The sequence below is a fragment of the Marmota monax genome, unplaced genomic scaffold, assembly GCF_021218885.2.
Source record: "Marmota monax isolate L192 unplaced genomic scaffold, Marmota_monax_Labrador192_F-V1.1 WCK01_AAM20220418_F8-fsc00047, whole genome shotgun sequence".
NCBI lineage: Eukaryota > Metazoa > Chordata > Mammalia > Rodentia > Sciuridae > Marmota > Marmota monax.
The window spans coordinates 3,272,386-3,416,564 of record NW_026692072.1 but is presented as its reverse complement, the minus strand read 5'-3'; the positions used below and the strand labels follow the sequence as shown (position 1 = coordinate 3,416,564).

The 144,179-nt window shown below is 39.0% G+C and overlaps 3 protein-coding genes across 5 annotated transcripts; 1 reads left to right on the top strand and 2 right to left on the bottom strand.

Annotated features, from left to right (window-relative positions):
- Positions 1 to 59,871: 59,871 nt before the first annotated feature.
- Iftap (intraflagellar transport associated protein) lies at positions 59,872 to 118,459 on the bottom strand. 3 transcript variants are annotated; one of them, XM_046456226.2, is made up of 7 exons: positions 118,322 to 118,459; positions 101,805 to 101,960; positions 79,340 to 79,497; positions 78,135 to 78,206; positions 75,750 to 75,816; positions 66,249 to 66,388; positions 59,872 to 60,105 (listed from the first exon to the last, which is right to left on the bottom strand). In XM_046456226.2, exons 2-7 carry the CDS (start codon positions 101,935 to 101,937, stop codon positions 59,956 to 59,958), a joined length of 720 nt encoding a protein of 239 aa, XP_046312182.1. In that variant the 5' UTR covers positions 101,938 to 101,960; positions 118,322 to 118,459; the 3' UTR covers positions 59,872 to 59,955. The 3 variants fall into 3 exon arrangements, with proteins under 3 accessions (XP_046312182.1, XP_046312206.1, XP_046312187.1); XM_046456250.2 differs by having other exon boundaries at positions 79,340 to 79,494; XM_046456231.2 differs by lacking the exon at positions 118,322 to 118,459 and adding an exon at positions 118,019 to 118,166.
- Positions 118,460 to 118,797: 338 nt separating this feature from the next.
- Positions 118,798 to 120,378, top strand: Rag2 (recombination activating 2). The gene has a single exon (XM_046455190.1). It carries the CDS (start codon positions 118,798 to 118,800, stop codon positions 120,376 to 120,378), a length of 1,581 nt encoding a protein of 526 aa, XP_046311146.1.
- Positions 120,379 to 132,943: 12,565 nt separating this feature from the next.
- Positions 132,944 to 136,075, bottom strand: Rag1 (recombination activating 1). The gene has a single exon (XM_046455203.1). It carries the CDS (start codon positions 136,073 to 136,075, stop codon positions 132,944 to 132,946), a length of 3,132 nt encoding a protein of 1,043 aa, XP_046311159.1.
- Between the last annotated feature and the right edge of the window lie 8,104 nt (positions 136,076 to 144,179).

Sequence of the window (144,179 nt, the reverse complement as noted above, 5' to 3'; positions counted from 1 at the left end):
TGTACATTGATACAGCAGGAGTGGGAGCCGTTTATTGTAGGACAGGAGGGGTATATATACATTCCACACAGATTATCTTAATTAGCATAAAATAGATACAGCAGTCAACCAATAATGAATCTCCGAACTTAATGGCTCGCTGGCGTTACTTCACAAACCACTCCCTCTGGCAAAATGCCAGGTGCCATCTTGACTTGTTTACAGACCCTAACACTGTGTAGTTTCACTTAGTACAGGATATGGATGGTAATGAGGTAATAGCCATCCCTAGCACAGAGTGCCAGCACTTTCCAGTAGAAATATAATAAGCATGTATATAACTTTTAAATTTTGTAATGTAAAAAATAAAACAGTAAAATTGATTTTGTTAACATATTTTAACCTAGCATATCCAAAGTGTAATTACTTCAACATGTAATTGTATGAAAAGCATTAATGAAATATTTTACAACCTTTTGTGCTCAAGTGTTCTAAATTGGTGTGAATTTTATACTTACAGTACATCTTAATTGCTACACTAAATTTTCATCGGAAATAGTTGGTCTGCATTAAAAGCTCATAAAATTTAAAGCTGAAAAAGTAGATCCATGCATCCAAGTTAATCCAAACATTCTTAAAAGTTTTCCAATAATTGAATCAAGTGTCAGGGCTTTTTTTTAATTTAAACTAATTATAATAAAATTAAGTTTAAAACTCAGCTCTTGAGTTCCTTAGCCACCAAAAGCTCAGTAGTCACACGTGACCAGATGCTAAATTTCAGCTGAGAAGTCTAGGCTGAGAACCAGAATGTTGTCTCTTCTACTCTTGTGTCCAGTCTAAACAGTCCCACAACCAAACTGACCTCATACAGATGCCGAAAAGGAATAGTTGATGGAAACTGTCCAAGATAGAACAGCTCAAATCTAAGGCTGATGGGACCTTAAAGTGATATAAAAATGCTTTTCTTTAACAAATTGCATCATTTACTACAATTCTTTAACATATTTATCAAATAGGTCACCTTTCAGTCATTTATTAATTTTTTTTTTTTTTTTTTTTGCTTATCACAGGTTAATTTTGAGCAAATCCTAGACATGAAAGCTGTTAGGAAAAATAAGTAACCTAAGAAGTCATCAGTCACCCTCCACCCTCATGAAGCTGAAGTGCATATTGCAGAAATCCTTGATAGCCTGAAACAAAAAGGCAAATGGTGGATTTCCGGTTCCATTTGGCTAACAAGTTTTTTCATTACATATGCTTCTCCTTGGGCTGCTGCTAATAGTTATGGAAACCAGGAACAAATGTTGACTGGTGAGCTGATACCCATCTCCAACAGATAGCATTGCAGTCAAAGGGACTTCATAAATCCATAAATTAAGTTCCTACAATTTCTGGAATCTGATGCTTTACACCTGCAAATTATATTATAAAGTTGTCACATAGATACATATCTCATTTTGAACAAATGGAATTATTGAAAGCCTTCCTTTGTTCACTCAAATAAGAACTTAAATGTTTAGTGTTAAACAAGTTATTCATTTGGTCATTTATCATTCATGTGTTCATCAGACCTCCATTGAGTACCATCAAGTATCAGGTGTCACATGAGGTAGAAACACAAAAAGTAAGAAATAGATCCTGCCCTTAAGAAACTCACAGTTGATGGGAAAATCAGACATATTCATAAGTAACTACAAAAATGTGAGGTTCAGTATTGTGAAAGAGATATGCAATTCTGTGTCAGCAGGATGAAGACTAAGAGAATTAAGAAAGCTTTCTGAGATAACCTTAATATGGGTATATAAAGCCAGTTAGTGCTTATTGAAAGAACGATCAAGGCTTGCCATCGGGGAAAATGCCCATTTATTGAGGAACAGCTCTGCATATTTATAGAGCCGGGGGTGGTTTGACAGTTATGACAGTTTAATGGTTGAACGGTTTGACAGTTGGCTGGGGTGCTTTCTGATTGGTGGGTAAGGATCATGTGAGCCAGCAGGGCTAGTCTGATTGGTGGGTAAGGATCATGTGAGCCAGCAGGGCTCACCATTGGACGGCTCTTCTTGGGGGATGGGGAAGTTAGTCTTTGGAGCCGGGGTGACTCCCAATACTTATAAGGATGTAGCTTGAGCTAACTGCAGCCATCTTGAGTCCTAACCACCATAACTGACCCTGTCTTCCCCACCTAGTTTCCCAGAATACCGTAAACAAACAATACTTTTAGAGTCGTATGTGGAGCTTTATGACTAAATCCTAATATCATCACCATGCAGAATGTTCCTGACATCCTTGATGTCAGCTTTAGATAAACAGGTACATTTTGGTTTGGATGAAACTCTCTTTTCTCCTGACCACAATATAAGCACCCTCCCTCTGACTCAAGTTGGGGGGTGGGGGCACTGCTCTGTTTTATTTTCAGCTATATCTCTAGTGTCTAGAACAGCCCTTGGCACAAAGTGGGCTCCACGAAAATATTCCTAGGATGAACAAAGAATGGGCCAAGGCTGGGGAAATATGCATATTCCAAGAGATTGCAGATCTCCAACATGGCCAGTAGAGGGAGTAGGAGGCAAGGGAAGAGCAGATAGAAATGAGTTTGGATGGGAACTCAGTGACCTAGGCATGAAGAGCTCTACTCTGAGCTAAGAATCTGTGCTCTATTCTGAGGACAATGAGGAGCCAGTGAGGCCTTCTAAAGAAGGGGATGACACATGCAGTTATGTATACTTAAAAGACAAGTCAGAGTGCCACGTGGCAGGAAGACCAGACAGGGAATGTAGGGAAAGAGATCTGTTGGGATATTTTTGCAATCGCCTCAATTTTCTCATCTGTAAAATAGAAATAGTAATGTGACCTAGTCATAGGCCACAGTGATTACTAATGGGATAAATGCACGTAGGTACTTAGCACAGCACCTGGCACATAGGATACTTTCAATGAGTATTGTTTGTTACCATCAATATTCTAGAAGCTTGGAGAATGATGTTCAATTTCTGCTCAGGTGACTGTATGGAGGATAGTGCCTTTGTTTCTGATAGGAACTAGAAAAGGTAGAACTCATTTCTGAGAATAGAGAATAAATGCGATCTTGGGCAAGTACAATTTGAAATTGAGCTGTGTAATACCCAGGTGAGAACTGTGATCCATGGTGTGATATAAGGGTCTAAAGTTCAGGAGGGAAGTTTAAACCAAAGAGATAGAGCCATCAGAATCCCTTTCCTTACCAATAATTGTGCTAGTAGTCCCTTGTAAGCAAACCCAGAATCTAAAGCACTCAAAAGTAAACTGACTAGAGTAAAAAGCCTCAAGAAGAAATCATCTTATAGAACTGAACAGCAAAATGTCATTATAGGAATTGACTATAATTTTGAGCCTCTCAGTAACCCCTAGCAATGTTCTCATAGTCCTCCTTCACATCCTCTCAGGGAACAGAGAAAAGAGCTTCGTGTATTTATGGACTTTACAACATCCTGCAATTCCTTCTCCAATTGCCTATTGTCCAATGGACCCCTGAAAGAAAAGGCTGAAAACATTCCAGAAGTCTAAATATTACAGCTAAGAGACCTCTTAGTTTTGACTGCATTTGTTTTTGGAACTGAGTGGATTTTTTTTTTTCTGAGTGGATTTTTAAGACACAAAGTATTCCACTCCTACCCATGCTTCAAGTATCTGAGAATTCATGTATGAAGTATGCGGTAAAGAGCTGATGGATGTGGCTCTACCAATTTCCCTGCATCCAGAGGTATAAAAACAGGAAGCCCAGAGACAGAGACGGCTCTACGCTGGTCCAGGGAATGACTTTGGAGGTTCACATACAGACAGCTGACTTTGGTGCCATTGAACAGCAGCGGACCTAGGCTCAACATGCATGCATTCATTCGCCCACTCATTCATTCCACAAATAGATGTCAGGAACCTTCCACCATGTTCCAGGTAGTGTGCCCACTACAATGGCAGCAACAGGGAACAAGATAGATTATTGTCCCTTGTGGAGCTTTATGGCTTGTCTTCCTAGAACCATAGGGGATATCTAGAATATGAGTCAAACCTTAATTTTCATTCATTCATTGAACAAATACTTATCGGGGTGTCGCACTATCCTCCAGGGTCATGGCATCGCCTAAGACTAAGCAGTTATGATTCACTTTAAATGTAAAGGCTTGGCAATACAGTGTGCCACTGGAGGTGATAGGAAAGACCTGTGATGGAAAACCTTGTCCTCCAGTTCTCTGACATTCCATCAAGAAGGGATGCTGTGTCTCCCTTACTTGAATCTGCAATGGCTCCGACATTGTACTGTCCATGTCATATGGTAGAAAGGATGCTTCTCCCAGGCTTTAAGGAAGCAGCAGTTTCCTGCCTTGGAACACTGCTCTAGGAGAAACCAGCTGCCATGTAATATATATGATTGCCCTGAGGCTTCCGTGCTGCAAGGAAGCCCAAGCCAGCTGTGTGCAGAGTGTGTGGGAAGAGAGGGAACAAGCAAGCTCTTGCTATTCAGCCATTCCAGCCTGGTGCCAACGGTTGCCTGAAGCAGCTATCTCGGTATTTTATATTGGATGGGGAAGACCTCTCTGAAGAGATAGCATTTAGTCTGAGACCCAAAGGATAAGAAGAATTATAACATACAAGGACCAAAAAGAAGGGTATTCCAGGCAGTTTAGTGGGAGACTCAAAGATTCAGCATTGGGGAAGTTCTAAGAATATTTGAGAAGCAGAGAGGCCAGCAGTGTGCCTGGAGCACGAAGAGATTAGATCAGCAAGAGATGTGAGTCAGATGGGACAAGTCCTCGGCCAGGGCAAACTGTATGAATTGTGTTCTAAATAAAGTGGGAAGCCCTTGACAATGGAAGACATGAAAGGGATATGCCCTGAATTAAAGTCATGATATTTTATAGCAGTCTGTGAATACCAGCTCTGTAATTCTGATCGCGCTATACTTAAGCACTGAGAATAGTACCTAGCACATAGTAGGGACTCAAAAAATGCTGATGAATAATATGAAGGATGTATTGGAGAGGGGTAAGAGTAAACACAGGAAGACTAGTAAGGAACCCATTGAAATAATTCCAGATAAAAGACAGAGGTCTCAGAGCTGGGGATATAGCTGTTGGTAGAGTGCTTGCCTTGCACACACAAGGCCCTGGGTTCGATCCCCAGCACCACAAAAAAGAAAAAAAAAAAAACTTGCAAGAATATTCTGGATCTAAGGGGAGAAATAAATAAGATGGAGGGCTGAACTTACAGACAAAAGTCCTGAGAAATAGTTAGAGATGAGAGAGAAAGAGAGAGAGGGGGAATTCATGTTGTCGCTCTGAGATGTATCTGCTGCATTTCGTTGGACAAGTCAAACTCTCTTTATAGGTTCTGTCACCTATGAAATCTCTGTGGCATTGGTGTTATGACAATCTCATGAGAAAATTTAAGTTAAAGCACTTGGTTGATCACTGTGTTGCTAACTCACATGAGGAGACATTACTATCATTATTGTCTTCTGTCCCTATAACCTGATGGGTGGGTGCTACAATTTGGATGATGAATGTCTCTCAAAGGTCCACACATTGAAGACTTGATCCCCAGCCCATAGTTCTACTGAGGCTGTAAAATATTTAGGAAATGGGGCCTGGTAGAAGGAAGTTAGGTCATTGGAGGCACATCCTTGAAAGGAATATTAAGACCTTGACCCGTTCCCCTTTCACTTCCTGGTCATCATACACTCCAGCCATGATGTAATGCCTTGCCACAGGACCAAAAAAACAGAGACAATCAACAATCAACCATGGAATAAAATTTCTAAAACTGTAAGCCTTTTCTCTTTTAAGTTTATTTATCTCAGATATTTCTCATGATAGAGAAAGCTGATTGGCGTAATTAGTCAGAAATAGTCACTGGGTTTTATAGCATCTCCTGGTTTTCTATGGTAGTACATACATGAGCCTAGTTCCTCTGGTCTCTGAGGCTGGTGCCCTGATTTCATAAGCCATTCTACCTTCTAAAGCTCCTACCAGAGCTTTAATTGTGAGATAGCATACATCTCATGCACCAGAATCCTCTTTTCTTTCTTTTTTTTCTTTTGTTACAATTGGTTATATATGACAGTAGAACGCATTTTGACACATCGTACATAAATAGAGTATAACTTATCATTCTTCTGGTTATACACGACGTAAGATCACAACAGGCATGTAGTCTAGTCATATTATTTAGAGTAATAATGTTTGATTCATTCTACTATCATTCCTACCCCCAAGACCCCTCTCCTCCCTTTAATCCCCTCCGCCTAGTTAAAACTACCTCTATTCTTCCCTAGCCCCCCATCTTATTGTGAATTACCATCCACATATCAGAGAAAACATTCAGCCTTTGATTTGGGGGGATTGACCTATTTCACTTAGCATGATATTTTCCAGCTTCATCCATTTACCAGCAAATGCCATAATTCCATTCTTCCTTAAGGCTGAAGAATACTCATTGTGTATGTATACCACATTTTCTTTATTCATTCATCTGTTAAAGGGCATCTAGTTTGGTTCCATAGCTTGGCTATTGTAAGTTGAACTGCTGTAAACATTGATGTGGCTGCATCACTGCAGTATGCTGATTTTATGTCCTTTGGGTACAGAAGCCCCTTTTTTCCTTTAGAGCAGTTCTCAAACTTAGGCACACCCCAGAATCACCTGGAGGATTGGTGAAAATGCAGACTGCTGGACCTTACCATCCAGAGCTTCTGATGCAGCAACTCTGGGAAAAGGACCAAAAATGTTCACTTCTAACAAGTGCCCAGGTGAGGCAGATGCTGCAGGTCTAAGTCCACTTTGAGAACTGCCTTAGACAAGCATTCACTCAATTTCCTTTTCTAGTTGGAGTGTTTTCTATATTTCTCAGATGACGGAAACTCAAGAACTAACAATAAAACTTTCTTTTGCACTCTTAATATATGAGATCCAGTGCTGTTTTGAAAAAACATGGTAGATTGTACAAGCATGGAGCCAACCAAGGTGCCTGGCTACAAAACTGTATACCAGCTGCATCCCCTAGGTCAAGTTCCACCCCAGTTGATTGATGCAACGATTAAGTGTTAATGCATATTGAACACTGAGAGCCAGGACTGTTATTGGGTAAGCATGTGATAAATGCTGGCTGTTATTCCAAGTTACAGTTCATGTAATTAGTTGTCTTATGGTTTTCACATTAATATGGTAGAAAATTCAACAACAAATTTGTGATCACACTGGAAAATGAATAGGACTTTTACTAAGAATTTTAGAAACAAATTTCAGTCCAGCTTTAACTCTCCCCCAACCCACAGTACTGGGGATTGAATCCAGAGCCTTCCACTGGAGAACTCCACTCCTAAGCTACATCCGCAGCCCTTCTTATATTTTTTTATTTTGAGACAGGGTCCAGGCTGGCCTCAAACTTTCAATCTTCCTGCCTCAGCCTCCTGTAGTAGCTAGATCACAGGGCTACACCACCTCACCTAACAAACTTTTGACTTGTATTTTTTTCTTAGGATTCTACTACTTGATTTCATTTCATTTCATTTTAATGAAGTGTCTAAGTTTCTGTATGGCACTTTAAATGCATTCTTAAACAAGATGAATCCTATGTAACAATAAATAGTTCTCCATTCATTTATGCAGTTTCTCCATGAATAATTAAGTTGCTTCAGGTTCAAGACCCCTGTCTCCAACATCTTTAGGAACTTGCTTGTTACTGTTTTATACTATCAAGCACACAACTTGTTCACCTAATATTTATCCATATGAGACCCATACATAAGAACATAGTTGTTTATACTTATTCTGTCAATTAACATTTGTGCTTTGGAATACTGCAACAATATACAGTACATTTTACAAAACCAAGTGGCTATCCAACTTTCACTACCTGCTATAGTTTGGATGTTAAATAACTCCCAAAGTTGGCCACCAATAGCTGTTGCTATTGAGAGGTAATGGAAACTTAAAGAGTTGGGGCCTTAGCAGGAGGTATTTGGGTCATTGAGGGCATGCCCTTGAGGGGGATCTGGGGACCCTGGGATCTTCCTTTCTCTCTCGTTTGCTTCCTGGGCATAACATGAGCAGATCTACTCTGCCCTGCATTCCCACCCTAATGTGCTGCCTTTCCACAGGCCCCAAACAATGGGTCCAATTGAACATGGACTGAAACCTCCAAAACTGTGAGCCAAAAATAAAACTTTTCTCTTTATGAATTGATTACCTCAGGTATTTTGTTGCAGTAATGGAAAGCTGACTAATACATACCTTTGTGTTCCAAAGATATAATTGGCATTCCTTTGAGAGAACATAATCTTTAAATAGTTTTTGTGGCATTTGCTCATTAAAAAATGCAGTCAAGTGCCTAATATATGTCACACATTATGTAGGATATTAAAGAGGTAAAAGTTCTCATGACATTATCTATCTATCCTTAAGGAATTTAGGATCCAGTGAGCAGACTCATATATAAGCAGATTGCTACCATTCTGTAATAGGCGTGTTAAAAATAATAAAATTCATACATGCTATATGCCAGGCACTATTCTGTGCCTGGCATCTTATATAAAGATTTCTTTTTATCTTCACACTGACCCTATAAGGCATTTTCCTCATTTTGAAGATGAGGAAACTGAAGTCCAGAGGTCCTGAGTCCAGGCAAAATCAGACTTCACACTCAAGGAACCTAACTCCAAGACCCACATCCTGAATCTCTCTATGATGATATTTTTCTATAACTTATCATGAAAAAATAGTAGGAGGAATTATGTTTCAAGTGGTCTTGGGACTCACTGATGCAAAAAAAAAAGTAACTTTGGACAGACAAAAATAATTAATAAGCAGAAAGAAGATCAGGACCTCTAGCAAAGTAGATTAGGTAGCAAAATCAGGTATACTCTGTGGCATGGAACCATGGGCTGGGAACGGGCTGAATAAGCAGTCTGTGTTAATGACCCATAGAGTCATTGGAGAGTGGCCACTGTAGCAAATTGCAGCACCAGCCCCCAGGAGACCAGCAGGTCCCACATAGATAGCAGTTTTATATAAGGATCAAAATCAGCACTTTTCATGGAGTTCATCAACAGAGCAGGGACAGTAAGACCTGAGCCTTGAAGAGGCACTTGTCCTTAGCCTTCATAGGTGAAAGACAAGATTTAGTAGATAGGCAAAGATATCTGTGCCTATATGCATACTGTGTTTTAATGTTGGATAACTGATATACAGAATATCTATTATCTTATATGTTTGAATTAGTGTCCTATTCTAGTTACCTGTTGCTACATAACAAACCATTCCAAAACGTAATAGTATAAAACAACCACCATTTTATGGAGTTCAAAACTTTGCCAAATAATACACTCCTACCAGAACTGAATGGTTACATCACAGCTTGAACAACTTGAGATAGTTAGGATGTCTTGACTGGAGCCACATATATGGGGCCTTGGTTCTGGGTTCTAGTTAAATTTTTAGGCTCTTTCCTGCATTGCATAAGCTGAAATTATCTAAATGGCTTCTTCACTCAGATGTTGGCACCAGGATGGAATAGCTGGAACTTTCAGAGCTCACCGGGCCTCTCGCACTTCACAGTGTCTCACACAACTAGCTTGGGCTTCCTCACAACATGGTGGTCTCAGGACAGTCAGACTATTGCACTGCAGCTGGCTTCCCATAGATCAGAGTTCCAAGACTGATGCTTTAAAGCCTGGGTAAATCATTACCTCTTATAGTCTGCTGACCAACACAGTGTGAGAACCAGTTCAGATTCAAGGAGAGGGGGCACAGACACCTCTTCTTAAGGGAGTGTCAGAGAATTCATGGACAAGCTCTTCCATCACAGGACTCTTCCTACAGGCTCCAGAGGCACTGGAACTTGCCTCACTATGACATTTAAACTGGGTAGTAATTGCTCAGTCTCAGACCAAATTGTGATCCCAGAGGTTAATATGGCACCTTCAATAAATACTTGTTCAATGAATAAATGAAAATTCTAGAAGAATGATTTGTTTTAAGATATCCTCAAGGAGTCTGGGAAATAGGGAAAAAACACCCAGATATATTACCTGAATTAAGGGCTAAAATTTCACTAAGGAAGGTGCCACAGAAATATGTTTATCTTTTTCTATATGTGTGTGTGGTATTGGGGATTGAACCCAGGGCCTTGCATGTGCTAGACAAGTGTTCTGCCCTGTTCAATCCCTATTTATATAGAATATAGGTAATTTATATTTATATAATATGTGTGGAGATATATATATATATATGTATATATATATACAAATACATACAAATAGATACATATATATATATCATGTGTATATATTTGTGTGTATTTGTGTGTGTGTATCTGTGTGTCTGTGTGTAGTGGTTTGTAGTTATATGAGAAAACAAACCATTGTGTTTGCTGTTTACATAGTGCTCACTATGTGCCCAACACCCTACAAAGCCCTTCACAAGAATTAACTTAGTACAGAATTGGGGGTCTATTATGGACTGACTTGAACTCACCCAAAATTCAGGCTGACATTCCAAACTCCAGTATAGCAGATGTAACTACATTTTGAGATAGGTTAATTCATTTAAATGAGAACATGTGGTGGGTCCTAAGCAAATAACAGGTGTCCTTATACAAAGAGGAGATTAGGACAGAGACGCATAGGGAAGATCATGTGAAGTTACAGGGGGAATATGTCCATCTACAAATCAATGAGCGTGACCTTAGAAGAAGCCAACCCTGCCAACAGTGTGATCTCAAACTTCTAGCCCCAGAATTGAGGGGAAATAAATCTCTATTATTTAACCCACCCAGTCTGTGACACTCAGTATGGCGTCCCTGGCTAACACAAGTCCTAGAAGCAATGAGGATATGCACTCCGACAGTGTGGAACATCACCTTACTCTCTGCCTTGGGAATGTAGGAAAGGTTGCAGTTCTTATCTACAAGAACGGGAGAGGACAACAGTCTACAAAAGGTGATACTAGATGGTAACACGACTACTGAACCAAAGACAGGCCTTCCAGAGTGGAAGACTAGAAAAAAAAAAACAAGAAACTATTCCCCAGTATTTTAGGGGACATAAAATCTTGCAATTCTATATGATCAGAATTCAAATTATTTTGTCAATAAAGAAACTGTGAACCTAAGATTAATGGGATCGAAAATATGCAGCTAAATATGGATCAAAATGGTGTTATTTTTTCCAATATGAGAAAAACTCTGCCAATGACCCTTGCTTTTACAAAGGAAATAAGTTCCAAAGTCTACCTTAGCCCATAAAGTGCCTGAAAGCCAATTTCCCCTGCTGTGACTCAGGGCATCTCCCTCCCCACTCTACCACCAGACCCACTATGTCAGCCACTGGGAGTCCTACTCAACAGGGAAGTGAGGAGGCAGCTGAGGATGGAAAGGGCATTTTACATTATGTTTCTGTGACTGATATAGCAAATCACCACAAACCTGGTAGCTTAAAACAAAGAAATTTGTTCTCTCTCAGTTTGGGGGCTTCAAGTTCAAACTCAGTGTCACTGGATGAACACCAGGAGTTAGCAGAGCAGGGGAGGCTCTGAGGAGAATTGCCTCTTCCAGTTTATGGTGGCTGCTGGCATTCCTTGACTTGGGACCTCATTGCACCAGTCACTGTCTCTATAGTCACATTGCCTCCTCCTCTTCTGTCTTTGTATCTAATACCCTCTGACACTCTCCTGCAGGGACACTTAGGTTGGCATTTAGGGCCCACACAGTCATCGAGGATAACCTCCTTATATCAAACTATCACATCTGCAAAGTTTTTGGGTTTTCTTTTTTTTTAATATTTTTTAGTTGCCAATGGATTTTTAACTTTGTTTATTTATATGTGGTGCTGAGAATCAAACCCAGGGCCTCACACATGTTAGGCAAGCACTCTACCACTGAGCCACAACTCCAGCCCCATCTTTTTTTATTTTTTTACAAATATAACTATTACAACTTAGCAAGGTCCTAAGCAACTTAATGAGAACCTGTCTCAAAATAAAAAATAAAAATGGCTGGGGATGTGGCTCGACTTTAAACACGACTGGGTTCAATCCCCGGTATCAAAAAAAAAAAAAAAAATTTAGGACACAGTCCATGTACAACCATAAGGTAACATTTACAGGTTCCAGGCATTAGGATCTAATTATCTCAGGGAGTCATTGTTGAGACTGCCACAGGCATTCGCCATCTTTGCCGGGCAAACAGGATACTCTAGAGTTTCATTCACAAAGGCCCTTCCTGGGCTCCTTCGGGTGCCCATCTTGAGGATACTCTTAGTACTTTCCTCTGTTTGCAGTTGCCTGAGTGTGAAAAATGTCAACTTACCTAGTGATAGGACTCTAAGTATATTCCACTCATATCCCATCTACATCCATTGTCTTTAATTATTTATCAAGGATGCTGATCAGTGTGCACATTCTTCCAACATGACAAATATCCTCAGGTTTACAAAGAGTTACAACCTTGTCACTAACAAAGACATTAAATTTCTTTCCCAAATGCCCGTGAAATCCACAGAAACTAAGAAGTGAATGGCCAGTCCTCAGAGGCCTAAAGCAGCAGGGTGAAGGTGTTTCTTGTGTGAATTTTAATGCAGTAAAACATGTCAACGGGTGCTCTGTCCATTGACAAGAGCTGGAAACTGTTGTCTAAAAGCTTCTTTCCTATACATGGATCTGGGCTAGAGTTGCCCAAAATGAGAACTTACAGAAGAAATGGAGAAGTCATTATTTTGGGGTCACAGTGAGCAAGCCTTGTGACAAATACAGATACGGCTTTCAGCTGTTCCAACCTTCTTCACACCAATCAAGAGCAGCCCCAAGGCACACTCCAGGGGAAGCAGCTTCTCCAGATTTTCCCCATCAGCTTCCTTGGCACTTCCACACTGACAGCTGGACACTCAGGGTCTGAGGATCTCCTGCAAGCTGTGACCCACCCACCCATGCCCAGGCTTGGGCCATCCTGCTCAATGACCATTTCTTAGATTCTCTGACTGTCCTTTGCAGACTTCCACTTCCTCCGTTTCTTCCACCCGTTATGTTTGGATTTGTATGATCGAATATCTTGTTCCCACAATATTTTAGTGTTGTTTTTTCCTAAACCCCAGTTGATACATAGAAATAGCTTTTCCCACAGACAATTCAACTTGTAAGGCAGTGAATCTGATGGTATTTCTCTAAGTTTAGTTGGAGGCCCTCCTACGTCAGAACTACCTGAGGTGTCTTTTTAGAATACAGATTCCTGGACTCTACTCAGACTGTCTAAATCAAAGTCTCTAGTGATGGGACCCTAGATTTTAGCAATCACGTTAGATGACTCTTATGCAGATACAAGTTAAAACAATTGTACAATGGCTAAGATTTAAAGATTTGGGTATCATTGAAAACAGAGGTTCTATGAACATATATCAGCAGTGTGTTGAGAAGAATTATGTCGTACTAACACTTTGGTTATGCTTACAAAGTTATAAAATATTTTATAATGCATGTTATTGTCATTGAGGAAAGGCTCCAAAATCTCCAGCCTTTGATAGAGAGCTAAGGGACAGCTGTGGCCTGGAGTGGCCATATAAGTGCAATTGCTGGTCCATTTCCTGGTTCAATGAACAACCACTGACCATCTCTTACCTGCTGGAGACCATGTGATTGCCTGGGGATAAATAAGCACCTTTCTTGCCCTCGTGGTCTGTATGCTTCAGTATGAGAAATGTGAATATGATGGCAGCAGCTCATTTCATTGCTTTTTATATGCATCATTTTATTAACGACTCTATAAGAGTCTCTTACATTCATCTTCTAGGTATGAAAAATTTGGGCTTAGAGCATAAGCCGGAATGTCACCTTGGACTCCTCACCTCTTCACCCTCCTGCTCCCCCCAGCGTAATGTAACCTGCTCACCGTTTACAGGTGCTGTGGATATGAAGGCTACACAAGAGTAGAGACCATAAAGTGGACAGGAATGATTTAAACTAAACTACAGAGCCATTTTGGAAACATTCTGAAACCTTATCTGCATCCCCTCCTCTGCCTTGGATTTGGTAGTTATAAAGTGGAATGATTTCATTGTTCTACAAACCTACCAACAAATGTTTTGCTCTCTCTGTTAAGACAGATAGCTTTGTGGAGATACCCAGATAACCCTCTATTCTCCCCTATGGCCTGAGGAAGTCAGGCAGCCTGGATACTCAGAAGCCTGCAGCTTCTGCTATGGAAGGCCTGAGTAGGTAGCAGGGTGGAGGTGCTATTTGCCTTGGTTATCCTAAGTGCTCACATCAAAAGTCTTCCTTCCTGTGAGAGGACAGGGCTCCTCCTGGAGTAAAGAGACTTCTGTGATCTCTATAAACCTGAGCTGGAAGATTGAGAGGCAGTTCCTTCTCCCTGGAGGCTCTTGACACTCTGATAATAATAACATGCCAGTTTCTGTCGAATGACTATTTCTTTGTATTTTGTAGGTTACTCTGGGAACTCCAGGAAGCCATACTGTGAGGAGAAAGGCTCACAGCACTGTAGGGATAAGGAGTTCAGTGAGGATTCCAATCCGGGATCCAGTGACCTGGTCAGGGCAAGGTTCTTGTGCTCCCAAACTCCAGGGAGTGTCCTCATTCCCCAGACACATAGCCCTCCCTGGGCCCTTCATGGCTGGGCTTCTCCTCAGAATCCCCATTACCACAAGAGTTCAAAGTGGATGGTACCTGAACTCAAGATTCCCTGGTACCCTGCCAAACACCCCACACATAAGGTTTGCTGCCCAGTTCTGCACCCACCTCTATTCATCCTGGGAGATGGATCTTGCCCCTCTGATGAATCTCCAGTGCTGATTAACTCTTGGTCTTATTTATTTGTTTTTAAAATGATGGCAATCTGCAGTACCATTATCCTAGACTCACCTCCCCATTGTCAAACACGGTCTGACATGTGCCAAAGACAGCCACAGCCCTCACACAGTGCCTTGACCCACCCAGTGTGACCTTGGCACAGAGTGTGTCTGTAAGACCAGTGGGCAGATGTGCCCAGACAGAACCCCCTCATTCTCTCTTGCCTGGAGTCCCGTGACCCCCTAGAACTGTGAGAAAATAAATTTCTCCTGTTGAACCAACTGGTCTGTAATTTTGTTAAGCAACCTGAGAAGACAAAGACAGAGTTACTCTAACTAGGCCAACAAGATCATCATGGTGGGCGCCATGATGGAGGTAAGTTCAGGCAGTACTGGACTCACCAGTTCTTTCCAGGAAAGATGAGACCTCAAGCTGGATCCTAATGGATAAAAGGAGTAGAAATTATTTTCAAAAGAGGAGTGGCTGTGTGAGGAACCCAGAAAATAAGAAAGACCTGATTTCAGTGGATACCGTAAATATTTCAATATGGCAGGACAGCAGGGTGGAAAGAGATGAGTGACGAGAGGTGTGGCTGGGGAAATGAACAGGGACAGGATGAGAAGGCCCTGCAGGCCATGTCTGAGTCTGGAATTTATTTTGACAGCAAAGAAAAAAAAAAAAATATTCAGAGAGATTTAAGCTCGTATTGATGAAATAGGAAGCATAGACTAGGAAGGTCTTAGGGAGCATCATGTCCATAGCCGATGATACGATGTCAATTCAACTAATAAATACTGAATACCTACTATAGACCAACACCCTGCTTCATCGAAGAGACACAGACTATGAGACAAAAGGAAGGGAGGAATGAGCCAGTGGCATCGGAGGGCAAACATCCTAGGCAAGGAAGGAAGAGCAAGTACAAAGATCCTGTGATAGAAACAAGGTTCCCAGAAATACCTAGGAGACCACTGTAGTTGGAGCAGGGAGAAAGGACCAGGGGAAGAGCTGAGAACAGAGAGGCCAGCACATGTGCTGCCTTGGTATACACTCAGTGCCCCCAACTCAGCGGGCTGCAAGTGCATTTCCAAGACACAGGAAGGAGAGATTTAGGATAGAAATATAAAAGATTAGCCTAGAGCATCTTACAATGCAAGAAAGAAAAGGAATACTAAAAGGAGGGCCCGGTCACAAGAATGGGGGTATGTCAAAAGGACAGAAGAATCAACTAACCACCTCTCGATAGCTATTTCTGGAATAACTTGAGCAACGAAAACAATTATTGAAAAATGCGTATAGCGAACAGAAACTCTCCCTTGTCTCTGCACACTTCATTACCTCTGAACCAAAGCAGCTCTTCTTGGATCCAAAGTTTCCCTTGAACAGTTCTGACAGCTGCTGACCACACTCCCTGGACTGAATTTCTACAAGAAACAGGTCAATTTTCACTCTTATTCCTCCAACCAGAGGAACTGAAATCCAATCCAAGGTGTCTAAAGGAAACTATTCTAAACCACCTACTGCACCTTCCATGTCCCCGGTTCCTACCCTGAACCAAAATTCTTCCTTCATCTCTCACATATGGACTCCCCACACGCAGGGTTCTGTGAACATCTGAAAATTCAAATAGTTAACCTGTAGCACAGGTTATTTCCACACACTTGGCCATGAACTATGCCAAGAGGCTTGTATTCCCCTTAATGAATTTAGAAAACAGGTTAAGAAATTCATATGGGTTTTTTATAAGACTACTTTTACTCCATTTTAATTTGGTTTTGAGATCTCTTTTGATTGACTGCAGTAACATATTATGGGGGTGACAGCCCGCGTCTCGTTGGGAGGTTCTCCTTCCTGCCTACGGGAGTGTAGGCCACCTGAGAACTTAAAGTCTAGAATTATTAGTAAAGAACAAAAGACAAAGAGTCAGAAATACATTTTCAAAAGTGCAGCCCCTGATAAATTCAGTCTACACGGGAGCTGGAACTAGAGTAGACAAAATGGATCCAGTGGTTTATTTTAGGAGGTACATCAAAGGCAGGAATAAGGTTTCAAGGGCGGAGCCTTGCTTCGTGATGTCTTGCAATCAGCAGGTTGACTGGCATCTTGGCTGGTCACACCATCTCAGGTGCTATGTGGGATGTGGCAGAGTGGAATAGGAATTCACAATGTCTCTGGGCAATCTTATACAGAGGAAATGTCCACTGGTAGTTTCCAGACACCAGATGTTCCTATGCATTATGCTGCGCTGCTCGGTGGCCCACATGCAGCCCATGGATGGCTCATGACAAAAAGCAAATCTTAGTGGCTGAATGCAGCAAGAGCATATTTCTTACTGGGCTGGTAATTAAGCTATTGTCTCTCTTCTCCAACTCTGCCTTTCTGTTCTCAGCTTCATGGTGCTGGGGCTGGAATTCCACAAACCACTTCTGCTCTGACAGCTGGTCCTGCCAGTCGTGAGTGCCAGGAAACTCGAAGATGGAGAGATCGGGGATATGCTTCTTCATGGGCTTGTTCTGTTCATTTGTGACTCTTTTTTTCCTGATTGTATACAAAGTATATTCACACAATTCCTGTCCTCATACATGTACTTAGGGTCATGATGTCCATTTCATTCCACCATCTTTTTTACACCCCCTGCCCCCTCCCTTCACCTCCCACCCCTCTGCCCTATCTAGAGTTCATCTGTTCCTCCCATTTCCTCCTCCCAATCCCACCTTATACCACCTTATATCAGAGAAACATTCGGCATTTGGTTTTTTGGGATTGGCTAACTTCACTTAGCATTATCTTCTCCAACGCCATCCATTTACCTGAAAATGCCATGATTTTATTCTCTTTTATTGCTGAGTAATATTCCGTTGTGTATATATGCCACATTTTCTTTATCCATTCATCTACTGAAGGGCATCTAGGTTGGTTCCACAGTTTAGCTATTGTGAAATGTGCTGCTATAAACATCGATGTGGCTGTGTCCCTGCAATATGCTGTTTTTAAGTCCTTTGGGTATAGACCAATAGAGACATAGCTGGGCCAAATGGTGGTTCCATTCCCAGTTTTCCAAGGAATCTCCATACTGCTCTCCATATTGGCTGCACCGTTTTGCAGTCCCACCAGTAGTGTATCCTTTTGTGGGATTTTACTTTGCTATATCTGTCAAGGTCACCTGAGTACCACTTTGCCTGGTGACAGCAGGCTGGTTCCAGCTTCCAGTTTTTTTTATTTGTTTGTTTATATCTTTCTTTCTTTTTTGGTACAAAGAATTGAGCCCCATCCTTAGCCCTTTTTTGTATTTTACTCAGATACAGGGTCTCACTGAGTTGCTTAGGTCCTTGCTAAATAGCTGAGGTTGGGTTTGAACTCAGGATCCTCCTGCTTCAGCCTCCCAAGCCACTGGGATTACAGGTGTGTGCCACTGCACCAAGCCCAGCTTCCAGGATTTTTCCTCATTCCGAGTTTGAGCTTCGTGAAACTCCCAGAGTATCAGCACGGCTGGCCCCATTCCCCTCAGAGGTCTGGATGTCAGCTCTACATTTGCTCACTTGTGATCCAGGGAAAAGGTTTTGGGACAATAGGTGGCCTTCCACATGGTCACCCTGTAACTCAGCACGAGGCCCTGGGGTTCTGTGTGGGATGTTTAGCATCTGTCCCACAGACGGGGAATTGTAGAAAGGAGGATTCTGTGGGAGGTGTTTATGGGCCAGAATAGCAAATAGTGAACCTTGATTCTGCCATGTCGCATCGCTTACCTCTCTTCAAGGGAGACCAGGAAGTGCAGTCTAGCTGTGGCTTTAACACAAGTTATCATTGCCACACAGTATCCTTCCTATACTCATGAGCTGAAATGCCTGTTCATAAATTACAGTAATAATAGTAGGCAGTGGGTTTTGAATTGGCCTAGTAAAAGGTTACTTTTTCCCAAAACCTTGGAGCTCAGTAGATCTGTGAAGTCCAAAAGGCTGAGAACAACCATTCAGTGCAAACACAGCTGGCCTCAAATATCTTCTTTGTGCTAGTGTAGAGTGACATCCTGGATCTGCTTATTCTCATCTCCACGTTAGACTCTTTTTTCTCCTGAACACAATGATGCATAACGCTTCTCTCCCACTATTATATGGAAAACTCATAACCATACGTCACCCTTGATTCCTAACATTAGGATTATAATTGTTCTCTGGTGCACTAGCAGGTTCAGGGCTCCAAATGAACATGAAACTGGGACAGTATTGGCCGAGTTCTTTGAGCTCCTTCAGAGAAATTTTCTATTTAAAAATATATACATAATAGTGGAGTTTCAAATTCGTTTCTAAGCTGGTTTGATTTATACTCGTTTTCAGCTTTTGTTAAACTTGCTTTCCAGACAATTGGTTCCATTCACATTTTTACACTTGTCTCTTTCATTAATCCTTGCAACTATGAAATGTTTTATTTTAAATCTCCTCTTTCCCATAAATGACTATATAATCCATATCAGGTAGAGGTCCCTATGAAGGTACAGGTCATCTGAACTTCAAAAGGCAAGGCTAACTATGAGACCCTCTGAGGACAGGTTTTTTCCCTCATTCCTAATTTGAGCTTCATAAAACTTCCAGAGTATCAGCACTAATGGCCCCAGTCATCTTACCTAAAAAATGAAAATAAGTTTAGTATGCAGTGCTATTTCTACAAAAATAATTGAACCAGAAGTTTTCAGGGTGAATAGGCAGAACCCTTGTAATTAGTGTGGGAAGAACTTTTAAAACCCAAGTTAGGACTGTGGGAGGTAAAAAGGGCTTTCTATATTCTACCTTTCCTCTCTCTCTCTCCTCTCTCTTTATATTCATAACAAAAACATTTAAAAGGAGAAACATTGTGCCGGCAGGGGTTTTTTAAAGCAAGACAATTAATGTTTCTCTTCTTCTGTAACTCTTGCAAATTCAAGATGAGCTAGATTGCGACTAGAGCTAGAATATATTAAATTCCAATTGCCTCTTCAACAACAAAACCAGTGCATTAAAAACTTTCAAAAACTTAGACCTCTTCCTTTTTTTTTCTTTTATTCAAAGACATCTACCAAATCCCTGGAGCTAGAAACCTTAGACTCACTCTTGGTAGCCTCCTAGGTATTACTCCTGTGCACGTGGCTGGCCTTACATACCTGATATTATATGGTATGCATGCATTCGTTACTATACTTTTCTCTCATTTTTTCTATCTCTGGTGCCCAATACTGTGCTGGAGCATAGTAAGCACTGAGTCCTCCCTCTTCCCTTCTTCTTTATTTTTGCATGCAAAGTCCTGCCAGGGTTTTTCCCTAAAACATCTCTTGGATCCATTTATGTAATGTCACCCTTGCCTGGGCTGTACATAATCTTCTATTAGCTCTTCTGACTCCAAGCTCAGCCTTCCTCTGTGCCCACTCTTTATACAGGTGCCAAGGTACCTTCCTCATCAGTTGCCACCTTCTCTAATATCTTCAATAGCTCTCCAGTGTCTGGAAGAGGGTCTGGATTTCTTGGCATGATTCCCAACTCAGCCTACCTCCCCAGTCCCAAAACTTGTCCCTGTGGGTCCTAAGCTCTAGCCAACCCAGAACTGATCATCCAATTAATAAATAAATAAATAAATATATATATATATATATATATATATATATATAAGCTTTTGTTAAACTAGAAATATATATTTATTTATAAATATTAAAAATATATATATATATTTCTTGAGGTCCCCTCAGGTCTTCATTGTCTTTCTTCCATTTGAAAAAGCACTTTCCACTCTCTTCAAAAATCTTCTACTCATCTATCCAAGCCTAAATTCAGGGTCTTTTTTTTTTCTAGGAACCCAAATTTTCCAGGCAACTTATAAAACATTATTTGTGAATAATAAAAAGGCAATAAAAGGAAGGGAGGAATAAGACAGTGGGATTTATTTCACTTTTTGTTAGTTTTCCTCCTCCACTAATGTCTGTGCCCTTTAAGGGCAGGGATCATCTCTAAATTATTTTTGTAACCAATTCTCCTTCTGTCACCATCCATACCAACAAATCTTTGTTGAGAATAATTGCCATCCAGCACCTAACATTGTTTGGTATTTTGAAATACTAATTGGTATGTTCATCTAGAAAAGCTAGATTGCTGCTTTTCAGGACTAATCCCCAAAATGTGTTATTTTAGTGTAGTTTGGAAACCTTCCAACACCTCTGCTCAGAGTCTCAGACATGAAAACATTCCTTTTTCAGGAACTAAGGAAAGTGAATTTGCTTCTTAAAAAAAAGAAAAGCTGGTGTTAACTGAGACAAGTGAAGTCAATAGATAGACCTTTTCGTTGATGATATTGATGATGATAACCTTGCCTTGTCTAAATAACCCCGACTTCACTTCCACACCCATTATCTTGCTGAGTACTATATTGACATAGTTAGATAGAGTGATGGATTAGCAAGAAGTCAGTTGAGCTAAAGAGATGACTTTGGTCTCAGGACAGGTAGGGTCCCTGCCCCAGCTCCTCCAATATGCTAAATATTCCTCTTTGGAAACACTACTTACCCTCCTTTAGCATTCTTAAACGCAGTTTCCACACCAGTAAAAGGAGTAAGTATAAACATAATAAGTGTAATTATTGAGCATTTTATATTCATACATTGTTCTAAGCAGTATTCGTTTAATTCTAACAAAAAGTGAAATAAATACCATGATCTTCCTTCAATTTGAAGACTGAGGTACAGCTTGCAAAGCTGTACCTATGGGGACCTATGTTCACTTAGGCGCTCTGAAACCACCTCAGAAATTAGATGAGATCAAACAGCACAAAGGCTGGAGCATAGTAAGTCCTGAATGAACATGGCAGTTATTATCACTATCAATTATTTAGGAGAACAGTAGGAATTATTCAGCTGAAATACAAAATAATACTACCCAAAGCAACCTATAGATTCAATATAAAACCCATCAAAATATCCATGACTTCCTTCATCCAACTAGGAAAAACAATGCTGCCGCAGACCGGCTGGGCAAAATAACTGAGAGGTGACAAGCAACTTGAGAAGGTTGAATCGGGAACTGCTTTATTGCGGAACAGCAGAGGTATATATACCTAACTGATTACATACAGCTTGACTCAATCAGCATCATCCAATCATAGCATTGCTCCCCTACAGATACAGCAAACAGCCAATAAGGAGTCCCCACCATCTTGATGGCTCGGTGGCATTGCCTCACAAACCACTCCTCGTGGCAAACTGCCAGGCGCCATCTTGACTTGATTGTGGCCTCCAACACAATGCTAAAAGTCATAAAGGAAAACAATAGACCCCAAATTAGCCAAAGAAAACTGGATCAAAATGTGTAATGCTGGAGGCATCACAATACCTGATTTCAAAACATATTACAGAGCCATAGAAACAAAACAGCATGGTATGGACACAAAAATCAGACCCATAGAACAATGCAGCAGAACATAAGACCCAGGAATAAATCCACACATCTTCAGCCAACTCGATCTCAGCCAAGGTGCCAAAAACACAAACTGGAGAAAGGACAGCCTCTTCAATAGATGGTGCTGGGAAAACTGAATATTCACATGTAGAAGATTAAAACTAGATCTCTGTCTCTCAGCCTGAACAAGAATCAACTGACACCATGTCACTGCATCTAAATCTCCTGTTCCTGATGGGAAAATTGTTCGTTTTCCTTCTTAACAATTGATCCTATCCTGTGGAAAAGTGTAAAGGTCCCTAGACTGGGGTTTTCTGGGGACATAAATCACAAGGTAATCCTGTTTCCACATGGGAGCCAAAAACTACCTAAACCCAGCTGCCCTCACTCTCCACCCTAAAGAACCACCAGAGCAGGGGCGCCCCCTTTAAAAATCTCCTGCCTTCCACCATTTGACCTATTTCTTTCTCTCCAGACTACATGGATTCACTTTCCTGTGGTTTTACTGAAAGCAAATAACGACTCTCACTGGAAATAAGATATTATTTTTATTTGATAAAACATACATTACCAAAGGCACATCATATACATCAAGCAAAGATCCCTGCTGTAGGAAGCTTGATAGCAGTACTGTCCCATAGAATTATCCATTGTCCAGTGTGGTAGCTACTGCCACATGTGCCTACCAACCTATAGGAATACACCTACTGCACTTCATTTAACTTTTGCAAATTTAAATATCTGCATATAGCTAGTGATTACCATACTGAAGAGGATACTCTATCAAGTAATCACTTCTACTAATCAGTGCAGAATGGTTACTCATGGGCGTAAGATATGACTTTCCACAACAACCAAAAAAGCAAACTTTCAGGAGGCCAGTCAAAGTAAAATAACCTATATAACTATAGACCCAAACTACGTGCTCCTAAAATTTGCTTCTAGATAGAACTGGAAGACTGACCTTCAAGTTGGCCCTGGGCCACTTCATTGTTATTCAGTTCAGGCACACAGAGCAATTACTTCTATGAGTTGTATGTAAAGATGGGCTTCTGACATTTAAACAGCGGGGAAAATTGGAGTTGCCTGCTGCCATTGCAGCAACTACTGAAAGAAGAAATTAAAAATCGAAAGTATCCCTCCAATAAAAGAAGAAGAATGTCTCTATATCCCTTACAGAGACATCTCCCCAGTCAGTCTTTGGGTTGGGAACTAGAATGTCTTATTTCCTAGGAAAATGGATTTGCTAAGGCAGCAGGGAGGATGACAAGTTTTCAAGGGACATAAAGAGCTCACATTTTTGTGATGACAAAAGTGTAAACAAAAGAATGTAGGGCTTGACGTTTGACAGCAATAGGAAGCTGCAGAGCTTGGGGAAGCAGAGAGGAGGTAGGATCAACTTGCCGTTGGTACCATAGCTGCCATGTGAAGAAGAGTTTGGAGTCTGGCAGAGGCTGCAAGCTGCCATGTGAAGAAACCAGTTAGGAGGCCTCTGCCATTGCTCTGGCAAAAAGCCATGGCAGTAGGGATGCTGAGATCCACAGAACCAGAGAGGAGCTGGAAAATTCAACCAATATTGAATTCTGTCAGGGACCAACCTGACAGGCTTCTTGATAATTGGATGAAGATGAGGAGGAGGCAGGTAACCAGCCAGAGGCTTCCAGTTTCCATAGCTGGTGGAGGGAGGTGCTATTCCTGAGATGGAGACCACAAAGGACCTGATCCCATGGGGGTGAGGGGTGAGTTTCATGTTGGACACTTATGCTTGAACTATTGGACAGAAACAGTGAGGGTGGAAAGCAGGAAGTTGGATATATGGCTCTGAGTGTCAATTCTTTTTTTAAAAAGGCAAAGTAATGTTTTGATGAAATTTCTCACTGTCCAACCTATTAAGGGTAAGTGGGCCCAGAAGCAGCAGAGGCAGAGCCTCACTTGCAGAGGAAGCAGCTTTACTCTTGCAGGACTCTGCAGGTCTGCTGCCTGACCCCGTAGAGTAGACTGCTCTCACCACTTTCTTGGGGACACTATGGTACCTAGTCTTGTTGTCACGTATACCACTAAAAGACACCTGCTTTTGCTGTACTTCTGGGCCCTTTTTCCTGCCTCTTGGGCTGGGATGATCTTACCATTGCAGCATTTGCTGACCTTTAAGATATCTGCTATCCACTTCCTCAATCTACAGCCATGTGATCCCTGAATCCCCTGAAGGCGGAAGTTGCCTGGGATCCCATACCCTGGTAATTTGAATACCACCTGTTCCATCCTGTTGCAGTCAGGTAAGGATACCCAGCATTACTGGAGTTTACAGAAAAAAAAAAAAGCCAAAAGTGGGGTGTTAAAAAAAATCTGAAATCTATCTGAACTAAACAAAAAATCCCCACAGGCCCACTTATACCAGAGGCCATTAATTTGTGACTCCTGGTCTCACAGGTGGCACATGCACAACATTTATGTATGCATTCATTAAACTATCCCTCATGGATAAACCTTCCTACTAAAATCTGAATGCACCCTCAGAATCTATCTCAACACAATCCTCCAGGAGGATTCAGAGCTACTCCTGAGTTGAAACTTGCCCACCATGTCTGCTTTCATGGTAGCCCAGGCTGTTTCTTCACAAGAATAAGAGAGCATTACAAGTGTGATGGTTTGGAAGTGAGGGGGCCACCAGAAGCTCACCTATGAGACAATGCAAGAAGGTTCAGAGGAGAAGTGACTGGGTTGTAAGAGACTTAACCCATTTAGAGAATCAATCCCCTGATAGGGATTAACCGAGTGGTAACTGAAATGGTGGGGTGTGGTTGGAGGTGGTGGGAATGTGGGCATAGCTTTAGGTTTGTATTTGTATCAGAGAGTGGGGTCTCTCTGTTTCTTGATCACCATGATGTGAGCTGCTTTCCTCCACCACCTTCTCCAGCCATGATGTTCAGTCTCACCTCAAGCCCTGAGGAATGGAGCCAGCTGTCAATGGACGGAGATCTCTGAAACCATAAGCCCTCAATTTAACTTTTCCTCTTCTAAAGTTGTTCTGGTCAGGTCTTTTAGCCATAGCAGCGAAAAAGCTGACTAAAACAACAGGATATCCCAAAGTCCTGCTCTTCTTCTTTTAAGGAAAAAAACAAGGCCTTAGAGTACACGCACTAGAGCCAGACTCCTTTCGGTGGCTGCTTCTCTTAGCAAATGTTATCTGCATCCACATACTATTTCTATTTCCTCTGCACCTTGACTCTGCTTAGTGACCTTTTAAATGCCACTTTTGTGCAGCTAAATCAACATCTTTTTCTTTTTCCATTCACTCTTGGCCTTCACTTCTCCTCTCAACTTTTTTTCAAAATCTCAATAGAATTTCCCTAAATACTTTGTCCTGATTAAAAGTAAAACATAGACACTTTTCTTTACATAATTCTCTAATGTGGCAAAAAAAAAATGGATGTAAATGCCTTTACATATTCTGACCTCAGAACTCAAGGGCAAGTGGGAGAATCAGCAAGTCCCTGTACTTCCTGGAAAGTGACTCACTGTGTTTTCACCTGAGTTTAAATGAATTGAAGAAAGAGTACCCATTCGTTCCAATTAGTAAAAAAAACAATCATTTTCCCACATAAAATTAAAGCTTAGCAGGCACCTTTCCTCGGGAAGTCATGAAGCTGAACACTTTTAATTTAAGCTGAACAAGAGCATTAAGAAGATGTATTCCTCTAGCACCGTGCTCCTTCAGGGTCCTTGAATGCCAATTATTGGTTCACATTTTAGCCAAAGTGAAAGATCTTTTCACTGTTGTCTTTGTGGATCACATTAAGAAAAGGAGCAGCAGTTACTCTATTACTGAGTCTTCTTCACTGCCTTGTGTCTTAGACAGCAGTTGTATCAGGGTACCAGCGCCCCCAGAACAAGTACCACAGACTGGGTGGCTTAACAGTAGCTTATTTCCTTGTAATTCTGGAGCCTGAAAGTCTGAGATCAAGGTGTTAACAGACAGCAGGGCCAATTTCTTCTGCGGGCTCTCTCCTTGGCTTGTTAATGGACATCTTCCCTGTCCTTCCTGTCTTCACAAGGTCTTTCCTCTGTGCCTGCCGAGTCCTAATCTCCTCTGCTTATAAGGACACCATTCATTTTGGATCAGCACCCCACCCTAGTGATCTTACTTTAACTTCATTATCTCTCCAAAGACACAATCTCCAAATAGATTTCCATTCTGAGTTACTGGGAATTGGAACTTCAACATATAAATGGAGGGGATCACAATTCAGTCCATAACAGCAATCTGAACATAACCTACTCTAGAACAGAATATAAATTTTAATGAGAAATGATAGAAATAATCCATGCTGAAGAAAACAAAAAACAAAGTTGAAAATAAAAATCATCATCATCATCATCAAAAGAAATCAAGAGTTCTAAGGTAGGAATACATTTCTTCCCCTGGAAGGTACCAAAATCAGGACTTGAAAAACTCTTAACACACATTTCTTTCCTCTGTTCACTGTGCAAATAGTTTATTCTTTCTCCCCAAATTTGCTTCTTCTTATTCCACAGAAGAGAAAATGGTCCCTAACCTATTATGCCAACAAAGGACAGCTCCTGCAATTTGTCCAGACATAGAGTTAGTACTATTTTCCAAGGGACAGAATCTGATAGTACCAGCCTGGGTCAGGTGTTCATCCCAGTCCAATCAGCTGTTACCATGGCAATGTAATTTCCTACCTTAAACAGGGCTGCTTTGGCCCCCAATGAACTGGGATGGTTCACATAGCAAATCGGGATGGAGATTCACGATCACCAGCCTATGACTAGGCCAAATGCTCTAAAACTTGCTATTACATGAATAAAGATTATTTTTTATTTTCCTCTTTTAACAGACCTCAGTACGCATTTCTCTTACTAACTCGATATTTCTACTCTTGAGGCATAGACAATAGGTAACTATAGCAACTGGTGCTACAGGTAATTGCTAGGAAACATTGCCCAAGGGTCAGAAAGCCATGGAGACAAAGATGCCTACATCGGACTGAGGCATTAGTTCACAGCTAAGGTGAGTTTCTTGTCTCCAGAACAATCAATGTTTTACCTTTTAAAATAAAGAAAAGTGTGTGTACCACAATTCTGTCTCAGAGCTCGGGCACTCAAGTGGGCCCAGGAGATGCAATTTCAAACAAGACGCACCTTTCATCTTCCAGGTCTGTGGCTTCATTAGCTCTCGGTTGCCTCTAATCTTCTCCTTTGTCATCTTGGCTTCAACCGCCCATCACTATCCAGGAGCAGCCTGATGAGGAAAGACACGGGTTCAACAACATGGCCTTCAGCTCCAGTGAGACAGGGCTCCCTCAGATGCAATCAGTTCTTCCCTCAAAGGTCCAGCCCGCATGTCAGGTATCCTGGCTCCTCATGACCTTCCTCCTCCCTCCTTCCCTCGCACCTGGAATTTACAGGCACAGGGACCATATCCTCCTCTCTTTTTCTCAATTTTAAACACACAGTATTCAAGTGACTTTCGAATTTCTGAGGTTAAAAAAAAAATGGACATAATCTGGGAATGTGCAGGCTTCTCTCTTCCTTTAGCAGCAGAATTTGGGAGACAGCTCAGTGATTAGGCATATGAATCCTGGAACGTGGCTGTCTGGGTTGAAAGCTCAGCTCACTATTTACTAGCTCTACCTAAAACATGTTATGAACTTCTCTGAGCTTCCTTTTCCTCACAGGGCTGTTACGATGATTAAATGAACTAATGCATCTAAAAATGCTCAGACATAGATAATTGATGGCTATTAATATTACTACTGTTATAATATAAAATCTGACCTGAATGCCAAACCTAGGTTTGGACCATGGAAAAATGTAGGGATGGTCCTCCCCACCTACCACTCAGGGTTATCTTGCCTCCTTTATCTGCGTCTCTCACCACCAAAGCGTTTGGAGTCTTATGTAAACTCTCCCATCATCACCCCTCAGAACTCACTCTTAAGGTAAGCAGCCATCTCTGGACGCTGTTTTCCACCCTGATCCCCACCCCTATTCTGTTTTCTCATAGTAAAGCCAGTGTCCATCCCTTATCACATGTTCTCATCAGAAGTGAGAAGGAAACAGAATTCCTCAGAATCTCTAAGTGACCAATGGGAAAGCCAAGATTAAATGATGAGATGGGTCCCCAAGGTGATGCAAGGATCAAGCAAGACTTCCAGGACTCAGAAAGCACATCTCCTTCCCACGATGCCCTAGTGTCAGACTTGCAGCCCAAACTTGGCTCGGCTTCAACTAAGCACTTGCCTCTTGGTGGGTCCCCCAGCTCTAGCCTGGCCTCCCTCCAATCCACTCTCCACCCTACCAGGATCTTTCTGAAATCCAAGTCTAATCATATCACTCTCTCACATGACACTGCAACATCCTGAATGCATACTACCATACTACATCACATCTCTGTGTCTACTCATCTCTGGGTGATACCATGCCACACTCTGTTTTATTTACTTTTACCTATCTGTCTACCTCTCCCGACAGATGATGGAGTTGCTTGAGATCAAGATCCCTGTCTTAACCATCTCTGTACCCCACTGTCCAGGAGAGTGGGAAATTGTAGTTCAATGCCACTTTGCATTGTTCCAAATCAAAGTGTTCAAATGTCATAAAACAATCTAGAACACTTAATCCAGGTCCTTTATTTAAATAAATTTCTTTCTCTTAAAAAAATACCCCCAAAATCTTGTTTCCTTTTTTAAGAGATCTTCCTACTTTTTCTTCCATAATACTCCACCCATCTACAGCTGGCTATATGATTGGCCCTGCCAAAAGTACTGATCATCTCCTAAAGCTGTCCCTGCCCTCCACACTCACCACAGTCGAGTTTGGATCCCTTTATCTCCCACCTCTACTGTGACATCAGGCCCCCTATTTGGACATGCCACCAATTCTTCCCCCAACCGCTGTCCATAGTACTGACATAGGCTCTTTCTAAAAATTGGATTTGATCACAAACCACAACCCTTTTGAGTTAAAAATTTGAAGGAACCCTGTTATCTAAATGGTACATTCTAAAGTTCTTCACCTGGCCCAGAAGCCCCCTTTTGGCCCCTACCTACTTTGTCAACCTCCTCTCCTAGCATTCCAATTACTCCTAACCCAGCAGGTCAGCCACAGAAAGCCACAGGCCATCGCCATTCTACTGCAAGCATTTCTACCCACTGGGCTCTTTCTTCCAGCTAGAATATGCCAGTCTTCACCCCTCTGCCTGAGTAACTCCTACCTATTTTTCAAGAGCCAACTCAACACCTCCTCTAAAAGCATTCTGTAGTTCCCTCACCAAAATAACCCATTTCCCCTCTTCTCTATTTACCCAATACAATATATACAACAAAGTACTCTGTTTGCTAGTCTATCCCTCCATTTTCTGCAATCCCTTAAAGAGCTGGAACTGTTTCTCATCAATCTTTGCATTTCCCCCGCATAAAGCCCCATATCCTGTACCCTAGACCTGAGTATGTGCTATAGTAAATATTGATGAATGAGTGAAAGAGGGAGGAGAGAAAAGGGTGCTCCCCTTTATATACAATCATGCTACCACTTCTGCCCTATCAATAGATCATGCTTCTGGATAGACTTGCCTATCCATAGAGTCTCATCTGAATCATCCTGGGACCATACATCATGTATGTACCAGTGAGGGCATTCAAAAGTCTCTTTCTAGGGGCAAAGCAAGGGGTTCCACCCCTGACGAGTTTCTGACTGGGCCTCCTCCTCAGTGTGACTCACGCCCCAGCTGAGCCCAGGCCCTTCCATAAGGTTAGCCAGCAGCATAGCCTGACATTTGGACAGAGAAACAAAAAGACTAATCCTCCCCAACTTCCAATAAAACTAATACAGCAAGGGCTACACATCAGTCAATGGGTGAAAGTTCCCCCTCCCTCCTCAGTGCTAATGTAAACTTGAACCCAAGGACTTCAGTGGCTGAAAAAACTCCTCAGCTTCACTTCCCTGCTAATCAACAACAAAAGCCTTCCATATACCACCAGCCTCAGAGAGGTTTTATCACTTAATTACTATAAAACAACCCCACAGGTTAATGCTTGTTGATCTCAAAGGACTAGCAGTAACCATTGTGTTATTTATATCAATTGCACAATAAGGGACAAATGCAGAGAATTCAGTCCTAGAAATGTGAGGCACCATCTGATTTATTGGGAGAGAGGACAAGCAGCCTCCCAACATTCACTACTTCTCCCTCAATACTTAACCTGCCATTTTGCTATGGTCTGAAATTCTAGAATCAGAAATGTATTTCTTTGATTTTTTTTCTGTTAAAATGCAAATATCAAATAGGATAGATTATATATGAAACCATGGTCAATTATGTATGCCTCAGACTGAATAAATTTAGTCATTTTTCTCAGGCACAAGTGTATTTGCAGGGAGTTAAAAGCGTATCTGGAGGCAATGACCTTGAGTATTCGGGGCAGGTCCACCGTCAAGGGTGGGAAGCAAAAAAGAGGAGCAGGGGTTCAAGAAAGCAAGCCTCACCTGTCCACGTCTGTGCTTCCTGCTTGACTTTGATAATATTGTGGATAACTGCATGGAAACAAGAGGTTGAGGAGTCTCCCTGTATCTAGCAGAATTGAGTTCCTGAAATTTTGCCTCTGATTTTGCACCACTGACATTCCCAAAACGAGGCAGCGTGAATTCCAACCAGGTTTCATTGTGTATAGTAGGTATGTTTCTGACAAGCTATGGATGACTTTTCATAAATCCAATCATAACATAGGTATGCCAAGTGACAACTGGTGAGGTTGCCCTGAACAGTAAAAATGCCCTAGCAACTTTTGAATAAATGCAAAATATTATGCAAAAGTCTTGCTAAGAGGTAAACTTATACCATGTGTTTCATATTTTTCTCTATCTCCCCCACTTCCCTCTCCCTCCCCGCCCCAAGATAGTTAGAACTCAATGAATCAATTTATAAAATGCCTGCTCAGGTGTGCAAATTTCTGCAGGAATATTCTGATGACTTCAATGTCTATACAGGATGCACAAGGTAAATATTTCCCAAACTGGTAAGAGATTTTCTCATTTTCCAGGTTAGTAGAGGAACAGGTAGTCAGTCCCCACTCATGGGAAAAAGATACCCCAGAAATTACTTATATCTGGATACAAGAGACTTCTTCAGTGAGAGCAATGGAGAAAGAGTATATTGAACAAAAGTCTCCATTTCATTGAAAAGTTAACAGAAATCCAAGAATAATGATGTACATCATCGTGTTGTATGAGGTTGGACACAGAAGCTGCTGTCTATGTGGATTAACAATCTGAAGAGTGTTGTGAACAAAAAAGCATGCTTTGTATATCATCACTGTGTGGGTTTTCACACGGTGGTGGTTAAGAATATTTTCACTGAGGTCTGGGAAACGGGGATACCTACTGTCAAACCAAATAAATCCACACAGAGCAGGAGAAAACAGAAAATCTACCAGATTCTTCAGTGAAATATAATCAATGACACTGGCAAATTGGAATATTGCCCTGATCCAAAGGAAATATTCCCCAAACTATCTGCATCCCTTTGCTCTGAATATCTATTCAAAGATCTACTGAATAATAATGCAGCTCATGACCGGGAAAGGGGGCCATCCAGACACAGGCAGGGGCTCTCTCTCGTTATAAATCATCACATTGGTATTCCAGTTTATCCATCAATCTCATGTAAATTGAGTTAGTATCTATCTCCTTCAATCTGATCAATGCAAGGCATACTAATAAATCCCAGTTTCTAACAGTGGTACATCCACACAGCTGCTGCTCCCTGTTACCTGTGAGTCCTACCATAACTTTGTCCTTTCCTTGGCCATGAATCTTTTTCTAAGTTTTCACTATTGTTTAGAAGGTTCATTTCCTTTCATGATACAACTCATGAGCAGTATCTAGACAATACCAAAACAGGGAGGTGATCTCATACACACATTCAGTGAAACCCCAGTTGGAACTGTTATTCTTCATCACTGGCAGAGATGCAAGGCTAGACTTGAGGATGATCTTCAATAATACCTAAGGGTAAACTTCTTAGTGCCCGTGACCCCATCAGAATCTAGTAAGAGCTATGGATCCTCTCTCCACAAAAATGTGCAATCACAGGATATGGAGATTTGGGTGATCCATGGATCCCATCTACAGAGTGCTGTTTAGGAAGCTTGCTCTCATGCTAGCATTGTAAGTGGGGGAAACCCAGGTGCAGAGAAGGGAAATAGCTAACCCAAGGCTGTACAACCAACAGTTGGTCTTCAATATTTTCAACAGTTATAGGACCATTTTTTCCCCATTTTTAGAACAAGTCGCATTGACATCAAGTGAGCACTTTCCATAACATGGAAACTAGACAAACAATTCTGCTTGGGCACCAGCCTTTCCTGGGACCCAGAAAGGGATCTAGAAGGATCCCATGACCCAGCCAACTCTCATTCTCTAAGCTAAGCATTTAGTCATCCAAGTCTTGACTTTGCATTCATCTCTCAAAATGGGGGCTAGAGGCTGGGGATGTAGCTCAACAGTGGAGCCTATCATGCAAGAGACCCTGTGCTGGATCCCCAGTACCACAAAAATAAATAAAGGATCAGGCAGCTATGGAGGACAGCAAAACTGGCCATCCCAATCTGGAGAGGTTTTCAGGAGGTGTCAGGGCTTCCTCTTGTTCCCCTGACTCATTAGGTGAAGATCGGGTTTATCCAACGATGTCAATCAAACAATTGTGATATTACGGACAGAAAATATTGTGATATTGTGGAAAGAAAAACAGTCAATTTATACAAGCTAACTAGCTGGTCAAGAAAGCAGACCATCTAAAGGATCCAGGAAGGCTTGCTCCTAATGCAATTTCTCTGTAAAATATTAACTCACATATCTATGGTGTTTTATAATTTATAAAGTGATTTTAGGTGCATATATAAATTGAGAAAAAGAAAAGGGAGGAAGGGAGCAGAAAATCCTGTGAGACACTTTTATATCCAGTATTTTACTTAAGGAAGACCTCCAAAATGACCTTTCTTTTTACTCATGAGGAATCACATTGAGTGGCTAAGTAATTTGCACAAGGTCACATAGTAATTGGCAAAGACAGGATTCAAATTCTGATATCTGAGTACAATCCTATTTTTTAGATGACAAATGGAGGTTGTTAGGGGTTAAGTCACAGACCCCATAAATCCAACTTCCACTTTATGGGGCCTGTATTTGAATTCCCATCTTTAAATCCTAAGGAAGCTTTCACCCCATTGAGTCAATATTTCTCAATACCCCTTGCAGAGCACTTCAATGAGAATCAGCCAATTCTCTATGCTTTCAAGAACAAGAGATCTAGAGGTAGTTCTCAAAGTGTAGTCCCTGAACCAATAGCATTCTCACCACCTGGGGATTTGTTAAAGGCCATTCCCTGGCCCCACCCCCAGACCTGCAGAATCAGAAGCTGGGGCTGTGGCCCAGCGATTTGGTTTAACAAGTCCTCCAGGTGATTCTATTGCCTGATACAATTTGAGAATTGCTGGAAATGGCTTTCCTCCATTTAACCCCTGAATGAATGCAACTCATTCACACCTTGAGAGTCCAGTGCATTACCTGTCCCCTCAAATTAAAAAGCACCAAAAGGAGTGGAAGGAGATGGACATCATTATTCAAAGTACATGTATGAGACACAAATGGTGTGACTCTACTTTGTGTATAAGCAGAGACATGAAAAATTGTGCTCTGTATGCATACTATGAATGGAAATGCATTCTGCTCTCATATAGAATAAATAAATAAATAACACACACACACACACACACACACACACACATATATATATATATATATATATATATATATAGAGAGAGAGAGAGAGAGAGAGAGAGAGAGAGAGAGAGAGAGAAACACTGAAAGGTTTTCCTATCTCATCTAAGCCCATCTCAGACCCAAGAGGACATGAAACCATACAGCATGTGATTGTGATTACAGAACCAAATTTCATTTTAGTCTCTTTTTCCCAAATGTGAATATAAACCAGAGAAATCAAGTTTGAATGCATCCTCAGAGATTGACTCCTAATAAAGAGGGGAAAGGTTCCCAACAATATTATTTGCATAGGAATTCAGAACTCTCCAAAATATATATTTTTATGGAAAAGCTTATATTAGAAAAGAGAGTTTTCTCCAAGAGAATCCACCAGGGTAGGTTATAAGGATTCAGCGGAAAGCCAAGTTTGGCAACATGATGCTATGTGTGGGTTTTTATGGTTTCCTTATTTCTTGGTGGGTGGTTTGTTGTATGACACTAAATGTTCTTCTCGAACAGGTGTTGGCTGGATGGAGTAAAACTAATTAGTGTTGGGGAAAACCGGGCCTAGAAGACTGAACTTCAGACAGTGTCCCTGTTTGCTATTTGCTTGAATTACACAAGCGTTCTAATGAGGGGTGAAAAGGCATTACTTTTCCTGGAGTATGCAATATTTTATGATGGAAAACATAATCAGGGGTACCAAATACAAGTATAATATTCGTTGGTTAAACCAAACACCATCCTGCATCTCCAAAGTGATTGCTTAACAATTGAATTTACCTGGAGTCAGGCCCCGGGTAAAGGTATTGCAAGAAATGGTGCAACATTGCCACCGTGTGGTTGCTAGCTGACATGACAGAGGCAGATGATATCCGCCCACAGTGAAATAGATGCACTGCTTCCCAGGCCTCCTTATTTAGTTAACCTTTGCATTTGCTGCTTCCAAGTTCGCTGTAAAGGAGAAAAGGCCTCTTTCCAGATGAACAATGAGACATGGGTCCGACAGCTCTAAAGTAACCCCGGGCGTCACATGTTCCTGGTGAGCTCATTTTCAACTCCCATCCAATCCCACTCTCTCCACCCTGCTCTCTTCTTGTTAGCAGCTCGTGGTGTGAAACTCCAGCTTCATCCGTCTCCCTGCCACTGCTGAATCTCAGCTGCTGGTAATTTGGTTTGGCCCAGAAAGCTCCCGTTCTGGTTCTCTATGTTTCACAAAGCTCACGCCTAACCATTAGGAATCATTTTATCCTCAGCTTTATAAGGCAAAGGAGTGAAAAAAAAAAAATCAAATAATTCTGGCAGTGATCTCTCTAGGAGTTGACATGCCTTCTCTTTGGGAAACGTCAAAGAATCATGCAGGAGTTATTAGTATGACTATCAAAGTATTTCACAAACCATTTATAACTTTAGATAAAGAGAATGATTTTTTTTTTCTAAATGAGTCAAAGACATAATCAGTGAACTTAAGGCATCTGCAAAAAACATTTGCCAAAATTTGCACTAGTGTACCTTCTGGGTTTAAATATGGTTACCTATAACTAGCCAGTGAACAAATGAATGTGTACCATATACCAAGCATTATATCATGTGTAGATAATAATATAAAGACGGCCCTGGCTATTATGTTGCTCCCCATCCATTAAGGAAAATAGTTTTTTGGCGTGTGAGTGTGAGTGAGTGTGTGTGTGTGTGTGTGTGTGTGTGTATCATAATCAGGGGAGATATATATATAGAGAGAAATATATATATGGAAAACATTTTATATATGGATGTATGTGTATGTGTGTGTATACACTCACACACACACACACACACACACACACACACACACTAGATCTACATAGGAGGATCCCTCTGGGAGGTCTCCTCACCTCTCCCAAGGGACAGCAGAGTAGCTAGAAAGAATGTGGGTCTTGAGAAGTCAGATCTAAGTGTGAATTCGAGCCTCCCATCCATCAGCTGGGGGGCCTGAACAGGTCAATTAAACCCTTGGAACCTCAGTTTTCTCATAATATGTAATGCTCTATTTCATGAGGCTATGAAGAGGATTGAATATGATTTTACATGAAAAGATATGCAAGTCCTTAGCATAGAATGATAAACAGTAGCACCCAACCCCTCGCTGCCAGCATGCTTCTGATAAGAGTCACTTGATGACTCTCTCCTCACATAACTTCACCATTTAGCTGGTGTGCACTTAAAGACTGAAGTCTGGATTTAATATCCACCCAAGAAAAATTATACAGTTCCCTATTTTTTATCGCCGTATTATTAATGGTTCTAATTCCTGACAGGGTTTGGCTAGGTCCTCTATGTCTATGCTAGCTCCTTTCCTCAAAACACTTTTTTTTAATGCTGTATTTCAAAGTGACACCACACACACTCATCTGGGAAAGCTCCTCTGTGGTGGGAGGTAAAGTCTGTTTTGCTCCCTGAGTGTAGAGGACAACTTTGGTATTTCCTAGTTGAAAGTTAAATTCAAAATGGCTTTTATCTTCATCCCTGGAGGATAGTATACTTAGTATGCTTGAGACACTTGGGCTGACCATCCAAAAGCAAAGCAGATTTTCTAAGAGATAAGTTCATTTGTTTGTGCAAATCTGCTTGTGCGTAGCTATGGTGGAACTAATTTACCCCTGATCACTCTGCTCTTCTGGGTCAGTCAGGGAGTAGCTCTTCTCCCAGGCTCTGCTTCCTGTTGATTCCTTGATACACTAGGATCTAACTTGGGAGCTTACAGAGAAGGTCTAGGAAATGTTCATTCCTAAAGTATTTTAACAAATGTGAAACATATACGCACACACACTAGAGCAAGATCAATATTCACTTACACTGTACCTGAGTATAAAAACAAATAGGCTTTTTATTCTTCTGTAATTGATCTGGTCTTCCTCACAGGCTTTCACCTAGTTGATGGTCTAAGGACATTAGTAGTTTAGTGTTCATGTTTTTCTTTCTTCCTCTGCTATGTGAGGTTTCACAGCTCTGCATGGACAACCAGGCTAAACGTTCAGTGTTTCAGAAACTGACGCTCCCATCTCCTGTTCCTGCCAAGATGGGACCTTGGAGTATGAGAGGACAGACTAATGAGGCTAATGTGACCTCATGGGGTAGATGGAAGATCCCCATCAGAGTCCTTGAAACCACTGGGGTATGACTGTGCACCCTGCGCATTCTGTCAAGTCTGTGGCTGGCTTAACTCAGGGTCTGTTGGACCAGCCTAGCTCAGCTCTTGCTGGGAGGGTGCACACTGCCCTGGGGCCTGATCAGTAATCTCTCTCCTGCTATCTTCAGCACACAGCTCCTCTGCCCACTGAGCAACCCCTTTCTGCCCTTTCTCCCCAGTGGGGCACTGCAAAATCCTATGGCTGGCCCTGCAGACAAGAGGCCCCGGTTGGTTCCTTTGAGTCATTTGAGAATTAAAGGAGATTCCACAAAACCAAACCCAGGCCTTCCTAAGCCTCACCATGCTGCACCCACCAGCATCCTCCAAGGAAGTGCCAACAGGACACCATAAGGGCAACCTATGAAATGAATCCACACCCAGAATCCTGATCACATGGCTGACGGCTGACATTATACACTCGTGGGCACCCGTGCTTCCTATCTCCAGGGCTTGTGCTCAGGAAATAAAGATCACCACTCATGCTTCACTCCTTCCTCACCTCCCTGACCCCTTCTTCTCCTAATCACAGTTCCTCCATGCCAGAAGTAGTAGACTGGATTCTCTCCTTCCTCTACAAGAGATCCTTTTTCTAGGCAGCAAAGTCCTGGGCCCTGCCTGTTCTAAGCAGGCCGAGAAGCCACTGCCGTTTGAAAATCCTTAAGTTTTAATCCATTGAAGCCCACTTCTTGATACTAAATCTTCAAGAAGGGAGGAGAAAGGGGAATTTGAGATAAAGATCCTTTTGACTTAGGGCAGAACTAAAAAATTACTACTTTAAATATCCAAATTGGAATGTGGACCTTCTCTTTGCACCCCTCTTGTACCCATCCTAAATGGTAGGAGGATGCCACAGGTAAACTGGAGAGAAGACCCTGTGCAGGGAAATGCAAAATAACACTATTTCCAGAATATCACCCTTCTGTACTATCACAGCTCTTCAACTAAACTCTCCAGATCCAGATGAGTACCAGCTTGGTCCTCCACGTTAAGAGTAAGTGCAGAGGAGAGGTAAGACATGGCTCGTAGCCTCTAGGAACCTTCAGTCTAGCGGGAAGAGAGACCATGCTCTTGAATGATAAAGGGCAAGATCTGACTTGCACAAATGAGCCGCGAAGGTAGTAAATGCTTTAGTGAGGAGTCCTTCAAACGACACTCTGCCAACTCCTGTTTTCCTTTCCTTCTCTGCTATTGTGAGGTTCTTTAATTTTTTTTCAAATCTCTCTGCGGCTTCAAATGGAAGCACTGAAGCAAAAAGAAAGCAAGCAGACACTGCGCAGGCTGCTGGCTGCAGACAGCCCCATTGTCAGGAGCCCAATGCCCTGAGGTCCAAGCAGAGGGGATGGAGGACACCCCCGGGGTCTCCATTCTGCATATGCAATTTGTGCCCATAATTATTTTGATTACTTCACGGGTCACATAACACTTTACCAAGCAAACACCCACTAATTAAATATTATGCAAAATGTCTTGTTCCTGTGCAGGCTTCTATATGTGAAATAGATTCACCTGAAAAATAAATCTTCAGATGATTTTCCCATCTGCTTAATTTCAGTAGACCCCTTAAGAGAAGGGTAGATGTTAACTTCGGGGCAGGGGGTGTATGCAGATACAGAAACATACAGAACTTAAAGGATGCAGAGCTTAATGTTGCCAGCGTGGTTTTAGATTGTATTTTTCCCTTGGTACTTTTTTTTTTTTAAAGATTAGCATCAGCCAGGCACAGTGGCTCACGACTGTAATCTCAGCTGCTGGGGAGGCTGAGGTAGGAGGACCATGAGTTCAAAGCCAGTTTCAGCAAAAAGCAAGGCACTGAGCAACTCAATGAGACCTTGTGTTTAAATAAAATACAAAAAAAAAAGGGCTGGGGATGTGACTCAGTAGAGATTAGCATCAACATTTAATAAGCCAAATAGTGCACTAAGTGTAATATTCAGAAATCAAAATTTCTTATGCTTAATTGTCTATGATTTTTCTTTTCTTTTTTTTTTTTTTTTTTTTTTTAGTATCACTTGGATTTCCACCAAAGGGCAGGGTGGGGAGGTAGGTATACTATACCTGCTGCAGACAGGAGCAGACAGAGAAGGCCACAGGTCGGTGACTTCACATTGCTTTCCATCTCTGGAGTCAGGTTGTCACAGTGCCATGGTTTCAATCGTCTTCCCTTGGATGACCTTCTCTAGCAAATAAATCCACATCTGCTCCATTGGCAGGCGGGCCTGGAAGGCCATCATCTCCACAGGGGCCTTACCCTATCTGCACAATGTTCTTGTAGGCTAATTTGGGTTGTTCTTCTTTGGTGAGGACCATCTAGGCATCCCTGGCCTTCTTTTTCGAGTCTCAGTATGTAGCCCTCAACACACTTAGATTGTCCATGCCCTCTATAGCCTCCAGTCCCCTTCTATGTCTCAAATTCCTTAAGAAGCTAAGAGGTGTCTCTGTCCACGGAGCAGCGATCTTTCTCTTTCAGGGCTGCCTAGGTGATGCTCATGTCCACTCTTTGAAGCTCCCTCTGATTTTGAGCCTCCTCCATCTCTGCAGCATGATCCTTCCTACCCAACCATAATCACCGTCCCCACCCACAGGCACACAGTTGCTGTCCTAGTCCAGTTATCCCTTGGCATGGCTCTGATCACTGCCACGAGGGCCTTCTGGCTATACTCCTGCACCTCCCCAAGAGACAGACAGTGAGTACAGATGGGCCACGGCCCAAGGCCCAACAGGAACGGTCTACCACAGGACCACTAGAGCTCCTAAGAAATCGGACTCCACCAGCTTCTCAGGCAGATGTGTAGAGAAGCCTTGTTTGCTTCACAAATGACAAAGAATAAACTGGCCATGGGGTGCCCGTTTATTCTTTCAGGAATAGGTCAATTTTGAGGTTATAAAAACTGCTTTCTCAGGGCAGATTTCTTAAGTGAGAAAGTTTCTAACTGTTCTAAACAGCCAGCCTCATTCCCTATGCCCAGAACATCTCCCAGACCTCTGCTCCTGCTGTCCTGTTTGAGATCCCTGGAAGACTCTGACCACTTCTCAGGAGGGGCACCACCACGGCTCAGCGCATGTGAACTTACACACCTGAAAACCCAAACATATGTTTCCTCCTCACCTGCTGTTTCTGGTCTCTGCTACAATTTTACCTTTACTATAGATCCTCAGGATATCCCAATTCAAAACTGAGAAGCCCTGGAAAAAGATTAAGTTCGTCCCCAGTGAGGGCCAGGTGAACTTAAGAAAACAGTCTACAAGAGAAAATTGCATAACTATCTCATTTCTTTTGAGTTTGGCTTTTATGGTTTTCTTTCATTTGGGTGTCACACAATTTGCCAAAAACTCAGGCAACTCTTCATACATTAAATTAGAAAATGCACTCCAGAGACAGATGAATACAAATGTGTTTATATATGTAATGCATTTGCTTTTGTTCCCCTCTATTATACAGTCATTAAGATTTTACTGTCTGGCTAAAGGAAGGTTATCTAATCTCTTTATGTCAGTTGTCTTAATTTCTTGCCCATTAATTGAGGGTAACACATGCTAGAAGAGCCTGTGACTATCCCCCTAATGCAAACTGCAGATAACTATTAATTCAAGCAATAAAAATTCCCCTGCCTTCCCCAGATCCTTTTCTCGTGGCCTGCTGTCCATCGTGTTCCATCAGGATGCTCAGACCTCAAGGAGCATCAGCATTCCCTGGGGTACTTGTTAAAACAGACTGCTGCCCCATGCCCAGAGTGTCTGGCTGGGATCTGAGAAGTTGAATCTCTAAAGTTCCTTGATAATGCTGATGCTGTTGGTAGAGATTAGTGCAAACTAGAACTAAAAAAAAAAAAATTACAATTCTCCTGGTGCAAAGAAAAGGGAAAGAGACCTTCCCACTCCATCCCTTTTCTTTGAACATATGCTTTAGAAAACTAGTCATTGTAAGCTCTTTCTCTGCCTCTTTGAAATGTGTTAAATCTTTCTACAAGCTAAGTAAGGCTCTTGCCAATTTTACAACCGGGAGATGCTCCCTCAAGGACCTGGGAGCCATGACTTTGAAATATAATCATCCAGGAAGATAAGACCCCATCTCCCAACTTGCTAGGAGGGTAGGAGGCTAACTTCAGCCAATGCCTGGAGTCAAACTAGAAACCTACCACCTGACATAAGACAGAAGAATTATATTTTTCCTTTGGATAAAGACAATTACCAAATGCAGATGGTCATTCCTGATTTCCAGGAAAATTTAGGATGAAATGTGTGCAATGCGAGATCTGCCATGTATAAGAGAACTCTCTCACTTGAGGATTAGTTGTTTATCCTGGGAAGCATGTAGGTGCTGGATTTCATCTGCCCAGCTTTAGAAAACATGAGCTGCCAAGCTTGGCGTGGTGGCACACACCTATAATCCCAGCAGCTCTGGAGGCTGAGGCAGGAGGATCCATAGTTCAAAGCCAGCCTCAGCAAAAGCAAGGCATTTAGCAACTCAGTGAGACCCTACCTCTAAGTAAAATACAAAATAGGGCTGGGGATGTGGCTCAGTGAATCCTGGGTTCAATCCCTGGTACCCCAAAAAGAAAAGAAAATGTGAGCAGACTTATAGTCTTCTCCGTTGCTTTAGTGAAATATGAGATCACATTGTTTTAATGCTTATTCAATAATCAAACTGTTTTTGCTTCTGCCTTTATTAGAGAGGTTTTCTAGATCAGAAGAAGGTCTTTTTTTTCCTTTGAACATATTTTATGTTTCAAATTTTCTGTATTGAATACTTAATACATGTGCGATTTTTAAAATATTTTAATATTAAGTTATGGAATTAAAATGAAATTTAAATCCATTGGAATGATATTTATCTTGGGTTAAAATAAAACCAAATAGGAATTAAGTATCAGGAAGGAAGGATGATTCTGGAACATTCTGGATAAACTTTAACATAATTAACATTGATTTCAGGCCTTGCTTTCTCAACTGAGAAATGAAGATGATGTAGTTCATGTATTAATTATTGGAAGACATCTAAACATCTCAACAAGTCCCAAGCACAGGAAACAGCTGGCTTCAGCACACGTCTCTGTGTTCAGGTCCTTCCATCATCTATAAAGATGGAGAGAGACTTCATTAGAAACCATGGCCCTTCCATTAAGAAAGAAAGGTGGGGCAGGAAAGAAAAATCAAATGAGTTCAGGACTTTACCAGTTATTTTCAAATAGTCAAGGTACAGAAAGCAAAGAAGCAGTTTTCTTGACATGAAACCCGCCACCCTACCTCACCCACATTATTTGCTGCATTTCTATCAGCAAAATATTCAGCAATGTACTCATTGTGTGTTCCGTTTGTTGCTTAATTACACAAGGTATTTTAAATCCTAGAAAGTGCCCTCCATACATTTACATACATTTAAAGAATGCCACCACTGTGCATGAATAATGGACTCATACCGAAGCTAAGCACTGAGGCAAGACCTGGTGTCAACTCCCTGTTTAACTTCACTTGACCCTGGACTTCCACAATCATCAGGTGAAGAATATTTTGTTTCATTACCTGAGTTTGGTGATTAGCAAGAGTGTCTGGGACACGAAGGCCCTCTTGCCTGTCCATCAAGTAAAACGTCAGGAACTGCACTTGAGCAAGCCAATCAATGACAAGAACAGACCAAGGAAATAAGGATCTTTGTTCTTGAGATTGGCAGAATTGAGAAACAGCTCAGAGGCTGGGCATTAGGATCTGTGATATTTGACCACACACCTTCACCTGTGAGAAGGCGCCTACCTGTCTTCAGTTAACCATCTCCAAATAAACCATCTGTCCCCAAATCAGCCTCCAGGGCAGATGGCCCTTTAGGACAAGATGGTCCTCTATTCTCCAATCAGATAGCTCATGGTAAGAAAGTTCCTTCTCTGCCATGTTTTTGCCTCTGGATTGATTGACTTCTGTCTTTCTGTGAGCTGAGTGGGCCCTTTGCACAATAAAAATAACAGATCAATAATAATGTTATTGTATGGAATCTTTCATTAGTTCTAAATTATTTTATTGCTAAAATAATCAAGGAATAAAGGAAACTAGAGCCTATCTGGCCTATCTCGTATCTAAATACCTACATTAAAACCGATAAGCCAGGTGCAGTGGCACACGCCTGTAATCCTAACAGCTCAGGAGGCTGAGGCAGGAGGATCACGAGTTCAAAGCCAGCCTCAGCAAAAGTGAGGCACTAAGCAACTCGTGAGACCCTGTCTCTAAATAAAATACACAATAGGGCTGGGGATGTGGCTCAGTGGTCGAGTGCCTCTGAATTCAATCCCCAGTACCAGGAAAAAAAAAAAAACCCTCCTAAGTCAGCTACCTACCAGACTAAACATCATTCCAATTTGGTATTTTGCCACTAATCACACAAGAAAACCCCAAATTTCTCAGATCCACAGAGGAAACAGCACATGGAAACAATCAGGCGTTATATTTGGAATCAAAACAGCTGACTCTGAAACCAGGCTCCACAGCGGACTTGAAATATGAGCCTGTTCAGGTTTTTTAGCCTCTCTGCAAACTTCCTCTGCTGAGAAGTGAATTAAAATTAAAGGACAAGATTCCTCAATAAAGGGTAGCCACTAGATATTGTCATACAATTGGTTTTTTTCAGCTCTGTTGTTCAACTATATCAGAGTTCTTAGATTCAAATATGCCAGTGTCTCAGTTTATGGTTTTGATAATTGGAAGGAAAGAAGGTGGGGAGACAGACAGCAGAGGTTGACCAAATAATTCCACATAATACCATGCAATCGAAAGCCAATAAAATTCAGACTGACTTTCAAATAAGGTGCAAATTCTCCAGTTCATCCCTTTAAAAAAGCCAACCTCTGAGTCCACTCCTCAGCTTAAAATAAAATCAAAAATCCCACTTCAGCTCATTCCTATCAGAGACTTCCTGCTTTCAACCCAATTTATCATTCTACGGTATGAATCAGCCCCACGACAGCCTGTCTCAAATTAATTAAAAGACATTCCTTTCCATCCAAGGTATAATCAAGGCAATTTACTTCCAAACATAATCAAGAAATTATGTAAAGGAAGATTAACCATATGAGGAATTTTTTCATGTGTGAAGTTAATTGATTTTCATATCTTTTTTTCAGGTTTAAATGAGGATTCTAAAAGACTGGGTTTTCCAAAATATCTCAGCAGAGTTTCAAAACACTTCCCTAAAGGAGATCACACTTTCCACCTAGGTGACGGGGACTCTGGGACGCCTAGGGAGCAAATTGATTAGGAGGCTGTGGGCAGCTGCATTGGGAGATCCGGGAACCCTCTGCCAGAATTCCCTCTGGATGCTCAGGAGAGGACAAACAGTGCTCAGAGGGCAAGATCCTGCTTTAAGTAAAGCTTTAGGAGTCTAAGTGAGGACAGGATCATTAGCAGGTCTTCCCAAGGGAGAGTAATGCTGAGAAGCTGCAGTATTTCCTCCACCTCTGCAGGAGGACAGTGCCCTCTGCTGAGAGCCGGGAGTCACACCTTGGACTCCACAGACTGGGGCAATTGGGAACCCCGAAAATGTTTCCCTAGTCCCAAATCCCTGATCCAGCACTTCCACAAACCCTTAAATTTCCTCCCAAGTCATACCAGTGAAACCCCCTCTGACATGGGAATATAAAGGAAACCATGCCCCCTGTGCCTCAATTTTCTCATCTGTAAAATACTGCCTACCCTGTAGGGTTGCTAAAGGGACTAAAGAAGTAGATGTATTTAAAGTACTTACAACAATGTCTGAAATGGAGTAAAGTAATATGAAAACAGTAAATTAATATTTATTTTTATACTTATTTATAGTAAATTAATTTGTCCTGTCTCTTATTTTCTTTTTCAAACAAGTTTAATGTTGGAAATAATGCCAAGGAATATTATAGGAACTGTGTCTCTAGATGTCTACACCTAAATGAAGGACCTTTCACTAATGTCTTTTAAAATTTCATCTTATTTTCATGTGGCACTCATTTCCAGTCTTGCCACTGTAATTAGTCACAACAAGCTTTAACACTGTCATTCTGTACCAACTATGGTGAAAATAAATGATGATTATCAGCACCAGTCTAAAGATGTCAGTAACACCAGTGCTGATCATTTAAATATTAGATCTTTTTAAGTGACTTTTTTCATTCAGAAAATGTCACAAGGTAATATACATATATACACATCTATATATACACATATATATGTATATATGTGTATACATATACACACAAGGTGATATATATATATATATATATATATATATATATATATATATATATCTCCATATTCATATCCCCCATTGTATTTGAAAAACTCAAGATATGCTATCTCACTTTTTAGAAGTCTGGTACTTTGGGAGAAGGGGACAATGGAGGGACAAGAGGCATCAACTGATTCTATCAGATTTCTGGGGAAGAAGTCAATATGCCATAAGTGGCAAACTATATGTCCCTATGCCCAGGTGAAATGAAGAGTGCAGCAATCTAACCAAAGGACACAACTCTGAAAATGAGAATGGCCAGTCTTTCCCGGTGCTCAAATGCCCAGCTGTTGATACCCAGAAAACAGTTAAGTTCCTAATGATATAACAGTCAAATAAATGTGAACACACCCGCCTCCTCTGTTTCCTGGCTGCCTTCCTCCACCACAACATCCGCCGTGTTTTACTCCATAGATCTAGGGTAAGGCCTGAAAGTCTGCTTTTCCAACAAGCATGACCAGGGAGCCTGTTAGAATGAATACTCATAGGCCCCAACCTAGACCTGCTGGATCAGAATCTGTATTGTAATAAATTCCCTGGAGGAGCCACATGTGCATTAAAGTCGGAGAAATGCTGCTCTAGAAAACCCAACCCATTTTGAGCTAATCCACAAGAGAGAAAGCTTTTTTCCTCAAGTATTGACAGAGTCAGACTGGACATTCCTCTCTAGGCAATGTTTTTTTTGTTGTTGTTGTTGTTGGGTTTTTTTTTTGTTGTTGTTGTTGTTGTTTTTCATTTGAATGTGTTAAAGAACTGTGGGGATTTCACTAGATGAGTCTCTAGGTTGGATTACTCTGTTGTTCAAAATACGTCTTTGTATTCCCTGGTTAAATCCAGCAAAATCTCAAGGTGTTCTTGGGAAGAGAAGAAAGGAAGAAGGGAAGGAAAAGAGGGAAGAAACAGAGAAGGAAGGAATAGGGAAAGGGAAAAGAAAAGAAAGAGACAGTGAGCTTGGAAAATGTTCCTCAAGCAAAAAGACCTTTCCTTGCCACAGGACTTCTCAGAGCCTTTAATATTCTAATGTGCATTTTGAAATTCCAAAAGGAGATACTTCAAATATTTGAGCATAGGGCCTTTTTATTCTAGAGAATCTCAAAAATCCCAAGATTCTAAGAAGCTTACCTTTAGAAATGCTGGTCTGAGTTAACTATTCTATTTATCAAAGCTTCAAAGGGACTGTCATTCATGCATCTTCTGAGCCATCTCGTCCTCAAGGGACTTTGCGATCCTAGTCATCTGAACAGTCACTGATAAGTAAAAACAGTGACTAACATTTTTACTCTCCAGTGCATACTAGGCACTATTCCGGATACTAGATATGTAATTTCTCTCATATAACAGCCCTGTAAGTTAGGAATGAACCCAATTTACACCCTAGAAAATTGAGACACAGAGAGGCTAAGAAAGTTCTCAGAACCACCCATCTCCGTGAAGTCCCAGTGCTCAGCCAGTTCCACTGGATGGGACACTGCCTTCCACAGCACAGGATGGAAACCAGGAGCCTCAGACCAGATGCAAATCCTACCCACAGACATCTCTCTTCTTGTGACCTGACCTCTGTGGCCTGGCCTCTGCCTCCATTTCTACCTCGCATCTCTGTCCTAGTTTGCTAGCCTTTAACAGCTCCGCTCTGCCCCATGTCCTCGGCCACACATGAATTTCACAGGGACACCAACCTCCCTCTTTCCCACAGATGAACCCGTGGAATAGAAAACCATAGTCTTGGGGCTTGGGCTTCCCTCTCAGGTTGCCCAGATGGGTGGTATCACCACTTCTAATTCCCCGAGGGGATGGGAGCCCATCCCCTGGTGAGGGCATCATATGAGCAAACAAGCAGCTACCAGCCAAAGAGTCCCTTTCCCCATTCAGTATCTAGTAAACTCTGTTGCCTCTGTTGTCCTGAGTGACAGGTGATCCTCCCACTAAACCCAGCAGATTCCCTGGTCATTTGATCATCTGCATTTGTTACCTTGACCTCAAAATTCATTCTGCTACTCACTAAGCCTCGAAAACCCTCAAACAACAACTTCTCGCAAAGTCCTCTTGAGAGTGGATAAAGAGGGAGATGCAGATCAATCCCACCTGTTGCTTGGTTTCCTCATGAAAGGCACCACGTGAAGCTTTCCTGGCAAATATTTCCAATGGCAGGTGTTCCGAACAGGGAAGCTGCTACAGTATGTGACTGTATTTTTCCAGCCCAAATTTACAACTAAGCAGGACTTCGGCTAATGTCAAAACAAGATGCTAAAAATGGGTTCACAAGCTCCAATTTCCCAGCAATGTGGAGTTGTGAAAAAGTAGACCAAAATCAGAAGGGTGGAGAATGAGCATCGTGAAAAGCAGCCACCCACCACCTTGCTAGGGAGTCATGGAAAAGACCAGCAAGTTCCCTTTATCCTGGGCTTCTGGATCCTACAGGGCTTTTTGTCTCAAAATATCTCCTTAGGATATCAGTTACTTCATCTGTAAAATGAGGGAAAGGCACTAAATAGTCTTGTGAGCATCTACCAACTCCAAAGTTAATGGCTTTCTGACAGAGCAAGACAATTTCAAATTGCCCATTGGGAGCCACATGCAGCCTTCCTTGGAAGGAGACATAGATAACATTCTTCCTCTGCACTCCACATAAGTGTTCTACTGCCTGCTCAAACTCAACTAGCATTCTCTCCCAGAAAGTGGGCTTCTGGAATTCCTCCACTCACATCTTGTCCCCACTTTCCAGCTACCTACAGAGGCTGCCCGTATCAGAAGCCTCTTAGCCTGCTGAGACCTTCTTGATAGGGACAAGCCAAGAAAGGAAAGAGCAGGAACCAGCTCTGCTACCCCAGATGTCGCCACACATGATTTTCTCAGGTAGAAAACCAGTTCTGTGACCTCTTTATGACAGTTCACAGAATAACCCAGGACCCTGGACCCACTTATTACTATTTCCCTAAGTCCTTATTCAATTCCATTCCAGACATTTATTAGACAATTTATTAGACCATGCTTATGCTAGATGCTTAGGCACCGATGATGGTGAATGACTGACTTAAAACCTTTCTCAGATGATGAGAGGAGTCAGGAGGAGGCTAGGCAACCGCAGAGTCAGAGTATTAAGTAATTCATAGATTTTTAACGTGAAAAGAAGGAATGGAGCACTGGCTTGAGAGAATCACATCCAAGTCAGAGAGCATAATGTTTAAAAGACAATGAAGCCTCATGATATCACACAGCATTGCTTTTGGAAATTCCAGGAGGCTCCCAGAGCAGGATTTAGCCCTTGGAGGTTGGGAGAGACACCTGTAAAGCAAAACCGGCAGCTTCAGTCTCAGATCCCCTCATCACTTCCCACTGCGGAGTTCATCCATCACCACATTTTCATCAGCTCCTTCTCCAGGACAAGTCCTGAATCCATCTGCTGTGCTCCTTAGCTCCACCTCCAGCCCGGCACCCTCACCACCATGGCTTCACACCTGGATGGCTGCAATGCCAGCCTCTCACTGTTCCCCCCACTGCTTCTCCAGACCATGCCAACTCCAGCAAGCAGAGTTGATCTCTTAAAACAAATAGCACATGGTATAGTCCCAGCTACTCTACTTGGGAGAGTGAGGCAGAAAGACTGTAAATTCAAGGCCAGCCTGGGAAATTTAGAAAATTAAAAAAGCCAGGCACTGTAGTGTACACCTGTGATCCCAGAGACTAGGGAGGCTGAGGCAGGAGGATCGCGAGTTCATAGCCAGCATCAGCAAAGGCAAGGCACTAAGTAACTCAGTGAGACCCTGTCTCTAAATAAAATACAAAAAAGGGCTGGGGATGTGGCTCAATGGTTGTGTATCCCTAAGGTCAATCCCCAGTACCCCCCATCGCCCCAAAAAAGAAAAAATATGTAAAGAGTTGAGGATGTAGCTCTGTGGTAGAGCACTTGCCTGGCATGCACAAGGTCATGGATTTCATCTCTAGTACCAGAAACATACATAGATATAGATAGCGATCTATCTGTAGATATACATATAAATGTATATAGAGATATGTATACTATATGTACTTATGTACAATATATAGTGTATAGATATATATAGATATATACCTACTATGTGTACTTAGTGTATTATGGTGATAATGGGTGGGAGTTTTCACTGGTTACCTCTGTTCTTCCTAGGGTTTTATTAATGAGCTAGCCCTGCGTGTGTGTGTGTGTGTGTGTGTGTAAAACATCACGTTTAACAACCCAAATGCCTTCTATAGCACTGGGATTAGAGGACAACTCCTCAACCCCTCAGTGTGGCCTATGATGTCAGTCTCTGGCCCCTCCCCCTCCACCTGAGTCCCCTTGTTCCCGCCAATCTAGCCTTCTCCCCGCCAATCTAGCCTTCTCCCCTTCCCACTCCAGCCACCCATTCCTCCTCATGTTCCTCTTACTCCCACTTTAGGGTCTTCAGCTATATTGGCTGGACCAGAACACTCTTTCCCCAGGACATCATACGCTGGCTCCATCTGACATTCCCATCCTGATTTGCCTGAACTTCCATAATGAGGCTCTCCCTTACCATCCAAATGCTTTCTTTCCCTTCACTCACATTATTCTGCTTCGTAGTATCCGTCACTAATAGTGTTCTTTTCTCATTCACTGCTAACTCCGAATGCCAGTACCCAGCACATCCTCAGCATTCAATGAAGATTTACTGTCTGTAAGGAAAACTTTGAGTTCAGAAGTTTGTGCTTAGTTACTGCTTCGCAGTATGAAAAATAACTAATTCACTTCAAAAAAAAAAGAGTACAATAAAAGATCCTGAGGATTTGTTTGCTGACTTACTTGGGATTTAATTACATGGAGAATTTTGATGAAAAGAAGGAAAAATATTGTAGTGCATTATAGTGCTAATGTGTGGGAGTTTTCATTGTTTACCCCTGTCTCCTTCCTGCGGTTTTATTAATAAGCCAACTATCTTGTATGTGATAATGTATTACAATGAGTTCCATTTGGTTGCAGGTCAAGATAAAACAGCACAGTGTAATTTAAACAAAATGATGTTTGCCTGGTGAATGGCAGACTCATTTAACACTTGCCTCCCTTCTTGTGCCCCTTCTGTGTACTCTCCCTCAGCTGGATGGACCAGGCCTCCCTCCCATCTAGTTAGTGGGAGGAGGTAGAAGGGCCATTTGCCAGCAATTGAATTTAGCCTCTGAAGACATTGAGAATCAAGGTGGCCCCTCAACGGCAGCCTTTGAACCACAGTGGGACTTTTACAGCCACTTGTGATTTTCTGAAAAGTCGGGCAGGTATTCTCTACCTGGTTACTTCTCAGAAGCAACTCCTCGGCCCAGCATGGGGGACTAATCCCAGGAAGGTGGCATTCCCCTTCAACAGACAAGTTCAAAAGGTGGCCGGCACCTTACGCCCACCTGTGTTAACTGTCAGCTGCCCACAAGAGAGTGCAGCGGTGGGAATGCCCCCGTTATCTCCAGCTCTCATCGATGCGGTAGACAGAAGCTGCTCTTGTGGGCTGGCAGGGAGGGATTTCAAGGGTTTCTTTGCCTTTGAGGTCAGAACTTCACCACAAGACGCATGTGAGCCATCTGTGGGACAGAGGAGTGGGGCAAGTCAAGGAAAACACACGTGTACATAGGTATTTACCACTGAGGCCAGAAAACAGAAACAAGCCACCTCTCCCAGGAGAATACTGAGCTCCACTCTCAGCAAGCATAAAGAAAGCCTATTTACCTTTCTTTTTAGCTATAAAAAGTAAATACTTTGAGACAATTGATCGAGTTAATATTATTTCTAGATATTTCCATAACATCTTTGTGCCAAAATTGCCTGTGATGTAAAAAAAAAAAAAAAATACTCATTTATTTCCTTCTTATCCATCTGACCTAAGATGATCATGAACATATGTTGTAGATTCTACTGGTACTATTTTCTTCATTTTTTTCTATTTTGATCAATTATTGTTTTAAAATGTAATGAATGACTGTCCTATCCATTTGGAGAAAATGAACATGTGGGCACAATTTTTTCACAAAATTTATTTCATTTCTCCTTCTAATTTGTATGATGGCATTGAACAGGTTATTTATTTGATATGTAGGATATTAAAGCCTAATCACAGAGCTATGTAAAGTGACCACTTTGGTGTCATCTGTGTAAATTCTTTTTGATTCCTGCAAAATAAGTTACTAAATAAGTAACTTAAATAAAATAACTAACTAAATAAGATACAATAGAATCATTTTGGCTGACAAATGCAGAAGTCTCTGTGTCAATGAAGACATTTCTTTTGGAAAACAAATACTATGACCAGTATTTTATACCATCCCTGGCATATGAAGAGACTCACATGTCCTTATTCAGTTTTGAACACAGAAGTATCTTAAATTCAACACTCAAGTCCCCTCTGCAACATGCAGGTATTCTTACTTTTGTTTGTCTTAAAATTAAACCCCTTCTCCAGAGTCCTGTGCACCTGCACATGAACAACCAGGTGTTCATCTGTTTCAACACAAAACAACACCCAACACCCATCTGGATGTTACACTTAACATTCTGAGGGTTGGAAGGAGCAGAAACAGATGCCCCAGGCAAAGCCCACAAGCCAGAACAATAGAAAGGAATACAGAGTTTAGTCAAGACAAATGCTGTCCTTTTCCCTGAGAAAGGTCAGCAAATCCAATTTCAGAAAAACAAAAAGGCAATACAGACTAATCTGTATGACTTACTGACATTTGAAAATAAGTTGGATTTGCTGCAAAAACATCAACATACACACAGTATAAGTATATATAAAATATTTATACGTACATACAAAAATCATCAGTCCATGAATCAGCAACAGATGATTGTATAAACAAATCATTTAAAGAAAGGCATAAAATATTCTTCATGAAGCAAGACCTCTTCAGGAACCAGATGACCTTCATTTTCCAAATCTAAGTCCTCTACAGGTCCAAACTATGAGTACTCTTAAACTCAAAGGACTTGGGAAATTATTTTTGCAAAGACCTCTGATACTGTAAGTTAAAAAGGAGGGGAGAAACCAAATCTGTATTTGATCCAAGTCCTTTCCAGTGTTTCCCATCCTTGTGGGGGGAAAAGAAAGAAGATGGAATAATTAGTGGGCTTTTTTCTAACTGGTTGTTAAACACCCTAATTACTTCAAGCACCATTACCACCACTTGCACATAAGCCGTCCTTTGAAAATACTTTTCAATCTAAATGAAAATTGATGCTAATTTCTTTCCAAGAAAATAGCCAATATTAACACAACCTAGAGAGTTATTGGATTTACTTTCTAAATCTTAATAGGGACGTCAATATTCTAAGTGCAAACTATAGAGATAACAATCTGCTCCCAACTGAAGTGGAACCAACCAAAAAACTATACATTTTTATGGACATAAAAATACTGTACATTTTTATAATCATTTATCATATGCCATAACTTTTATTCCTGATTTACTATTATTTTGGCACTAAAATGTCTTCTTATATTCCTTCTTGCAAGATTTACCTAGAATTATAACATTGGGGGGTTTTTTTCCACCCACTTTTGTACTAGAAAGAATAACTTTTTCTGATTGCTATCTCAATAAATCAGCACACTGGTGAAGCTCATGAACACATTTTTTCATTAGTTTCTTTGTCATAAATTCCAAGGATTAATAAATCATGATATTTTTCCTCTAACAAAATGTAACAAAAAAGACACTGGATAAATATTAGTTGAACTAATAAATCTTCATATGATTCATTTTGGGGGTATCCCATGTGGCTTTCATAAGCTAACGAAATCAACTTTGAAAATCATAATGTGCAAGGGACAAAACTCACTAAAAATGTAAGAATGAATGTGCTTTTCTCAACCTCTGGAGGTTGAGAAAAAATGTGTCCACAAATAATTATCCTACAAGGCAGAAAGAGACAAATACCAAGTATCACAAAATCCTATCAAGATTCAAGGCAAGATGAAATTTCACCTGGTGGAGAGAATCAGAAAGACTTCATCAGCAGCTCAGGAGGCTGAGGTTGGAGGATCTTGAGTTCAAAGCCAACCTCAGCAACTTAGCAGAGCACTAAGCAACTCAGTGAGATCTTGTCTCAAAATAAAATATAAAAAGGGCTGGGGATGTGGTTCAGTGATTAAGCAACTCTGGGTTCAATCCCTGGTATTAAATTTTTTTAAAAAAAGAAGAAAAAGACTTCATGTCCATGAAGGAGGTGACCCCTAGGCCACATCATAAAGGCTGAGCAGGAATTCAGTGGGTGGAAATGAGGGTTGGCCCTCCAGATAGAAAGAGTAGGAGCTGCAGGGGAAAGAGAACACTCGGGAGCCACATGCAGTCAGTTGGTGTGTATCATGGAGTACATGAGAAGTCCTTGAGTGTCACATACAGACATTTTTAGTAATCCAGTAGTCAATGGGCAGCTCTAAGTTTTGAAATAAGATGTAACATAAAAGTTAATATGAAAGCAATGCACAGAACAGATGAGAATTAAGAGAACAGAGACATTTATAAACTCATTGGAAAGTAAGAAGACCCCAGAAGGAGACAAGTAAAGATGAAGGCCTGAATAGCAGCAGGGGTGATACAGAGGAGAGATTGGAACCGAAAGGAAATGCAGAAGCAAAACCAACAGACCCTGGCAACCAACTTGTTTATGAACAGAAGGAAAGAACTTCAGGAAGAGAAGAGAAGTTGCTTAAGAGGATGACATTCCTAATACACACATGCCTGGCACACACCTGGCACACACACAACCTGGCAGCCCTGTCCTAGGTTGGCCACCCAATCGATGCCCCTTCTCCCCTCTTGGTATCAGCCATCCCAGCACTTACTCAGTTACCGCTGGGTGCACCTGAGGCTTTCTCCAATATGACAAGAACATCCAAGGCCCTCTTTGCATCCCACCCCATTTGTTAGCAGCATAAACACAAGAGTTTACCATCAAGGGGCGTGGTGCTCAACAGTATAAGAAATAAGACTTGGTCCTGAAGCAAGTCTGACAAAGAAGGATGTTTTTCTTGGTTATTTGACTTTTTCTAAAAATTTTGGAATTTAAAAATATATAAAAGGCAAAAAACTAAAATACACACGTTGAAGGGCTGGGGATGGGACTCGGTGGTCAATGCTTGCCTAATCCAGCAACAAGAAAGCAAAAACAAAACATTGCAAAAAGAAATATGGGAGATGAAGTCGAGAAAATATCTCAGAAAACAGAATAAACAGAAATGGGAGAGAAGACAATAAGAAAACATTAGAGAAACAATCTAAAAAGTTCAACATCCACAAAGAGGCCATGGTGAGAAGAAAACAAAGAGAAAAAGTAAAGAAAAAAATCATAAAAAAAAAATAATAATAACTCCAGAAAAGTTTCCCAAACTGAAAGACATAACTTTCTAGGCTAATAGCCTACTCATACCCAGAATGAAGGACGAAAATGGAGCTTTGCTCACACATATCAGCATAAATTTTCAGAAATAGTGAGAAGGCTCTTTGCAACCCAAGGAGACCCAGTGCTGGCTCTCATCTCTTCCCAGCACAACCCCCCAGCTCCCTTCCCATTATCTCCCCTGAACTATCAGATCCTGTCTCTTTCTGTGTAAAAGCCTCTCATAGCTTTTACTGCACTGAGAATAAAGAAAATAAAGCGAGGAGGTTTTAAGTCTACCTCTCAAGCTTGATGACTCTTAGGAGCAAGAACAGTTTGAATGAATGAGCAGAAAAGGGTTGTGCTTTACAGACAGCTCCCCAAATGGAATTTTCTTCTCCCCACTTATCTCACCTTTCTTTTCTTCTTTCCTTTTCCTTCTAAATTTTCTTTTAGGCGTCAATTCATACTTTCTTGATGTAGACTGCTGGCAATAGCAGTATCACACCGCATGAATTGTTCCTGAATAGTATTTTTAATGTAATAAGTCATAATAAAGATTTCAAAAGAGAAATTGAGAAGCAGGCAATGTTCCCATGATAACCAACATTCTCTCGATTCTCTCTGGGGTCATAGTGAGGAAAAGAAGTAATATGTTGAACAAGGGGCAGATCCAGCCCACCAGGTGAGGTTTCTCAAATTTGCACTGACCGCCTTGACATGCTCAACCTATGCCTACCCAAAGAGAATCAATGAAATGGAGCTCCAAGTTCTGTGAGGTGTAAGACTGGAAAAACGCCGCACCACACGACACAGATTACCAAAGAGGTCTCCCTTTATTAAAAATGGCTGTGTGTTTATATAGGTCTAAGAGAGGTAGCAGGGGCTGAGGTAGATAACCGGTCACCCATTTATTGGCAAGCCCTTCCATATGTCAGTTCCGGGGCCCAAGACGTTAATTCTAATTGGGGCTAAGGCTTCCTACCGGCAGGGTTTGAACATTGGCGCCAGTGAAAGAAACAAAGAAGAGAAGGAGAGTCGTTAGACGCCATGCTGGGGTTTTTCTCTGGGGTGCGGCTGCTGTTATGTTTTCCCAACATGAGGTAATAAACTTATCCTTTCAGTTTTGATTAATTCAGTAGGTATTTATTGAACATCTATTTTATGCTGGGTCTTTTTCAGGCATTAGGGACACAGCAATGAAAAGATGATCTACGTCCACATGCCCTCTGACAGACTATGCTCTAACGGGAGTCAGATAACACAGGAGACGGGATGGGATGACAGGATGCTCTGTGACAGGGCGGCAGGTTTGTGAGGAAGGGATGCTTGTCAGACTCTGGAAAGACGTATTTCATGTGGGGTCTGAGTACTGAGAAGAATCCAGCCACATGATAAACAGGGAAGACCAAGCAGAATGAAGAACGAGAGTTAAGGTCGAAAGGTGGACACAAGGGGGACTGTTTAAAAATCAAAAAAAAAAAGAGTACCAACAAGCCAGGACCATGAGGGAGAGGGCACAAGATGAGGTGGGAGAAGTAATAGGAGCCAGACTATATCGCACTTGCAGGAAAAGGAAAGAGAATTCCTGGTAAAGAAATCAAAGTTCAAAATTAGGCATAAATAATTTTCCCTTGTTCTGTGCTATGCCACCCAAGAAGAATCCTGAAAGTCATAAGGCAGCTCATTGTGCCACCACACCCAGCAAGCTGGGACTGTGTTACTGGCTTAAAGCGACATTTTCTCCATTGCAGGCTAGTCTGTGTTGCATCTGTCACGTTATTTCAAGGTACTTCTTATATTTTCATGTTCTTCCTTCCCATTTTGGTGTGCACACTGGGCTGGTTCTCCTTACCCTATATACCGCATTTCTTTTCTGTTGCAGGCAAGAGTTATCCATCTGGATAAGCACAAGCTTATCTGGTTAGGACTTGCCAGCCAATTAAAACAAACCATTTCCCCCATTCAGGGGGTCACTAAAACTGAAAGGCAACCATGAAAAGTCTTTGTTCATTAAGGTAACAGTAAGGTACAATGGAGATAAAACAATTTAAGTCAAAGGCTTTAAGGGACTCATTTTCCTGTGTCATTTTTGCTATAATGCACAATTGCCTCAAATAATTCAGGGATCAAAAATGCCAGGAGGAATGAATTCAAAACATAATACACCAACCCTACAGATGGACCGTGTTACAGAGGCATTCATAAATAAGGAAGTACTCCACTGAAGGGCAGACTTCTTAAACACTACAAAAGATGGATTTCTTGTTACTATTATAAAACTAAGTCCATAAATTTGGGATGTCTTTTACAGTGGTCTTCTTTACTTAGAATAGCAAAATACTACCTAGAGTCCAATGAGAGTCTCTGACTCGGTGAACAGACACATCCCAAGATTGTCCCAACTCAGCACAGGCATACATGACACACTAACATTTTGTCTTAACCTCACAGTCCTTCTCTCCATCCCACACTGCATCAGCCCACAGTCCTTGCTAGCTCTGCCCCTGCATCTCTAATCAAATCCAGGCCCTCCACTTCCACCCACGCTGCCTTGACTCATTTCTTATCTCCCACGCAAACTTCTAACAGTCTCCAAACTTGTCTCCCTGATTTAGTGTCAGCTCTGCTTGTTCTACCCGTCACACTCACACCAAGTCCCCTGCCTGAAATACATTTTGGATCTTATGATTCCTCTATTCAGAAACCGTAAACAGCTCCCCATCAACTACAAAAGACTCTACGGCACACACGGCCTTCAGCATTCAGCCTACATTCCCGACTTCCTCCCCTGCAGTTTTCCCAGTTATCCTGACAGGACCCACAGAAGGCTATGGCTTTCCTTTAAACAGTCATGGTCATACATCATTTTGCTTTCTGGGCTCTATTCCCTGACTGTAATGTTCTCCACCCTCCACTGCCTCGAAAACCCCTACTGATTCTTCCTGGCACCATAGCATCACCTTCACTGTAAAGATTCCTGGCTCCCCATGGCATAATTCAAAAATTCCCACATGCTTTGCCACCATAGCTCTTGCTACACAACATTCTTATCCTCTGCTGCAACACTGACACATAAAAATTCACATGCAACAAACTTCCAGGTAGCCTCGCTAAAAAGGTCAAAAGAAACGATGAATTCTAATAATGTATTTCATTTAACTAGGTGAATTTGAGTACAAAAGAATACCTTTCCAAAATATAATCAATACCAAAAAATAACAATTTTTCATATCAATTCTTTGAAATCCAATATGTGTTATACACTTAGAGCATATTTTAAATCCAGACACTGACCTGTCATCAAAACTAATTGATCTATATTTAGATTTGACAAAATTTACGGTTGAAAAATTCATATTCATGTAGCCAAGTTGTTCTAAATACACTTGAAAGTTTTCTGATATCTATACCAAATATTAGGTGATTTTTAAATTTTCAGTTGAAATAAAAATCAAGCAGCATTTAAAAACCAGTTCCTCAGTCACAGTGGCTACATTTCAAGTGCTCTAGAATGCAGCCAGTGATTATTCTGTGGGATAATTCTGCTCTCCTGTAATTACCTGTGTCTTCATCTCCCTTCCCCATGACATTAGACCATGTCTAATTTACTCGTATCTTCCCATTCTAATGTGAATGAGATTTGAGACATAATGGTGTTTTATGAAAGTTTGTTCAATAAACAAAGGTGTAAATCACTTGACTCTACCACAACACAACGCTGAAAGCAAGAATATAAATGACATTTTTATGAGTATCTCTGCACACTCACATACAATTCTTCATACAGACACACCCCTGCAGCATTCGTCACAACAACCAAGACATGGGAACAACTTACATGACCACTGTCTGATGATTAAAGAAGATGTGATGCACACTCATCTTGGGAAACTAAACTAAACCTCCAGCCTTAGAAAAAGAAGGAAACCCTGCCAGGTGTGGCCACACGGAGAACCTGAAGGACTTTGTGCAGAGTGAAATAAGCTAGTCACCAAAGGACAAATATGACACACCCTCTGATATCAACCACAGGAGCAGAGGGTGGTGTGGAGGCCACCAGGGACTCAGGGAGGGAAAACAGGGAGATGCTATTCCATCATATAAACCTCTAGTTACACATGAATAAGTAAGTTCTAGACACCCACTGTATAGGATTGGCTTTCACAATATCGTGCACCTAAAATTTTAAGAGAGTAGATCTCATGTTAAGTGTTCTTATCACAAGGGAAAAAAGAGAAGAAAAGCAATAGGAAAAAAAATCAGATCAAAACAAATGTACTCATGTACTCAGTGGTGTGGGATGCTGATAGTCAGGGAGGGAGCAGGCAGGGAATAATATGGGAATGCTCTTAATTTCTTCCTCAATTTTGCTGTAAACCTAAAACTACTTTAAAAAACAAAATCTATTTAAAAGAGGCAAGAAAACCAATAAAGACTAATTACATTTGATTTGTTACCGATTCCTTCAACATTAAAAATTACTTCATGCATATTATTCCTCCTTGTTCTGGGTCTTCACCCCTCTTTTCCTTGATGCATTGGTGGGTGGTCTGCGTAATTTGCATTCCAATGTTCCAACATTCTCTAGTTGTCTTGCCTTTTCAAATTTAAAAGATTCTGGATACAGAAATCATTCCTTGTACTTTGTAACTGTCACACATGGTTTAACACTAATAACAAATTGGAGAATTCTATATATGACATATAATCAATTCTCAGAAGCCTTCTTTTTCTGCGAAGCCCAATCAATTCCAGAAGATAGCTCTCTCAACGCACACACTGATGCCACCATCTCTGACCTCTGTGAGCACTTTTCCTCTATGTATTACAACATGTTTCCCAGGTGTGACTGTCCTTCACCCAGAAAGGAGCTCTCCTGTCTGCACTTCTCACTTTAACCCTTGTGCAGCACCCTGTGCTGTGCTCTCATCAATAATCCCTTAGGTAATTCTTACTTCCTGTCCCCATTTCCCTCTCCATCCCCAGGAGTCACAGGGTGCAACAATATGACAGGACAAGGCCACCTCCTCAGCTCTCTGGTCAGTTGCCCTCTCTCCTAACTGACAGATAACTCTGAAAAATGAAGGCACACGTAAAGATTTCCACAAAGGGAATTATGGCTAGCTTATCATTTACTCTGATACTGCTTGAAGAACTAAAAACAAAACAAAAAAAACAGAGATGCTTTGGTAAATCAGTCATAGGTCTGTGTTGGTATTCTTTCTCTCTTGCTTCAACAGCTCTCTGATGGTCTCCATCTCCGCAGCAGTGAACTTAGGGGTTAGAGCCACGTTGTCATAATCAAATTCTTCATCAAGTGAGAAGGGCTGGACTTCATCACCAAATATCTATAAAGGTAACAAAGGAAGAAAAAACATTAATAATATAATTATTGTAAATGAAGATAAAGTGAAAACACAAACTCCCTACTAATAATTAATTAAACATTTTTTAGACATCAACATTCTCATCTAATTAAGCTGTTTTTAAGTAAAGAAATAAATTCAATTATTCAGGACTTAATTTAGGACTCTTAATATGCCCCATTTGTACCATGCTGTATCTGAATGAATATCATTAACTAATTCTGCCCAAGGCAAGAATCAGAAAGTCTCCCCAGCACACATTCATTACATTTTTTACCATTTGTAGTGACAGGGATAGAGACACACGTGGGAAAAACAGGAGTCACATTAAAATGCGAGAAAATATGCCTTAAGATTAGACCAACCTTAAGTACATTTTCACCGTTTACTAAAAAGACCCATATTAATAAGACACAATTTTCAAAGATAAAAACAGACTACCCTTATTATCATTCTTCAGATAATACCCATAATACCTAGCTAATAACAATAGCTATGAAAACACACAGCATTATCTTAAATTGAAAAGCTCAGAATCCCATTTTTTCTACCAATAATTTAAAAAAAATAACAGTTTATGTAAAGTCAGAGTAGCTGCAAAGAGATAAAACAAATTTTATCTATTTATTCAAAACTTGTGAGTCTTTAAGATTTTCTAAAGGAAAATAAATACAAAGCATATTTTCTAATAAACAGAAAAAGAATGCCTACATCTCATTATATCATGCCCTAAAAAAACCTCCAAATGATGTATGTGATACAATGAAATCAACCTGCACCTCTATCTAACTCTATATGTACAGTGCTACTGAACACTATGGTTCATGCAAGAATGAAAAAAATATATATCCTGAAACTATAGTCTGCTTTAAATATTCTTGCATGGAAGATGATTTCATTGAGTAGCTTTTGCAGTGTTTGTAAAAATGGAGCATACTGCTCAGAAACTATACACTGCTACCCCAGGTGAAAAAGAAATCAAAAAAAGTAGATTTCTGCTATCTGTTTGGCATGTTTTGTAGTTAGGTATGCAGTGCTAAGAGCAAACAACCAGCCATTTACCATCCTTTCTTAGTAAAGCAACAAGAGAACAAATTCCATTGGCTGAGTCATTTCCTTTTTATTAGAAAGTACCCGCATGCTTTCCTGACAAAAGTAATGGCAAGAGCTGCCATTGACTAGCTTGAACTTGTGATACTCCTGCCTTAGCTTAGCCTCCCAAGCCACTGAGATTACAGGCATGCGCCATTATGCCAGGCTATAAACTCATTTTTAAAATGCCAGTGTGAAGATTATTCATTTATAATAAACTTTTGGGTATAAAAAAGATACTTTAATATATAATTTCTTCACTTAGAAACTAAGAATTTTTAACAACTGATATTGTTAAATTATTTTCCTGGGTAGTCTGTTAAATACTGAAATAGAAAGGCAAGAAACCAAAGATATAATAATTTCACATTTGCAAAGGCCAAATATGATACTCCAGATATTTTAAACCATTTAGGGGATATAATTCCACATGGCCAGTTTACCCCAGAGTCAAAATGTTCGAGGAATGGTCTCTTGCAATCATTCAGCTATTTTCCATTCTTTCCACAAACTCTGTTCCTTTAAATTCTAGGCATTGCGTAAGGTGCTGAGATTACAAATATGAAGACTTGCATGAAATCACAGACAAATGAGACAAATACATAAACAATCACTATAATAAAATGTGGTAAGCACAAATGGTATAAATAAGAGGTGACGGAGACAGAGAATGGCCACTTCCCCAGACCAGGTTGGAGGGGATTGGAAAGGAAGCTGAGACTGCTAGAAGGGGTGTACAAGGTAACAAGGCTGAGAGGAAACAGCTTTGCAGGGGAAATGTGATGCAGGATTAAAAATAAGATGCAGAATTGCACATTCCTGCATCTGAAAGGAGTTCAGCATTGTCACACTATAAGCTGTAAAAAAGTGGCAAGAGATGGCAGTAATGCCAAGTCATCATAGAGAAGATGGAAAGTCCCCGAAGGATTTTCTTTTTAAAACAGGGCAGACACTTGGTCCTCTATGCATTTCAGCTAAACTCCTTCATTTATTCAACTGTCTACTGAGTGCCCACAATAAAATAGGAGCTGGAGTACAAAAAAGAAAGATGCCCTACCTTCTTGGAGATTGTATCAACACAGCTCACTGTGAAGGTTAAACAGAGGGTAGATCTGAGGGGCATGAGATGGAAGGCTACTGAGATCCTGCTGAAGCCATCCAGGCAAGAAATAATGAGAACAGGGCAAGGGTAGCAAAGATCGAAAAAATACTTAGAAAGTAAAATTAGCAGTGCTTGATGACTGACTAGATATGGAAATGGCTGAAGGGAGAAGAGTACAGGAAGGGAAGCAGGTAAAGATGAGTTCAGTGGTTAACATGTTGAACTCAAGGTACCTGAAAGAAGCCAGATAGAGATCACTTAAATATACAAACCTAAGGCTCAGGAAAAAAAAGGCCTAAAGCTAGAGATACTGATTTGGAACCATAACAGGTAGTGATTTAATATGAAAATGCACCCAAGTATGTAGCGTAGGAAAAACCACACTGAGCAGGAACCCTGGGGAACACCAATTCATTAAGGATGGATGGGGAAAAAAAACCCAAAGGAGGCAAAGAACAATCAGAGAAGTACACAGTCAGAGAACAAGGAAGTAAGAACGAGTGAAACAGGAGCATCAGGGGAAGATCAGTGGTGTCACAGTACAGAGATCCATTAAAATAAAGATTGCAAGTGTCCACTCAATGGGATCATTGTGAAGTAATTGGTTTCTCCATTCTGATAACATCCAGGCAGGTGATGGAGATCAAGCACATTGTGCACCATACTGAATGAGTGGAAAGGAAGAAAGATCAACCAGTAGAACCTAATGCTTCTGAAATTGTGGGGGTGGGGACAGAAGAAGAGAGAGAGGGAGAGAGAAAACAAATATAAATACACAGTAACCAAAGAGAGGTCCAAGGGGAAGGGAAGGTTGCTTTTCCTTGTTCTGTTCCGGTTTGTTGAGGATGAGAGAGATTTGAACACGTTTGCAAGTTGAAGGGGATGAATCGAGAAAGAAGAAAGGAGAAAATGACCCCAACCATGTTATTTGTTCACTCCATAAATATTTATTGCCTGTCTTGTATGGTACCAAGATCAACACTCATTCTGACCTTTTGCATTTGAATTTAATAAGCCTATGAAAACATGCTTGAGTGAATTTACATTCCTCCAAGACAAGGGACACATATGTGATTCAAAGGAGGACTGCAGTTCAGAAAACATCACTGTGACCTCCCAAGTGATAGCTTTTAAAATACACCAAGGTTGGATTTCTATTTCTGTGTTTCAACTTGTGGGTGCTGAAGTGCACTCCAAGAATTCTCTTCTTCTAAGCTGGGTTCATTTTAGGGTTCTAAACTATTAAGACTCCAAGGTCTTCAATTCCAAACAGAAATTCTGATTTATTTCAAAGAAGAATTTGTTCAGTAGAACACTAACTCCCCTGCTGCTAAACAAACAAACAACAAAAAAAAAACCTTGTGAATTAAGTTATTAACTTGTTATTTTTGCCCAAGGAGCTGAGAGGAATGTATGGATTTCAGATGTCTAATTTCAAATCTAATTGAAATCTTTTTGTAGCCTCTCAGAAAATAGAATTTGTGCACTATTAGAAAACCCCAAGTTTCCTTTAAATTACTCATGTGACTTATTCTAACAGAGACACTGTTAGACACATTTTCATTCATAGTACCACATAGGCAAATTAAAGAAAACAGAACTAATGCTCAAGTCAATAATGGCAGCATTTAGCTGTAGGCAAGTGTACAAAATAATATGGTAAATAAACTCTCTTCACAGTTGGCAAAATAGGAGATCTCCTACTAAAACACAGCTCAAGTTTCTTCTGTGACTTCTTCTATGGCTTCTACAGTTTTTCCTCTTTCCAATGTGAATTCATTTTGCTCTATAAAGGTATTCAAAACTTCCAAGATTCCTCAAAATAGAGCAACCACAGCAAGAAGTTATTTACAAATAAGAAGAGGAAAGTTCTTGGAAAATGTTGAACTCTAAGAGGAAAATACATGCGTATAAAACCATAATAAAAAAGGGGAAATTTTTAAAAAGACCCAATCCATATCAGAAAGTTGATGGGCTCTTAATAGGCAAGTAAGAGGAAGGCAGGACATTCAGGACAAATGTTCATCTTTGCAGACTGAAGTCACAGAAAGCAAGTACCATTTCCAGCCCCCAAATGGCCTTCTGGTAGGCCCTTACAAGACATATTTCTGGAAACTAATGATTATGTTCTTTTACTGACATTAGATGCTTTAAAATAAGATTAATGCTATTAAACCAAGAAACAGATAGTGTAATATTGTGAATCTAGACAGTTGTGGAAAGCTTCTCAAAAAAGTAATGATTAGAAATAAAAATTCCAACCAAAATATTAGTCTGGATATTCAAAAGATACCAAAAGTCATTCATTCATGGCTGAGAAGTTTGCCAACACAAAAACTTTTCATATCATTTTGATTCCAATGTTAAAAAATGTTTATATTTTCTGTAAAATTAGAAATTTATATTCAGGTTTAAAATACATTTAGACAGTTTTAATTTGTATTTCACTGGCTATTGGATAGATCTCAGAGAACATTAAGCTTTTTTTAACCCATTAACTGAAAACACTTTATGACAACTTTTATAATAGTCCTACAATATGTATATTCTATAATTGCACCTAGGTATAATCAAATTCTTATAAAGTATCAGGTTCCATGTCCACTAGCCAGTCTAATAACTTGTATAGTTGCAACTGAAGTCAAGAACATAAATGGGTCTTCAAAAGAAACAGGTTTCTGCTAGAAATAACCTTGCAATTTTAGCTCCTTACAACTCAGAGAAAGCAATCTGTAATTCAAAAAGCATATTGAAAAGTGGCTGTCCCAATCGATTTCTCTGGTAACCAATTTGGGAGTTTAATATAAGCCTTCAAGCATCCTGGGGTATACTTTTGTGATGTCAGTGAACAAAAATACTATGAGAAAAAGAGCAATCTAAAACTGAAATGTGTGGATTATTTCTAATGGAATGAGTAATTCAATAACAGAATGTCTTCTAGTGACAAGTACCTGAACAATTAAAATAATCAAGAGTTGTCCTAGGGGTTTTATTAGAAAATAACAATGAAGAGCCCTTAGCAAGGTCTTGTGCCTAATTCCCTTTACCTTAGAGCAAGAAGGGTGAGAAAGGTCACTTCCCTGCACCATCATCAACTTCTACTGCTGCACATTTGCTAAATGCATAGAAGAGTCACAAAATAATAGCAAAAGATGACCTCCAAGTTTTACATTTGGGAAAGTAAATGTAGAGCAGAGATTCGATTCTTCCCTGTGTTTGATGCATATGTTTAGATGACATTTCCCAGGCTCCTCGGTGGCTAGACATGAAGATGCAACTAAGTGTTTGACAAAGGAATGTGAGCACCAACGAAGGGCCCTGGGTCCTCAGCCTTGCTCCCAAGCTCCCATCTCCTGCCCCTGCATTTATAAAGGTGACCTGATTCAGAGGAGGACATGCAGAAGAGGACATTTTCCCAAGGGGTAGTGGACATCCAGAGAGAAAGAAACTGGGTCCTTGATGATGCCACCTGGTTACTTTAAGAGCCTCTACAGACTGTCAAATGAGAGAAATAAACTTCTACTTCCCATTAAATTATTATTGGGATTCTCTGTGATAGCAGCCTAACCTGACCTTAACTAATACAAAAGGTTCACAGTACCTTAGAAATAATGATAATAAGAAACATGGCCAGTTCAGACTAACAGAGATAAGAAATTGTCTGTTCCTTCTAATGCGTGATCCCTAGGTGGTACTGTTCTATAGCCTTACATACAGCATTTAACAAAAATAGTTTCCACATAAAAACAAAAGTGTTCTATGGGTTTAAAAAGAAATATACACATTAGAGATATATAAAAGTGAGAGAGATCAATTAAACTACTTCAATTCTAAATTTTCCCAAACCTGAGAAAAATACAAAAGCACATGGGTATAAAAAGGACAAATTACAAAATCCAGGCTGTATTGAAATGAATTCCCTGTGCAGTACCTCCTCTGCTTGCTTCTCTGTTCCCTTAACAGTGGGCTTTGGCTTCCCCTCAGCAGCGAGAGGCTTGTCCACAGAAGGAATGAAAGAACAAACACTGGTGTTCACATCCTCTTCCACTTGTCCTGGAAGCAGCAGGAAATCTGTTGGATACAAAGGTTTCAATTGATCTCTGCCAAGTCCATAATTTACCGAAGTCATCTAAAAACCTTAGAAGAGTCAAAAAAGTGAGTTAGACATGCCCATGCAAAACAGGCCCATTTCATTTGAGAAACTGACTCCAGGGATACCCTTTCTGTAAAATAGGATGCTGATGCATTTATTTTTATGTTACTGTTGCAAAGTTACAATCCATCCAAAGGGTTTGGCAGAAATGCTGGTTCTGGAGTACCTTGACTGTGCCTTTCACTCCTAGCCCAATTTCTACTTCTACAGGAAAACAAGGAAGATGCTACTTTTGTCTCATTTTCCCATATTTTCCTTAGGGGTAAAGAAAAAGAAAATGGAGTGTTGATTTCATCCTGTAACAATACAGCAATATTTCAAATATATATATATATATATATATATATATATATATATATATTACAAAACAATGATGCTAGAAGGGAAGTACTTTAAACTTTCAGCAGAAAAATGAAGTACTCTATCATATTCAAAATGCATGGTCTCATTTTCAACACTCGCAAACAACAACCTGTTTCCTGCTTGCTCAGCCCAAACACAAGAATTCAATAACCAATCTTGGTTTTCTGGCCAATTCATTATAAATGGATATGTTCCCTTATCTTCACATAGTTCATGAATACATCACAGACAACCAATGATATTCCACAGCCTTCTTGAAGGAAGACAAACAAATCGAAGCACAACAGGTTTCTTCCTCAGTCTGAATTTCCATCAGGCCAGAGGGGCTAGCCAGAGCTAGCCAGGAATTTGCAGCTGGCTCAGGATTCTGCTGCTTGCTACTCGAGGATGATCCTAATGAAGCTGCTAATTAAGTTCTCAGTGGAACTGATTAATTACCAACAGGCTTGCCTTGGCTGTTGCCAATGGCAGCACATATAAGGAGATAACTGAGCAGGTACTGATCCTCAAAAACTGAAATTAATATTTGAAATGCGTCTCTCACCACAGTAGATATCACCCTCACAAAAATATCCTCATAAATTCTTGGGACATAGTCTGGAAACTGAGAATTGCAGTGGGGAGATGGTGACAAGGGTAGCTCTGCTATGATCAGTTTTTGAAATCTTAGAATATGATCTCACTCATTAGCAGAAATAAAAACAATGATACCAGCCAACACTTACATGCCCAGCACTTTATATGCATTAATACAGCTAATCCTCCCAATTGCTCAGTTATTTCCTGTATTGCAATCAATGAGCTCTGAGCACTGAATAACCTTACTCGAGATTCCACAGCAACAAAGAGCAGAGCCAAGCAGTCTATCCACGAGCTCATATTTTAGCCCATGATGTCAATCATGAACTTCTAAAAATAAGCATTTTCATTACATGTTTTATTTAACTTGATCAAATTATACACTTAAACTCAGGGTCAAGAAATGTCACTACTGTAGCACATTATCTTGGTTATATAGCAGAGTATACACAGAGAAGTAATGTTTAAATCCAATATGGCTGGCTGACAGACTGGCACTGTAAGGTACCTGTTTATGAGTTAAGAGCTAAATTCCCTCACTGAGCTCCTTGTGGAGTGGCCTAGGACTGATCCAAGCCTGGGTAGGGCCTGCCACAACAAGACAAGAAAGAGAAAGTCCAGATCTCTTAATGTGAAAACCAATATCTCCTGGACCCATTAGCTGCCAGTGCAGCATCAGTTCAAATGTGAAATCAAAATCAATCGTGTTTCCAAGGCTATTTAAGATCATTGTTCTGAATGACAAACAGTGCTGTGAGGAGGACACAGCTGTACTCGCTTTACTAAAACTCTTCACTTCCCCAATCTATTTGCAAGAAGGTAGGATTTTCAACAAAATTTGTTTCACAACAGTTCTACTGCCATGGGAACAATTCTTTCAAAACAACAAGACTGTATGCTCCACATGTTAAATTTCTGTCATTCGTTTCTTCAGTGTAAAGGGAAATGCACCAATGCATATCTATTGGTGCCTAACACAGTACCTTCTGCGTAGTGAATTCACAACCAATACCTGGAGACAGGAGATGCATTCCCTATGGATCAGCTTTTAAACTGAACAGAAAGGATCAAGAGTCGACCTGCCAATAGGATTTTGTAGATTTTCCCTCAAAAATGAAAGATTATTACAAGATAATTCTTTCACATTTAAAATCAGTCAGAATAATCAAGAACAAAATTGAATGTCTCTAACTCTGAAGATGACAGATTTACAAAAGGGTAAAATGACATGAACAAAAACAGCCCAGCAGGGTACATGTTATATGTTATTTATGCACAAGCCCATATTCTCTCAGGAGGAAAAATTATTGTATTCACTGATGGTGGTGAATAGGATTTCTGAAATTCCTTGTAAAACTTTCTAAAACTGAAGTGTTTTAAGAGACTTAACCCAATCCTAACTATTATCTCTTAAAACATCCAAAGCCTCATTTTTATCCTAACTAAATGTCACTGTTTTGGCTGATATGAGCCACAGGGCAACTTCAAGAAATGAATGGCAAGACTGATTGGAACATTTTAATCTCATCTTAAGAATGAAGAATTTGGTGGGCAGACTGAAGAATTTCTAATATTTATGAACTATCTATTCATGTCATTTGTCTATTGATTTTAGTCAATGATCAGCAAGTCAAAGGTTATTATCCATGTAATCTGATATATTAAAAACTCACCAATCTAATTCAGACTGCAATAACATTTAATCTGCCCAGCATATTTATAAAATTAACCAATCTGTTCATTTGCTACTAATGTTAACTCTTCATCACTATGACAAACATCTGAGGAAAACTACTTTGAGGAGGAAAGATTTATTCTGGCTCCTGGTTCCAGAGGTTTCAGGGCCTGGTCAGTTCTGCTTTGGACCCAAAGTGAGGCAGAACATCATGGCAAAAGGCCCTAGCAGAGAAAATCTGCCCAACTGATGGCAGCCAGGAAGCAGAGAAGAGAACAAAAGAAGGGCTGGCGATAAAACATAGTCCTCAAGGGTACACCCCATGGCCTGCTTCCCCCAACATGCCCACCTGCCTACAGCTTCTACCCCATCCCAGCAGTCCATTGAGCTATCTGAAGATTGATTAATCCACTGATGAAGTCAGAGCCCTCAGGATCCCATCAATTCGCTAAAATTGCACCCTGAGCATTGTTGCAATATATGAATATATCAATATATGAATCTTTGGGGGACACTTCATATCCAAACTGTAACAGTTACCATGTAAAATAGCTGATAGTTCCTGAAAGTTCAGACTTCTACATCCAAAAGGAATATGTTTAAGAAATGCATTAGCCGTCCCTCAACACATAGCTGCCAGCTAGGAAAGTCTACTTCAGTGGTTCTTAAAAATTATTTAAGATCCCGAAGAGCTTTTGTATATATGGGTTATATATACACATATATTCTAAATCTATATTTAATCAGAATACTACTTTAAAGCTCACAAACATTCCAATACTATTTAATGAATCATTAAAATTAATCCTATTTACATATTCAAATATTTTCATGAAAAACATATTTTCCCAAAACAAAGAAAATAGTGACAAGTGTTATTTTTTTTTCAAATCTATTTAATGTTTGGCTTAAGGAAGAAAGCTGAATTCTATATTTGTTTCTTCAGTTTTTAAAATATCCTGTTTCAGTTAAAGTAAACGAAGATCTACTCTTACACTGATGAGTAGTTGGAAAGGGAAAAATTATCTTGTCTTTTTTATATGATTATTAATATTTTTTATTACTACACCAGAAGGTGACAAATGATAGGGTTTTTTTAAAGGTTAGTTTGGGCAAAAAAAATCTGAAACCATATTGTTAAATTTTTCACATTGGTCATTAAAATCCATTGGTCTATCTCACAAGTTGATGGTTATTTCCTCTATGTAAAATTTTGTTACATCATGAATTGCTTACTTGGAAAATATTGATTCACTGTGTTATGCAGATCTTCCAAATGTTGACATACTTCATTATGCAGAATAAAAATCACATTAGTTTATATCAGCATTTTTACCAAAAAAGCTTTCAAATATTGAGAAGCCATCAAGCTCACAGTACTGGATATAAGTTTTCTAAAATTTTAATTTCACTTGATCTATTGCCAATTTTGTCATTAGCAATGAATACTATCAGTTGCTTTCCTTAAAGATACAGACTCACATCACTCATTTTGCAGAACTATAGTTTGTGTGTCAGTCATTCTTTCAAGTAAAAATGGTGATTCATGAAAGGGAAAAACTAGTTTAGCATACCACTTAATCACTTGTATTTTTCTATACGACAACCAGTGTATCTCCATATGCAGCAGAAGTGCTTTGTGGGAATTTGCTATTTCAGCACATAAATCATTACAAATCATCTCAGGCTTTCAGAGAACCAAGATTTAGAAAAAAGAGGAATTTTTACTACTTCATCAAGGGAATTTTCAATGGAAATTGGCATTTGTTTTGACTATAAATTTATAACAAATTATTTATAACTACTAGTATGTTTTGGTGCAACTACCTTAATTGACATTAAGGTACCAGCTTCTCCACCAATCAGTGCTTTTGCAACATCAGTGCAACTATCAACACACTTGACCTATAGATCTCAGGGTTTCCCAACAGTTCCCACATTGCAAGGCAAGTTTCCCAATAGCAAGATAATAGATTTAAATCTAAATAATTTCACTACATTAAATATAAGTGAACTAACACATTCTGATTAAATATAGATTTAGAATATATGTGTATATGTATATATGTGTGTTTACATAAATGCATTTATATAAACCTTATGCTGCTTACAAGCAACCTAAAACACACTTTGCAAAGGAAAAAAAAAGATACAGAACAAAGGAAAGTAGAAGTGCAGAAGAAAATTACTGCTCATCCAAGTAGAAGTTAGGGAAAAATAGGGAAGACTTACTTCATGAATGGGGCATTTGACAGCAATAGTAAATCATAACCATCTATCGTACAAGTACAAAGATAAATGTATGCGGGAGTTAGAATAATAAAAATCAAAGTATGAACTTTCTAACTTACTGGCAGAGCTGATTTTGAAAACTGGGCTTGTCTACAGTTAAAATTGGGCTCTGTTAGCAGGCCTTCCTTTCAAGCCTAGACATTTGATTACTCCCCACTAAGAGAAGGTCTGCACAGCTGGCACCCAGGTGTAGCTTCATACCCCCACATTCCATAAATGGGGACTCCAAGAGAAACACCCCCAGACTCCCATCTAGAGATGATTCCCTGCTGTAACTGCACCTTAGAATCACTTGGGGAGCTTTCCAAATGCTGATGCCTGGAACAGACATCAGACAACTAAGGCAGATTCTCCAATACAGGACCAGCCATCAGAGAATGTTCTCTAACATGAAAGAATGAAAGGCCATGAAAGAATGATCTCTAACAGTTCTAAATAAAAAAATGTCTAAATTTTAAGTTGGCTGAAATGTGCCCTTTTCTCCTAGCTTAGGACCTCTACACATGCTGCTCCTACACTTTCCTCTCTCTCCTACCCTCACCTACCTACATATCTAGTTCATGGTTACTCATCCTTTGGATCTTAGGCTTTCAGAGAGCTTTTTCTGATACCTTAGACAAACTAAAGTTCCCCTGCCCTATGCTTTCATGAGATCTAGAACAATCTATAATCATATATTTGTGATTACATGATAAGTGCCTAATTCTTCCAATGAATTGTGAATTATAAGGGCGGGAATCTGTTATCTTTCATTCTTCATTATGTTTCGGACCAGCTGTACTTCTTAAATATTTGTTGAATAAGAATCCTGGTCATTCATAGGTTGCCCAAAATTGATTATGAAAGGTTAAAGAAATTGAAATGTAAAGGATAAGATTTGTTTCAAGTTCTGAAAAGTTTTTAAGTTCTGTTAAGTTGCATTTGGAACCTAAAATTCATGTGGCAGTTAAAAACAACTCCCGGAGAAGCCAATGGAATGTATGTTGAAATCTCCCCTGACCATCTGGCTGTTCTGTAAAAACAACCCACCCTCCCGGAAAGAAACCGTGCAGTCCAGCACGTACACATCTCAGGACTTAAGCCAATCAGTTCGAATGTATACCCTTCTTTGTGCTGACCAATCACCCCTACCCGACTTGTTCCCGCCAATGAATGTACTAATCATAGTTAAGAGTTGTTGTTTGATTTTCCCGCGGCGTGTGATGATTTGTTATGCTGTATATGAAGTCCCTGCCCTTTCCAAAGAACGTATATAAGCTCTGCTCAAGCTGTTCTCGGGGATCTTGGCTCTCCACTCCTCCGAAGCGAGCTCTGAGCCCCAGCATGCTGGACCCCCAATAAACCCTTTGCTGTTGCATGAGACAGTCTCTTGGTGGTCTATTCCTCCGATGTTCGCCCGACCTTTTCAGTTAAAGTTGCAGATAACTAAGGAATTTTTTAAAATTGTATGTACTCACCCTTTATTGACTAAAAATGATTAGAAGTACTAGAGAACTTAAAAATAAAAAATTACTGCCAATGACTGAGCAGTAATCAGTGCCTGTTTCATTCCACACAATTAGCCACCATATAAATCCACCCACTGGCCAAGAGACCTATAGAAGAAAGCATGATTTTGACAACTGGCCCTCAAAAAAATAATCTCTTGAGCCATCTGCACTCAGCCAGAAAAGAGGTAGAATCAACTACAGAGGCAAAAATAATCATAATCATAACAATGAACAGAAGAGTCTTCCTACTTTAATGGCCTCAGCATAACAACTAACAGCTATTCCAAATTATAATTTTGCTGGAGAACAGTTTGAGCTATTGTATCTGAGGCATGACAGTCACCAGGCTAACTACCTTACCTTAAATTTGAAGGAGAAAAACTGGTTAACTTGATGTCAAATAAACACAGGGCACCTAGCATCCTGGCAAATGTCACCCTCAGACAACTGCTCAATACCACTGCACAAAGTTGGTTCCTCTGAAAAACTGTCTCCACTCTCTCCACCTGGGCTGCCAAAATGCTAATCCAAATATTGAGAAAGAATCTCCTTCCTGAATCTTAGAGAATATTTATGAGAATGAATAAGGTGAACAAATAAAATCAATGGTAGAAAAACAATATGCAACTCACTTTCTTGTTGCCCCAGGCAAGTCTGTTGCTTAACAATAACAACAGAATCTAATCAGTAAACTTCCCAGCTGCCAAAATTATACAAGCAACTTGCCTATTTAAAATGTCACATTTCCCATCTGATATAAATATTTGCCTTCTGCTCACATTCCTGAAGTGTAATACAAATTAGGCCCAAACTAAAATTCACCTTGGCACAAACTATTTAATTTCTTTTTTCCTTTCAAGTGACCCAGATTGTATGAAAATTGTGATGACCTGGTAGTCTTTTGGGTAATTAGAATAAATCATTGAAGCCTGGATCGATTTTCAGCAGGGGCTTTGAACATTATTTTACATGTGGGAGGGTCTTGACCAGTTTGTTCAAGTCCACTGAGACTTGGTTTAGCTTCAGTAACCTTTATATACAAATGCAAGACTGCCTATTATCTGCTTTCTGGAAAAATCATACTAGTGAGATGTTTATATTTCATTTTATGAAGAAAGGAATAAATCTGGTAATTAAAAGATGCAACTTGAAAATGTGTAAAGAAAAAGATGCAACAATAAAAGGAAAAGGTTAAAAGGCTAATTTACAAGATTAAATTGGAATTGCTGGCTATATTGGTTTATGTCAATATACAGACCTTATCTTTGCTGGAAGGAAATGATAAATTTAAACCACCACAAAAATGTGCAAAGTAGACACATCTGTGTTCTCCTATAAAACTGATTTTACATAGCAAATGTATTACAGGCAGATTAGAACTGTCTTCAAGTGTCATCTTCAAACTAACCATATGCAATTGCATGGAGTGTGGGTTCTGAATGCAGATCACCAGATATCACTGCAGAGCTTCTGAATTAGACTCTTAGGAGCAAGACCTAGGAATCTGCGTTTCTTACCATGCTTCCTTCTCCTAGTCACCCCAAACCCAAAACAGTGTGCTTGCTCTAAGCACTGCTTCCTAACAGTGCTTACCTCTCCCTTCTAGTCCAGCAGGAGCCCCCATACTTCCCACAGCAATTCAGAGCCATCCAGGATATAGAGCTGGAGAAGCCTCCGTGGAAGATGTGATTCCTTCAGATCTCTGACCGCACTTAAACCAAATAAATAACTTAAAATCAGAGTCTACTGGTTAATACAGTGCCTGAGAACCAACTCTTTGGTGGAGTAGTGTGATGTTTGGAAGTGGAATAAAAGTGCTGATTGCTTCTAATTACCAAAGTCTCACCAATTCAAACACCCAAAGCCAGAGTGAGGAATTGACAACCAATTTACAGACAGTTGCCATTCCCAAGCCAATGCTACCCAGTCACTTTAACTCCCAATTAAGTATTTTAAAAAACCAACCTTCTGGGCTGGGGTTGTGGATTCTCAGCACCACATATAAATAAATGAATAAAATAAAGATCCATCAACAACTAAAAAAAAAATTTTAAACCCCACCCTTCCCCCAACAATGACCATAATCCACCCAAAGACTGTAAACATCAGTTAAGTCAACTGACCTGTCCTTAAAGTTTAACCTTGACTTTTGAGACATTCTTGCATATTACATGAGGAATGGATGTTTTCAAAAAAAAAAAACAAAACAAAAAAAAACCTAATTTTGAATATATTTCAAAGATCTTTTGATCAACAAAGGATACCTATGCTTACCCAGAGATATTAACTGGGAAAGGAAAAAACCCATCATGCATTTAAACACCAATGGCCTAACATGAAGCCCCTTCCAGTCCAGCCCATTGCAAAAATGCCCACAAAAAAACATTTGCAACATGTCTGTATCTTCAGTAATTTACATATTTAATGGAGAGTTTTTAAAAACAAAAATGTGGATTTTCTTTTAGTTTATATTTATGATCATTTCTGATATATTTATGAACTTTATGAGCGATCATTATTTCTTATTCTCAAAAATAATCTCCATTTACAACACTGTGTTTCTGAGAAATACAGAGATGACTTTATGACTTATCTCTACTTGAAATAATCACTCAAGAATCAATCATGTGGTAAATTGTAGGGACAGAGGGCAGCTTCATTTCACTTAAGACCAAAGGTTTACAATCCTCCAAAGGCTTTGATCCAGCTGGAGAAACATTTGTTTTTGAAACAGAAATTTCCACAGCTTCAGTTTTTCCTGTTTCATAGGAGGTAGAGGTAAGGATTGTTTAAAAAAAAGAAAGAAAGCTGTCTAAAGCCTTACTTGTACTTTTTTACTTGTAAAGTAGTTAGCAGTATGAAAAAAAATAGAAAGCATACCCTTGCTCATTTGGGGCTCAATCTCTTCATCCATATCAAAATCTTCTAAATCTAGGAAGTTGTCTACCTAGAAAAGGATTAACATTATTTTATGCATATTAGACTTGAAGAAAAAAAATGCCACGAAGTCAATGAATCCACTTCCATAACACTCAACTGAGCAGTAGAAACTACTTTTCTCATCAATTCTAACTCCCAGCTCAAACCCTTTGTGTTCATGTGCTTTCCCATCTGAAAAAAAGCAGTAAATTTGGATGCTGGCCTGGATTTTGCAAGCACCATAGTCAGCTCTCTATGCTGAAAGGGAAAAAAAAAAGAGGTTGGAAGTTTTTGAAAAGAGACTTTGTCCCACATCCTCTCCCAGGATATATACTACCACCAAGACAGTCCTAAACAGGGTTTCTGTTTTTTGTTTTTGTTGTATTGCTTCTTGAGTAAATGATGGTGGTGAGGATCTGGCTATTAACATAACAGTCGACTTCCTTTTAATGTTGAAGAGCCAGAGAGAAGAAAAGAAAGAAAGCAGGAGAGAAAAGTTCATTCCAAACAAAATCATCCCGCCCCAGGTAAATCACAAGAGAGGTGAGCAGGGCAAAAAAGCAAGTGTGCTCTCTTTCAAACAATTAAAACTGAAAATTACTTCAAAGGGAAAAAGCAGAGCAAGTGACCTTTACAGACACAATAGCAGCATTTCAATGAAAAACTATTCCACCTGGAATACTGCTTTCCACTGCAAGCTGACAATGAGACATTTTATATTAGCAAAATGGTAACATTTCAGACATGAACTAATTCATCTCAGGGGAATATCAAGGAGTGTAAATAAGAAGATGATTTCACCAGTGGTACAAATGACAAGTAGTAAAAGCATAAGGTCGCAATGCATTTTTGTGCTCACGACCTAAACATGGGCCTAACAAAATACTTTAAAATTACAAACTTAGACTTCAGGATTGCAATTCAAAAGCAGGCTGTCTTTCTCCTCCTAGTTCTACTTGTAATAGCAGACACGGCTACTCCATAGGAATTTAAAATGGTAACTTCCATTGCTTATAAGTATGTGAATGCGTTTATTACATGGCATCCAAAAGTATCTGCCATATGATGGTTTTAGTAGTAAAATTTGAGTATCTATCATATTATGTTGTCATTTTTCTTGATGGTATATGCTAAAGGAGATTAAGGACACTTTACTCTCTCAAAGCACCCCTTCTATTTGTTAAGCTTTAAGGAAAAAAGATCCAGAACCAAGCCAAGCAAGAATAGTTTAAGATATTCAAACACCAGTTAAAACACAGAGAGAGAGAGAGAGAAAAGAGAGACACTAGCAAGGAAAAAATCTGCTGAAATCTCCAATTTTGTATAAAAGAAAGCAAACGAGTCTTATGATGTTTGTTTGTTATGGGTTTTTTTTTTTTTTTTTTTTTTTTTAATTTTTTATTGTGGGTTGTTCAAAACATTACAAATTTCTTGACATATCATATTCCACACTTTGATTCTAGTGGGTTATGAACTCCCACCTTCACCCCATACACAGATTGCAGATTCACATCAGTTACACATCCATTGATTTACAAATTGCCATACTAGTGTCTGTTGTGCTCCGCTGCCTTTCCCATCATCCACCCTCCCCCCTCCCCACCTCTCCCCTCCCCTCCCCTCCTCTCTCTCTACCCCCTCCACTGTATAACCCTGAGGGTCTCCTTCCATTACCGTGCAATTTACCTTCTCTCTCCCTTTCCCTCCCACCTCTCATCCCTGTTAAATGTTAATCTTCTTCTCCTGTTCTTCGTCCCTACTCTGTTCTTAGTTACTTTCCTTATATCAAAGAAGACATTTGGCATTTGTTTTTTAGGGATTGGCTAGCTTCACTTAGCATAATCTGCTCTAATGCCATCCGTACATGAAAAAATGCTCAACATCTCTAGCTGTCAGAGAAATGCAAATCAAAACCACCCTAAGATACCATCTCACTCCAGTAAGATTGGCAGCCATTAGGAAGTCAAACAACAACAAGTGCTGGCGAGGATGTGGGGAAAAGGGTACACTTGTACATTGCTGGTGGGACTGCAGATTGGTGCAGCCAATTTGGAAAGCAGTATGGAGATTTCTTGGAAAGCTGGGAATGGAGCCACCATTTGACCCAGCTATTCCCCTTCTTGGTCTATTCCCTAAAGACCTAAAAAGAGCATGCTACAGGGACACTGCTACATCGATGTTCATAGCAGCACAGTTCACAATAGCAAGACTGTGGAACCAACCTAGATGCCCTTCAATAGACGAATGGATAAAAAAAATGTGGCATTTATACACAATGGAGTATTACTCTGCATTAAAAAATGTTATGGGTTTTTTACCATGCAAGAAAATTAAATTGTGCCTTACCTTGATCTTTCCTGCCCTGTTCAGATCACCTTGAAGGGAACTGCCAACTTTTTGACCTTCATCCATCACTATCTGAAAATACAGTGAGGACATATTGATGGGAACATGAAACAACTAAAAATAAAGAAGCTGATCTTCTGCGATTTGTTAATTACTTATTCATGAAAGACTATTCTCTAAGCCATGGAAGTAATCAGGGAACAGGTTTTAAGACATGTGACTTCTACGCCTGTCCTCTACAGCCTCATCTACAAGGTAACCTACAGACCAGTTAGCCCAGCATTTTCATGTGTGAAACAGAACACTCCCCACCTCCTATTCCTTCCAAGGAATCTGTGATGGACAAATCGGAAAATGCAATACAATACCTTCAAGTTACCAGAAAACAAGGCCATCTAGCAATTCTTTGCTTTTCACATGCTGATCAAAGAATCAATATATATTATAGACCTAATAACCAATAATTGCCAGTAAAGCATGAATCCTCTAAGGAAAAACAGTTCCTATCTCACAATCATCACTGAAAGCAAATTCTGGAAATAAGGAACCATGGGCCTCTGCTGTTTATTAACACATTGCTAACTCGGAGATTTTTGTTCCCTTGTGTAATCTCTTATATAATTACATAATCTCTTATATAGTTCTGTCTATAATATCACAAAGAAGACATGATAAGGCAGAAATAGAAACTAAATGGCTTAAAAAGTAGGACAATGCCTGCCATTATTCCTTGATAATGTAAAAACAAAGCCAAGGAGAATATGAAGAGTCTCTAAAGTCTTGAAGATTAGGAAGAGAACACCCAACATTTACTGCAGAAGCCAAAACACTTTCTACTTTAAGTTAGCAAGAGATGGCTCTAGGGCAGGTAAAAGAAAGCCCCAATCTACACAAAGAAGTAGAGCAAGAAACTTTCCTTGCTATAAATAATAAATAATTTCCTTGATATAAATAATTTCAAGAATTTGTAGATGGCATATCGAACAAGGTTTTTAATACAGTTGGGATAACCAAATTACTGTCATAAATGACAACTGCTAAAATACTGAAATGTGATCATGATTTTCAATAAAATGCCCCAATGTCACTCCTAGAACTAGAAGTTACCAATCGAGTGACTGTCCAGTGTTTCTTATGGCTTCATTTTTAATTTATGAAGAACACCCTGGTTCTCAGATTGTTTCCAAAATGTGCTACAGTATTACCTGTTCTTCTTCCGAAGATTGTGATGAAGTCTGATGAAATACAGTTGTATTTCTAAGATGGTGGTCATTTGGTTCATTTTTATGAGTAAATTTTACTGAGGTAAATATTTTTCCAGAACCGTCAGTTCCAAGTGCTCCTCTTTTGGTCACATTATCTTCTGAAACGATAAGTAGTATAGTATTAGAATGTATCCACCACATCTAATTCTGTTTATTTTGTGTTCATTTTTCCCTCCTCCAAAAAGAATACTTTTCAAAGAACTGTACAAGCAATGCTTGAGGCATTAAGCCCTCTTAATTATCAAAAGTTATTTCTAAAAATGCACAGAATTACACTATTTCATTCAGCATTTAGCAAATATTTATTAACAAGTACCTACTTTGTATCTAACACTATTCTTGGTCATTGTTAAAAGATCAATAAAATACAGTATTTGCAAGACTTTTAGACATTTTTAGACTTCTCACATTTTTGCTAAATTTTAGAGATTTTTTTCCTTTACATAGAAACAATGTATGGATAGTTTTAGAAAATTTCTAAAAAGAAAAAAAGTAAACTATGAAACGAACTTATAATCCCATGATCCAGAATAACCACAACAAAATATTTTCAATGATTATCTTTCTGCTCTTTTATTATGAATCATGTACTCCTAAAAATCAAAATGGAATCATGCTGCACATATTATAACACAATTTGCCAATGTTTCTTTTCATATTATTACATATTCTTTTATGTAATTTCAAGTTATAGAGCATTCTGTTATATAAATACAAAGTATTTTATTTAACCAATGTCTTTTCTGGACTATTTAAAATTACAAACAATAATACCTTTGAATTAAATCCATGCACGTTCATGATAATCTCCTTAGGATAAGGAAAGAGCCTGAGATTAATTTAAAATTAAGAGACTGAGAAAATTTTAATATTATGGTGCCATTAAACAGAAATGGAGGGTAATGGATTAAGTTGGGTGAGAGACAGTAAATCTAGCTCTGGTCATGCTGCATTTGAGTTACCAGTGGAAACTGTGGTAGTAATGACCCAAATGTAGCTGCATTTGTAGGCTACAATGTGGAAGAGAGATCATAGCTATAGGTAAATAGATAACCATGAATTATACTGAAGTAATAGCTTAAGCCAGAAAATTATTTTAATATTAGTAGTAATATTAGGAGAATATTAAAATTAATGAGTGTTAAGTCATTGAGTAAAATGTTTTTTTATGAGCATCTCATGAATCATTGCATTTATAACTTGCAACACTGTTACTATCCCCACTTTAATTTACAGATAAGGAAACCAAGGCCAACAGAGAGATTAAGTAATTTGTTCAAGGATCAGAACCAGGCCTTCTTTTTCCAGACCCTTTTTTTTTCCTCCTAACCACTGTGCTTTGCTACCTAGAATAATACAGCAAATGAATGAAACGGTTCAGACTAGAAGAAGAAAAAAGATGGAAAATGTGAAGTGGGGGAGTCCAAGAAAGAAAAAAGAAGAAGAAAAGCATACAATTAGCCAAAGAAGACCCAAGGCTGCAGGATACAGTCCCAAACTGGAACTTGCTTGCTGTGACAAGAGCAAATATAGGAATCTCTGTCTCAGAACCTGAGAAGAGTGATTAAAAAAAAAAAAAAAAAATCCAAAAGCAGTCAGATGGCGGCAATCAAGCTACTGTCTATTGTTGGTTTCAGGAATCCTCCTCTAAGCCCTATGAGACTCTACCGTGAAAATGTTCCACAGATGCAGGGATGGTTTTGTCGTGCATTCCTCAGGTGGGTTTCTAATGAAGGCTTGTGAAATAGCCTAAGTGGCAAAGTGCCCACACGCATTTCTCTTGAGCTATCAGTTGCATGACATCAAAATCAGTGAGATGACCAGGCCGTTGTGATGATCACAGCCCAGTGCAAGTCCAGTGCTGAAATCCCTTGTTTGTTTCTGAATACCCTCCCTGTTGTTGGTAGAATTAAGACTTCTAGGGATGTCCACTGAAATACTGTTGGGGAACAGACATAACTTAACCTAATGTCATTAATAAGCTACAGGGGAAAAACACAAATATTGAATGCATCACTTTCTCTTGAAAAGGTCATATCCATGAATAACACATGCTCAGACCAGCTCTCTCCAACTGCCTCCTGCACTAGCACCAGAACTCCTAACTAGCCACTATAAGAGGTGATTTCTGCCTTTTGCTCCAACAAATCCCCAGCAACTCTGGCATAAAGTCCCAGCCTTGGGTGCCAGAGATGGTGGGGCTGGGAGACTCAGCAAGGTGTTGGGAGGGTTGCTAAGACTACTGCTGAGGTGACCATAGAATAAGGAGGACCAAGTGGTCCCAGGACTCCCAGATGTCTTCCTCTTTGACAGTCACAAAGATGTACTGAATCAGCCCCAAGGCAACTATGAGTAGTGGGAACAGGGTGCAGCAAGATAGGCATATAAGCCTTGGAAACAGGAGTTAACTGAGGAATGAAAGAGTTCTTCAAATTCCACCAAAGTTACAAGGGAAGAGAAGACTTCCTGTGGCTGCCACTGCTTCTCAGTACATTGCTGTAATAAGCTGTAGAACAGCTTCAGTTCTCCCTGTTCATCTTTAAAATCAAGCACAAGCTAAATCAACTATGTACTAAGAAAATACTATGCGCCTGGCACAACACTGTTGTAAAAGTGTCACACTCCTTGAAAAGCACAGCAATGTGTGAAAATAAAAGATGTTCTATAAGGACAACTTCCATTTGTTCTCATGGTCACTCAATGTAATCCTCTGCCATTTCCAGAAAAATTCTCAAGTTATCTGACAGGTAACAAAATGAAAATCTTTTGAAATAAAGAACAAAATATAATCAAGTCCCAGCTTCTGATGTTGACATTGCACTATTGTTAGAGTCTCAGATCTAACAAAATTCTTGTCCACTCTGAAAGTTCCCCCCCTTTTGTAAACATAGTTTTAATTTTTAAAACACCAAAAGAAGCAGTAAAGAGCTTGTTCTGTGATTAAACCTATAGGTTAAGGCTCCTTCCTAAATGTTGAAATCAGTTTCACAAGAATACATACCATCTCCCTCCAAACACCCAAACAGCTCCTTATAAAGGTTTTCATCAGTTTTTCAAACGAAATACATAGTAACTCTATTGGCAGAACGAGATAGGAAAAAGTCCTTTGCAATATGATAATGTCAAAATGGCAGATGCTGGCATAGCCTAGAACCTGAAGTGGTGGACGGTCTGATTACAGAGCCAGCTGCTGTCTCCCAGAGTGACCCTGGTGGCAATCTACACGTGCCACCCAACTGTTCATCCCCTCTTCTTCTGTTTCTGTTTTTCATCAGAGTTCCTTACTACCCTTTCATCTTACCCCTAATGTTTCTTCCTTTGAAATACATGCTAGGCATAATACAGCTTAGAAATCTAACAGCAATGTTTCAGAGAACAAGTAGGTTGAGACCTGAAAGAGTATTTCTTTGGGCATTTCTGAGCCAAAACTTCAATACATGAGACAAAGCTTTTTCTAAAGGTGTTCAGAGGTTTCATTATTCTGAAGCAATGGAATTTCAATTTCCTTTTGATAACAGACAAGCTTCCAACAGACTGGCCTTACAAGGCCACCACAACACCTTCAGCCTCTAATTTGGGACAAAAGGAAAAGGTCACACTCCTTGAAAAAAATGGAAACTTTTGATGCCCTGGTAAATTAGATACTAACCACATATTGATTATATATCTTCCAGATAAAGGTGATTATTTTTGGAGAACTTGATTTTGAAATAAACTTTTTAAAAATATTCAAATTCCTCCATGCAAAAGCCAGACAGATCAGTGCCCGTGTGCTGAGAAGCATTTCCACACTTTGAGAAAAGTTTTCTCAGACCTGCACAACCAACATCACAATTCATGAGCAGATCCTGAGAGCAACCTCCAAGTGTCTGTTACTCTGTACTACTATCAACAGCAACAGAAACAAGAACATGTCCCCAGTCACAAGATGCTGCATACACTGCTGGAAGGAAAGAAAAATTCATGGGGGAGAATATTCTATGCAACTCAGGGCAATTGCAAAAAACCGTCTGCTAAGAGAATAGGGGATAAGCAATCATGCCTCTAACAAGGTTGAGTACTTTGAAAGTCAAGGGGTGATTTTCACATTATACTGCTAGCCTAGAGCAATGTTTCTCTGGACAATAATATTTGCTCTTGATTTGTCCAGCCAAACTACTTTACTCCACTGCTTCTTGATCACATGCTTCTTGGTATCTAGCCTCCCCTGGAGCAATAGTCGTTAGGATTAAATAAGCAATTTAAAAACCAATCAATCATAAATCAGGATAAGTCCAAAGAAGCTAAATTCAGCACATGAATGTTTTGTCTAAATTCCCTTTGCAGTGCTCTGAATTCCAACTGTTTTATGTTCTCTATTTGAAAGGGCACAGGGAGGAGAGGATTACCTCAGCCTGGCCAGTCAGGAGTAATTATGCTTTCCCCCAGGCTGGATCATAATTGACTCATTATTCACAGTCACAGCCATCAACCTGCCAAGGCACAAATGCACAAGCCTGGCCTGGGTAAAAAATTTTAAAAAAATGTATGTCAAAAGCCGTAGATGAGGGACACAATGGCAGTAAGATGAAATTCTTGAAATGTCCACAGTTAGGCACTTACAGAGCAAAAAATGTGGGAAAAAAAAGCATAAAGTTGCTGGAAGTTTATTTTCAGGAAGAAAACTCTATGTGATAGCTAGATTATGCAGGTAATTAAATCAAAAAGTTCTATTCTGGGCACCAACTATGTGCAAGGTTACACAGATGGGTAAGGCCCATCCTTGCTCTTACAGAGACTATAAATTACGAAGTTCTGGTATGCAAGCTACCAAAATAGAAAGTACCCAAGGCAGACATTCAGAAAATGGCAAAATCATAATTGGCTGGGGAGAATAACAAAAGACTTTACATAGGAAAAAGAGTATCTAAGCTGGGCTTTGAGAGAGAGCTACAATTTCAATAGGTGAGCACTGTGAGGAGGTTATTTCACAAGGGGAAAGTCCATGAGCAAACCTGCCAAGGTAAAAAGCACAGGGCCTGCAGTAGAATCACTGAGTATTCGAGAAGACTGGAGCGCATATTCGGTGACAAATGGACAGATCAATGAAACAATGTTCTAAGAAGGTGAAACAGAGAGCAGAGTGGTTCACTGCTAGAAGTAGAAAGTACAGAGCTATTGTTGTAATCTAGGTGAGAAGCAAAGGAAGCCATAGCTACTGTGGTGGTGGTATGAACAGTAGAAATTTAAGAAAGGAAAAAAGAGCTCACAAAAAGTTAGTTCTTTTTGTGTTTGTAAAATGGAAACAAAGACACTATCTCCAGCTGCTTATGTTCCCTTTTCTAGATATCACAGAAAATTCACCTTATCTTTCCACTGCACTCTGTACCATTCTTTTACATTTAAATTGGCATGCCTGGGTAACTATTTTTTAGCTATCTCCATGATGGTGGCAGTAGACAACACAGCATGCTCATAATCCATCAAAGGACTACAGTTCATGCATGCACAAAGGCCACACAGACTCATCTCACAAGATGAACTTACATTCCCAATTGATTTAGTCAAGGCTACAGAATGAGCTGCCCAGAGTGGGAGCTAACAGTGTGACAGCTGTCAGTGACAATGTCTACATAAGGTAGAATGTGTCATATTCAAGGAGTTCATTTGAAAACAAATATAATCTTTTTCTACTTAAAACCTGCAAGTTTATGCAAAATATGGGAAATATTCACGCACAAGCCAGACCCTCCAGGTTCTTCAGCCAAAGCCAGAGTCACAAAGACACATGCCTATCTGGAATAACCCAGGGTGTAAGGATCCAAGATTATATGACCAAATACTTCTACCACTCCATAGTTTTAATTTATGTGTCTAAAAAATTTACTCATTTTTAGCATATTATTCAATGATTTTTAATAAATATATAGAGTCCTATGGCAATCACCACAATTTAACTTTTAGATTCTTTCCATTACCCCCAAAAGATGTCTGGTACCCATTTGCAGATTCTCCCTATCACTATTCCCAACCACAGGCAATCACTAAGCTATTTTTTGTTGCTACAGATTCTTCTCTGCTAGAAATTCCACGAAAGTAGAATCATATAGAGCGTGTTCTTTTGCACTTGACTTCTTTCACTCAGCATAACATTACTGAGATTCACCCACATGGTGCAATGTGTTGGTATTTACTTCCTTTTATTGCCAAATAATATTCCATCATATGAATAGAACCACATTTTATTTTTCCATTCACCATCTGATGGACATTGGGATTGTTTCCACATTTTGCATCCTCGGTGACACTGAGGTTGATTCAAGGATCATCATCATGAATCCAATTCCATGCAGTGCCACAAGATGAAATCCAACCCATAAATAACTAATTTCAGCTTCTCTCCACACCCAGAGGGAGAAAGGCATGTGTGCCCTGAGGCTATAGCTCTCTGATCACTCCATCTCCTTAATGTGTCACCATAGCTGCAGAATCAGGCTACTCTGTCACATGGCCCTGCTTTCTCCAATTTTATATGAAATCATCTGAAATGACCTTTTAAACTGTTTATTGCCCATCTCTTCCTGCTCAGATATAAGGAGGGTAGGGAGCTCACCATTAGGAACTCACTTATAGTTTCTCTCAGGTAAAACACTCAGACTTTGCTCCAAAGGATATGAAACAATTAAGATTGGAACTAGATTGATACTCCACCCTTCAATCAGCAAGCTCTGCGGTGAATGTTACTCTGCTAGGCTGGAGGACAAGAAGTAGAGTTCTAAGAAAGTTCTATAACATGGCCTTTGCCTACAAGAAACATAATTTATTCCCTTAAAGCTTTTACCCACTCAAAGGCATAACATTTTACATAACTCTCAGCCAGCATTCCCATGTCTAAGAATTTATCCAAAAGAAATGATTAAGTATGTGGGCAATGATTTCTCTACAAAGCCAAAAATGTCTAATCTATTCCCTTGAAATTTTTTACTTAACCAAGGCCATAAATTTTTGCATATCTTTGAACCAGAATTTCCATGTATAAAAATATATCCAAAGGCCATAAATAACAAGGATGCAAAATTGTAGCTTCATTTAAAGAAAAGAAAAAAAAGATAACATCCTTATGAGGCCCACAAGGCCACCCATGCTGGTGTGTCCAACCTCCACATCCTCTGACCTCTGCTTCTAGTCCTCTCACTTTTGTACACACCTCTCCCACCACCATACCTTCTCACTGTTCCTCAAACAGGCCAGAGGCTGCTACTACTGCACAGTGGCTATGCCCTGGGTTTCAAATACCTGTAGGCTTAACTCCCTCATCTTTCTTATGGTTTGGATACGAGGGATCTCCCAAAAGCTCCTGTGTTGATGCAGGAATATTTAGAAATCACATAATTAGACAAGGAGAGCTTTAACCTAATCAGTTCATCCTAGTTTAAATGGACAGACTGGGTGGTAACTGTAGACAGGTTGGGGGTGGCTGGGGAAGGTGGGTCACTAGGGGTGAGCCTGGAAGAGTGCGTCTTCCCTATGGTTCCTTCACCCTCTGTCTCTACTTCCTGATCCCATCATGAGCTAAGCAACTTATCTCTGCTGGACCCTTCCCCATGATGTTCTGCCTCACCTTGGGCCCAGGCAATGGAGTCAGCCATCCATGAACTGAGACCTCTAAAACCCTGAGCACCGAATAAACTGTCCTTCCTCTAAATGTTATTCTTGTTAGGTGTTTTGGTCACAGTGATACAAAAGCTGACCAAAACACATAATCTTTTCCAAGGACACCTAACCATATCACCCAATATAGAACTGCAATCTGTACCCTCCAACCAGCACTTGTCATCCACTATGCCCTGCTCCTATTTTCTTTTTCCTAAGAAAAATTACTGTGTTCTAACTAGATACTTTTCTTACTTATTATGTTTGTTGTTTATTGTTAGTTTCCCTTTCCAATAGAATGCAAATTCTCTGAAGGCAATGATCTATCACTAGCATTCACTCATGTGAGTAGCACTTGGCATAAAGTAGGTATTCAATAAACATTTATATAATGGATGAGGATGTGCAAAGTAGCATTATTTATAAGAGCCAAAAACTGGAAATAATACAAATTCCCAACAAAAACAGCATGGTTAAACAAATTGTGGCATATCCATATAATGGAATACTATGTGATCATCAAAACCAGTATTAAATAATATTTATTACCATGAGAAGATACATATGTAACATAATATTATGTGAAAAAGCAAATTTCAAAAAGAATATGTATAGTGTAACCCCACTTTTCTAAAATAATTATATTAAGTTTAATGAATAAACAAGTGAAAAAATACTATTGAGCCCTTAATTATAATTTGGGCATTATAAATAAAACGTGTATGCATTTTATACATATGTAATTATTTGATCCTAAAAACAAGTGTATCAGGTAGAAATTATTGTATCTATTTTACAGATGATAAAACTGAAGCTCACAGTGATGAAGTAACTTTTCCAAGCCTACCCAGTTAGACAGCAGCCAAGCTCAGATTCAAATCTAGCTATCTATAACTTTCACGTTCTTAATAATTATAAACATTTATACAAATTAATAAACACAGAAAGATTCAGAAAGGATTACACACCCATAGTTTATCTCTAAGACACAGGATAATGGTTTAATTAATTAATTGGATATGGTTTTGCCTACATAAAAGAGACCTAAAGCCACAACTTAAACAAGATGGAAGTTTATTTCTCTCTCATGTACTAGTACAGACATACATAATCCAGAGCTAATGTGGTTGTTCTGCTCCACAAAGTCATCCAGACTCCCACCTTTCTACTGTGCCATCCCTTCTCCAGGTAATCCAGAATAGCAAGAGGATGAAGGGGAAGACAAAGGCACATTCATAGTTTCCCCTGTAAACAACAGGTACAGTATGGTTTAAGCTACTATACTGCACCAAATAAGAGCAGCTCTAATAGGAATTTTATTTCTCTCTCATACACAGCTCAGTACAGGTGGGTAGGCTCTCCTCCATGAGATGATCCAGGGATCCAGGCTGCAGGGTGCTCTGGATCCTGAGCACAAGCCTTCCATTCCTAGGTCTACGGGAGTTGTCCTAATGATTGTCAATATCCAGCCACGGTGAAAAAGACAGAAAGACCCCAAGAGACATAGCTTAAGGATATGAAGTTATCCTCCCATTTCATTAGCAAAACTTGGTCATATGGCTATATCCAGCTGCAAGAGAGTGGGAAATGCAATCTTTTATCCTAGGTGGCAATGGAATAGCTAAGAATTCTACTGCTATGGAAAGAGCAGGGTGGAGTTGGGGGGTTTTGCTGAGTTTAGGATGTGTGTGCATGCACATGCACGCACATGTGCACGCACTCATATGCACATGTGTTAACACTCAGGATTTTCTGATTTTTTTTTACCATAAACAAAAAAAAAATAAAAACAAGCTTTTATCTATGGAAGTAACAAACTTTTTCTGCGACCCAGCTTCTTCCAATCCTCAACCTAGGGAGAATGACTATATACATCACCTTCATTCATTAAAAGCCCCTCTTGGAAATAATGAAAAAAGAATTTTTTTATATTTTTATATTGTAGATAGACTCCTTAATATTTTAATTTGATGTCCCTCTTTTAATCATAGATACCCTACTCCTAAAACTCTACTTCTTTGATTAACGCTATAAAACATGCAAAATACCTGCAGGTATGAAATACACTGAAGAAAAGTAACCTGAAGTATCAAAATTATTGGAGGGGCATTTCCTAAAAGTGCAGGCAACAAGATGCCTGTAGAGCCTGTATCATCTCCTGGTCTCTTTCCTCTTTGCTGATGGCAAAATGTTCACAAAGAACACAGTTCTGGTAAAAAATTAAAAAATAAAAACCAGAAGTGGTAAGAACATTTCCTGTGGTAGGGTAGCTTTGACCCACAGACAGAGGCACTATAATTCTTCAGACATGGGATAGAATGTCTGCTAAACCAAAGTTCACCCTAAATTCTGCAAGCTATTACATTCTAGTTGCTATATCAGAGATCACAAAGATAACAGTAAAATTATTCTTTTTTTAAGAGAGAGTGTGAGAGTGAGAGACAGAGAGAGAGAGAGAATTTGTTTTTATATTTATATATTTTTTTTAGTTTTCGGCGGACACAACATCTTTGTTTGTATGTGGTGCTGAGGATCGAACCCGGGCCGCACGCATGCCAGGCGAGCGCGCTACCGCTTGAGCCACATCCCCAGCCCAAAAATTATTCTTATAATCTATCACACTTTTTCCTGTCAAAATGTCTTTTAAATAATGTAAAATGGTGACTTTGAACTAAAAGTCATATTTTAAGGTAAAATAACTGTTCTTACCCTTTGGGGGGGGGGTCACAATTTCTTAAAACCTATAGACTTTACTCTTAGAAAAAAATGCGACATATACATACCAAAGTGAACACAAAATTCTTAAGAATTTGTGTATATCCTTTCATCCCTCCTTGATCTCATTTAGGGCATATTTTTCAAAATTGTTTGTCTAAAAGCCAAAATTTCTAGGCTTCACATTAGAACTACTCAGTCTGAATTTGGGGACAGATTCCTAGGAATCTGTATTTTAATTAGAATCTCCATGTGGTTTTTATATATTCATAAGATAAAATTTCCAAAACAAGATTTCATGAAGTAGAATTTAAGAACTGATCATTTAAAAGAAGGATCTTGCAGGCGTGGTGGCATATGCCTGTAATCCCAGCAGCTCAGGAGGCTGAGGCAGGAGGATCATGAGTTTAAAAAGCCATCCTCAGAAATTTAGTGAGACCCTAAGCAACTTAGTGAGACCCTATCTCTAAATAAAATATTTTAAAAGGGCTGGGGATGTGGCTCAGGTTTAAGTGCCCCTGGGTTCAATCCCTGGTATATTAAAAAAAAAATCTGATTCTTTATCTTGATCAACACATGTAAATAATTTTGCCTGATGGGTGCGTACATGTAGACACAATATTGAGTCCATCCACCAGAGGCCAGTGTGGGATTATTTCCTGAGTTTTACAGTCTTGTGCCATAACATATACATATACACTATACAATATGCACTACATATAGTTGGTTTTAACTACTTCAAGGAATAGAGTGTGAACAACTAACACAATGGTGAATATTTTTCGCTTTTTATATTGCTCATTCAAGATTTCTTGAACATTTAACCTTGATGTTTCTCTTTTATATCATAAACAGTCCCCCTAACCATGAAACTTTATACTTGAATAAGTCTTTAAAACTTCCAAGTACTTTTATGTATATTTCATCTGATTCTCACCACAACCACATGAGACAGTGAATAGGCAGAACTATTCCTGGTTTACAAATGCAGAAAGCATGTGGCAAGCCTGGGGTCTCAAGGAATTATATGCCTGGACTAGTACGTGGGACTTCTGATCCAAAGATAAAGCAGTCCTCTTCCATTACACTGACCCTGCCTACAATAAAATGAGAAGATTAAGGGCAGTATAGTGCACTCTTCATAAAACTAAATATCTTCAACCTAAAACAGTTCCTTCACCCTGAGATCAGCCTTTCTGCCTATGGCATTAAAGATGCATCTACTTAAGGCAAACTGCCTGACTTACGAAGGTAGAGAAAGTTAGAGAGATTAATTTCTCCCTCTTTTTTACAAATAAATCTTTCTTTGAAGTTATGAAACGTCCAGAGGTAGAATGACATCTCCCACATAAATCTGTAATAATCTAGAACTCAAATTTTGACATGTGGCATTAGGGAAGTTCAACAGCAGACTTAAATTGTACAAGTATTGCATACTTTTTCATTTTTACTGGAAATTCCAGGACATCCCTCATTTAAAAAAATAAAATAAAATAAAAGCTGGAAGTAAAAATAGAAGAAAACAGTCTGAAAATCCACTGTTCCAATCATTCTTAATGCTCTTTGACTAACTCATAGAGTTCGTATTCAACATAAAACTGTGACCCTGGAACCAAAGGCAATATTCCAGATGTTACTTTTATCAGTACTATGCAAAGAGTAGTTAATATTTCCTTACTAATCAGCTCTAACTACATAATATATAAACATACAACTACATCTAAACCACTTGGGAATCAAACTGTATTTATAAGCAGGTAGTAATTAATAAGAATAACATATCGGCTGATGAATTCTTTGAGAGTAAGGACTCCATTTCATTCATTTCTGTATTATCAGTTTATAACTCAATGCTTAAAACATGGGCATCAATACTTCTATCTCAAAATTTAGCAAGAGTGGGATTGACACTATAATTAGAGACTAAATCCAATACCCAGAATTAGATGACTGGTTACAATCTCTTTTTTCTAATTAGTGGCTCACATACTATAAAACCTAATGTAAAAGCAGACCAAGTCCAGAAAATACATAAAAATGGTATATCGATTCTACCCTATGCTAAGTAGGGAAAATTGATTGCAAGAAGAAAAGCTCTGACTGGCATCACATAAATCTATCTCCCCTAGAACAAATCCAGATTTAAAAAAACCAAAAAGACATAAAAATCACATACTAGACAGACTGTGGCTTGATTTTCATATAAGGAAGACATGAGTTTGGCTAAAATAATGTTTCCTGTTTGTATCCCTTTAGGTTTAGTAGACCATTTCAAAAAAATATTATTGTCCCGTGGATGAAAAAACATTTTGCTAAAACTATTTTAATTTGAATACATGCCCATTCAACTGAATCAAAGGATGCAGACTTATGACCGCTCAGTTTCAAGCCAAGCAATTTACCCCTTTCCTTCGAGTAACAACACATTGAACAACAACTAAAAATAATGTCACCAGTTAAAGAGAAATGTACACTCAGTAAATGCACACCTACTAGATATTGTTTAAATAGGCTAAAGGTTCATAGTGACTATCTGAAGAGTGTATTTAACTAATAATATTTCTCTGCACTTTGTAAAAGTTTAAAATCAAATTCCCTATAAATGTTCAACTTTCTAATTCACATGTACACATGAAATACACCACATTTAACATTTATAAATTAAAAAGACAAAGAGCCAAAGAAAATGATTACTTTATTTGTAAACAAACCAAAAATATTTTAAATATGCAAATCTTATGTAACTGTAAAAGCATACTAGAAAAGATATTTTTGTAACAAAATACTATGCATTAAGAACACTGCCAAAAATAAATTTAATGATTATAATTCAAAATGCTGTATATATTTAAGTACGTTTCTTTCTTTATCCAGTTACATCTAAACTATAGCAAACATGAAAAACAAATGATTATCTATAAACCAAATATTCGTGTTTAGAATGAATATGAATTATAACAACCTCAGCTGAAGATTTATGCTAATGCATCTGAGACAAAATGGCTCGATCAGCTCAAAATCTGTCATAATTTGAGGAGGGAAATTTCCTTCTGCAACTGAACCAGCAGTTTTCTGTGTTTCATAATTTGTCAATTTGTTCCCTAAGTGTAGTGATTTAGTGATGACAAAAGAAATAGAAAAACAAATGGAAATTGCTTAATTACAGTTTGCAAATGTTTCCCCCAAAGAGAGAAAAAAAAAAAAAAAAAAGGTTAATGTTGCTAATGCTTTAAGAGTCTTCACAGGACGTGGCTATTAATTAGTTCACTCTGTTCAATATGTGTTTTTCTTCTTGAGTGTTCTATGTGATGTTTGGTGCTATGATAAAGAGGTCACATACAGATAACTACTGAATGTATGATTGCCATAAAACTACCCGATTTTTCTTGCCCCTTTATTCTTTTCAAGGATACCAAATCACAAATTAATATTTTAAAACAACTTTAAAATTGCACCGTTTCCATCCTCTTTCCATAGGGATGTCAGATTAATTAATTTTTTTAAAATTGCCTCTCCACTTTTACTAGCAAATCCACATATGATGTCTTCTCAGATTTCCCTTAAAGTTAATATCATGCCAATGGCCTGTCTTTGGTCAGTTTATTGCTATTTGCTCTGTTATTTTTCAATGGGCTCTTTACTGTTCAGTTCACATTTGCAAAAGTGTTTCCTCGAGTTGCCTTTTTTTTTTTTTCTTATGTGGCTAACGAAAAAAAGGAAACAGAAAGACACTGCAAATGGGCTGTGAACTAAAAACATCACTCAATATTCAGTAGGGAATTAAATGACTGATAACAACAGTGCAGAAAATGTGGCCTAAGTGCCACCTGGAAACAGAGAGCTGGTCAGTTGTTTCCAACTTCCTCCGCAGGCAATCTGCCAGTTGCAAGGGTATCAAAACAATGTTAAGCCCTCTAGTCTCTATCTAATACTCGACAGAAAATAACTGCAAAAGGCTACACAGCTAGGATTATTTTTCTTGTTGTGTTCTCTTTTATAAGGGAAAGCTGTTTTTATGCTCTACTGAAATTCCTTTCCTGCTCTGAAATTGGTAAGAGGGCCAGCTGCTTTCTCTATTTTTCTCTATGGTATTTTCTACAGCCAATTTAAAATTCATTCTTCAGATTGGGAAAAGCCTCTCTTTGTACCCCTATGGAAGTTTAAAGATGCATTTCTAATGCTCAAATTCAAAACAGCTTTGGGGACCAAAATATGTCAACTTTAGACATAAAAAAAAGTGTTGTTTTATGTGCTGTCACCAGTTTCATTTTTAATTATATTTTTTAGAAGTTGTCAAGTATGAGTAGTGATATTCCTATGGCTGAACTGACAAGTCAAAATTTATCAGTCCAGAAGTGTAAACCAAATCCCAACCCAAGATTCTAAGCTCCTGACAGAACATACATTCAATCAAGAAAAATATATATAAATAAATAAGAGGCTCCTGAAATAAGAACAGTGTAACTTTAAACAAGTGGCTTAGCCTCTGTGAACCTCAGCATCCCCCAGGCAAAATACTTGTGACTCATCTTTGACTGGCTACCAGAGGCTTTTATGATAGCAGACTTTCATAAAAACACAGGTTCTCAGGTCTATTCTCCCTGGTCCTCTGTCAGTCACCTGTAAGTGCTGTCTGTCATTCCTTCACTTGAACATCTCATAGGCCCTGTGGCTCTTTATTTCCTCCTCCACTACCTGAATCCAGACTTCCACCTAGGTACTTCTGCTCAGCCTCCTTCTTAGTCTGACTCTGGATGTTTCTCTCCTTCTGCTTTGCCTCTACCTTTCAAAATCACTTGCAGTTTGTGTTATTGCTTCTCATGTGTAAGTCCTACTCTAGCTCCCAGCTACCTAGCATGTCAAATCCAAACCAGGGCACTGCAGTCTTCGTAGGCTTGCTTTCCTGTGCCTGTCATTGCATATTCTTCAGAGCTGGATCTGAGGTCCCCTACCTGTCTGCCACTCTTATTTTCTTTTTGTTTCATTTATTCAACAAATATTAAGCATGTACTTATTTCACAATACCAGGCATCATTGTATGCACTAAAGTGATGAAGAAAACTCACAGGAAGTCACCTCCATGGAGCTTACACTCTAGAGAAGGTACAATAAATGTTCGGGATAGCACACTCATTCCCACAGCTCCTCTCATCTGTGGGTCAGTGCCTCCCTCAGCTTGAGAAGACTGCCTCCTCTGTAAGGAAAGCAGAAAACAATGTGGTTCGGAGTACACTTTGAAGCCACACTGACCAGACAGGTCACGTAAACCTGGACAAGTCTGCCTGGGCTGGCATCACAAAACACCGTGGATTCGATGGTTTAAACAACAGAAATGTATTTTCTCCCAATTCTGAAGGATGAAAGCCCAAGATCAAGGCGCAGGCAGGTTTGATTTCTCCTGAGGTCTCTCTCCCCATACCTTCCCATTGTGTCTTCGCAAGGCTTTTGGCCTCTTCTCTGTGCACGTTTTGGGGGTTGCGGGTGTCTGTCTTCTTAAAATGACAGCAATCAGATTAGATTAGAGCCCAACCCTCTGACCCCATTTAATCTTAATTATCTCTTTAAAAGCCCTGTCTCTTTATATATTCCATGTTAGGGTTAGGGCTTCAACATATAAATTAGAGGGATATTCAGTCGGTCTGTAGTAGTAAGGTACTTAACCTTAAACCTTACTTGGCCATTGTAAGAAAATTAAGTGAAATGATCCATGTAAAGTACTAAGCATAACACCCATACTTAATACATGTTAGTGCTCTTAATAATAACATTAGACTAGTTTTTGATAATCTCACACTGCCTGATGTCTGTGGGAGAGACAAAATGGTAGTGAGTCAGCTGTCTGAAGTTTGAATCCTTGATCTGACACAAGACAAGTTTATAATCTACAGTTTTCAGTTCCCTGGGCTGTAAAAACAAATAATCATGGCTATTTCTTTGCATTATTATAATAAGTTATTGGAGAAAATGCTGAATATATCAATAAAACCAGGAGCATGGGACTATCACTTCCAGTTTATAATTTAAACACAAACATTAATAATTATCTAATATCTTAAAGATGTATAAACAGTCCTGATTTTAAGGGATTATGAGAATTTGTAATTCAAACAGTGATCCCTCAAAACTTGTGGTACATCAGAATTACCTAGAGTCTTATGAATATCAAAATTCTTAGACTCCTAACCATGAATATTCATTTCATAAACATGGAATAGACCTGAGAACCTGTGTTTTTATGAAAGTATGCTATCATAAAAGCCTCTGGTAGCCAGTCAAGTTTAAGAATTCCTACTCTATGTATGTGGTACCCAATGAAAATATAATGTAAGCAACATACGTGATTTTAAATTTTCAAGTAGCCTCTTCTTAATAAACAGTAAAAATAAAAAGTAAAATTAATTTTAATAATATATTTCATCAGGAACAAAGTTTTAAAAATTTCAAACATAGTCAATATGAAATATCAGATATATTTTGCATTCTGTTTTTATAGTGTCTTCAAAAATTCAGTGTTTATTTCATACACCATATCAGAGTTCAGATGCCAATTTTTCATCAGAATATACAGATTTCATAAAATTTACATCTTAAAATTGTCCCAAAAACTCAGAGTCCCAAATACCTTTAAATATTTTCCAGTAATTTACATGTAAATTAATTAAAAATAAATCAAACTTAAAATCCAGATTCTGGGTAGCATGAGCTATATTTTAAGTACTCAAAAGTCACATGTGGACAGTAGCTACTATTCTGGACAATGCAGGCCCACATGACCACAGTCTATAGTAAACCGAACATTTCTGAAATGTGTAATGATGGTAGAGCATTGGCATAGCTCCTTAATTAAATGCAAATAAAGTACATAAAGACTAAATTCTCAATGATTACACAACATGACTAAAATCTAAGAAAAAGTGAAACCCACTTAGTGGTTTTGAAAATCCTAGATTTTGAGCCCATGGAAGGCCAAAACACCACCAGCACAGAGACACAGGCATGGGCCTTTGTCCTAAACATCCATGTCCTATCTAATGGGGAATTTAATTCAAATAATAGTAAGTATGAAGGAAAAAAGGGAGGTTGACAGCAGTTTTTTTCAAAGCTATGTTAAAAGAACAGTAAAATGCTAACAGCATAAGGTTCTAAAAGTGAAATGAGAACAGCACAAAAAAAAAAACAGAAATGAAATTACACATCAAATCTGAAACAGAAAATCTTTGATCTACACATAGTAAAATAGGTTAAAGTTGATAAATGCATCAATGAATATAATACTGCACTATATGCTAATACAGAAACTCATACAATCACTTGGGAAACTGAATCCCAGATATTTTAAGAAAGAAATGAATGAAAAGACAAAAGACTCATTTAAGAATTATCATAAAATCACAGCAGATTGATTTCAATTTCCAAACTATTTTAGGCTGACTTAGTTGGTAAAATAGGCAACTTTGATGAAAATTAACCATGTAGCCTAAAGCACAAGATCAGGACAATGATAATAGGGTACATATGTGTGAGAAAGGGAAAGAGAAAGAGATTGAGAATTGAAGACTGTTGTAACCCTCTGAATTAGTGTGTTTTCTTTTGTTATAACAAGATAACTGAGGCTTGGTAAGTTAGAAAAAGAGCTTTATTGAGCATATAGTTTTGAAAATGCAAGAGCATGATGCCATCATCTGCTGAGGATGATGCTAGTGATCTGATAAGGATCTCATGGAAGATGGCATCACAGTGGGAGCATGTGCAAGAGGGGGAGATCACAAGGTAAAAGAGGGCACTGAAGACCATGGAGGGGACAGTGAGGCCTTTTATGACAAAACATTCTCACCAGAACTCACTTCATCAGACCGACCAGTATTATGCCTTCAGAGAACAGCATTCCCAATGATCTAATTCCCTCACTAGGCCCTACCTCTGTACTGCTACACAGGGCACAAAGCCTTCAGCACATAAACCTGTAGGGGACAAGCCACATTCAAACCATAGCTCTACAGCATACACCCAAAGTTGCTGTATGTAACAAAATGGAGTTAAAAAGATTTAATGTCAACTTCTAAGTCACCAGCTTCTTAACTGCACAGTTTCTGTGAGACAGCAACATGAATGGTAGCTAGCACTCTAAAAGCTGGGAGTAACTGCTTCCAAAATCAGTTCATGTGATAACCCTGAGATAGGACATTAAAAGAAATTGCCTCTTTCCTTCAGCAGTTTAGAAGTAATTCTCAACCTACTAAACCAAAGCTACATCTTCATCCAGAATACTTACTGTTTTAAAAGTGGAATTATATAAAAGCACATACAGATATAGAGAGACACATATCTCAGTATCAAAGCAACAGAACCATGACCCAGCAGAGGCATTTTAACATCGGTCAGCTTCTGCTCTTACCCATCAAACCTTCCTGTGCTATACTTAATGTCTTAGGATCTAGGACCTGAAGTTGGTTCAGTGGTATCCCACCCAAAATATTAATGAATGAATAAATTAGTAAATGCATTAACAAAAAAATCAAAAAGAAATATTCACACCTGTGTTTTTAGAACCTAAAAACAAAATGATAGAAATGTGAAAAAGAGAAAGAAGTCTTTTTCCACAGATACTCTGAAAAGACCTATAAATTATGTTCACAAAGAAACTGAGACACAGAAGATTGAAACTGAAACCTGATGCTTACATTTATCCACAATGTCAATAATATAATATCTTTACAAACAATAGGAAAAAAAACAAAATCTGCTTGCTGATATTCTAATATGTCTTATAATTTATTTTATCCTCTTGAACTGAAGACACTACTAAGAATTCAATTATAACTGTTTAATAATTAATATCTCTTTAAATATTTTGCTGTAACAGTATATTTATTCTCAAATACGTACCAGGACTTAAAAAACCTTTAGCTGTTTTATAAAAGAAAAAATTCCAAAACACTATCAACATAAATGTACTGTAGTGAGAATTATGTTGCAATATTAACAGTTTCCAACTGTTTTCCAAGAATCTGAAGCAGTAATGTGAATTTCTTTCAATAAGGCTATAATTTAATTTTTTCTAGGGAAATGTTTTTAATAGGATTACTGACCCTTTTAACACTCTTGGAAAGAAAATAAATCTCATAAGCATTCTGGCATACAACTATTATAAAAATAAATAGAACAGTCAATCAGTAGAAATGGTAATGGACTTGAGAAACAGAAGTTACTAAGAAAATGTACATAAGTATGCACAGTGATAACAGAGAGAAGATTCACTACATATAAGCAAAACAAACAAATATTCAGACAAATGAAGGGCCTGGAAGGAAGGGGAGGGGCTTTGAAGAATGAGCCTTAATGTGTTTCTCAAGTAAACTGATCATGTAAACCTAGATGAGTTCTCCGGGTTCTTATTCAACTCTTAGTTAGGCCTGTCCCCAAGTCCTGTTTGGTTTTGCAGAAGGTGTTTAAATGTTTCAGAGGAAACACAGACACTGATTTAAAATATTTTTTCACTCACATTTCTTTGTGCTTTAAGAGGAATTTTTTTCAGGTCATTAGTTTATAATGTGAACTGGTGCCTAAGGATATTTTGAAAGGAAAAACAACTGTGCTTGGAGATGCAGTTTATGTGACTCGCATCATCATCTATTTCAGCTCAATTTGGGGCCCCAAACCAAACTCAAAACAAAGTTACCAGGCTGGGGCTATAGCTTAGTGACAGAGTGCTTGCCTTGTAATATCTTTACAAACAATAGGAAAAAAAAATCTGCCTGCTGATATTCTAATATGTCTTATAATTTATTTTATCCATGTGAGACACTGGGATCTATCCTAAGCACCATGTAAAAATAAACAAATAAAATAAAGGCATGCTGTCCATCTCCAACTACCAAAATAAAATTTAAAAAAAAAAAAAAAACTAAGTTACCACATCTGCAACAGTTGCTTTCTCTGCATGCAGTAACCACACAAAAAACTGAAAACAGACTAGACTCTGACCTCAAAGATAAACACAGTGTAACCCCTTACAATATCAAAGTCCTTGTAATAAGACTTTACTATTCCACCTTACAAAAATGAAGTGGGTCACACAAATAATTTCCAAGATAATCTGGATTTTCACAGTGCCACTGGCAATCCAAAATTCATTCATCCTACCAGTTTTTCCCCTTGTTTCCACCACCCCACCCCAGCCAGCCATTCATACTGCCATATTTGGGTCCAGAAGGTAAGAAGGAAATCAAGGCTCAGAAAAAGGAAGCAGCTTCCTAAACCTAAATTCATAAACTAAAAAGAGATTTGGTCATTCTCCAGATTTGATCTGCGTATCATATCAAAACACATCATTCACTGACATCCCCAAAACTATCTTTAACATGCCTAAAATCTCTATGACCCATAAGAGTAAATAATACCCACATTCCATGTTTTTTGTTTTTTGTTTTTGTTTTTGTTTTAGTTTAAACAAAACAGTTATCGATGTTATTTTAGAGCTTGAGTATCACTTTTCCAAATGCTTAGAAGCAGAAGTGCTTTGAATTTCAGGTTTTTCAGATTTTGGAATATTTGAAATAGACAGTAATGACATTATCTTGAGGATGAAACTCATATCTACACACAAAATCCAGTCATGTTTCATAGACACTTTAGGAGGTAATTTTATACCATATTTTTAGGGCACTGGTGTTTTGACAGTGACTTATCAGATGAGGACAAGTAGGTATGTAGTTTTCTACTTGTGACATCATAGCAGTGCTCAAAAAGTTTTGAATTTTAAATCATTTCAGATTTTTAGATTAACCTGTATCCTGCATGATAAAACAGACTAACATCACATTTCCTCTTCATGATAACTATCTTTCTTTTACATCTGCTTAGAGCATAGGAATCATGACTTATAATTATGAGATCAGGTTTCCTTAAAACTGTCATGACTTCAGAGATTATGAAACCCCTGTTCTCAACTTTACGTGCACATCAGAATTACTAGAGGAACTTTTACAAAATACTGAGTCCTTAGCCTCGGCTGAGCTTTAGAGTGGGCTCTAGTATTAATATGGTCTTAAAGCTCCTCAGGACAGTCTAGGTGGAGAACCAATGACCTCACTTCAAATGCAGATCAATGGTCCAAAAAGAACAAAGATTCACAGCCAACCAATGACAACCTGAGGCAGAACCTAAAATGAAGATTACAACTCCAGTGCCCATGAAAGCCACTTAAATGAAAAAGCAAACAACACGTGCATACATTTTTAGACTGAGCACCCAAGAGTGTATATACTAGAGAGCTCAAAAGGCTAAGGCTCCTGACCTTCAGCTCATAAGGGAAATAATGGATAACAGATATCCTCACTTGATCTGAAAAAAAAGAAAAAGATACAAATCAAGGTTTTCCTATAAAACTGTCCAACTTTTAAGCACTGGCGCAATTAAAAAATGACACTGTGTGAAGCAACAAAGCATGTAATGAAACCCACAGCAGGGATTTGACCTTTAGGCTTCGGGTTATTACAGCAGGTCTAAAAGGTTGTTTCCTGTCTATAGAAGCCACAGCATCATCACCAACATCACAACATTAACAATACCTGGAATTCATAAAGTGCCCACCATGCATTAACCACTATGCTGAGTTATACAAGGCTCTCAACAAGCCCTTATCAACCCTTGGGACAGGTATATTATTATTATTCCCCCAATGTCACATGGCCATCAAATGGTGACACCAGGATCCAAATGCATTGTAGTATATCTTAGGTTTTTAAAATGCTTTTAACAACCTCCACTCTTTGCATTTGCATGTCTTTAAAAATAAAATGAAGAGATTATATTAAATAATTTCCTAGGGCAATTTGAGTTATCAAACTCAATGGCTCTGACTCCATGACACAGCTCTCGGATACAGAAAGACACTGGTATTTACACACATCTGTCACAGATGCCCTAATAAAAATTACCTGATAAAGGAAAAGAGGGAGTATTCATGAAATGGTCCTTCTTAAAAGGCAGCAAACAAAAGACATATAATAAAATTCTTTATCTCTACTGCTGTAGAATGTTTACTTCTCCATCTTACCTTTTGAAAGATGAGTAAAAGTGCTCCGAAACTCTTCATATGTTTGCTCATGACAATTAACAAACTTATCCAAGACTTCTTCCATTAATTGATCTTCATCCATTATCTCCAATCCCAATTTCTGGGTAGGCATCCCAGTCCACGAGGCTACTTAACCTAAGACACAAAGTAAAACATGAACAGAGAGTCATGCAGTCCCAGCTGCTCAGAAAATACCCTGGGCGGGCAATGCAAGATTCCAAGGCCCCAAAAGGACAGAAAAAATTCTAGTCAATAAATCAGTTTTATTCATACATCTGCACATTTGTGCTTAGCTTCAGTTTCCTCCTTTCCATCTTCTTAATTTTCAAGAATATTGTCACATAACTACACAATTAGAAATTCAAAGTCTTTTAAAGTGACAGTAACTTTAAAGGGTATATCAACTAACCACTCATCCCATGACAACAATATGAGCATATTTTATTAGTGACTTATTTAGCACTTACTGTGTACCAGGTTCTGTTCTGAGCACTTTAATGAAAATCATCATAACCCTCGCTTAGGTCACAGAGACAGCCGGTAGAAAGAAGTGTCAGTGCTAGGAGTCTGATCCCAGAAATCAAGTCCTTATGCACTTCACTATGCTTAACTCTATCCTGTGACTCACTTTTACTGTGGCTGACAAACAGGTGACTTGACTGTGCTTTCACACATCCAGGAACTGGAAGCGCTGACATTCCAGAGCAGTCTTTGGACAGCTTTTATCACCTCTATACCCTAGCCCAACTGGGCCCTGAGTTAGTGAGCTTGTCCTGAATAATTTCAATCCTTCCTTCTTGTAACTGACATCTTTTCATACATTAAAACTGGGCCACACTGTCCTTTCTGGATCTTCTCATTCTATTCACTGGAATACATTTCTTTGTCAAATCCCAGCTGAAAGTTCAGTTTCTCTCCAAATGCCTTAACCTCCCATTGAACTCATGTGGTGGGGAGAACCAATCTGAATTAACATGAGCGTACTTATGGCTTTTGTTTATTCTACTCAGTACAACTATTCACGTTTCCCTAAAGAAATCCTACTGGGCTGCATATGAGGTGCTTTCCCAGAACCCACTGCACATTTGTATAATAGATGGTTTGTGCACTGATTGCCTTTCTTAACTCCAAAAAATTTCTGGAAAAGTAATAAGGAACTGTGATGCTACATGTTCCTCACAGGATTACTATGATGATTAAATTGCTATGTATCTCAAGATATGTTAGGGATAATGACCATCATGATGATGATGATGATGATGATACTACTGATGGAGGACAGGACCAGTCTTAGTATTCTGTCCTTTGCTTCCACAAAGCTTTCTCATGACTGTGACCACTCTGACATGGAATGTACTGATGTTACATAAGATAAATCCAAATAGTTCCCTATGCATTACAGTCTCAGATAAAACATGTAAAAGACTGGACAAAAATAAAAAGTGTATGTAGATACTAATTTAAATTGAAAGAAACTTTCAAACTATTGGTACCTGGAAAATTAGACTTTTCATCTTATCAGTTATGGCTTATGCAAATTTATCTGTAACAATGCCAGGCTTCAGCAATGAAGTTTACTCAGTTTTGTTTGCAGTTGCTAGATAATAAATACTGATAAATAATCTCAATGGTGGCTATTATTTCACTATCAGTAAGACGTGTACCTAATTATAAGAATTTCAGCATCAATGTACTTTTCCAGAAGTCGAGCCCAGCAAAACTTCAGCAATGCATTATATTAATCTCTTCCTTGAGCCATCTCTGGTAGTATGCTTCAATGAACAAACATCAAAAGAAGTAGCCAGGCTGTGGTTTCTACTATTCTTTTTTTTTTTTTTTTTTTGGTACAGGGATTGAACTCAGGGGCACTCAACCACTTAGCCACATCCCCAGCCCTATTTCTATTTTATTTAGAGACAGGGTCTCACCGAGTTGCGCCTTGCTTTTGCTGAGGCTGACTTTGAATTCCCAATCCTCCTGCCTCGGCCTCCCGAGCTGCTGGGATTATAGGCATATGCTACCACACCCGGCTCTTGAGGATATTTTAGCAGTAATGACAGAAATACTTTTAGACTTGCTTTCCAATTTGTGCATTGGTATGTTCTGAGTATTTACCCTTAACACATCTCAGTAATACCAAAGGCAAACAATTAATAGGTTATGCACAACACAAACTCAAAATACTTCAAGGTCTTTAATTTTATCTATATGGTCATAAGGTTATAACAATACAGATTTTGTTGACTTTATTGACTTTCTAAGACTTTGGAATATAAATTATTACTGGAAGAATTTAAAAAGTATTCATCTTCAAATTTAGAACTTTCCTTATCTATAAAAATATAAATAACTAATGTTAAAGGGCCCTAGGGACTGACAAAGCAGATAATCATTGGCCAGACACTCAAGTGGTTTATGCAAATCATAGTGGTTTTCTAAAAGGAAGCTGGTTTTTTAGTTACCATTCACATACTTTTGTGTTTTTATCATGAAGTATTATTCTGAGGGGAAAGATAGGGGAGACTTGTCTAGACAACAAGGTTTATTGTTTGGTCTATGTTTTAGGGCTTTGCATACCACATGGAAGACCTAGTACATATTATAAGGATAAGGAAATATATATAAACATCAACCAGTTAATCAGAAGCAATACGTTCGCAGGCATAGCCTCCAGTAGGAACCAGGTTCTCTTTTTATCCAGCACTGGGTAAGAGGGGGGTAAAAATTACATAATTTCCCAGAAGTACTATTTTCTATTATCAAATAATAAAACCAACAATTATCTAAGCTAGTTAAAGTTTTATGTTCTCTGATAGTGTACTATTATGAAATACGGTGTATAAAAGAATTACCATTGACTTAGCACACGTTAAATTTTTATCTTCAGCTGTTGCTTAATGAACTTACCCAAAAGAAATACAACTTCTAGCCAGGCGGATGGCTCACGCCTGATATCCCAACAGCTCAGGAGGCTGAGTTCAAAGCCAGCCGTAGCAAAAGTAAGGTGCTAAGCAACTCAGTGAGACCCTGTCTCTAATAAAAATACAAAATAGGGCTAGGGATGTGGCTCAGTGGTCAAGTGCCCCTGAGTTCAATCCTCAGTACCCCTCCCTACCCCCTGGGGAAAAAAAAAGAAATACAACTTCCAGGGATATCAGTGGTAAGCTTTAAAAAACAAGTCACCATGAACTAGTCTCTCAAAGTGCATTGCCTGCAAAGAGGGTAGCATGCCTGCAAAAAGTAGTGGGGGCGGGGGGTAAAAAAATTAAGGTTTACCACTGAAACGCAATAATACATAATAACACATTTTTAAAGAGTTGTGCAGGGTCTATCAAAGCCCACTTTCTCAAACCTTTATAGCTCTGTGCAATTAGGACTTACTGCTATGTTGAAAGGAAGATGAAATATTATCAAAATAATTTGCCTCACCTAAGGAAATAAAGTCATCACCCTGTACTTCACAGGTAGGTGGCCTTTTATATTAGTACAAATGCTCAAGTCTCAAAAAGACCAAATTGCACTGTAACTGCACAGATTTATATACATGATAGAAAAGACCGGGTAGAAACTGTTTTCTTTTTCCTTTACTGAACTATAATAGTTATGCATTCTCTGACTTTTTAGTGTCCTTTACATAATATTAAGGAGAAATAGATTCAATGACAGAATCTCTGAGCTGAGAGAAACCTGATACTTATCTAGTCCAATCTGAGAAAATAATGAATCTGAGAAAGAAACTTCAGGTGGGTCTTCTGTCAACTAATGAGTCTTTTGAACCATAATGAGATTCTCATGATTATGAAATTTAAGGGACACACAAAGTCAGCAGGATATTACCAAGTGACAAGCTACCCCTGGATAGCCATCCTCAGGCCTCCAGCTACATTCTGAATCCCAATAATACATAGAACACCTTAAGGCTGAGAAAATATATGTATCATTATTTTTGAGACCTATAAATACACCCAAGAAAACAACGGAAGAGATAAAAGGCAGAAAGAAGAAGGCAGAATATAAAACAAAACATAGCTTATTAAATAGAAGAGAACCTAAAACTCCTTTATTGTTTTTTATCAAGATGAGATAAAAACACACAACTCTAGCATCAAAGAATACATGGCACTTCAAGTGATAAACTTCTTCCAACAAGGCTTTTCTAACATATAAAAGGCATGAAATGCTTCATTATTACCCAAAAAGTTAATAGCATAAGCATCTAGATTTCTATGTAAATTCCTCTCAGTAAAACTCTTTTCATTATTAAAGGAAGTATTTGGAGGGAGGGAGGGAAGGGTTTTGGATTACTGTCCACTCCAAAGCTTTAGAAGAGAGATGGGTTACCTCCTATGCAGAGGTCTTAGAAATAGGCATGTCTCGACAACTGTACACTTTTTCTTGACAAAAAAAATAAAATAAAATAACTCAAGAAAAATAGAAAGAACACATCCATATTAAAACTACACATAATGCAGGTTCAGTACACACTTCCCATGAACAGAGAGATCACAAAGGTTGTCTTAACAGATCTAGCTCCTTCCCTGAGAAGATTGATAGTTTACATATTCTAAAATAGACCCCAACTGTAATGAATGATTCTGATGAACCTTTCCATGACTTCTTCAAGTTAAAGCGATATGGAATTCAGGGAAAGCATTTTAAAATGAAGGAGGTAACAGGAATAAGAAAAATAAAAACCTGTCAAGACAAAACACAGATTTTAAAAAGCAAGCAGAAAAATATATAGGCAATTTTTAAAACACAGGACTGGGCAGAGTTCTTAGATTTGACCCCAGAAGTATGATCAAGGAGAAAACAACTGGGGCTGGGGTTGTAGCTCAGTGGTAGAGCGCCTGCCTAGTGCGTACGAGGCACCGCGTTCTATCCTCAGTACCACACAAAAAAATACACATATAAAATAAAGTCATTGTGTCTATCTACAACTAAAAGTGTTTTTTAAAAAAAGAGAAAAAAACTGACTAACTGAATTTCATCAAAATTAAATTTTTTTCTTCTACCAAAAACCCTCTTAAGAAGATGAAAAAAAATTTTACAGACTAGAAGAATATATTTTCAACAAAAGACTAGCATCTAAATACACAAATAACTTCCAAAAGTCAACGCTGTATCCAACTTAAAAAAGAACATGCACAGCTATTGCTACAGACTATATACAAATGATAAATAATCACATGAAAAGATGTTTGGTATCACTAGCCAGGTGGGGCTACACACATACCAGAATGGCTAAAATGAAAAATAGTGATAACACCAAATGCTAGCAAGCAGGCAGAGAAACTACATAATTCAAACACTGCTGGTAGCAATGTAAATGATTCAGTCACTCCAGAAAATAGTGTGGCAACTAGCAATTACACTCTTGGACATTTATCCCGAAAAATAAAAATTTATTTTCACATAAGAACTTGTATACAAACGTTCACAAAAGCTTTATTCATAGAACCAAAATCTGAAAACTACCGAAATGTCCTTTAATTGATGAATGGTTAAATAAACTTCGGTACATTCACACCAACGACTACTACTGAGCAATCAAAAGGAACAAACTGTCATTTCATGCAAGAACTTGGATGAACCTCAAAGAAATACACTGAAAGGGATGATTTCATTTATGTAGTATTTATGAATAATATATTTGGAGAGAACAAATTAATGGTTACTAAGGTTAGGGATGAGGGAGAGGATGGGGGTGGTTATGCAAGACCACATGTGATATAACTGAACTACACACACATACACAAATGAGAATAGACATAATAAATAAAATCTGAGTAAATTCTGTGGCTTTTTACTAATATCAATTCCCAACCTTTACATTTACACTATTATATGCAAGGTGTTAATCATGTACAATGCTAAACCAATGATGCATGGACTTCCCTATGAATTTTTTGCATCCTCCTATTGAAGTGGCACCCCCTTTCTCCACAGAAAAGTCTTAAATGGGCTTCTCCAGAAATCTTCACCATGGCTGACTTTAGGACTGTCAGCAAAAGAGTCTCTGCAAAAGAGTTCAAAGTAGATAAACTTCCTATTTTCGTGTCCCTCTGTTTTACTTGGCCACTAGCCAAGAAGATACCAGCACTCCCGGTGCTGGACACCCTCTTACTAGTTTTTCATAAACATATCCAGTACACTAGTTTGTAGAAATGTGCAAACAAGGCCTCTGGCCTTGAGCTGGGCTTCACAGAGATGTCTACATTTTTAAGCTAAGTTACCAATTGGGCTCCATGGTAACAGCTGGCAGGGGGAGGAAAGAAAAGGGAGAAGCTCTCCCCTTCTCAGGTGTTGTCCTTGAAGGGTTACCTGCCCAAAACAGAGAGAGAAAAAGCTGCTTTTATGTGAACTTCTGCAGACTGTGAACTTCTGAGCCCCTCCCTTACATGCTGGGTATATAACTCTGAAACTACCTGAACTCGGGGTTCAGGGGATTAATTGATAACACCAAAAGCTGTGCCCTCTGAACCTGGCTGCAGCCAAATAAAACTGTTTCCTGCTGTCTTCAGTGCCTTGCCTCATTTGTCCCTACAACACTATGAATCTGACCTATAATTCCATAATTATTTCAAAACCAAATGTATAAAAAGGGACAAATGACCTGAGGTGGTGCAAGATGTAGCAGGTGGGGAAAGAACTAGGGGTTGGTCAGCAGGAGACAGATCTTTGAAGGCCTGCAACTCCAGGCCAGGAATTTGCATTGTAACTTGAGAGAAAACTCTTCAGAGAGTTTTAAGCAACGGGTTAACTAATGAGATGGGTAATTTGAAAATACCACTCTATCTGCAGCATTGATATTTGTAAACAAGTTTCTACAATTTACTTACAGTTTTACAATTTCCTTAGAGTGGGGGTGCCACTTCAATCTCTCAAAGGGAAGATTATGGGAAGCCCCCATAATTGTAAAAGAAAGAGATAATGGTAGTTTGGATTGGTGACAGGGACAAAAGCAGTTGAACTGTTTGTAAGTGTAGGAGAGAGCAAAACTCTTCCTTTGCCCTCTGGAGGGTCCATAATTGAGCATATGAAATAAAATAGCAATAGACAGATTAGCAAGAGAAAACCCATTTTGATCACATATATATACATATAAATATGTGGGGTATCTCTGTGTGTGTATACACACACATATGTATATATATCACACAAAACATGAGACTCCAAGGTAAGCAGGATGATTTAAGTTTTAAAGCACCCTGAGCTACAGGAAAATAATGCTGCTTGGGGCTTCTGGGGAGAGGCGACAACATGTTATGGAGGGAGGAAAGGGAGGAAATGTGTGTCTTGTTAGGAAAAAAGAAAACAAAAACAAAGTTTAAAAAGGAGGAGTGGAGGGGCTGGGGTTGTGGCACAGAGGTGAAGCGCCTGCGTAGTATGTGTGAGGCACTGTATTCTATTCTCAGCACCTCACATAAATTAATTAATTAAAAGTCCATCAACAACTAAAAAAAATATGTTAAAAAAAAGGAGGAGTGGAGGGTAGAGAAGAAGGGTAAACCAATTAAGGCAAAAGAGAGTTAGAAAAATAATTACCACTAAAAGTTCACCAAGAATCTTGGAACCCAGGTGTGTTGATTGCTTCCTCTGCAGAAAGCTGGGGGCGGGGGGCAGGAATAATACTAACCTGTACAATTACATGCTTAAGCAGAAACTTTCCTCTTGAAAAATTTGTTTCCCTTTCCTGCTCATCCATCCAAGCTACCATAATGATGTTTCTTGAGGCTATCATTCATTAAGCTTTTCTGTTCATCAGCAGATTGCATAAAATCAATTTCATCTCCCCAAAATAAAAGCCATTTTAGTCAATCCAGAAATATCTGCACTGACTCACTGAGGCAGGTCAACTGAGTACTAGACTGTTTTCAATTACACAGTTATTAATTCCATTAAACAAAGAAAAATGTAAGCAGTGAAGCATTTGAACTCCTTCTCCCCACTCATTCCCTACCATTTTTAAAAAACAGATCAACTGTGTACAGGGAATCTGCAGCAGATACTCATAGGATAAACCCAGAAAATTCAATGCTCTTGAAATCAGGAAGATTGACTTTCCACTACCATTTTCATTTTTTTTTCTTTTTTGAAAAATTTACAATTGTGTATAATCACAAGTAAACAGTCTACCTTCACCCCCTAACAAAACTCCTACAAGCACACTAACTGACCTCTAGACTAGTACATCAAGAAAACTTTGCCATCTAAATATTTCATCCATGTTCAAAACTGACCTCCTAGCCTCAGAAGCGTTAACCACATCAATGACTTAGCTGCTAAGAGTGAATGCTCCAGTAAACATTTTTCTCAAGGCCTCTGAGAAAGCTGTTAATCCACAAGGCAGTAGGGTTTCTAAGTCAACTTTATAGCTCTATAATCTCACAATAATGTTTCAATCATTAAAGATTTATTAGCTCAAATATAATCCCACCTTCACATGGTATGCAATGTCCCATTAATGCTTATTTTATCTGTTCTGCATAACAACTACAACACAAAGGCATCCAGGCTTGATTAAAGTTATCCCTCTCGCCAACTTCCTGAGCCTGTCAGCCACCTGCACAATGCACAGCACTTTGACAATACCAAAAAGCCTACTTTAAAGCAAAACCCACACAGCTGGTTACGAGCAGGTGTAGACCAACTGAACTAAATCAACTCTGCCTGAAGGAATACATTTCTAAGTGTTTCAAAATGCCAGATCTTGCAAGCAAAATTGACCTTTTCATTTGGCATTCTCTTAAAAGAAATGAGAATTTTGAGATGTGCTGCTTAGTTATTTTTAATTCTAAATTTCTATGACTATGGAATAATAAATGGGCTTTCAGAAGTAATAAAAGAATCCCCAGCTGGAATGTTCTCTCAATATTTTATTGACAATTTTTTGCCTCAATATACACAACATAGCACACACATGTACATTCATATAAATTTCCTTTAGCCAAGATGGTTTCTATACTCAAAGATAGAAAATGGGAATCACAAACTCCCTACTCTAACAAAAGAAGCTTTAAGCGATTTATTTTTCTAGCACAACATTGCAAAATGCCTCTGTAATTTTTCTACACTCTATTTTAAAGCAAACAGTCAACCTTAAATCAGAGAGCATGGAACTATTATCAGAAAAAACTAGTCATCCTGGTCAAGTGGCCATATTTAAATGTTTTGAATAAAAATTGACAGGTCACTTGTCATGCTCCTCTCTTGACAATTCATCATGCTAACTGTAGGCCGCTTCCCTCCATCGATGTCCTTTTCCTTCCTCTTTTCTTTGCCAGTTTAAGTTGTGGCTCCTATTGCAGCATTCACTCAACAAGCCAAGCATTTCCCTTTCCAATACTATTTACACTATTCCCTTTACAAATTAGCCACTTATTAAGAGTCTGATTGTCTATGCCAACCCTAAAACTATAAAGAAGTTGTCACTGACCTTACTTCAACATTTGTTAACTCAGGAAGTGACAGCGTAGTTTGAGTTATTCCTTCACTTACAAAATGGGGATGGAAATGCTCAAAGGGACACTGCACTTCTTGATTCACACTTCCATGAGCCCACAAAATAATGCTTCTCTGCCTCCTCTACCCCATCATGTACACAGATATTCAGTTGGCAAGTTATTTTACTTTTTATACTTACATGATTTGAATGTCAGCAAGTTGTCTCCCATCTTTTTTTCCCAGTAATTCTTCCTTTTCTGTTTAATTATAATATTACTACATCTAGTAACTAAGTATTTTATCTCACCTATGATATAAAGTTATTTTGTTCTGTAATTAGACTGATTTGTATTCTTTAATTCTCTACTGTTTGGTTTTTTTATGAAAGAAAGGATAAAACAATATATTCTAGTAGGAGTTTGGATCTGATTCTGCCTCAAGGTATAAGAATGGCTGAATAGCCTGTAATTGTGATTTTCCTTAATGAATTTCTAGGAACTTTCTTTAAGAAAGATTGAACTGGGTGCAGTGGTGCACACCTCTAATCACAGAGACTTGGGAAACTGAAGCAAGAGGATACAAGTTCAAGGCCAGCCTCAGCAATTCAGTGAGATGCTCAGTAACCTGAGGAGGAGGGCAGTGGGAAGAGCAGGAGAGGAAAAGAAAGGCAGGCAGGCTGGTTGGACTGAATGTGCCAAGAATGTAAGGTGCTGATTGGCAATCAAAAGTTACTTCATTCGTGTATGTTCTTTTAGGGAAAGGCCTGTGTTCTTGAATTTTTTTTCTAATTTTCCACAACTACACTCAGTGGATGCTCAATAAACATGGTTTACTACTGTAGTCACCTCTTACCCAAGGGGAATATGTCCCAAAATCTCTACTAAGTACCAAACCCTTTGATATATGTACATAATTGTAACAAAGAAATTAAGCACACAGAAAGAAGAATGACATTATGGCATTTGCTGGTAAAAATTAGGCACACAGAAAGAAGAATGACATTATGGCGTTTGCTGGTAAATGGATGGAACAGGAGATTATCATGCTATGTAAAATAAGCCAATCCCAAAAAACCAAAGGCAGATGTCTCTAATACACACTGCTAATACATACAGGGGTGGGAGAGGTGCGGATAGAAGTTCATTGGATTAGACAAAGGGGAATGAAGGGAAGGGAAGAGGATGGGAATAGGAAAGATAGTGGAATGGATCAAACATAAATTTCCTATGTTCATACACGAATACACAAGTGTAACTCCACATCATGTACAATCACAAGAATGGGAAGTTATACTCCATGTTTATATAATACATCGAAACACATTCTACTGTCATGTATATCTAAAGAAGAATAAAAATTTTTTAAAAGTTAATAATGACAATATATTTTTATAATAGTTACCTGGCAAACATTCAATAATATCAGCTATTATTATTACATAAATAAAATGACTACATTTAAAACTTGTTGATTTAAGGTTCTACTTGCCCACTATTTTTTAAAGCTTCATTGTTTTACAGTTATATTGTACATACTGGAGAGAAAACAGTGGATAAATAAATGTTTTGTTGCTTAAAAAAAAAGAAATCAGACACAGTAAGAATGCTAACAATAACCAATAATAAAATAAAACAATTAATATACTCTAATAAAAGTTATGTGAATGTGGTCTCTCTCTTCCTTCCCCCACCCTCAAAATATCTTAATGTACTGTACTCACCCTTCTTGTGATTATGTAATATTTAAAGGAAGCACTTCATGGCTTTTCTTTGTCGTCTGAATTTTCCACTTAATATCTTTGGACCACAATTTACCACAGGCAACTACACACCTCCTCCAGCCATGTCCCACTTGTCTACAGTTACCATCTAGTTCATTCAAACTAGGATGGACTGATTAGGTCACAGCTCTCTCAATCCAGTCATTTTACCTCCAAACATTCCTGCACAGGAGCTTTGGGGGGACACGCCATATCCAAACCATAGCACGAGGAAAATGAAATAATGGATAAGGGAGGACGAATGTACTAACCTCCAGTTTCCTCAGGAGACAACTAAGCAACTCACTGCTACACTACAAATTCCGGGGTTTTCTTATTTTAATAAAATACAAAAGCTAAAAACACGAACCTACCCATGATTTCCAATTGTATTTACTATAGATATATCACTGTTATTGATTCTGTGATTTCAAGCACCATGATCATTATGTAATTCCACTAATAAGTAACAGAAACAACCAAATATCCTTTTGCAAACAAAAATCATGGAAATAATTAGAGGAGGTGATGATGCTTTTATAAATGATGGACCAACATTTCAAATGATAAAAATCAACCAAACAATTGAACTACACTTCTATTTTTTTAAAAAAGAAGAAAAAGAAAGAAAAGTCACCCCTGAAAATTACTGTGTACACTGTATATACCAGACATTTTGTATCCATGAATCCTTACAATAAGAAAGGTATCATTCCCATTTTAGAGATAAAACCAAAGCTCAAAAATATCCCTCAATTAGCAAGTGTAACCACTGAAACTCAAAGCCAGATCCACCCACCTCTTATCACTACCTTATATCATCTAAGCCACATGGAAACCAAATGACCAACCACCTAACCAGTGGATGGTTAGGTCATCATGTTTCATTAACTGAATGAAATTCTATGCAACTTTTAAAAAGTATAAAGGCAGTTTACAAGATCACTGTGGAATCTTAACATTTCCCTTGACTGAGGGCTTTACATACATTATCTCATTTAATCTTTTCCCAGCAACCATTTGAGGTCAATATTTCTGTTATCTCTATTTCAGAGATGGAGAAGCAGGCTTGAGGGTTAATATGACACCACCTGAGAAATGGCAGAGCAGGCAGAGAAAACCAGGTCAACTTGACACCAAACCTCATTCTCAGAAATATTATCTTGTACAACACTACACAGCAGCTGCTTGAATGAGAAGAGGCCCTCCAACAATTAGAACTCCTTCCTTCTGAGCCTGCACTAAAGAAAGGAGACCACAGAAGAGCAATGAAAAGATCAAATAACTACAATTGGCACTTTTGGTCTTTGCTTTGGGGCAAGCAACATCCCATTGGATTCACAAGAGTATTTATTTAAACCAGAATAATTGCATTCATTTTTTCTGTTTACTAAAATGTTTTTTTAATTTTAATAAACTGGGTTTCATCTATGCTTTTTTTCCTACAAATGAATAGGGAATTGTGTTTCCATTGTAACTAGTAATGAAATAGTTAAATCTGGAGGGTACACCCTGGTGGTTATCTCCCTCAACCATCAAAGAGAAAAAGTCACAGTCAGTTACTCCTGTTAGATCCCAGTTCATTAGAACATCTGTAGACGCATAAGCACCCTCTTTACATCAGCTTCTGCTTACCGCAGGCATAGTAGGCAGTAGTGAATCTTCCTAATACTGCTTTAGCAACAGAGATTCAGAGAGGGGTGAGCAGCCCCTCTGGCCTTCAGGTAGGTCCAATGTTTTCATTTCTCCCCAAGCTAAAAGATGGGAACTGATATTATGGGAAGGCAGGTGCCCTACTTCAGAGTACGGTAACTACAGGTGGATGGGGTGTCTAGATGGGGAAGGAGTAAATTTGGAAAATGTGGGGCTTCCTATTCTCAGGTTGCTATGAGGATTTAACTTCTATGCCTTCAGAGCACATTATTAATCTTAGTGCACAAATGCTTTGCTGGCAGAAGTGTGGGAAGAAAGACCTAATCATGGTTTTACTGCCAGCAAAAATCAAATAATATATGCCTCAAACCTGATTAACCGTGTAAAACAGTTTTAATTTATGCACTAAATACCTGCAGTTACATGGGGTTACTTGCTTTTGGAGCAATCAGGAAACATGGGCCGTACTGAGCAATAAGATTTAATGCTTCAGAGTACACTGTCTTTCTTTGGAAAGAAAAATAAGTTAGTTCAGACACAGGAACTACAAGCCCAGACCTCACACCATTAGTCCTCTTTTGATACTCAACTATGCCCTGCCTTCAAAGTGAATAAATGAAAATCTCCCTGCTGCGGACTGTTAGCATGAGGCTGGGAAGACTGTGTGTGTATTGGCCCTATATTTCTGTCTTTTAAAAAGAATCTTTAATGTGTTGACTTTGAAATTCCCCTCAGTTGAAAAAAAGCCTCTTTTTTTTAATCTGCCTGTTTTAGTTTAGTCTATTTAAAGAGAAACCTTTCAGTAGGTTATTTTAGGTCTATTATAATCTTTTAAAAACGCTTTTTAAAAACTAAGATGTAACTAATATACTCATATTGAAACCATGGAAGAGACATAATGGTCTGCTCCACTGAAAACATAAATCAGTAAAGCAAAATCTCAAAAACTATGGCAAAAAAATGTGAAAACACTTTCAATGTTCTTGTTTATTTATTAAATATAGGAATCATCTGATTAAAATGAGTAATCTAAAAATTAAATACACAAATGACATTACAAGAGGAGATAATTCAATATAACAATAAATTTTACCACTTTTTTTAGGGCCCTGAACTAAGCTACAAAAATGGATAATATTCTTTACATCTTACCCAAGAAAATGTTTCTACCTAATCTATAATAATCATGTTTTAACTTATGACAAACCAAAATCCCTGTGAAAACCTCAAGATGAAGTCAATAGGCTACAATGAAAATATTTTTTTAAGCTTGCTGTTTAAAAACAAATGTTCTTTAGGAAATTCCTTTGGTCTGGAATTTATTACCCCTGTATGGCACCACAGATGTTTAAAACAAGCAAGTTTTGGCTTTGGGACTCCCTCCACCCAAAATGGGACAACTCTGAGAATAATAATTCATGCCATGTATAAGTACCTACAGTTTTCGTTTAATGAATTGAGGGTCAATAACATTTCTTTTAGCTTCCTTTAAGTTCCTTTAATTCCCTTAAATTTCTTAGATGCTTTCTTTCATGTATATGTGGATAAGCTATGAATAAATAAAACAGTTTCCTAGGTTATTTCATAAGCAGGGGAAGTTGCTGAATCTGCAAATCCACATGGTCCTCAGACCGCAGAGGCTTGCTTTTATAGCTTTGGAACTAATCCTTCTCAGGCCCCATTTCCAAAGTTGGTTTAATAACCCAAAATATTATTGTTAAAAGATCACACCTTAAGAGATACCCAAAATAAACTAAAACTCCTAAAGTACATGAGAATGTTCAGCAATTAATGACATCTGATCTACAGAAGTGCTTAAGGCAAAAACAAAAAATTTTGTATTAAAAACACCATCTCATTAGAGTGACCATGGATACTAGATGGCCCAAGGAACATTTACAAGGAGAATAAAAATAAAACAGTCTTTCATATGTGTATGCATGGATGTGGCACAGTGGATCCTGGCATCAGAGATATCCACAGGATATTAATTTTTTTAAAAAGTAAACTATAAATGGATTGAAGAGAGATCAGTGGAGTGGAGGGAAGAGGGGGGTGGGGGTGGGAGTGGAGAAGTGGTGGGGATTGAATTGGCACAGGTTGAGTTCCAAACCTCTGTGATAATGTCAAGGTGTTTCCTGTATACTGTATAACTAAAAAGAATAAATAAAAACTAAAATAAACTATAGTATCAATCCCCACTTTGCAAATAAAAAGAGAGACAAAAATAATTTGCCCACCATGGTTACACAGCAACTAATTGTTAGAACACCAGATTAGGACTCAGAAGATTCAATTCTAGATCCCATATATTTAATGAAGGGCTAGAGAAAAGACTGACAAGAAGAATGAAATATCAACTGCTATTTAAACTAATCCACCACCAGCATCATTATATATATTTATCCCACTCTTACTAGTTCAAAAGTTTATCTATATCCACTGACCAGATCATAAATTTCCAAAGTCTTTTAACCATCTTCAACATTACAAATATCATCTGTCATCCCTGGCAGATAATTGTGCACACACAACCTTACTTTTGATAAGTTTGATAATAATCATAATAATAACTATCATTTACTATGTGCAATGTTTTACTAAATTATTAATTATAATTGACATCAACCCATGAGATACATAAAATTATCTCATTCTACAGAAAAGGAAACTGAGGCACAGAGAAGTTAAATAACTTGCCCAAAGTCGTGTACTTGGTGACGGCTAAGATTTGAATCTAGCCAGGCAGCATTTGAAAATCCATACTGTTTTATTCTGCTTTAAGTATATTAACAACTTACTCTGAAAAGTCATTGAATCTGTGTTATTCTGTTTGCTTTAACATTTGGCGCCTAAAACTTCACTCTGCAAACAGTAAGTATATTTCACATCTCTCTAAGGTATAATAAAATAAAAATTTGTCAAGCTTACTTCATCTGGTAAACATCGCATTAATACCATAATAAAAATATAAAGTCCTGAATAACTCTTGCACCTCTTTGTTTAGTGTCTGCTTTCTACAGAATTACTAAAGAATTACCTCAAAGTTCTTGGGCTGAAAAAGAGGTCTGAAATAACAGCGATTCTATTTTTCTAGGAGTGGGTAAGGGGAGATGTGTTTAGGAACCTTCTCCTCCTCCTTAAAAGAATCCTAAAAACAGGAGTAAATTACCCAAAAAAGGGGGGTGGGGGGCACTTGTAAAGGTCTAATTACAGTATTTCCACTACTAAATGCAGGAGTGGTAAGATCATTCTCAAGCAATTTCTCGCCTGCCCTCGAGGTATTCGGAGACTCGTCTTTAGGTTCTGTAAGATAGTCAACAGCTATTGTAACCTTGGCTCCCCTTCAATCCCTTCCCCAGCAGCCCAGGATCCTCCGGGGTGCAATTCTGAGTTGGGGCGCAATTCTGAATGGAGCTTCAATGCGTCTGGACAGGAGTCCACCGTGGCGTCCCCTCAGACTGCCGTTTCCGGGCAACCACGCGCGGGCCAGAAGCAGTTGTGCATCCTACTGGGTCACCTATTTAAGAGTCCCCAGGGGAAGCTCCAGCAATTCCGGGACATCGGTTTACCCGAAACCCCTCGGTGCTGCAGCGCCCCCGTAACCCGATGTTTGGTCTGCGCCAGCCACTCTCACCTCCCAATCCCCAGTTGTCCGCCTTGTCTCCCATCTAGTCACTTCGCACTTTTGGCGTCTTTACTCAGATGGACATACTAGAAGTCTACTCTCCCGAAGAAACAAAGACAAATCATTATAGGCACACATCCCATAGAGCACAGATTCCTGGGAATTGTAGTTCTTTCGGCTAGCGTGTGATGAGTCTTTAAGAAAAAAAAGAACTACAATACCCAGAAATCAAATGGCGGAGAGTCCATCTCTAAAATATGTCCCAACTACTTGGCTTGAATTCGGTAGGAATGTTCTGTGGCTCTTTCCGTACCTAACTCCCTGAATTTTGCTAACTGGGTCCCAGGGCAAGTTTGTGAGAGGATTTTGTTTTTTAACAAGTTTTTTGCATGTGAATGAGTCTCAACAGTGACATATATGAAAAGATATTTAAGTCATTTTATCTTTTAATTCTTTCAGAGAAAAGTTCTACCCACAATCAGAAAATGTCACTGCAGATGATAACAATCAGTAATAATATAGCCTCAATTCAACCAGGCTTCTCACTGATGAATTTTGATGGACAAATTTTCTTCTTTGGCCAGAAAGGCTGGCCTAAGAGATCCTGCCCTACTGGAGTTTTCCATTTTGACATAAAGCATAACCATCTCAAACTGAAGCCTGCAATTTTCTCTAAGGATTCCTGTTACCTTCCTCCTCTTCGCTACCCAGCCATCTGCACATTCAAAGGAAGCTTGGAGTCTGAAAAGCAATATATCATTCATGGAGGGAAAACACCAAACAATGAGCTTTCAGATAAGATTTATTTCATGTCTGTTGTTTGCAAGAACAACAAAAAAGTTACTTTCCGCTGCACAGAGAAAGACTTGGTGGGAGATGTTCCTGAAGCCAGATATGGTCATTCCATTGATGTGGTATATAGTCGAGGCAAAAGCATGGGTGTTCTCTTTGGAGGACGCTCATACATGCCTTCCACCCAAAGAACCACAGAAAAATGGAATAGTGTAACTGACTGCCTGCCCCATATTTACTTGGTGGATTTTGAATTTGGATGTGCTACATCATACATTCTTCCAGAACTTCAGGATGGGCTGTCTTTTCATGTCTCTATTGCCAAAAATGATACCATTTATATTTTAGGAGGACATTCTCTTGTCAATAACATCCGCCCTGCCAACCTGTACAGAATAAAGGTTGATCTTCCCTTAGGTAGCCCAGCTGTGAATTGCACAGTCTTGCCGGGAGGAATCTCTGTCTCCAGTGCAATTCTGACTCAAATTAACAGTGATGAATTCATTATTGTTGGTGGCTATCAGTTTGACAATCAAAAGAGAATGGTCTGCAACATTATCTCTTTAGAGGATAGCAAGATAGAGATTCGTGAGATGGAGACCCCAGATTGGACCTCAGATATTAAGCACAGCAAGATATGGTTTGGAAGTAACATGGGAAACGGAACAGTTTTTCTTGGCATACCAGGAGACAATAAACAGGCTGTTTCTGATGCATTCTATTTTTATATGTTAAGATGCTCTGAAGATGATGTGAATGAAGATCAGAAAACATTCACAAACAGTCAGACATCAACAGAAGATCCAGGAGACTCCACTCCCTTTGAAGATTCAGAAGAATTTTGTTTCAGTGCAGAAGCAAATAGCTTTGATGGTGATGATGAATTTGACACCTATAATGAAGATGATGAGGAAGATGAGTCTGTGACAGGCTACTGGATAACATGCTGCCCTACGTGTGATGTGGATATCAACACGTGGGTACCATTTTATTCAACTGAGCTCAATAAACCTGCCATGATCTACTGTTCTCATGGAGATGGGCACTGGGTCCATGCCCAGTGCATGGATCTGGCAGAACGTACACTCATCCATCTGTCAAAAGGAAGCAGTAAGTACTACTGCAATGAGCATGTGGAGATTGCAAGAGCTCTACAAACTCCGAAAAGAGCCCTACCCTTACAAAAGCCTCCAATGAAATCTCTCCGCAAAAAAGGTTCTGGGAAAGTTTTGACTCCTGCCAAGAAATCTTTTCTTAGAAGGTTGTTTGATTAGTTTGGAGGGAGGGGGAGACCTTTAAGACTCAAGAACATTTGTTGCATTTATTTTAACAATGAGAAAAATATTTCAATTTTAATTGAAAATGCTTATTTTCTTTTAGATATGTGAGTTGTTAGAGGTCTAACACAATGCTAAATACTGTTCTCCCAAAGCCTAAACATTTTTAAAATATTTGACTCAAATATCTGAAATGAGAATTTTTATCTGATATTTTCATTCAAGAAATATTAAACACAAAAACGGTAGTGATAATCAAAGTATGTTTATATTCCTTGTATTATTTTGGTAACAACCTAGAGAATAGTTGAGACAACCTTAACCAATAAAGAAACTAGTAAACAAAAGATTAAATTAATTATTTTGTGCAAGGTATCAACTTGGGAATTAAAACCAAGATCAAGTATTTCCCACACTATTGCTCTTCATAAGTCTTTAAGCAGCCCCTTGGATTATGCCCATGAACAGAATGTCTTAGGTAGTCTTGTAATTTTCACTGACATGTGGGAAGAAATAATCTCAAATTTGTTATATTTCCTTGAAGCATCTGCAAGCACTTTCTTCAAAGATCTCCCTCCCTGTTATTTGATACATTGATGATGTGTCAAATACACTCATTGTACCATTGATTTGAAGGCATATTCACCAGAAAAAACAAATCCTCTATTACTAGGATCCTGGGAAAAAAGAGGAATGAGAATACATTGATAAGTGACCACCAAATACATATTATGGAGAATAATAATATTGTTTCCCAAAATAATGAAAGTTTTAAACATTTTATGAAGTTAACAGGAAGCAGATTGCAAACCGGTAAAAAGAAATCTGTGCAAGTTTGTGCCTAGTTAACTTGTGGAGTTTGCTCTCCTTGAATATTATAAAATCTGAGAACTTGGCCAAAATTCAATAAAGTTAAAAGGACTGTTAATTATGACTCTTCGAGACATCAATTGGTAATGAATTTAGAAACAAATGTTTTCCCCATAAAATATTTTTCTGGAAAAGCATTTAACCTCATCTTAAGGTCTTCAGCTTTAGTCTCTTATTCATCATTCTTCAGAATCCACAGTTCTTAAGGTAATATTTTCCAAACATGAACTATACAGGAGATGAAGTTCTGTTAATACTTGCATGTCTCAGATACTGGAATTAACTTTAATAAACCAAATCATGTTCATTTTCTTTCAGTAATGTTGCTTGATGAATATTGCCATTGAACAATTGTTTGTACCATTGATTTGATTTCTTATTTCTATCTCTATGTAAAAATAATGAAACATAGAAATTCTCTGTTTCTATTGATGTACTCAAATAATTAACAGTTATAGTTACCCAAATAAAGGCAAGATTAAAAAACTTAATCTTAAAATGTTTCAGAATCATTTTACCTTGATTTATTTTCTTTTTGTTTGTGGGAAACAGCATAAATTGAAGCTGAAATATCCTTTACAGATAGATCACCTTATCTTGATCTGTCCACAGTGACTCAACAATTAAAGAATTATTATCCCCATATTTGTTTTATAGTTGATGAGATCAAGATATGACAACCAATTCTGAATTCATTGAGTTCTATACTCAAACTCAGATCTCACCAGTAAACTGTGTGTGTGTGTGCGTGTGTGTGTGTGTGTGTGTGTGTGTGTGTGTGTAACAAGCAGTAGGGCTCTGCAAATAAAAATAGGCCTTTTTTAAGCCATCACCAATGAGCCCATCAGATGTGACCTTAAGATAATGAGGCTACTTCTTATAACCATATGCATTCAAATGAATCACTTTAGAAGTTAACACACTTATTCCAACATTGCTTTTGTCCCTTATATTTTGGGAGTTCACATTCAATCTCTTTCAGAATCTGTAGTTCACTCCATTGAAGATGTTTGATAATTGTCCCTCTGCCTCTCAGAGCTGAATTTAATTTCTGGAAACAGTCAAATGTCATTCAGAGCCTAATAGTGTGTAACTCTCAGTATTATATTGCCACTTCAAATAAAAAACAAAATGTGAATACAAGCTAACACAATGGGTTTTCAAATATGGGTCATAGATGGGTTCTAAAGTTAAGTCCAGAAATTGCACAAGAATGAAAGTGTAGTATCAAAAAAAATAAGTATATGGCTTCCTGAGGTGATTATTTTGTGGGATTATAAATATCTGCAAATACAACTGAGTGGCCAAATAAATATTGAATGAATGAATGATGAATGACTGAGGGCATATCCTTCAAATTGTAATGCTAATATCTTCATTCAACCCTGAGGCACACAATTTTGTGTCACACAATTTTGACATTGTTTTATTATTTGTCTAGCTTGTTCCTTAGTTATTTTTAAAACGCTTTTGTAAAGTATTAGCTTTGACATGGAACCTTTTATGAAAATTTATAGCTTCTTCTAGTGTAGAGAAAATATGTATGTCATGTGTAGTTTTATCTGCTAAATCATTGCCCAAACTAAGGGCTCCAGGCAATCCTGTATGTGCCCTGATATGTCCTATAAAGAATGGATCTTTTCTGTCCCAGATTGGGAAGCGGTATATATTCCCCAAAGATAAACTTAAAATAACCCTTTTTACTCTAAACTTTTTAAATTTGGATTCATCAGGACTTAGTGCTGCGGAAAGGCATATGTGTCCAAAAAATGTGCATAAGCCCAAGGTACTTTGGAAGGATATTCTAACAGGACAATGGAAAGGTCCTGACCCAGTAATTGTCTGGAGTCGGGGGTCTGTTTATGTGTTTCCACAGGGAGAACAGCAGCCGATTTGGATTCCAGAAAGATTAACTAAAGCGATTTCTACAGACCAAAAAGAGGATGATTTGGCTCAAATCCATAACAACTGATATCCAAAACTCCAGTTTGGCTATTCTTACATCTGCAACAGAACCAGGATGCTTTTTTCAATATCTATTTTATTATTGCCCTTTGCCATATCATGAAGTTCTATTTTGTTTTTTGAGCTCATACAGACCTAGGTTAATGTTTTGCTGATCAGTTCTATTTTTTGACTATAGAGTTTTTAAACATTGCAATGGAGATTTCACCTGTAAAAAGTTATAAGGCCTTTACTATAATGTTATGTGTTCTATGTATTATATTATGTGTGCACACTTGTGTTTTGTGTTATATGTTTGAATGTACGTATGTCCATACATCATATATGATGAGCGCTCATGATAAAATGGATCCAAATATTTTTTTTCACGTGATTTATATGGTTTAATTTAAATTGGGTAAACAACTGTTGAGGATTGTTTTAATATGTAAACGAAAAAGAAGGTTAACAGATCTGTTTGTTTACTTTCACCTTTCCTTTTCATTATATTTAATAATTCTCTTAAAACAATGTAAATTGTTAAGAAAATTGTTTTCTTTTAGTGCCTTCTGTAATGTTACATAATTTTTTCTTTAGCCATTATTGCCAGAATTCCTATCTTCATCCCAGTGCCAGTGAAGACAATGTAAATTGTTAAGAAAATTGTTTTCTTTTAGTGCCTTCTGGAATGTTACATAATTTTTTCTTTAGTCAGGGGCCACTGAGGAACCCATACTGGTCTTTCTGATTTCCAAGTAATTTTTATTGTCTCAGTGGCGCTTTCTGAAAATCCAACCCATGTCTTTCTGTTCCTTGATCTATTTGTATTGGTGCTGATAACGCCAAGGTCGCGGGTTCGTTCCCCGTATGGGCCACCAAATGCCGCAGTCTGGCTGGGCACAATCAGGAGCCACTTGTCAAAAGAAACTAACTTTATTTTTAGAACCACACACGCCAAACAAAACAGCCTCTCAGGAAAAACCCTCAGAGCCTCAACTGCCACCACCGGCTTTCCACAAGCCTCTCTCTCCCACACAAGCTTCTCTCCACCTCCCACAATCCTCCTGCTCTTGAGGCCGATTGGCTGGGTCACGTGGGCGGAGCCAAAAAAGTCCCCCAATGAGCAGCTCCGTGGTCTGAAAGGGCAGGGAAACAGCCCAATGAGCATCACCGCAGAGGAGCCAATCAGCTAGATGTTGCTGGGGCCGCTGTGAGCCAATCATCAGCTGGCAGCTGGAAGTTTGCTGGCAGCTGGAAGTTTACTGGGGCCCCTTCGGCTGTGGCTCTCAACACAAACTTTTGAAACACAAACCCAATATTTAAAAAAGTAGGAGGAAGACAAATCAAGTACTATCTCACAATGTTATACTACTCTGTCCACCATTCCCTCCTTGCTACTGCTACAGCACCTTGTCATGATTTCTGCTGTTACAGCTAAACCAGCAAAAGTACTTATTACTAAGTATGTAAGTGTCTGACTCTTCCAACCAACTATAAGTTCCATGAAGACTAGAACAAAATCTTTGTAATTTCTATATATGGAGTGCTTAACCTAATACCTGTCATGTTGGAGACATTCAAATTGTTCTTGAGCTGAACTGAATTAAATGTCTCAGTGAGTTCCATTTGTCTCCCATAGAAGGTAACCAAAGTGTCCTATGCTTTAGCATAAGGTACTGAATGCTTGGTTATATTTGTTATACTAATTACCTATTACTTATCTTTTCTTCCTCTAGACTCTGAACTCCATCACAGCAGAGATATTATTGGTTTATTCATTATTTAACCTCTAGTATCTAGCAAAAAAGAAAGAAAATAAATTAAAACAATTAAAGAAGCCAAGGGTATGAGCAGAAATGAAATCAACAAACCTCTCTCTAATTGACTGCATAGGGAAGAGTAGGAAATTAGTATTAATCAGGGTGATTAACACTCACTACTAGAAAAAAATCAAACTATTCCATAAGTTGTCACAGTCAAGGTTTATTTCTTGTTCATGAAAAACTTCATGCAGGAGTTTTTATCAAGCTATCTTCCTGAGCAGCTGACTCTCCTCCAAGATGCATCTCAAGGATGTAGGCTTTTTTTTTCTATTAGGTGACTCTGCTATCTTTATCTCCATCGTGTGTCCTGAAGACTTCAGATACAAAGAAAAGAAAAAGAAAACATGGAAAAGGTATAGCCATTTGTAAATACTTCATTGTGGAGGTGAGACTCCATTTCCTCTGATATTCCGTTGACAAAAATTAGTCACGTGGCCCCTATGAGATGCAAGTAGTCTGGGTTCTAGTTATATGTCCACAAAGGAAAATGTGTTTGGTGAGTATCTCACCTGTATTCTGTATACTGTATATTTAATGAGAAATATAAATAGCTTTTTCTTTTATTTGGTGGGGGTGCTTGGGATTGAACCCAGAGGCACTTTACCACAGAACAACAACCCCAAATCTTTTGTTTATCTTTTATTTTTGAGACAGGGTCTCCCTAAGTTGCTTAGGACCTCATTAAGTTGCTGAGGCTGACCTCAAATTTACAATCCTCCTGCCTCAGCATCCCAAGTCGCTGTGATTACAGGCATGCACCACCATACCAAGCTAAGTATTAATGTCTTTATTAAACTAAAAATAAGACTACATTCTCTATAAATACATTGCCAGTGCCCTAATAGTGTGTAACTCTCAGTATTATATTGCCACTTCAAATAAAAAACAAAATGTGAATACAAGCTAACACAATGGGTTTTCAGATATGGGTCATATGGCCCTTATTACCATTCACTCACACTATTCTGTCTCCCAATGATCCTCCTGCCTCCACCCAGTCCCCCTCCAATCCTCTGACTCTTCTGAGAGCACAGCAATCATTCAGAAACAAAAATTGATATTTCTTTTATTCCTCATTTTCTTTAGGGAAAAGTCCAGATACGTCAGTATGGCATGCCATGATTCTCTTCACCTATCCTCCTTTCCCCCACACCCCCTTTGAACCTGATTCTCCATCAACACTGAACATCCTCCAAAGGAAAATCCTTCCCCCAGTGAATAACTACCATCTCGATGTTTTCTATGAAGACTTCAGCCTAAACAAAGTGGAACACTCCATTTCCTACCCAAGCTGTCTCTTTTGGCACCTGTTGACTTATATGACATTTATTTATGTCTGCCTTTTCTATTTCAGAGTGGCAACTGTTTCCTTTTTAACTTTGTGTCCTTAATGAAAAATAGTTGCTCATTACATACTCATTGGATTGAGTTAAGCTCATTATATGTAGGCTTAAATAAACTCACTTCTGCAGTTGTAGTTTCATTTTTTCTGATTCTTTAATAAATGACAGATTATAAATTCTTGTTCTGACTGTGAAATTACAGTCAGAACTTGGAAACTAAAAATAAATAAATAAAAGTACAGCAGAATTCACAGAAGGAAATGAAATCTTGGGTTAAATTCATTTTTCTTTCTTATGAAAAGAGTTCAGAGGGATTAGAATGGATATTACAGTAAGTTTAGATAGAATGGGCAGCCACTGGGATCCACGGTGACAGGAATTACAAATTGCTCATATACCCCCAAACACCGCCCTACTACGGAGCATTGACTAGGAATTTATCATAGATGACTGACATCGCATCTTCCCAAACCTCCTCCTTCCAAGAACATCTGATATGGCACACTCATTTCTAAGAGAACTAAGCTTTTACTTGTCTTCAGCTATTGATCCAACAAATACTTATTCAATCAAATCGTAATTTGTGAGAATAGGAAGGAAAAGTTATCAATAGTTTTTCTCTTAAAAGGCTGATAACTGTGTGCAGTTTGGGAACAGATACCCTGCATCTATGGGTCAGTTTCTCTCTGAGTTTTCTTTAAAGTGTCTGTCAGTGAGCATTTATTAAAATTTCAAGATCTGCATGAAGTATTATAGGACCTGCAAAAGAAACATGAAACAGGAGCCTCATCTTTAGGAAACTTGTAACCTCCTAATAGAAAGAAGCCCAGGCAGGACAGGAGAGTTATAGAACATAAAATAATACACTTGAAGCAATTAGCTAGCCAATGTGGTGCAGGCTATTCATTTACAAACTGCCTTTTTTCAACCTGGAATATACTGGTAAAACTACAAAACTGGGCCAAATATCTCTAAATGTTCTTTGTTATGTTGACCTCTACAGAAGTGTTGCTGTGACCAAGATAACAGAAAATGAAGACTAGATTTTTTTTAAATGCCACACAAAATGAATAATGATAACTCAAAAGAGGAAGGTTTTGTGTGTATGCAAAAGATGGATAAATCATTGACCTTGAACCACAAAAAAAAAAAGCATGCACTTCTTCAAGAGAAAGATGGAAAGATAGCTAGTGAGACTGGGTATTTATCTAAATCTTGATTGACCAGAGTATGAAAATAAACAGATCTCAGCCTCCAAGTAAGTCAAGATGCATTTTTTCAAGTCAGAAATATGTTTTTGTCATCAGGAAGGGAAAATATGGATTATATAAAAGCTTGGATGGGAAAAAAAGGAAGAAAGAGGGAGGGGAGGGGGAGAAATGAGGCCTTCATGAAAAGATGTGGCTGGAAAAGGCTAAGAACCTCCCTCATCTCTCCTGCCCAAGGTTGGACACAGACATCTGGGAGAGTGAGACTGAATTCATAAGCAATGCATTATTGAAGTGAAAAGAAATGCTTAAAATTATTACCCATCACTTAGATTTACATGCATCACCCTTCTCAGACTTGGATGGATTCCTTCACTCTTAATACTCACCTTCCAAAAGCACTCCACTTGTGCTCCCCTTTAGCATCTTGTGGATCACATCATCTGCCCACGTCAAACGCCTCCAGGAGCAACTAGGGGAAATCCACTGCGTTCTGCTTGATCAAGCTTCTGCTTCCTGAAACTTCTGAGTACTTCTGATTGTTCTCCTACTGCAGAGTCTCCCCATAGACTAAGTCCACTCCAGATGGATCACCCCAGGTAACTCACCTGACCTCATCCCACTCCTGCCTGTCTCCACTTAAATGTTCCTTCTTCCCAGGTGCTTCTCTGGCTCCCCAGTTTCGATTCTATTGTACTTTTCTTCCTACTGCACCTATTCTCCTGGTTGTATCTAGTGCTTTGCTTTCATGACACCTGACTAGAATATGTCGCCTTGCATTTATTATCCTCAGCTCTTTGTGAGCCAAAACTATACATGTTGTTAACCACCATATCTCCAATGATGGCCCTTTGCAGCATACACAGCCTGCTCAGATAGGCAGATCTGTTTAAAATATAGTCAAAAGTAGTTAGAAACAGTATCAGGAAGGATCCAGACCTTAGCTGCTGGGCCTTAAAAGGAAGGAGATACCACATTCTCACAGGCAGGAGTAATATTCAAATATTCAAAAATCCAGATCAAGAAGTCCCCCAGCTCTGCCAGGAGTTAACATTATGAGAGTGATCTAGGGTTCTTGGATGATGGGGTGGAGTACCATAGGGGTACCTGGGTCTAGGGCACAGGCTATTTTATTTACCTGCAGGTATAGACATATTTCAGTACTTAAAAAAAAAAAAACTGGTATAGCTGCAGAGAGGTAGATTGAATCTCAGTCCTCAGTGAGAGGAAGCAGGGAAGCCTCCAGCAGAGAGGGGAGATGATCAAATATTACAAAGGCAAACTGATGCAGAGCCAGAGGGAGGATTATGAGGATGTGGTTCTGCCATTTTGTGGCTGAGATACATTTCTGTGACCTCTCATGTAGCATGAAGAAAACAGCGGTCCCCAGGCCAAAAGGAGCAAATGGAAAAATGCATTCCAAGTACTTACAACAACAAGAAACCTGATAAAAGTAGCTTCTATTATCATCATCACCACCACCACCACCATCATCATGATTGCTGGATAAAAGAACCTGTCTCAAGCTACTTCCGCTATAATCTGAGTGATCCTGAACAAGTCAACACTAAAAGTTTTAACCAAAGTATTTAGTATGCAAGAATTTTCTGGAGAAGAGCCTATATATTTTCATCAGATTCTCAAAGAAGTTTAAGAAAATCAAATGTTTACAATTTACCTTCAGTATCCTGAGCCAAACTGTCTCATCCTACATTAGGATAAATCATACTCTTTATTATTATGCTATTTCCCTCTATTTTGAAGATTGCCAAATTTATTTTCTAATTCCCTCAACAATAAAGGTGTTAATTTTTTAAGTCCCGCACTCAATGTCATTATATGTAACACCCTAATAATAATACAAATCACAACATCTGCTCATTTCAAATATTAAGCTTTTATTTCAAATACTCAAAAAACTGTTAACAATAACCATAACATTAATGAGTAGAAATATTAAAATATAAAATAAGGGGCTGGGGTTGTGGCTCAGAGGTAGAGTGCCTGCCTAGCACGTGTGAGGCCCTGGGTTCGATCCTCAGCACCACATAAGGATAAACAAATAAAAATATATATTTAAAAAAAAAAAAAAAAAATATATATATATATATATATATATATATATATATATATATAAAATAAGTATTGGAACTTTCATTTGAAAAGTTTTACAGGTCTTCTTCATCAAATAAATCTATTGCGTCCTAGGACCTGAATTTTCTCTAAAGGAGAAATAAGAAGACTCTGGGAAACTGTTCAACAGAATACAGGAATATTTGAATAAAAACAAACTGAATTACAATTTCACAAAAAAGAAAAATGTCACGAAAAATTAATTCTGAGGTATAGTTACATAGATACTCTACCTAAAGAAAAAAAAAAGCGAAACAGGTATAAAGTATCTACTCTTACATAAAATCTCTTAACATGCAAAGAAAAGATCATTTGTCAATAACTGAAGGTGCGTACCACTTTCATCAAAAAAACATGTGCACTTACACAATGACTTGTTTTTCCTAGCCAAAACTGGTATCTACAAATCCTGCCTCCTAGCTGTACAGAATTTAAATTCTGGTTGATGTAATACAAGTTCCCTACTTTCAACCCAAAGCCATCTTCATCTTCATCTGTATTTTGTGAAAACAAATTCAAGTAAAAACTAAAGTTCAGTTTACCTGGAAGACAAAGACATCTTTCCCGCCTGCCCCAGCATTCAGGTGCATGTTTATTAATCCCAGGGCACTTCTTAACCACACACCAACCATCCATCAGTCTTCATCAGCTATGATCACTTGTCCCTGCAGGGCACCTCGGTGGGTTGGCAGGACAACTTGTAGATGCAAGTTTCACAGGAGAAAAATGCATTGCACTTCTAAAGTCCCAGTCTATACTTATTTTAAAAAGCGGGGGGGGGGGGGGGGGGGGGAGGGGGCAGGGAATGCTCCATTCAGTCTAGTGGATTTCCCTGGATTGTGTGACTGCATTTGCAATGGGTTTTGTTGAACATAAAACTTGAGATAGAACCAGGGTCTAGAAGATTGTGATCTCCACAAAGAGGACAAAAATAACTATAGGCAGAATTTCTACATATTGAAATTCCTGGGGACAGATGTTCCTGGGGTTTATCAAAATGCGATCTGATTAAGGGATTATGAGGAAGGTTGTGCTTTAAATCATGCTCTTAGTCACATGCATTCAAAATAGTCCCTATAATGCTAGAAAAGGGGAATTTAATATCGGAAAGTATTTACAGTGCCACCAGTTGAGTAAAGAATGGAAACAGGGCCAGGGGAATCTACACACAAGTGTCAGCATGCTCCAGGGAATACGATGATTATGGAAATTAACTATTTATTAGTACAGAGATATGCTGTAAGGCTTAAGCAGGATGGAGGGAAGGGGTAGCTTAGGAGCTCATTCATTTCCAAAATGCAAACCCAAGATTTTCAAGAAAAAGTATTATTAAAATATGTATATGTTTTTGACAACTAAATTATGAATATCTTTGATATTCTGCAAATTAAAAAAAGCAAGGAAAACTGCTGTATTTTTTAATGGAAAATACTGACTTCACTCCCTGCAAACACACCAAATGCATATCATTTAGGATAATGTCACTGATGCGCATTTGACAACTAAATTACAAAGCTCTTTGATATACTGTGTATGAAGAGTGGCAATTATGGCCAATAAAATCAAAGGAAGAAAAAACTAATTAACACTAACATGTCATTATGACTCACTAGTATATAAAATCCCATGCCTGCTCTGAATTGCTAGCAACTGGCAAATCCCAAATTCCTAAGGATACTCACAATAGTTTCCAAATAACTGGAGCCACCAGAGGATTTGAGGACTCTTCACAAGTTTAGCATCACTTTCTTCTATCAAAAGACCTCAAAAATACAAATTACTTAAAAACTTACAAAAGAGTTACAAAAACTGAAACAAAAAACCCTGACCCCAAAAAATGTGATTTTAAGGTTTATAAAGCATATGATAAGTTGTAGATCCCAAATAAGTTCTAATGCTATTTTCAAAGAGAGTTATTCATTTTTGTAGTATAAAGAACTGTAATTTGGAGACAAAAGTCCTAGGTTCAAATTCAAATCAGTTCATTATTTTCCCTATAACTTTGAGCAAATCATTATCCCTCCATCAAATGAGGACAATATCCATACCTACACCACAGAATTATCATTAGCAAAAGGAATTGGAAATTTTCTAAAAATGACAAAAAAACAAACAATGTACAAATGTTAACTCTCCCACTATAATAAGCCTCCATCTAAACATAACAAGTGGGAAAAGTACAACGTTATCCAGCTACTAAAATCTGGATGTACTGCAAGTAAACTGACCATAATTGAAAGAACAGCTTTTTGCAGAGGGAGGACTCCAGGAAACCTGGATTTGATAAAAAAAAAAAATTGTCCTAGATTTCATATTTTAAAAACTGGGAGAAATTCTCAGCAAGACATTAAATCTGTTTATAGACAGCCAACCAATCTGGATTTTTAAAAGTTTCAAGATTCTAAAAGACTTGAAATTAAAAACAGCTTTGACTACTGATAGCTAAGTAAACTTTTATGATCAAAAACACTTAATAGCTAAATGTAGCTTCCAGATATATTCTCTAACTTCATTTTTGAAAAATTCAGGACATCAAATGACCTCCTAAACTGTGAAGGTGACAATAGAGATGGAGTTGGTTTAAATAACCTAGAAAAGGGCTGAATTCCCAAAACCTTCCTTGATGTAGGTTATTTCTGCATACTTGTACCAAATGCGAAAGTGCATTGAGAAAAGTTTGTAAAGGTCATCATGCCAAACAAATGTAAGATATTGTTAGAGAAACCTACAAAGCTCTTTTGAATCTTGTAGATATTTGAAATTTATAAAATAAACTGAAACAAAATGAAACAGAAAAATCTTATTATAGAAATCTTATAGAAAAATCTTATTATATCTCAATACAAAATATAATAATTGAGGGGGGAAAAAACCACGAGACAAATTCCTTTCCTGGCCTCACAGGCTGCTCTCTGACCACCTTGGCTTTGATGTTCATGACACTCAGTCACACATATCTTTATTCATCTCTGGTCCCCTGCAGTTACTCCTGTTCTGAGTTATTGACCTTTCAAATAACTGATTTCTCCTGTTGCTTTTCTGAGCTCCCGAAATGGCTCAAGCAATCAGCTCATCAGTTATCCATTTCTGATACTGTTACAGCATCTGCTCCCTCTCACTTCAGCCTACCACCTCCTGGGTGATGAAGCCCAACACACAGTAGTGAAGGGAACTAGGGGAAGACCTCAGTGCAACCCAAAGGAACACTCATTTGCAAAAAACAACTCATAAGTGGTTGCCCTTAAAACTCCATTGAATCTTGGCTTTCCAGAGAGTCTTCTATGCCTAATGGGTCCCCTAAGTTTGCCTTTGAGTTCATGGTAAACCCAGAGCTTTTTAATGCATTATGAGCGTTCATAAACTTCTGGAGGTATTTGGAAGTATACAGCCAGTGGTGCTTCAGGACATCTTCCATTTCGTAGCACTTAGACTGCCTGGCATTCATTTTCCGGAAGCGCCTAAATAGTTTATTGCCAGATTCATTTCCCTCACTTGCCCAGGCCCCGATAGAGCCATCCCTCTCGATAATTTCAGGCACATGCGCCAAGGTTTTGTGAAAATAGTTGGTGATTTTGCCCTCGTATCTATACTTGAACTTGGTAGAGAGGAGCTCAGCAAAACGCTGTGAGTTGAAGCTATACTGGCAGAGGGACTCTGGGCACTCTTTAGCAGGGCATGAGGAGCGCCACACGGGTTTCATCTTCAGGTAAAGGTCCATCAGCTCCCTGAGAGCTTCGTGCCTCTCTGCAGAAGGAATTAATTCACACACTGCCTCCACAGTCTCTTTGGTCATGAGCTTCCTGGCAAAGTTGCCATTCATCCTCATGATTGGCTTCAGGTTCATCTTCTTCCGGAGATGCTTGTCCAGGGTGGCCTGCCATCTTTTCCTTTCCTCTTTGGAGGCATTGGGATTTTTATATACCTCTCCTATCTCCAGCTGGAAAATCTTGTAGAACTCAGCTGCATTGCCGATGTCGCAGTGGAGTGCATCTATGGAAGGGACTGTCTCAATAAAAGGCTTGGCAGAGACCCCTTTCACTCGATCCCGCAGTTCTTCCACAGACTCGTGGTACGGGTTGGAGCGCCAAACCTCGTAGCGCTCCAGATTCTCAGCATGGCTTCTCGTTATGGAGTGGAAGACAAGATTTTGAGAGGCTTCCAAGCGGGTGGCATCACAAAGTGTACAAATGTAGACTGAGCCAGACGCCTCAAGGCCTTCCACTTCCCGGACAAGTTTTTCATCGTATCCAGTTCCCCTGAAGATGAACTTGAAGGTCCTGAGGATGCCTCCCATCTCCAGCATCAGTTCGCTGCTCTTCATGGCTTCCCTCTCGGCAATCAGAGGGCTCAGAATGGCAGTCAGGGTCTCGTGGTCAGACTCATCTGCTAGCATAAGGCACAATGGCTTGCAACACAGTTCGGAGTTAGGTTTGGCCTCCTCAAACACCTTCACATTCTGGGCGCCATGTGCTATTGAAATTTTCATGATGGTGAATGAAAAGCGAACTGCCTTTTCTGGAACTGCTGGCCCACTCCCATGCTTTTCGCTCACGTCTCCCATGCCATCACAAGACTCCTTCACCACGACAGTGAAGGGACCGTTCAGGTAGTCATCAAGGTCTTGGGATCTCATGCCTTCCAAGATGTCTTCCTCCATGTCCATCAAGGCAGACACCAAAGCTGCATCGTAGCGGAATCTCTTTGCAATGGTGTCTACTGGGTAATCATCCACCGAGGAGGAAAGTCCAGACAGCCCATCAATAATGCCAACATCGGTATTTGAAGACACATTCTTCAGAGGTGGCTGCCACTCAAAGGGGTGGTAGCCTGGCAGAAGGATCTTCTCTGCATTGCGAAGGGCATGCAGAGGCTGAAAAATCTGCCTCCCTGTGATGGCTTTCACAGTCCTGTACATCTTGTGGTACTGACTGCAGCTGAGGAAGGTGTTGACACGAATGGCCAAGCAAACAGCAGGCGGCAGATCAGAGCCCCGTCCCTGCATGATGGCCTCCAGCTCATCGGCCTGTCTGTGCTCATTTCTTGCCCTCAGGGCCAGCAGGAACAAAGTCAGGCACACAGACTTCACATCTCCACCTTCTTCTTTGTCAGCGAAAGCCTTGACTTGCATCTTCAGCTCCCTCAGCCTGTGCTTCTGAGCTCTTCGAGTGAGTGACAGAAGATGTTGACGGGGTCTGCCTCCTTTATTAATATGCACAAAAGTCTCTTTGGATTCCTTGTGGCTTGAGACATGGTGATTATATTTTTCCAAGCTGATCTCTTCATTGCACTCTTCTGCTGGGCATTTCACCACCAGGGAATTCAAGATGCTCAGGAAGGACTTCACTGGACTCTCCAGGTCGGTGGGGAAGCACGGATATCGACAAGAGGGACAATAGCTGCCCATGACTTTGAGGCATCTGAGAATGCAGATCCTGCAAAACACATGCTTACAGCTGGTCTCCACAGGGTCGGCCAGAATGTGTTCACAAATCTGGCAGGAGATGGATTTCACAAAGTGTGCTGGGAAGTCCACGGCCAGGAGCTTGGTACTCAGATGGATCTGATTGCAGTTGGTGATCTTCTTCATGACCTCCTTGCTACTGATCCTTGCCTGAGCTCTTCTCTTGTGCTGACGGGCTTGTCTTGCTCGGTCAAGCACAGTTTTGAGTTTTTTGCTGAGCTGCAGGTTTGGCTGATGGCTCTTCCTCTTGAGGCCCCGGCGGGCAGTGTGGCAGATGTCGCAGGATGGTGTGTGGGGATGCCACTCCATGGTCGCATTCCTTGGGAAGTAAACCTCACGTGGGGCGCTGCTAAACTTCCTGTGCATAATGCCCCAGCAGTTCTGGCAGAACTGGGTGGGGTGGATGGAGTCAACATCTGCCTTCACATCAATTCGGAAAACCCTGGCGATGAGGTCTGGCCAGGAAGTGACTCTCTTTTCCTTCTTTCGTAAGAGGATTTGGGTTTTAGCATCCACAGGCCCATGGACTGGGTATCTCCTGTCGTGCTTATCTGTTTTAAAAGAATTCCCACAGATGCGGCAGAAGTGTCGAAGGTTGGCTTGGTGAACTGCTTTGTCTCTTGCTTTCCCACTGTCTTGGGATTTCTTTGAAAACTTAGGATGGCCCTTCAGAGCTGGTTGAGTCAGGACTGGCTTTGGGCCACCAGACTTGTCCAGGACTGCTGGGGATTGCTCCAGAGAAGGTTTTCCCTCCAAGGAATCCTTTTTTTCCTTTTGAGTTTCATCAGTTGTCTTTTCAAAGGATCTCACCCTGAATAGTTTAAATTTCCACTCTGAAAACTTCATATGTGGGTGTTGAATTTCATTGGGTGCAGAACTGATTCCCAAGGTGGGAGGCAAGGAGACAGCCATGCTTAGCTGAGGTACCTGGGGACAGCAAAAAACAAGTCAGATAAGAAAAAAGTGTCAGTATTCCATTGATATATCTTGGAAATAATAGAAATTGATGCACTCAAGGACTCATCGGCATCACCCTATCTGGTGATAACAAAAACTGTATGTACTGAAGTGAAAACAGATACACAGACAACAGTACAGAATGGAAGACACAGAGACAAACCTACATGTTTACAGCTCTGAGATCCTTGATAAAGGTGCCAAAAACATACTTGGAATAAAGACAGTCTTTTAAACAAATGCTCCTGGGAAAACTGGTTATATATACATGGAATGAAACTACACCCTTATCTCTTACCCTGCATAAAAATTAACTCAAAATCAATCAAAAAATATAAATTAGACCAGAAACTATGCAAATCCTAGTAGAAAACATAGGGTCAACACTCCAACATATGAATGTCGAAGGCACCGACTTTCTCAATAGGACCCCTAAAGCTCAGGGAACAATGCCAAGACTGAATAAATGGGATGACGTCAAATTAACCAGCTTCTGCACAGCAACGGGAACAATTAGGAATGGGAAGAAAGAACCCACAGAATGGGAGAAAATCTCTGCTAGTTACTCTTCTGACAGAGGATTAATATCTAGAATATATAAAAACTGAAAAAGAGAACTTAACACCAAAAAAACCAAATAACCCAATTAATAAATGAGCAAAAGAATTAAACAGACACTTCTCAAAAGAAGAAATACCAATGGACAAGAAATACATGAAAAAATTTTCAACATCATTAAAACTTGGGAAATGCAAATCAAAATTACACTGAGATTTCATCTCACACCAGTCAGAAAGACAAGTCATCAAGCATAAAAATAATAAATGCTAGAGAGGATGTGAGGGGAAAAGGAACATTTTTACACTGTTGGTGGGATTGTAAATTAGTACAACCAACATAAAAATCAGTACGGAGACCAGGCATAGAACAATCATATGACTCAGCTATACCACTCCTTGGTATTTATCCAAAAGAATTAAAGTCATCTTACTTCAGTGACACATGCACACCCATGTTTATAGCAGTACCATTCACAATAGCCAAACTATGGAACCAGCCTACAGGTATATCAATGAATAGATGAAGAAAATGTGGTATATACACACAATAGAGTTTTCAGACATAAAGAAAAATAAAAGTATATTATTTGTAGGAAAATGGATGTAACTAGAGACCATTATGTTAAGTGAAATAAGCCGAACTCAGAAGGTCTCATAAGGGGAAACTGAAGAAGAAAAAGGAAAATAAAAATGGGGAGATATTCTCATGAAAATAAAGTGAGACCATCCGAGTAGAGGAAAGGGACCAGGATAAGAGAAGGAGAGGAAGGGGGAAGGGCTGGGGAGTGATATTGGCCAAGTTATATTGTTACGTTTTGTGCATGAACAAATATGTAACAACAAATTCCATCACTATGTGCAACTACAATGTACCAATAAAACATATAGAAAGAGAAAAAAAGAAATTAAATAAATAATGTTGATTCATATGCTTAAAAAAAGATTCATTTGTTCTGTGTTTCCAAGTTATTTATTAATTCTCATATTTTAATATATTATGTTTGGTGCTAGTCATACAGCAAATACTAGTCATTCCCTGTTCTGACAGTGCTCAGGGACATTTAAACCATGTGCATGTGTGTGTGTGTGTGTGTGTGTGTGTGTGGTTTTAAATACTGTGTATACAAGTAAAATTTAATTTCCTTTCCACAAAAACATATGTCTTTCTGTGTCTTTCTAGATAGAATTGGTGAGTGATTCATCTTTGTCTCCCCAAGGTTCCTGGTACACATTAGGTACTCAACATTTATTTGTGAATAAATGCAAAGATAAACTGGCTACTAAAACCAAAGAAAAGCAATATTTTCCACATTGTATTAGCCTCATTGCACTAGCTGGACAATATATTTCTAGCTTTTTAAAGCAGTCTTCCGGGAGATTGGTTGTTTATTTCTTCCAAACAGGTCATAAAGAGATGATAAAGCTACAAACCCAAAGAAACTAATTATTCACTGCTTGAAAGGATGAAGTGAATTTTGAGCTTTATGGATGCAAACTAATAATAAGTATCATGGATAGTAATTATGCTTACAGTTTTAATTAGTGAATGCTGCTGTAAATTATAAGGCTGTTTCTACATTAGAAACAACAAAAAAAACCCACAGAGCTCTTTAAACCTCAACAAACTACAGTATGCACATACTAAGAGGCTGAAGGACTTTGAAGATGAGAATTTCAAGTGGTTTCAGATAAAACTCACACAGGTCATTCTGAAAGTCATTGCTGGTCAATGGTCATTAGCGCTACAGGTTGTAATAAGAACAGATGGAAGGAATGATTTTTTTCCAGTAAAAAAAAGTATATATGCCAGAAAACTCTACCAGTCTGGGTTGTAGTGTAGGCACCAGAAGGGGTGTATTGAAGGCCGTCAGTGCCATCTGAGTACCCTCTAGACCCAATTTGACCAATCGTCCCTGAATGCTTTATTTTTATGCTCAATGACTTGCAGACTGCCACTCAAAGGGGTGGAACCTGCTGGGCAAGTGTTCTACCATAGAGCTGCATCCCCTAGTCCTTTTTACTTTATTTTGATATAGAGTCTCACTAAGTTACTCAGCCTGCCTCGTGAATTTGTGATTCTCCTCCCTCAGCCTCCTGAGTAGCTGGGGTTACAGGGGTGTACCATCATGCCCAGCATTTTCCCAAAATTCTTTGGTATACAATTGGAAAGACAGCAACTGTATTTTCAATATTTCTTCCCATCCACATCTTCCAAATTTGCTTTGGTTAACTCTTTAGACCCACCAATTATATCAAGTAACACTTTTTTCCCCTCAATTAGTTAACCAAATTGGTGACTCTTTTTTAATAGTCATGCCATCATGAAGACAAATCCTTAGATGAACACACTTTAGCCAGGGGTGGGACTTGGGGGCAGGATGTAGTACCGGTGCCAGGTCTAATCTTGACTGCTGCCATCAGAGTTCCGTTTTAGTCTTCCCTTTAAACTGCCAAGTTTTTCCCATTTTGCATTCATTATGCTTTAGACATTGGTGTTTTTCATAAAAATTAAAGGCAAATTTCTAAGTCTTGGTCAAAAGAGAAATCCTGTAGATTGTTCTTTAAGCAGGGTGATGTGAGAGTTAAACAATTTCAAGCCATTTCAAAGGTCTTAGGAACCCCAAAGGTATTTCAAGTGCAACCTAACAAATACCTCAAAGCTGCTTATAGATTAATTATGTTCCTTAGCTCTCCAGTAGCAGGCCATTCCCTGTCTCCCCTGCCTCCTGGACTTGAACTCTAACTTCAAATGCATTTTTCATTCCTTAGCATTTCACTTTCCAGCCTTTTTCTAAAATTCTTGTCTTTGGCATTCCAGTATAATAGATTTTAGTAATTACTTTTTAAAAAGAAAAAGAGAAGAGTGATTGGCCATATCTGGAATTTATCAAGTTAAATACTGTCCTTTCACAATGGTTAAGTCAACCTCAGGGGCAGGACCCCTAGAACTATCTCTTCTCCTTACATATCCCTCTTCTGACTCCTACTGGCCTAAAATATTAAGCAAAATTCACCAAAACCCATGTATTTAAACACTTCTGTGGAAAGACTGCCATCACCAAGTAGTTATTAGCAATTGACATCCAAATCAAATGTATTTATTACACTGTTTTCCAACTCGATTGCTAAAAGTTAATCCAAACTAGAAGCAAAAAAGGTAGAATGTGTTGTTTTAAGGGAAATTTATACCAAGATGCTATCTGTAAAAATCTATGTGTTATCTGTAAAACCTATGTGTTATATATTTTTTATTCTTACTTATAAGTTTCACACTTTAGAAAAAACATAGATAGATTATTTTGAAAGAAAATGGAACTTTAAAGAACCAGATTTAGGGAGATTTTTTCCCCAGATATCAAATTAGCCAACTATTGATTTTACTCAGCATTAATAAGAACATGGAAAATTTCAGATAACTACATACATTATTAGGAGAAGTGTAACTTGGTCTAAAATGTGTAGTAGAAAGTTTGGCAATATCTTTTAAAAATTAAAATATGTTATTTTTAATACAACTTATCTCAGATTGGGAAGTTATTCTGTAGTTACTCTATAGAAGTATTCTCACAGTACACAGTGATATTTTTATGAAGACAAAGATTTGTTTGAACAGTTGTTCATTGCTTTGATAAACAGGAAATTATATAAACAACCACCAAAAAATTATTATTAACTAAACTGTGGTCCAGACATACAATAGAAAACTACACAGAAGATTAAATGCATTGGTGCATATCTACAATTGCTATATGCATCATTGACATAGAAAAATGCCACAGGAGCCAGCTGCAGTGGCCCATGTCTATAATCCCAGCAACTTGGGAGGCTAAGGCAAGAGCACTGCAAGTTTGAGGTCAAGCTCTGCAACTTAGCAAGACCCTGTTTTAAAATTTTACGACTTTTAGAAGGGTCTGGGAATGGGAATGGGCTCATTGGTAAAGTACCAATGGGATCAATTCCCAATATCACACACATAAATAAATAAATAAATGGAATTAAGATTAAAAAAAAGGAGGAGGAGTGGGGCAAGTGGGGATGGGAGAGAAAGAAAAAACAGAGCAAAATGCTCACATTGGGCTGGGGTCGTGACTCAGTGGTAGAGCCCTTGCCTAACATGTGTGAGGCATTTGGTTCAATTCTCAGTACCACATATAAATTAAATAAAATAAAGGTCCATCAACAACTAAAAAAAAAATATTTTTAAAAAAATGCTCACGTGAAAAAACACAAAAGAACAGCAAGGACTCCATTTATGCATATATGTTTATATTTGTATGTACACGAAAGTATAGGAATTCCAGTGCTTAATTTCTGGAAAATAAGGTGAGCACTGGTAAAAGGGCTTTAAATTTTTTTTAATTTATTCATTTTTGTTTCATTTAATTTTTCTCAACATACTATTTTAAAATTTTCTTATCGATCTCATTTTGAATAAAATCATTTCAAAGACCTGACTTAAATATAGCCATAGTCACTTTTCCTTTTTTCCTTTTTAAATTTCCCTAGAACAGCAATCTGAACATTACTCTTAGGCTATTTTTCTTTGCTATAAAAAATGAAGAAAGGGGACAAAAATATGAACCTACAGACACACAAGTCCCGTGAAGTTAGGATTATGCAAGACTTATCTTGCATTCATGTTCTGACACTTGGATCCTTGCAAATGCTTGACCTCCTCTCTTATAACGCAAGGTCCCTGCAGTAGCTCAACTTCAAATCGAAAAGGCTGAGGGGCTGGATCTGGTTCACTGTCATCTCAGCATAGTGGTCATCTTCCCTCCCTCCACTGACCTTAGATCCATGTTAACAAACCAATCTGGGGTGGCATGGACTAGATAAAAGTTGTAGTTTGTGGTGACTATTATCATTAGTTACTCTAAGGGGCAAGACCATAATAGTAGTGCCACTGCCCATTTCCACACCAGCCACCACCTATAACACATACCTCCTACTACTTGGCCCACTATTTTTTCACTTAACATCTTCACACCATCTGTACAATTTCTGAGAGACCATGCATGCCCAAGTGTCATACCTTAGTGTCACAACCACCTTACTCATTTGTTCATTTACTCCCGGAGCACAGGACATTGATAGCATCAAAGTCCTTTTCATAAGTCTCAGACATCCACGAAAATGACCTGAAGATACTTGCCATTCCTCTAAGCAACTTCTTCCCTGGAGCATTTCAGAAAAGTCACAACACCTGGTCAGAAATCCCAGCACAAGACTATAACCTCAAAGCAGGGTCTCTCCATGGCACTTCTCAAACTTAATATCAATCAGACTCACTAGAGAGATTGCTTTCCAAAACAGGTAGATCATCAGGCTCCAGAGAGTCTCATGGTTTGTCTGGGATGGAGCCCAGAATGTTCAGTTTTTAAACAAGCATTCCAGTGACCCTGATGTGACAGGCTCACATGCAAGGGTCACATTTAGAGAAACACAGGTCTTCTACTTAGTGTGACCACGTTCACAAAACACCTGGCAATACCTGGGAAAACACACATTTCCTCCCACCCCCGGATTTCTTTGCTTCTGATTATTTTTTCTTGCCTGGATATGTCTTCCCAAGAGTCTCATGTTGTTCCCTCTGCTGATTCGTTTACACATTCATTCAAGAAACTCTCCTTAGAACCTTTCTTTTGCCAACAGCATTTATTTCTAGTAATTTAGATATGTTGCATCTTTCCTAAGAGCCTTTAGTTTCTCTAAACCTGGCCTCTTATGCCTTTTCTATTTTCATTCATTAGAAAGAAAAACAAAATTGATGTCAGCTCTCCTCATGCCCTCCCCTCATTGCCTGAAAGGCAAAAAGCTCAAGCACTTCTGATTGGAAACATAAAATTGTAATAAATATTTTGACTCGGGGCATGAAAAGTACAAGTGTTACCTTGCTCAGCAGGCTGCCTGGCCAAAGTATTTGGGATGTCTGCAATTCAGCTGATGTTATTCGATACCAAAGAGAAGGCAAATGTGTCCTCTGCTCCCTCTTTGCTCTTTTGTCCCCCAGCACATACTGCTGCATTATTTATCAGCTTCCATTGTCCTTCCCAGCCTCCCCCACCACAGAGGGCTAACCACAAATGATGACAGCCAATCACAGGCCAGGAGCCCCCCCAGCTCCAGCTGGCACCTGGGTCTTCAGGAAGCTTAGCTGGGGGACCTGAGTGTACAACCATGCCATTTCACTCCCCAAGAATCTCCCAGTTAGAAATGGTCTTGCCAATGTAAACCAACTTCTGCCTGGGTTCTATAGTTCTGTGCCTCAATTTCTGTATCTGTAAAATGGAAATACCTTAAGCATAGACCTCACAGGGTCAATGAGGTCATATAATGAGAGTTATCACAGGAAAATACTTGGAATAGTATGTGATTCCTAAGAGATGCCTATGAAATACTAACAATGCTATGAATTTTTGTTTTTATTTTGAAATGGTATGAAACAGTCCCAGAACCATTCTACCAAGAAGGTTAATATTCCTTAAAACTAAACAAAAGTTTAAACATGACTAGAGTCTTGAAGACAACAGACCTGGATTTAAATCTTGACTCTGTCCTTTGCTTCTTTTGAGCTTATATTATTGAGAACAATGGGCCAGTCATGCAAGTACTTGACACAGCATTTAATTATCACAACAATCATATGCACTTGTTATTATTGTCCTCTAAAAAAAAAAAAAGAAGAAGAAGCATAGACGTTCTGAGCAATAGAGGAATTTTTCCGTAGTCACACAGCCACTAAACAGGGAAGGTAGGATGGGATTGCCAAGCTCATGTTCTTAATGGCTCCCCTCTACTGTAAAAGGACATGAAGGAAAATCGCTTATGGTAATGGCCTGAGGATGACTCAAGAATGAATAGGTGTGTGCCTAGCACAGTCTCTGTTTCAAATCACCTTAATAATTCTTAGACCAGCTTTATGCCCAAAGTACCTCTGTGCTCAACTAGTATCTGAGAGACTACTTTGTTTGTCGGAACCTCAGCAAAACTGTCAAGAGGCAGGTGCAAGGATTCCCTTGTTCTATACTGCCCTGGTTAGAGTTCGCTGCTACTCTTACATCCTTACCCTTGTGCCTTGGAACCTGTCCAGCCTCTCCACAATAGTCCTAGGGACAGAGTTTCTGCTTTCTATATTAGAGATGTGCCAGAAACCACTACAGCACAGTAATTGTGGGATAGAGGGGAGCTGGCCTTAAGAAACTTCAGCATGTTCATGCCAAAGACATGGAACATCACGTAGAGTCTATACTTGAAAATAGACCATGAGACTGGGCAGGTGAGAGTGGAGAATTTCCTGAAGATAATGTTCATGTTCAACAGGGATCCCAGGAAGCAGGCTTCATGGCCTTGATGTCCTCCTTGTACAATGGGGTCAGGTTAAGAGGACTCACAAGGTGACTTATGTGGAAGAAAGTGCCCTTCCTATTCAGACTCCCACTCTTCAAAACCCTGCATCCCCACTAGACTCACGGAGAGAAAAGGAAAGGTCCAGATGT

Bases quoted from the DNA above. Each gene is read 5' to 3' on its own strand.
- Iftap (XM_046456226.2), bottom strand. From the start codon at position 101,937: ATGCCTACCCAGAAATTGGGATTGGAGATAATGGATGAAGATCAATTA. The intron at 79,498-101,804 runs GTAAGATGGAGA...TTATCGTTTCAG, and splicing joins TTTTACTCATCTTTCAAAAG to AAGATAATGTGACCAAAAGA. The intron at 78,207-79,339 runs GTAATACTGTAG...CTGTATTTTCAG, and splicing joins AATCTTCGGAAGAAGAACAG to ATAGTGATGGATGAAGGTCA.
- Rag2 (XM_046455190.1), top strand. From the start codon at position 118,798: ATGTCACTGCAGATGATAACAATCAGTAATAATATAGCCTCAATTCAA.
- Rag1 (XM_046455203.1), bottom strand. From the start codon at position 136,075: ATGGCTGTCTCCTTGCCTCCCACCTTGGGAATCAGTTCTGCACCCAAT.